Here is a 144,179-nt window from a genome sequence, read left to right as displayed (position 1 = left end):
CTTTCCTTTCATAGATCTTTACATTGTTTCTTTGCTGTTTGTTCTTTGCAGAATTGCAATCACATGCTAGCTAAAGATAAGGCAGACTGTGACTCAGATTCACTCCTGACACATCAAGGGTTGTTTGTTGTGAACAAAAACTTTGCAGGGAAAGTTCATCAGTAAATGAGTATGTTTCTCCAGTATGGATAATCTTTAGTTACATCATATATAAACCCTGTTGAAGAGTCTTAACCACACTAATGAATTGTGTCTCAAGTCTATAGCATTGAGCCTGCTCGTTTCCATGATTCATGACATATGGTCAGTATTAAATTGGTAACGTCACTCATCCTGTAATCGTTGGCTTAATACCTCTATCAACAAATATTTGCTGAGCACCTACTCTGAACTAGGTCAGATTGAAGAGCATCCCAGTTTTAAACAAGCGCATGCCCTAACAAAGATTCGATACCTGAATATTTAAGTGAATTGTTATATTGCAAATGTCTCTATGAGCTTAGTCTTCTGCCTTCATTTGTTTGGCAATTAGTCATCAGCAATACGGGCCAAATGAGGAGTATAACAGGAGTGAGAAGTTAGGTGCAAGTGTTCATTAGGCAGCATAAACAAAGCTGCAAAATAAGAAGTGGAGTAAATTGGGTTGAGCCTGGAACCAGGATCTGGAAATAAGCTTTCTGAAGTGCATTCAGACTTTTCCTCCCAAAGGCAATACCGACAAGCCTATTTTGACTCATCTTCAAAATAGCCCCTATCATCCTCTTCCAACTGCATTTCTTTAGAATTAAAAACTGGATTTGGATTCAAAACATAATCAAGGACTTTTTCATTGCGAGACAATTTTTAAATCTCCAAGATCTTGAAGAAAGGCAGCCAAGAACCAAGAAACACAAGTATGGAAAAAGTTCCTGTTTTCTGACAAAGAACGTGAAATGCTATTACTAATCCTGCCACATCCCTCCACTCCCCGCCCCGACTGATTTCTGATGGGCATCTGGTTGGCCATTTTCTGGACTCCTTTATAAGTTTTATTAAGACCAGAACTAGCAGAGTTCCTTGAATAAGGGGACTGACTCAGCCCCATTGTTTCTCAGTAACCTCAGTCAGTGGCTCTTGGCCTAAAAATGTCATGACATTGTCCTGTTCCTAAGCTCCGATGCGAGCTTTCACTCTGTCAGCTCATCACAGTTTCTGTAGGTCCCTGTTGTCTGATCTTCATTGTATACTTCCATCTGCAGACCCTTTGCGCCCCATGTCCCCCACAACCTCAACAGACCGTGCGGTTGCTTCTACTCCTCCCTGTTTGCCCGTGTGGATGCTGAACAAAGTGCTTGCAGAATCAAAGTAATACTGGTAGATCCTCTCTCCTGCTCTGTCTCTCTGCCTTTTCTAATCTCCCCTAGTTCTATTGGACTCGATAACTGAAATGATGAGGAAAAATAAAACACCACTTAAAGAGGGGAAACAAACAAGGTCTGATTCTTCTCTGACCTAGCTGGATCATAACCCAGGATGTGCACTTCCAACAGCAGTAAAGCAAAAATCTTCACCAGGCAAATGGCAAATTACCCTGCAGGGGGGTCTTATGCTTCTGTAGTTTACAGACCAGAACACTCTAGACCGTATGTACAGACTGCTGCATAGTTTACTTAGGATGGGTCACAAGTCGCCCTTCTGAGTGATACTCCCTTCTAAATGTTCTGAATATTGGAATTCACAGGACTTTTTCCCTTCTCTCCTGCCAGATTAAGTGTGAGACATCACTGGCTGACTGTTGGCCAGACAAAATATGTACTCAAATAGATTATCTGGCCATTATTAAATAATAGAATTCCCTAAATTCTACACTTTAACTATCACAACAACAAATATTTGGCCCTTGCTATATGTTTGGTTCTGGGCTAATCACAGAGAATATGATGGTAAATAAAACATATCCCAACCCCTGAAGAATTCACAGTCAAGTGGAGAAGACAGACTTGTTCTTAGATAATCCAATATAATGCAACACTCATAACAGAAGAACAAAGAAAAAGTATCATTGAAACACTAACTACAAAACATCTTGCTGAAACACTAAATAAGGAAATGGCGAACTTCACCTAGGGTGCTGACATATATTCATTAAGCCCTTCATGATCCAGCCACTATATTAGGCCCTGTGGAAATAGAAGGGAATACGGCTCCTGTCTTTATGTAGTGTAAATCAAGATGGAGAGACAAGCCTAGAACAAATAAATACATTAGTTAAAGTGCAATTATAAACAGTGGAAAGTGCCATGAGAGAAAAAAACCAAAAACAAAAAACAAAAAAACAGTGATATAAAAGGCACTGATAGGGAGAACTAATTAAAATCCAGAAATCAAGGAGGGACTTTTAGAGTAAATGCCATTACAACTAAGGCATAGAGGAGAGTTACTGAGTCATCCTGACTTGCAGTAGACTTGAATTTGGTATTAGCCTGTTGGTGATCTTTGTTGCCACAGCATATCATAGCCTATTCTGACTAATGGAGACAGACTGGGAGAACTGATCAGACTCCTTCCCACATTATACTTATTTCCTTGTAAGCATTCTCATTATGTTTTCATGAGTATATTTTATTGCCTATATTTCATGGGAACTTTGTGATTGTTCTTGTTAATTAATAATGTTTTGCCTCTAACCAATGTTCTTACAGCAAATAATAATGACCACTTCAGTAAGTTCATGTGACAAATAGATTAGATCATCAAAATTTATTCTACTCTCTCTTCCTTTCTTCCTTCTTTACTTGCTACCTTTCTTCTTCCCTAGTTCTCTTTTTTTTCTTTCTGGTCCATTTCTTTTCTTTTCTCTTGCCCACCCTCTGTAAACAATGGATGCTCAATAAATGCTAGTGATTACCTATTAACTGATAAAATAATACCCAAAGTGCTAATATTGGGGCCTTCTTATCTTCCCCCCTTTGTCTTTCTTTTCTCTCTTCTCCCACCCCAGAACCTCTACTCTGGTCCAAGCTAACTCCCTTTGTCCTTCTTCCTTCTCTGATATAATCCAGGGATTCAGCCTAATAGTTTGGAGGAAGGGAGCCATTGAGAGTGAGAGCTTCCACCTCCCAGGCTCCTTTTGTGTCTCCAGACCACATAGTGGGACCTCACCTCATACAAACCTCTTTTCTATAGAAATTCCACTATTATCATAATCATATGATAATCAGGAACAGTCAGGGGAATCACAAAAACCTTTGGCAGAGGGAAATCATACAGCTTAAGAAATCTTATAGGTCTTTAGGCTCATGGTGCCAGCCTGATTTCCTGCATCCCTCTCCAAGGTAGTAACTGGATCCAAGGAATAAGATTTTAAAGTGCACTGAAAAGAAGAAAGAACACACAAGCTTTAAGCTAGCCAACTCTGCTGGCACTGCATGGCTAGGATTGCAAATAAGCAAGCTGGTACTAGGTGCTTATCTACTCACATGCTTCTGGGGTCCTCCTTTATTCTTAAATTTACGCAGTGCCTGTCCTTCGACTTTGTCTCTAGTTTTCCTCCCTAGATTCAACCATCATCCTTATCAGCAGAGGGTACTGCTTAATGTTACTCTCCCAAGTCCTCTGCCTGGTATTTCTGGATTGGGACATTTCTTCTAGCTCCATTTCCTTCAGGCCAATCCTTAGGAGCCCACCTTAACTCTGACTCTAGTGGACCAGCCCAGGATGGGATTGGACACGTACAAAGACCCTATAAATAAATAACTTTTAAAAATGAACAAGATGAAGTGCTTAGTGCAAAAGGCACTTAGTACCTGCTGGAGCTTCCTAGCACTGGCTCATGAGAGCTAATCGTTAGGTTTTGGGGGATTTCGCAAGTCAATTGTTAAACACAATCATTACTAACAATTAAGTTATTTAAACTTGTAGTTAAATAAATTGTATTAAAATAAAGGGAATGCATATGTAGAACTCATCACTTCTCAATTATTTTACTACATTTTCCTATTTTCTATGCTCTTGGGGTTATCTGGATCTAATGTACCTGTATGACAGAAATGTTATATAATGGCATGCCACTGCGCACATCCTTCTAACTCTGCATTCAGGACCCAGGCGTGGTGAGCATTTTCACACCGTGGACATCAGCAAATGCTACAAAGAGGTTTTTTTCTCCCATAGAGCAAGCTGTTAAATACTTGATACTATACAACCACAAAACAGTGCCGGTGACTTTCAGATGTGGTTAATAAAGACAAAGGCATGGGGTAGGAGGAATATTTGTAATTACTACCCCAGAATCCATTCTTATACTGTTCCATTCCCAGATAAGACCTTAACATTTTCAGCCATGTCATTTGCATGGTACCTTGCCTTCAGCTGCAGAACCGGGCTCTTATTGTTTTAAGCCTTCTGGCTGATCCCAAACCCCTGACTACAGTCTGGCTCGAGGATGAATTAATGATCCAAATGAAGCCAACTATGGTCACTGAGGCTGATTGGAAGGACCCGCCATTTATAAGCTGTCATTGCTACTCTACATAAACAAGGAAGTTTATAGCCCCCAAACACACTGGTAGCCATCTTTGAACCACGAATGAAAAAGGCTACCCAAGAATGAATATAAGCTGAGGAAGTAGAACCAAAAGATGGTGAGAGAGAAACTAGATTCTGAACCAGGCATGGACTGAAAATCTAATTACAGACTTTCTGTAAGTCAGTGAATTTCTTTTTTACTTTAGTCTGATTGGATTAGACTTTCAGTTACTTGCGCCAAAGTGATGCCTTCCTGATACATGATCTGGGGTTTATATCTTTAGATGAGGTAATTGTAGGAAAAAGTAACTACTCATAGCCATTCTTATCAAGATTGTCTGTGTATAGTTGCCCTACTCTTTAACCAGAGAGAGCAAGCTCTTTGTAGGCTGAAACGTCTCACTGCACATCTTTGAATCTATAGCGAACTTAACACTGTGTCTGCACAGAGTAGTAATAAGTGCTTAATTTAGATTTGCTTAATTGAATTGGTTAGTAAGTCAGGGAGGGATTGTGCAAGAAGTGGAGAGAATCCAAGTAAATTCCTCTTCCCTTCTTTGGCCAAGTGGCCAATTTGAATCCATCTGTTGTCATTTGTGAATGTCCCAGCAAAAAAAAAAAGGAATAAGTAATATGATTGTCGAGTCCAACAGTCCAGTCTCTCAAATGGAGAAGGTGGTAGTTTTCTCCTGGAATGCAGTGAAAATAAGTCATAGACTTCTTAGTTAGCATAATTGCTAAGAAAACTCCTTTGTCTATGTTTTCACGATGCGAAATATCTGGATAGGAAGTAAAATGTGCACTCAACATGTCTCAAAAAATCTACGCATGTGGCACCACTTTGACAAAATATCCAGTTACTTAACCAGACTTTTCATCGTCTCTCCAAGAGTCTGGACTGTTTATGTCAGAAAGTGATGGCAACAAGTATGACAGTCTGAGAATTGTATGGCACTGTAGCTCTGAATGACACCAGTCCCTTATGACTTGGAGAGGAAGATAAGTACTAACACAGGCAGATCACAGGAGTATTTCAGCTATATTTCAAGGCAGAAAGGAAAGAACTACGAAAATAGGAATTCTGCCTCCACTTTCCCATCCTTTCTTTTCTCCAACCCTATCACTGCCAACGTACAATATATCTTATTTATTTATATTATTTAATTTCTCTCAATTTCCTAAAATGTAAGCTCCACAAGGGCAAGTATTTGTCTCCTTTTTTTCTCACAGCTCTGTTAGCACTATCTAAAATAGACTCTAGGGGTGCCTGGGGGCTCAGTGAGTTGAGCGGCCAACTCCTGATTGTCGGACCCTTGATTTCCACTCAGGTCATGATCTCATGTTTCCTGGGCCTTGTGTTGGGCTCTGCGCTGACAGTGCGGAGCCTGCTTGGGATTTTCTCCCTCCCCCTCTCTCTCTGCTCCTCTCCTACTCATGCTCTCTCACTCTCTCTCAAAATAAATAAACATTAAATAGATAGATTAAAAAAATTTTAAAAATAAAATAAACTAGGCTCTAGCATATAGTAAATGCTCAATAAATTTTCTTGAACAAATGAGTTAGCCTGATGGATGGCAATTTTCTAATTAACTCAGAGATCATAAACTAAAATGGCCTTGTGAAAAAAAATACTTTTTTTTTTTCTAAATTAAATGAAAAGACCCTGTGACTTAATGGGTGCTGGTTCTGCTACAATCTAACTTTGTAACTGTAAACAATTTGTTTCCCATTGTGCCCCTAGGTCTCTCCATCTGGAAAATGGAGGTAAGAGTGCCAGCCCTACATTCTTCAAAAACTTGTAAGTATCTCAAAAGAGACAATAGTGGTGTTAGGCTAAAGATGCAATGCAGAAGCTTAGCATGGATGGTTTTTCATAAGATTAAACCATCCTCTCAGTGGTTCACTTACTTATTAAACCAGCAAAATTCCATTTTCAGCTTTTGTTCCTGTACAGACTAGCAACTGATTACTGCAATAATCAGTATTCTATATTGCTATTGTTTCCCAGGTATTGTTCTTAAAAATTTTACTTAACTAACCATTTGCAAACAAAACTGCCATGTCTTACAAGGCAAATTTGCCTTCAAAGTCACAAACTTTGAAAATGATGATAGGCATACTTAACAAATCCAATCTAATTGGTACTTATTTAAAATGTGAAGCAGTATTCCTGCAGGGTAATCACCCTCCCCCCCATATGTTAATAGCAAACCGATCTTTCTGTGGTGGGAATTCTATTCACCCTGTTCCCGTTTTCTCCTTCAAGTTAAATTCTATTTTGCAAGGTTTCCCTTCCAGTCTTAAAAAAAAAAAAAAAAAAAAAAAAAAAAAAAAAAAGATCCTGTACCTTTAATAACAAGAGACCTGGCGAGAGGTTTCTTTCCAAACTTGTTCCCTGGCTTCCAAGTGACGAAACCAGCTGTAATTTGAGAGCAGAGAGATCCTCAGGATATCATTAGCCAAAGAAAAAGCTCCGCATTCCCACCCAGTGCAGAGGTTGAAATAGTATCAGAAGGCCAGAGTCTTTCTCTCCAGCCACAGGCTCCATCTTTCAGGAGCAAGGGGGAACTCTGAGAGAGAGTGGGGCAGCAGAGCCCGCGGCCTGCCAGCGCCCTGGAGGAGGGCTTCCCTCTCCTGCCCTCGATCCCGCTGGATTGACCCGGCTGAGTTCCAGCCCAGAGCGCAGGAGCGCAGAGCCGGGGCGCCTCCTGCGCTACCCAGGCGCTGGTGACAGCCACATGAAGCCTGCCGGGGAGGCGGGGCCAGGGTGCAGCAAGCCGGCGGGGACCGAGGCTGTCGCCGTCTTAGGGAGGCACTGACTGCCAAGGGGACCCCCTCCCCTCTATCGTGCCTGGGCGAACAGTCTTCTCCAGGGGTCCCCTGTCATCCTGCCTATCCAGGATGGTGCTGCTGAAGTTCCTCTGGATGGGTTTCTTCTGCCACCTGTGTCAGGGCTACTTCGATGGCCCTCTCTATCCGGAGATGTCCAATGGGACCCTGCACCACTATTTCGTGCCCGACGGGGACTATGAAGAAAATGATGACCCCGAGAAGTGCCAGCTGCTCTTCAGGGTGAGTGACCACCGGCGCTGCTCCCAGGGGGAGGGGAGCCAGGCCAGCAGTCTGCTGAGCCTCAGCCTTCGGGAGGAGTTCACCGTGCTGGGCCGCCAGGTGGAGGATGCTGGGCGTGTCCTAGAGGGCATCAGCAAGAGCATCTCCTACGACCTGGACGGGGAAGAGAGCTATGGCAAGTACCTGCGGCGGGAGTCCCACCAGATCGGGGACGCCTACTCCAACTCGGACAAGTCCCTCACTGAGCTGGAAAGCAAGTTTAAGCAGGGCCAGGAACAGGACAGCCGGCAAGAGAGCAGGCTCAACGAGGACTTCTTGGGGATGCTGGTCCACACCAGGTCCCTGCTAAAGGAAACACTCGACATCTCTGTGGGGCTCAGGGACAAATACGAGCTGCTGGCCCTCACCATCCGGAGCCATGGGACCCGGCTGGGTCGGCTGAAAAATGATTATCTTAAAGTGTAGGTGTGAGGGCGCGCTGCCTGGGAGAGGGCATCAAATCAGCCCCGTTTGTGGAGGGTGGGGACAGAAGCCAGGGCTAACGTCTCCCTTATACTTATTATTTTTTATATCTGGATTTGCACTTGGAGAATCATCTGAAGTGATCTTTAAAAAGAAATAAGCGAGGGCCGAGCTGTTTTGTTTTTGTTCATTATTTATGGGATTGCTATTGACTTGTTACTTGGAAAGACCGATTTAAAGCCATGCCTCCCGCCTTTCTTAGAGGACTTTCTAACTCTGCACAGACACCTGTTTCCGCCACGTCTAGAAGGACACGGTTTATGCAGGAGGGAGTGATTAACCTTCCCCATCCTGGAGAAAATACCCAGAGAGCAGAGCACATGGTTCCTTTTCACCTTCAGCCTTCCCTCTTGGGCTTTGAAAGCTGTCAGTTGTCTGAGGTGCTGTGCGGCCCGCCTGCCAGCGGACGCCTGTTTCTCCTCTTTTTCTCTCTTAATTTATTAACCGTGGTCTTCAAGGTTTTGTTTTTAGTTTTTTGGGTTTTTGTGGGGGGTTTTCTAAGAGTATTGGCTGGAAGCTGTATGCAAATAGTCCTTTGCAGGGAGACGTTTGAGGTGCCTCTGTGAGTGTGTGTAAGCTGAAGCAGCCACATTGAGGAAGTGCAAGCTTTGTGGTGGGTACACACGTTGCTAAGCTGACTTGCTGTGTCTCTCACTGCATGCCTGTGTCCTCAGAGCTACAGTCCATTAAAAAAAAAGTCGATTGTTTGAACACACCCCCAAATGCCTATGTTGTAGCTTACCAATGTATTTGTTCTGGTTTGGGGGTTTTCTTCTGTTTGCTTACTGGAAACTTGTACTTCAAGTAGGGGGGGGGATTCTAATTCTAATAACTCCTGAACTAAGTTTTATTATTCAGCCAATAAATATGTTCTCGTGTAATGCTGGCTTATTTTCTAATTGATATCCATAACTTTTGTATTGCAAAGAGGAGTCAGTGCAAGAGGAAAGAGAAGGGTGGGATTTAAGCCAGTTTACTCAAAGTATGTGATAAAGAAGGGAGAGGGATGGCTATGTAGTTGGCAATCCTCCCTACCCTGGCCACCCTTACCCATGTTCAAAAGAAAAAAATCTGGGTCTTGCCAGAAGTTGATCTCTGCTGGTCTGCCTAAAAACTCCAATTTTTCCAGTTTTTTCTGCAGCATCAACTGGAAAAGTTGATGACAAGGCTCATAAGTTTTATGCCCTCAGAATGCAGAGGGAGGGCTCCATTCTAAGTTCTAGGAACTGTAATAATGTTTAATAATTATGAAGCCAGGTCTATGTCATTGATCAATGACTTTAAAAGGTGGAAATGCACTTTATTTCATGTCTTTCCCCAGCCCCTCACTCTCATCTTAAATATGCTTTCCTTTCACACACACACACACACACACACACACACACACACACACACACACAGAGAGAGAAATAAATATGTGCATAATCTACTTTTCAACAGTGAACATTTTTTTTTTCTCTCTCATGCACAAAGAATCCAGTTTCCTATTGCAATGATGTTTCCAACATATCCTCCTATTACTCTAGGGGAAACTGAGGCCCAGAAAGCGACTGATCATCAGCTTATTGTAACAGCTCCAGGTCTCTTAGATTTAAGTACAGAATTTTCCACATTGCTCTTTTCAGGGATGCTGAGTGATGAGAGGGAGTGGTCTGAGACCTGAACCTTTGCATCGCTACCTCATTGTTTAAAATAAAAAAGGAAAACACATGGAATAATACTTAAAAGAATCATTTGTAATTTCTTTTCATCACTCAAGGGTCTGCTTTTAGCTGCCTCTGTACTGGTGTGTGGGGAGAGGGTAAATGATTGTTTAAAAGGGTTTTCTTCTTTATTCTATGAAAGATGAGGGGAAAAAACAGGAGATGACTTTTGGCACTTAAATGATTGTAGTTTGTTGTCACCACACTTAATATCTCAAAACATCCCCATCACTCACTTCCAAGTATCCAAGACTAATCCATAGACACATTAAATGTCATCTCTTCGATTTTCCCGTCTGGGATAGGAGAACAGTAAGCAGGTGATATGGCTGGAAAACTGGTCTCCTGTGCATGCTGATTTCAATCAGTCCCTAAGGGCTGCGTACTGTACGGCTAAGGATTTAAAAGGCACAGATGTAAAGAGTGCTGTCCCCAGTTAGAAATGCCTTCCATGGGCACAGAGAGCGGTGGCACATGTGCTACAAATTTGAAAACCCTGAAACAGATTATGTATGAGCTTCTTTCCAGTGTGAACATTCTATGATTCCTGCAAAACCAGAACGAAATTATCTGACATTGAATCATCCATTCAAGTCTAGATGTACAGCCAGTAATCCCACAGAGTCTTATGTAAATGACCCTAGAGGGCAAATGAGAATTTCCAGGTCGGGGGGAGTGATCTGTCCTTGTTACCAACCCAGAGGCTAGCATCACAAGGCTTTTCCAAATCCTCTTACAGTGGGGAGCCAGCCCCACTTAGACCTTTCCTCCCTACTTCCTTGTTATGCTTATTAGGACCTCCTTAATCTCGAGGTGACACAATCTTTTAAATAGTGCTCCTTTATTTCTTAGACCATGAAATAATACTTTGAGAATCTAAAGAAAACTACATGCTTTCTTCCATGAGAAACCTTACAAAACACCCGTACAACTTAAGATACTCATTATTTTTATAAATGTCAACCATTTCATACGTGTCAGGTACTGAGTGAGGTTGTAGGTAATTCTGGGATATTACAAAGCCTTGGGACTTAATCTAACTAAAACTGCTTAAAAGCCTTGTGGAGTTTTATTTGGAGTAGGAGGAATTTTTTGTTATTGTTATAATTTGTAGTTACTTATAACAAAAACAACAACAAAAAAACAGCTAACTTTTTCTGAGAACTCAATATTATCAGTCAGGGCCTGAGTTACTTCTCTTAATTCTAGCAACAAACTCTGTAAGGAAAGTGTTAGAGAAAAAGAATTAACCTATGCCAGTGCTTCAAACAGTACTGGACACAGAGTGAATCCTCAATAAATGTTACTTACTATTATTACTGGTATTATTATTATCTTTGGTTTTCTAAAGGAGGCCCAGAAAGCCTAGGTTATGTTCTCCAGGTGAGAACTGGGTGATGTCTTATATTCTCCACTTATATTCTCACTTTTCAAACTGATGATTATCTAGCGGAACATAGATCAAATAAGAGTGTGGGTGGAGGGTAGGGGTTCACTGGGGCCACCAGGTATCCACTGCAAATGTTGTCCTTATAGGCCAGTCAACCTACATCCTCTAGCAGCTCAGATGTCTGACTGTCGTCGGTCAGAAGCTGAGTGGCTCCCATGTTTACAGAATTCCTTACTGATACTGTCTCTGTGTGATGCATTGTTAAATGCCACTCCTCACCGCTCTCCCAATCAGACCATGTGAAAATTTCCACATACCTACTTTGAAACATTCCGTAGGTATCTATCCAGAGTCTGTTGATAAAGGATACCAGGCCATGAGAGCCTCTGCAGCAACCAAAGCCACACTCACAGAAGCTGGCAGAAGCCCGCTGGTGGAGGTGCGTTGTGGAAGGCAGCACGGGGAGGCTGTCCCATACTTTACATACTTTCCGTTGCCTTTTAAACTTGTTTATAACTCTGCTAGGGAAATAGGCTCAAAGCTTTCTGAGAGCAGCCTCGAAACTTAGACTGTAAACTATTTTAGCAGGTAATAAAAATGCTCATGAAAACCACTAACAATATGAAATCACCCGAAAGGGTAATATGCTCAAATTTCCTTCGGACATTTTTCAGAGGATGATTATTAAAATCTTCTTGATAAGGAGCAAGAATTGCTTATGAGATAATAAATGCTACCGGTGGCTAATCAGTGTTTTCTTATAAAAGGAAAAACAACTGGAGACCTAAGTCTTAGTTAGAATATACAAATGCATAATGATAACTCACTAATATCAAGAATGAGATTATGCGAATCATCTTCAAGATTTTGGCATTGGGGTTGTCTTTAGGAATACTATCTCCAGAGTAAGGAAATCCTGATGGATATGTCATTCATCCAACATTTTGAAAGGGCCACTAGATGAGGTACTCAGGATAGAAAATGGAATCTGGCACGTGAGGAAAAGGACACCTAAATAAAGAATCAGAACATGGCAGCATATAAGATTGGTAATTGTACCAGCTTCTATGGGAGCTTAGCAAGAGTCCAAACTAGAATTAATTGTCTGGGAAATGGAAAGCAGTATAAATAAAATAAGGATTTGGTATGATTACACATTCAAGAGATACAGGGGTTTCATTGTTGCTGTCATTATTGTTATTCTGTTTTTAAGTAACATTTTTCCAACTATACAAGTCATAGCTATTATATTCTAATAACATGCAAACAGCAAAACACAAAGAAGGCCAAATCATTCATATTCTCAAACTCCCCCCAGCATACGTGCACTATTTGCATTTTGGTGTACTTATTCTTTCAGTATTTTAAAAAACATATCTTCATTTTCTTTAACAACATTTTTCTTTAGGTGAAAGTGATATTCTAGTAATACATTATTTTGTAGTAAATGTCTTTGTTAGCTATTAAATATGCTCAGTAGCATAGACCTTTTAAAAATGCTTAAATCTCCCCAGTGTGCTTCAGGAAGGAGAGATTCTGGATTCTAGATCTTGCCCCACCATGTATTAGCTGTGCAACTTTAAGCATATCCCTTAAATGTTCTGAAATTCCATCCTGTTGTTTGTAAAATGAAGATAATAGCCAATATTTATTAAACAGCTGACATCATTAAATGATAAATATTTAATATTTATTAAATATTAAACAAAATGTTTTCAGTACATTATCTTATACAATCCTCCCAGTGCTATGTTTCAGGCAGATGTTCTATTTTCTTTGGATAGGAGACTGAGACACAAAAAGGTTAAGTGACTTGCTCAAGGTCTCACAGCCAGACAAGAATGGGGTCAAGGTTCCAATACAGACGGTCTGTCTCCTCTACCGTCATAGTAACCACTAATGTTGCTTCTACTTTCTGAAGGCAGGACACTAGACACATAATTTCTTAACTCCCTTCCTATTCTAAATGGCCTGTAAAATGAACATTTTCCTTATATGATTTCCTTAATTAAAAATATACAAACCCAATTTTTCTCAAAGAATTTATTTCTTTGCTTGATTTTAAGTTGGGTGAGGTATCTTCTTATGCGTGCATGTGTTGCTCTGTGATTTTTTGCCTAAGGACAACTGGTTTCTTGCTAAATATTCTATTTTCCAAGAACTTTCCCATGTACTATCATATTTGGTAACACACATTTATAGGTGCTGAACTAGCCAGGACAGTTCATGGTGTTCACCATTTGGTGATGGTCACCATTTGGTGATGGGAGCTCAATGTTCACAGCTAGAAAAGTTATTCAGTCAGGAATGAAGCCAGCTATGAGGAATTCTTGTCCAGCCACCACTTACCTTACAAGTATGCCTTTCACTCATCTGTTCATTCATTCAAAATACATTCACTGAGTGCTTGCTTCAGCAGCATGTATGCCAAAATCGGAACAAAATACATTCATTGAATGCCTACTGAGTATCAGGCACTGTTCAGGATACAGCAATCAGACAAAATCCATGCTTTCCTTGATCTGATATTGAAATATGCAAATTGAATGAGTCATTAGGACTCCTTTAGGCAGGGTAAGTTATGAGGAATAAACTAAATATATATATAATAGAATGTCAGGCAGTGATATGTACTATTTTAGTTAAGATACTTAAGGAAGATCTCTCTGAGGAAGTAAGAGATATTAGAACAGAGCCTTAAATCTTGAGTAGAAGGCCAAGAATGTACATGTTACAGGAAAGAACGTTCCTGGTAAAAGAACAGTAAGTACAAAGTCCTTCAAGCAGAGACAATTTTATATGTTTGAGAAGGGGGGGGAGGGGGACAATGGGGCTATAGCAGAGTAAATCAAAGAAAGGATTAAAGAATTTGAAATTAGAGAGGAGAAATGAGCAAGGTAATATAGAAACCAGATGGCCATCATAAGAAATTTGGATATTGTTATGATTTTAATGCACAGGAGATCTAAGGAGATGACATATGTGGATAGCATATATATGCATATGTAACTAATATAAATGAGTGTTAATAATATTTGGATTTTACCCAAATTTCAATGATCCAATTTCCATTTGAATTGCAACTCACTGAAGGTCTAAAGAGAGGAGTGATATGATCTGATTTACCCAAAAAACACACTCTGGGAAAGATTGTCTGTAGGGAAGCAAGAATGGAAGCAGGAGGGCCACTTGGTCAGGTGGCTATGAGGTCATGCTGATGAGAGATGATGGAGGTTTGATCTAATGTGGTAGTGGTGAAGGTGGCAGGAACTGGCCTCAATCTTCTACATGTCCCATTGTTGCTTTTGTCCAAGAAGAATGTCATCCTTCTCAATCTTCTCAATTCTATAACTCTTTGGCTCCATTTCTTCTCTTCCTCAAACTTTGGATTTGACAGCACTGACTCTCTCAGATTCTTGATCTTCCCTGCCCCCACCAAGGTGGTTGGATATGTAGGAATGGAATTCAGCTGCTCCCCTGGCTACATCAGGAAATATATGGACCCCAGCTGACCCCTGTGACTCAAAGCCCCATCTCTGGCCCGCCAGTCCAAGCCCTGTCTAACCTACTTGATGGGCTGGAATTACACACCAGCAAAGGTGGAGATTTATGCTCAACCACAGGAATGCCTCACATAATAGACTAGTACACAAAAACAACTGTGATTGCACTAAAGCTTAGATATCTATCTTCCCTTTATTAATGATCTCAAGCATCATCATTGCATCTCTGAATTTTTCTTCACAGGAGCTTTAAGTAGATACACTATATCTAAATGTAAAACTTTTCTCTTGAGGCTTTCTGATAACTTCAGAATTTCTCATTGCCATGTATTTGGTAAAGGCACAGAGCATCTTGTTTTGACTCTAGGAAGCATTTTCTCAGAAGGCTTATACATTGCACCATTTCCCTTTTTTGCTATTCGTCACACACACACACACACACACACACACACACACACACAAACACAGAAGATATTTTGTGTGTCAACAGTTTGCTGTTTACAGAGAGGAACCTGACAGTTATGATTAATGAGGTAAAGCCTCCATGCTCCAAGATTGGCAGTAATGGCGAACATTTTCCAGTTGTGAAAAGTTTCCTCCTGCAGGCAGTTAAAGAAACGTGTTTCCTGAACGTCTTGTCTTGCTTTGATCTTTGCCCAGTGCTCATTCCAAGACCAAGCAAATGTGGGCGCTCCACTCAACTTTCAAAATGTATGCTTTGCTGGCAGTCCCACTGAGTCAACCACTAACATTTTCCACATGATTCTACTACAAATTAAATTATAAAGAGCAGAAAACCTAGTGGGTTTGCTTTGCTCTGAATTATATTTTTGCCTACCCCTCAAGTGTCATTTTTCTTCTGCCTAGGTTTTCCCCTCCCCCTTGGCTTAGCCAAGCTCCTTCTTTCCTGTTTCCTCCTTTGCTCGCTCTCTCTCTCTCTCTCTCCCTCTTCTTGCTGTTAGGAATGTGGGAAATAGAGGCAGAAAACTGTTTCCCGTAATGCCTCTGCAATTCATTAACTGCAGAATCTAAGCAAATTGTGTAACTCAGGTCTCCCCACTGTACGGTGGGGATTATGACACATAGTTTGCATGGATTTTGAGAGGATTTGATAAGCCCATGTATGGAAAGGAGTTACTATAATCCTCAGCAAAAGTGCCACTAATCCCACACTGTCTGACCATGTGTAGCTCATTGAAGACTGTCTTTTCAGAAGGGGCAACCTTTTGAAAAGGTTGAAATTTAAAAAAAAAAAATGTATTTCAAATAAGCCTTAGACTTTCTATGTATGTTCCATAAACCAGTATGGACTTTCCTTCCAATTCTAGGCAGGAACCTCCAAAGCCAAAAGGCATTTTCTCCCATTCATGTAAGAGATGCTACTGTACATGTGTTTACACTGCAAACATTCCTTGCTATTTGGGCCAAGAGAATGAATTCTGAAATAGGAAATAACTTAGAAATCTTACTTATCCTTTCTTTCCAAATGTTAAAGTGCCTTTGCTCTTTGCCTCCAGCATGAGGGTGAGGTGCATGAAATGGGAATTTCAGGATACAGGTAGCTAGAGTGAAAGAACTCTCACAACTTGGCAACAGGGCTACAGGTGAGAAACAGTAGGAATATTAATTCTTCTTTTTTAAAATTTTTTAAAACATTTATTTATTTTCATGAGACAGAGAGACACAGAGTGCAAGTGGGGGAAGGGCAGAGAGAGAGAGAGAGACACAGAATCCGAAGCAGACTCCAGGCTTTGCGCTGTCAGTGCAGAGCCTGATGCGGGGCTTGAACCCACTAACCGTGAGATCATGACCTGAGCTGAAGTCAGACACTTAACCGACTAGCCACCCAGGTGACCTGGAATATTAATTCTTAATATTTATTGAGCACCAATTGCATATTTGTTTCTGGGTACCTTGGAAAAATTCAGTTGTTGGGCCTACAAGAGTGAAGGCGAGATCCCATTTGTGGTGACCTTGATATGGAAAGCAGTAGGGTGAAAACATGAGTCTCTTTACATAACCCCAGACTCTGTCTGTGTGATTTGCTGTCCCCAACTGCCTGGTAAGCCTCTAGGGTCTCCAGGTCATGGGCTTGCCGGTGCTGGTAGACTGGAATGATCCAAGCCTTAGTTACGCCCACACATTTAAGTGGGCTTCAGTGGGAGTAGCTGGGGAACATCTGTAGTTTTGAAGACTTTATAAAGTAAGAAGGCAGCTCAGTAATTCTCTAACTTGCCTGCTCCTTCCCTTGCAACCTCTACCCAGGCTGCAAGGGAAGGGGCCTTGGCTCAGCTGAACAAGGACTCAGGATAGGGCACGGTGACCCCTGAAACTCATGCCCAGCAAAGACTTGAATCTACATCCTCTTCAATATGAAAGCAGACGTGTTGGCCCAGTGATACATGCATATAATGAGCAATACATATAGGGAGTGAATAAGCAATATTGCTTTCCTAATTAGAGGCATTTTGGTCACTTGGAAAACTTCAGAAGTATAATGATTTTTAACTATTTGGCTCAAACAAAAACTCATTCAGGCTTAGAAATTGGCAAAGGCCAGACTAATGATAAATACGTATCCCACAATCACATTTTCCATAGACCCTATAATTTCTGAGAGTTTCACCATAAAAAGAATCACAGTGAAAAATCTGGACTGACAGTTCACAATAACGACGTAATATTAACAGGATGTCAGAGTTTACAGGGCTTTCCCATTTCCTCTGTAAAAACCTTACCATTACCAAACATGTAGCCATCACTTTGATTTTCAACCATTATTAAAAAACTATTTTTCCAAGGGACTGTTCATTCATTTTGTATTCAGTCAACAAATATTTATTGGGTACGTAGTACGTGCAATCACTGAACTAGATTCAGAGGGTGATAATTGCAATAATAATGGTACTGACAATGAAACAATAGACAATATTTTTACACTCCTTACCACATGTCCAGCACACTATTCTGAAAGTGTCACATATATTTAACACAGGTAATCTTTGCAACAACCATTCACAAGTATTGCTTGTAAACTGCTCAGCTACCTCTCTAGAATGTCACCTGATGCCTAAGCCAACTCTTTTTGTTGTCTCTTCCCAGATCTCCAGCCTTGCCAAAGTCCCTTCTCTGACTACCAGTCTCTTCTGAGCTGTTCTATCTATTAGGTTTCTCTAAGGGAAACCTAATTCTGGAAGTACCAGGAGGTCTTTAAGTCAGGAGTTCAGGAACAGTTGGAGAAAGTTTTTCCTCAGTGACCAAGGAGCTAAATAAAACAAACTTTGGATTTAACTGAGAAAGAAATGAGAGAAAATTAGCAAGAGAGAACCTTGACCCCAGGCTCAAGTTTCCAGGATTGAGCCAGCCAACCTGAGAGTGAAACCCAAGGTTTCAATATTATGTTAACCTCTGTCAGGTTAAAATAGTAATAAACTGTACTTGTAACTATATTCTTACATATAGTTTTGGCCCTGAGAGCTGAGAACATCAGAGCTAGAAATAACCTTCACCAATGGAGAATCTGAAGTCTAAACAGGTGAAGAAACCTATTCTGGGTCATATAAATTCATGGTATTAAGGCCAAGATGTCATAGAATCACAGCCCAGAGGGCCAAGCTCAATACTCACCAGGTCATCAGCTGCTTGAATCTTCCCTATAATATTACAGCCTTTCCAAGTGATTATAGAGCCCACGCTTGCACTCCTCAAATTATGGGGCACTCCCTTCTCTCTGTAGGAGTGCATTCATCTGTTGGAGAGTTTCAACTCTTAGGAAGTTCTTCTGTATTTTGATCTGACATCTCTCCCCATGTGTCTTCCATCATTCAGGAACCCACAGCCCCATTTATTCCTTTCCACCTCAAGTTAATCAAAGATCTGGCTCCTTTGGACAAGATCAATATTCCAAGTTCCCCCAAACTTTCTTTTTGTAATTTAAACAATAACCAACATCTCCTAGCTTTACAAGAAATAATGATTTGCAGTGGCTAAAAGCATGTGCTTGCCAACAGATAAACCTCTGGGTTGAACCTCTTCTGTACTTGCAGAATTAATGTCCAAGGGCAGTTGACTTATTCTCCCCACACACTGGGTTTCTTTTATGGAAATTGGTGATGATGATACCAACCTCAAAGTACAGTTGGGGTGAATAAATGAAATAATATACATAAAACTCCATGCACCGTGTCTAGCACTCCTTAGGAATTCAAAATACATTTAAATGGACAAACGAATGAACCCCCGGTTGCGTGTTAATAAGGGAGTTTTATAGAATGAATAGCAAACTTGGAGAAGATCCTGTGGAGTAGAGAACCAAAGGAAAAATGAAGGAGAAAGACCCAAAGGAGAACCCAAAGAAGCCACTGTGGACCACTCTGTACAGGCTATTCTCCCACAAGTTCATCAATATCTGCTGAGCAGTGTGTTCATGCTCATGACTCTGCTCAGTAAGTGGAGAGAAGGGGAATCTTAAATTCAAGTCTTTTTAAACTAATTCTGGACTTTTTCATAAAGGTCTGACCACATGCTAATTTGAAAGCCCAAACACTAAGTTATTTTGGGAATGGGAGAAAAGGTACTTTATATCTTTTTTTCCCTCTTCTACAAAAACAGATGAACAGACTTTCCTAACCCTTTCCCAAAAGTTTCATGTTTGGGTTGAGCTCAGCCCTGGAAGGTCTCACTCTCAAGAGGAAGGCCTGAGAAAGTCATTAAAAGCAAATGAAAGCCCTGGAATGGAAATACACAGGGAAGATGGGAATTCAATTGGCTTTTTCTCCCAGGTGCTCCATCTTTCAATAACAGGAAGATGCAACCAAATCAAACTATCTCATGGATAATATCTCCTAAACCATTATAAACTTAAGGAGAGACTCACGGACACAACCTGACATGCACTGATCATGGCTCTTCCTTTTGTTATCAGGGCTGTGTGTGGTAAATGATTGAAACTGCCTAGGATTTTGAAGAAGACCAAATGAGAGAATTCAGCTTGGTATATGGTCTGGCATGGGTGCTACACCATTTTATGAAGTGTAAAGTGACATATAGCAATCAGTCTTTGAAGAAGCCAAGGCGGCTGATAAGCATCCAATGGTGCATAGGACAACTACTATGACAAAGTGTTATCTGGCCCACAATGTCAATAGATCATGGTTGAGAAACCCTTGTTTTACAACATGTAAAACATAACGATGTATTGGGACCAGGGATTGGTAGTGGTTAGACTAGGATCTTGAATATCAGACTAAAATCCTCCCAAAGGTAATGAATTTATTATAGGATTCAAGGCATAAAGAAAATAGAATTTTAGCAAGATGTGTATTATAAAAGTTTGTCTAATATATTAGCACATAGAGACACTAGAGTGTTCTAGGCATCTTGATGCAAATTCATATATTTCATATAATATCATGGTTATAAAGCCCCAACATCTGACTGAAAAGTGAAAGCATCTAGCAACAGGCTAATTTTATTTCCTTGGCCTCCATAGACAAAAAGACTGGATTTCTGGTCTTTCCCTTCATTAGGGCTTCCCCTACACGTTGGCAAGACAATTAAAGGGGATGAGAGGTGTTGATTTAGTCTAACTAATAGTTTGGCATTATGTAGACAAAACATCTGGTTGATTGGAGCTTTCATTCTTCACTGGGTGGTTTTGACATGGAGGAAAGATAATCATTGTTGGATACTTGCTAGTCATCATTATAAACCCAGCTGATAGCAGGGTAGAATCAACTGGTCCTAAAATAAAGAACTGTAGGTATGAATCTTCAACCTGAAAGACCATTGCTTATAAGAAAGAGGAGCTCTGGAGTTGAAAATGAAGAACTCAAGCATAACCTTCACTTATGTCTCCCTGAGACTGCTCCTACCCAGATACCCTCTCACAATTGCCTTATACCATGAGAAGTTGGTGAAACCCATAAATGCATTAAGTGAAGCCACAGTCCCTGGACCAGGAGTATATCTGTCTGAAGAAAGGGGCTCCTTTTTCTTCACACATAACTTTCTGTCTGCTCACAAACCCAAGGGGATGCATCCAGCCAGAAGGAAGAGATTGTCTTTTTGTTATTTGGCTTTTGTTTCTTTTTTATTCATCTGCCAAGAAAGGACACCTTGTTCTAATCCATCTAAAGGAACATATAGGCCTTGGTCTCTTCTTTCTACTTTTTCAAACCTTATATATCTTTCCAAGCCCAGCTAATTCTACCTCCCTAAAACCTTCTCTGAGGCTCCTGTCAATTCTGATATGATGCGTAACAACTTGACTGGTAAAAATTACTGGGATCACTGTGTCAAGTGGATATCAGCGTCTTATTACAGTTCAAGGAAAAGAATTCTATGATTTGTAATGTAACACCTTTCATGATTACAAGATGGGTAGGAGGTAACATGAACCAAATGTTTGCTTTTCTCATCTTTCCCTAGTATTTATTGACTTTGTCATTCATTTTTGGTAGCAGTTCTAGACACCTGTGTAGCAACAGTGAGCAACAATAGGTTCTCAGAGCTGAAAGACTAATAAAACAAGTTAGTAATCAAATAATCATTTACCTCTTGATGAATTAGAAATAGTCCCATTTCTTGGGGCGCCTGGGTGGCTCAGTCGGTTGAGCATCCAAATTTGGCTCAGGTCATGATCTCGTGGTCTGTGAGTTCAAGCCCTGCATCGGGCTCTGTGCTGATAGCTCAGAGCCTGGAGCCTGTTTCAGATTCTGTGTCTCCTTCTCTCTCTGCCCCTCTCCCGCTCATGCTCTGTCTCTCTCTTTCTGTCAAAAATAAACATTAAAAAAAATTAAAAAAAAAAAAAGAAATAGTCCCATTTCTTTATTGCTTCACTCATCTGAAAGTGGCATTTACTTCTATCCCCTGGTATCTGGATGCCCCTGGATTCCCCTGGAATCTTGCTTGCTTTAACCAATAGACTATGTTGAAAGTGACACTGTGGCAAGTCTGGGCTCAAACTTTAAAAGTCCTCTTGGCTTGGCTTCCACCCTTGTTTCTTAGAAGTTATCCACCATAGTGTGAGGAACATTGGGCTAGACTACTAAATGAAAGATCCCAGAGAGAGACCCAGGAAGGTGAGAGGTCATGTTGATCATGGCAGGACCAAAGGGTCTCCCAGCTGAATGTGGCCACATGAGCAACCACATCTCAAATGTGAAACAGGAAATCTACCCAGCTGAACCCAGTCAACCCATAGAACCGTGAAAAATTTAAATTGCCATTTTTTTAAACCACAAAGTATGGAGATCATTTGTTACAAAGTGATAACTAAAATACATCCTATCTAAGGTAAACGTCTACCACATTCTCTTTCTTTCACATTATCCTGCTTTTTAAATTTTCTTTAAAACTCTAATCACTACCTAAAATTATTTTCTTTACTTTTCTGTTGCCTCCCCCAACAGGAAAAAAACCGTGAGAGAACAGGGACCTCGCTATACGGCTTCCTGCTGTGAACTTTGTGCTTAGAACAATGCCTGACGCAGAGCAGAATGCTCAATAAATACTTGTAGATTAACTGAATAGATGAATAGTTGCAGCTATGACAAATGAGCTGAGAAGTAGACATTGCTGTAACAGTTTTTTTTTAACTTTTTTTAGTTTATTTATTTATTTTTGAGAGAAAGAGAGACAGAAAGAGCTAGTGGGGGGAGGGGTAGAGAGAGAGGCAGAGAGAATCCCAAGCAGGCTTCACTCTGTCAGCGCAGGACCTGATGTGGGGCTCGAACTCACAAACCATGAGATCATGACCTGAACAAAAACCAAGAGTCAGACACTTAACTGACTGAGCCACCCAGGTGCTCCATATGTTGCCCGTAACAGTTTTTAATGAGGGGATTAGAACTGGGAGGGAAGTCAAAGAAGATAAGGCTTGTTTTGAAAAAATCTTCACGTCATGTCCAGCAGGAGAGTGGGGGATTATTTTCTTTCTAGTTACTGTTCAATTAACTATTTTCATATAAGTAACATTATCACTAAACTTTCTGTGGTGGCAGATTTTTAGAATATTTTTCAAAGCTATTTTTAGAGCAACCTTCTAAGGATCCAGCTACTAATTAATTAAGGAATCCCCTGAATTATCAGATATTCATTTTACAAAAATTGCTCAGAAAAAGAAGATGTGGAATCTGCCCTATTCCTCTGCTAGAAATCGGAGTTAAAGGGAAAATTCTTTCTCAATTTGAAGAAATGCTTCTTCCTAAATGTGAGGACAAATTTTAAGAAAACATTTTACGTTTCCTAAGCACATAGTCCATTTGGGAATTTTTTTACATACAAAAAGAAAGAATTCTTAAAAGAGGAAGTCAGCAAGAGAGAAACATGGAAATACCCTTTTCCTCCTTCTTAGAAAATATTTCCCTGCTAGAAAGAGAAAGGCAGAAGAGGTCCAAAGTTGAGTCCAAAGAGGACCTCCAAAGAGGTCCAAAGCCAGAATGCTATAGACACATCGTCTCAAGGCTGGTAAGGAGCCAAGACCCTTCCTTGAAAGCCAAACAATGGGGTCGCCTGGGTGGCTCAGTCGGTTAAGCGGCCGACTTCGGCTCAGGTCATGATCTTGCGGTCCGTGAGTTCAAGCCCCGCGTGGGGCTCTGTGCTGACAGCTTGGAGCCTGAAGCCTGTTTTGGATTCTGTGTCTCCCTCTCTCTGACCCTCCCCCGTTCATGCTCTGTCTCTGTCTCAAAAATAAATAAACGTTAAAAAAAAATTAAAAGAAAAATAAAGTCAAGCAATGAAGATAAGAAAATGAAGATCAAAAAGAGAAAAGAATAAAAATGAAAACAGAAAATAATGGAGCTGATGTCAATGTGTGTGTAAAATATATATGGGAGGGGTGGCAAAATTAAATAATTCAATTTTCTTCCTTATACTTTTATGTATTTTTAAGTGTTGGTTTTAGACACATACACACATACATACAATACATATATAAATATATGTGTGTGTATACAAAAATATATACATACACATCTATGCATATATATTTACATATACATGTAAATAATATACATGTAAGCATACATACATACATGCATATATATGTACTATCTATGAAAATACACATGCATCTTGGGTTTCTATCTGTTTTTAATTTTTTCTTTAAATCATTCCTTTGATCTTTGTTCAAAGCTTAGTTTTGTCTGTTTTAGCAGAAGAATAGATAAATTGTTAGCATAAATGGAAGGGAAATTCATGGTTATAGAACTCTGAGTTGAGTTTGAACAGAAAGATACTATAACTCAATATATTGAGAGACAAGATTCAGTTCAACAAGTAAACACAGACTCTGGGCTCATTTGGATTTTTGTTTGAATCTTGATTCACCACTTGCAATCTCTAGAAACTGGGAACTTGAACTATTTATCTCTAAAAGATAAGTTCTTTCCATTCAATTCAAGAAATATTACGGAACACCTTCCATGCTAGGTTCCATGCAAGACAGCTAGCAGTTGCCCTCATGGAGTTTATAGGAAAGAGACATCTGCAAAGAAAGTGATAAGTGAGCTGACAGCCTCCTCAAAAGATTTTGATTTAGCAAAGTTCTCTTATAAAGTGGTCAAGAGAATTTTGTGAAATAATTCATACAATGTCCCTGGGACTATGTATAGTCAAACACATTCAATAATATGGTGTTCTAAGCCCCTCGACCTCAAAGCAAAGAGGAAGTAGACACCCAATACCTTCTATATTTGAAGGGTTGTTGAGAGCCAAGATCATCTGTGCCTATTCTCCATCATAACTCTGGTGCTTATATTGGATTAGCAAATGACTGATTTGTTCCCTCTTAAAGCTTAAACACAAAATAAAAGATGTAAGCACGTAGCTTTATCCCACTGTTTGCTCTTTGAGCAAACTGAATGGTGTCTCACCCACCTTTTACAATCCCACAGTGATCACCACAATGCTTAAGAAATTATAGGAAATATAGAGCAAAGGAAAAACACTACATGGTTGAAGATATAGGTCTTTCTCCACACTTCTCATGTGAAAATCATATAATCTCTAAATGCCAACATCCCTACTCTCAAGTGGGTTTTGAAATTCTTGCTTCCCTCACAAAATAGTGAAATGAGATAACATAAGTGAAAGTGTTCTGCAAACTTTAAGACACTACAAAAGTATACATGAGTGTTATTATTAAGACATTTTCATGCTTTAACCCCCTGAAGTCTGGCTTTCACCAACCATCTCTTCACTGAAACTCATTTCTCAAAAGTTACTCATAAACTTGGTTTTATCAGTTTCTCAGAGTTAATTATGTTTGGGGTGATGACTCCTGCTGATGTGAATGTATAACCCAGGATATGTGTTTAGAAAGAGAAATAGAACAATTTTTTCTGTTGCGTGTTCTTTCCCAGTAGAAAAGCCACATGAAAGCCAATTTATTAGAAGGTACCTTGGTAGGCAAAGAACTGGATGTCTTATAGTCAACTCTGGTGATTGGAATGTTTAATGACTCCAGTGTGTCTGCTTCCAGGATAAGGAGATATCTGCCTGTGAAAAGTGGATGTTTATATCATCTAATCTGGGCACTAGCTAGCTTCTCTGGCTTGTGTCTCTCTGCTTCTCCTTTGTTAGCCAACCTCCCCTCTGAATGACACATTCTTTCCTTTGATAAGGTAATGCCTTCAGTCAGGTTTCAATCCTGTCTTACTGGCCTGGTCAGGAATCTGTCTCTCTTAACATAACTCTGCCTGTCTTTTATCCATCAAACTTAGTGTCTGTTTTATAGTTTAACTCCCTGTGGCCATCCTATTTCACTTCCTGTGTGTTCTTAGAGAGCCCTTCATGGTTACCCTCATCTTTCACCAAGAGTAATGGTCTTTTAATTTATCTCTGAATTCAGTGGTCCCTTATTGGTCCTCATCTTCCTTCTTCTCTATGCAACATTGACAATGTTCATCTTGTCTGCAGTAGGCAGTTCCCAACATAATCTCTCTTCTCAATGGTCAGCCAATTTCTTTGAGGGAAATTACCTTCTCCCCATTGTATTTAAAGTTGGTGGAAAGGTAATTCCTGGCTTGAAAATACCTACCTCCAACTGTGGACCAGACTCTGGTTCAGCCAATATAGGACTATGATCAAATCTCAGTCAATCAGAAGATTTTGGGTTTTCAGGGGCAGCCATTCCTATGACAGGGGAGAACAGAGTGACAGTCACTGCAATATCACCAGCATACAGAATAATATAGATATTTGTCAAATGGTCCAAGCTTACTGCATTTTGGGCCTCTGGATTGATGTATGTAGATTGATATATATATATATATGTTAATCTATATGTGTATATATATGTCAATATATATATATACACACATACACAATAAATGCAAAGTATATTGTACATTATACTTCATATATTATAGTTCACAATTTGTATACTATATTATCTATTATATCTATTACAATGTATATTACATTAGGTTATATCATATTATATTATTTGGTTATACATTGGTTTCTATTATTCTTAAGCCTTATCTTTTTACAACCTTTTTAAAAAATGCACTAACACTTTTATTGCATTTGAGGACACTTTTGATAAATATCTTGAATTTGAAGCCTTGGCTAGGTAATCCTTTTGCACTAGAAATCAGTGATCTCTAATACAACTCCATTGCCAACTATGGGATTTATCAAAACTGTAGATTCCAGCTTACTGAATATTTCAACACTTTATTCAAGTATTCCTATCTAGCGATCTCACTAGCTCTGAGACAAACCAAATATAAATGCTTAATGTATGGTACAAATCAAGAGATTTTTCACAGAAGAAAACCACAAAAGACTAATTTTCTACAACATGTCCCATGCTCATTAGATCTTCAGTAATATTACTCAAGTTATTTCAAGGGTAATAACATTTATACACATTACCCATGTTTTCTTAAATTTTTTATCTGGATTCCAAAAGGTATAAACAAGGATGCATATACTCAAAATTGTTTTTACAAAATTTTTAGGTTTATTTATTTATTTTGAGAGAGTAAGAGAGACAGAGAAAGGGTGTGTACATGGGAGAGGAGCAAAGAGATGAAAGGAAAGAGAGAATCCCAAGCAGGATCTGTGCTGTCAGTATGGACTCCAATGTGGGGCTTGATCTCATGAACCATGAGAACCATGATTTGGGCTGAAGTGAACAGTTGGACACTTAACCTACTGAGCTACCCAGGTGCCCATTATAAACTATTGATGTTTATTTTGTCATACATATTACAAAAATGAATATATGGAGAAAAGGACAAGTGCACAATGACAAGTGTACATTTAAGTCATTTGTAGCTATATAAATTTTTTTATATGGTGATTTGTTCATATGGGTATTATAAATGACAGACAAAATAATTCTGATGCTATGATCCTGAAATTCTACTAAATCCATTTGCTTAAGGTATTCAAAGGGATTTTTATTGCTTGCTGTCAATAAGTTTTTAGTCTCCTTATGAAAGCAGCAAAATGGCCTCTCATTACCTCCCTGGCACAGTGCCGTCTACTTATAGGTGCTCAATAAAGTCAGTACAATCGACCTATTGTGTATTAGGCATTCAGCCACTACAGTTGGATTGAATTGAATTGACATGAATTGAACAGGCTTTTCTCAAACCCATAGCAACTATGAAACTAGAATATTTCACCACCATTCAGAAAATTGTGCTCACAAGATCACATTCCGGAATCTTGACAAATGAGATTTCAGCAACTCTTTAGTTAAACACTTCGTGGACAAATTATGTGTTGCTCTATTACTAGGAGTTCTGGCACGGATCTACAAATAATGTTGTTCCAAAGTAACTGCCTATGTTTGTCGGCAGTGTGTCATTGTGAAGTGACTGTAAGGGACCGCACTGTTAGCTTGAGCCTTCGGTTTAACCACAGACTCTGACTCAACAGCAACATTGGTTTGCAGAGTCAGATGAAGGAATGTATGCCGAATAGGAATTGCGGATAATAACGTCGATTGGTTTTTCCCTTTTGAAGCACAGAAAATAAAATGTTTTCTATGTTACTGGGTTTCTATAGTACCTCCCTTATCGAGGACTATATCAATTCTACTTGGCAATTGTGCAAAAGTCTGTTAAATAAAAATGAAAGATTGCAGTTGTGATCCTGGGAAACTCTTCTTCTTAAGAAACTTACTCAGTAAGACACAGTTTAAAAATAGTAAGAATCGACTTTGATGGAAAAAAAAAAAAGCCAGTATTTATGTGGCTCGAAAGTTTACCAAAACAAGACTATATGTTAACTTTGTCAAGTAGTATTTTTACTCCTTCCTGAGAATGAACCTCTCTCCCTGAAGAGAACTGTCATTGAAAACCACGAGTTCCTGCTAACCACAGAGATCTGGATTTCATCAATAAGGCCACAGAACCCAGTAAACACTGCCCCTTCTATTGGGTACACATATGCCATGCACACAAAACCATCTCAGCAGCCTTTCACTCAAAACCCAGTATGTTCTTTCCCAACTGTGTGGAACACTAAAGCCTATACTTTCTTCAAAGTGACCCTTGAATATCAATGATGAAACCTGCACTGAAGGACACTTAAAACACATAACACTTAATGACAGGGAGGGAGGTTTGGGGGAAAATAATATATGGCCAGGTCCACGGAAATCACCCTGAAAGAACTTCCTTAAGAGAAATGGCTTAGAACAAAGCAAATCAAATAATTTTGCCACCAAGAAAAATGTAAGAAAGAAAGTTAAATCAGGTTTGCTAAAGAAAAAAAAAAAGAATTGGTGAGGAGAGAACCTTCCCCATCTCAGTAGGGTAATAATGGGGACTTTGTCTGTCTCAGGGAAGAAAGGATGTGGTGGTCCATTCTGTCCATGCATGAGTTTAACCCTAGAATGTCAAACTCAAATTCCAGAGATTACCAATGATGTAATAGAAAAGCCACTACAAATTGGTTATCCATATAGGAAAAAATAAAATTAGATTTCTGCCAGCCCCACAAAAATCAATTCCAGATAGATTAAAGATCTAAATGTCAAAAAACGGAACATTTTAGTAGGGAATATAGGTGAATTTCCTTCTGACCTTAAAGTAGAGAAGGGTTTCTTAAGACACAAAATGCGCCAATATAGGGGAAAACAAATAGATGAATTTACATTAAAATCAAGACCACTTACTAATGAGAAGACACATTAAAGAAAATGAAAATTTGTATAATAAACTGGAAGAAGATATTTTTAACATGTATAACCAATAACAGATTAATAACGATATATAAAGAACATTTGGAAATCATAAGGAAAGCACAAATAACAATAACAAATGACCAAATTCATAAGCAAGTACTTGGAGGTAAAGGAAACATATTACCAATCAATATATGTGCAAAGAGAGATTTAATTTCACCAGATATTGGGAAAATACAAATTACAATATAAAATGCCACTTTAGACCCTGTTGACTGGCAAAATAATAAAAATAAAAATGTTAATGTTTGACAATTACCAAATATTGGGAAAAATTTAGATGAATAGGATTGAGAGGTAAAGATTAACTTTTAAAGACCAATCCACTGCAAGCTGATCTCCCAGAAATGGAGCTGGCCTCCTACAAAGCACCATGGAAACCAGCATCGGTCAAATACCTAAGGTGACACCACTTCTGGTTAACCTCAAGGGTTTGACCCCAGCACACTGATTATGCCCCATGATGGACAGTGATTCTGCAAACATGAACACTCATGTCATGTGGCAAATTCTGCAATTCACTCTCATCATTATACGCTTGCAAGTGGTAGATAGGGAATTTGACCTGATCACTGTGAGAGAGAGGTTGATGGTACCATCTACTAAGCTAAAGGTTCTGTTATGTCACTTTGCTATTTTACTTTGGACTCTAATCACATTGGGAGAGGAGCTGGAGTAGACTTAACTATACAGATTAAAAGCCCTACAACCAAAGAACAATCTTCAATCATCTGACATCTGGCCATGCTAGATAACTGTGACCTACCCCTAATGGAGTAGCCAAAGGGGACTTTCAAGCAAAATTCTAGTTCTTACATTGAGTGGTGAATGTTTAAGTGGTTGTATTTTTAAAAAACAAATAAGTATAAACAAAGAAGCAAACAGCCAAATAAGGGCAGCCATTCGTGAGCCAGTGATGAGAGTACTTTGTGGCTAAAGACTATGATTAATCCAAACCTGTGCTCCTGGAGGCAAAACAAAAGGAAAAATGGCGTTATATAGCTTTAACTTAGGTGGTCAATATACCTTATCTAAAATCCTAATAATAATTTGTGGTGTAGCTACTTTTATATCCACATTTTACACAAAATAACAGGCTCAGAGAGGATAAGTGAATAGCCCAACGCTATGTATCTAATAAAAGTTTAATATCAGATTTGGATGTAACTCTATTGATTATGTGTTAGTTTGATTAAGCTGCGGTGACACTAACCCCCAAACTATCGGTGGCTTACCGTAGTAGTTATTTACTTCTCATTCACATAAGGGTCCCAGGCACATCATTTGAGTCACATCACTGAGTCATCATTTGGCCTAAATTCCTTCCTCCTGTGGCTCCGTAACTCTCTAGATCCTTACTATTGTATGTATGAGAGAAAATGAAAGAACACACTAGGGGGTTATATAGGCCAGGTTTAGAGTGATATTCCTTATTCCTACTCAAGTTGCATTTGAGAAAATGCCACATAAGCACACTTAACTGTAGGGAGTCTGGTAAATGTAGGAAGAGGTAAATTGAGTGGACAGCTTGTAACTTCCACTATAGGCTCCAAACCTCATGGTCTGCCCAATGTAATACAGGTTGTTTCTTGTGAAAATAATGCCATAGAGCAAAAATGACTTTGAATTATCACATGATAATGGCAGGCCATGAGCAACAAGTTCTGTGATGCTAGGGCACATGTGCTTCCTGGACTAAAGTAGTGAGTTTACTAGAGTATGAAAAACATACCCCAAGCAAAGCTGTGTGAAGTGCTTCTTCATTATTCTTGAATCCATGGATGCCCATGAAGCAACTTGCACTATACAAAGAGCTAGCCATCCCTGACTTAGTAACTCAGGGAATAAACTACATTGACTGAGGCTGTGTGTGTGCATGCATTGGAATGAACACAGGAATATAATTAAAAACGGAAACAATCATAACACTGAAAGTCAGTATATGTTGATTGTCATCCAAGACCACCTTTCCTGGGAATTGCTTCACAAAACATAGAATTTTCCTTTTATTTATTTACTTATTTACTTTTGGCCAGATAGTCAATTAGAGTATAATACATTCAAGAATAATCAATATTTTTCAAAAAAGAATAATCAATATTAATTGCAGGTTCTTCAAAATTAAGAGTTGTAAAAAGAGGGTTTTTCGAACAAATTTAAACATTTCTACAGTTTAAGTTATTAGGAGATAGTAGCAGATATTCTCCAGCCAAGCATGTACATGTCCTACTAATTCAATCAGTCATCTGCTTTCATACTTTTCTAAATAATAATAGTAACCATTTGTTAAGCACACACTGAGTGCTAAGGGCTTTATATACATTGCACCATTTAACCACAATGATGTCATCTGGTAGTTATTAAGATCTGTAATTTTTAGATGCAGATACCAAACTTAGAAAGGTTAACTGCCTAAAGTCACAGAGCTAGGAAGTAGTAGATAAGGATTATGATGTGTATTTCTCTCATTCCAGCACCCCTATTCCTCTCCATCATGACAGGTAGTCAGAAGTCTAGCTTACATCAATAATGTTATCCACAATGCGTTGGAAAGAATAACGATTTCCTTATTTTGATGAGAATTTTTCTGCTGGAAAGACTACAGCTGGTACTATATATGGTGATTATAAGGGATAACTTTCCACTTGGCATCTCAAGCTGGTTCCAATTATCTACCCAATTCTGGCCCACCAAGACACAAGGTGCCTGACAGCTGAACTGATAATAGAAAAGACAGATATTCTCTTATGGAAACAGCACTTATCCCTAGGCTCCCATTGATTTAGAATTTTAAGGGTGTGTATTTTTAACCAATACAGGATCTTTCCATGGCAGTCAAGTTATATCTTGTAGGATTAACAATTTCCCTAGTAGCATAGCTGCTCTTGACTGCAAATCCATTTCACCTATACCATGTAATATGGAATTGTATGGAATTTTTCCCATTTCCTTAGAATTGACTCCTAAGACCCAATGCTGACCAAAAAAAAAAAAAAAAAAAAGACATTTGAACGAAAACCAAAGTTGAGCCAAACTCTAAGACTTACTTAGAAACAATAGACATGGTTCTTCCAAATCCAACTGTATCTCAGCTACATGAATTCATCTTCCTCTCCTCATTCCCCACAACCTCCAGACTAAATAAAGAGAAAGAGCCAGAGGTGTATGGGAGTAAGGAGTCATTGGGCTAGGGGATGGTGCCTCCTAATCTCACCCCAAACCAAGTGAAGAGGGCACTCAGGGAACCACGTTAGAGCCTGGGGGTGCCTGCAGCAGCATGGAATTGTCATCTTATTCCTCAGTTTGGACCTATGCTTAAGCAATACAGATGCTAATATGCCTATTTCAGCAGGAGAAAGGGACTAAGGAAAGATGGCAGCATGCAGATAAGGTCATCAATGGTGAGACTTCCAAAGGTGTGTGAAATTTTCAAGGTTAAGTGGATATTGTAAAAGGCAGTTGAACAGAAAACTGGTAACACAACCAAGATGGCTGAGCACCCAGTAAGATATCAGGAGCATCAAAAAGCTATAGGATAAACTTCCAGGAGCACAAACTGAATGGTTTTAAGAAAGTAAAGCAGAAAGAATCTCTTATTAGAAAACTAGGCAATAAGGAAACCTCAAAGGGCCCTCTTGCATCCCACAATAGAATCAACATTGCATGTTTGCCATACACGGGCATCAGCAGCCAGCGGGTCTTAGTCAGAGACTCAGAAACTACCAGAGACATGTAGAATTGAAGTGACCTGCTACGTTAGAGATACTTGTCCTATTCCATCTTCTTCCATTCTAGAGAGACCAAGAAAAGGAAGAGAGAGAAGAGATCTTTGCCTTGGGTCAGTCTGAAATTGGATGCAAAAGAGCAGGACAAAGCAGTAAGTTGAGTATGTCATGGAGGCTTTAAATTCAGCTAGACTGGATTGCACTTCTTTGTATCTAAAATTTACTGGAAACATATTGGATCTGTCTAAAATAGTTTGGATTAGTAACATACTAGACATCAGATTATTTTCAAATGGTCATTCATTCTCCCTTGACCTCCTCCATAGGCTGGAAGAGAATAGCATGAATCCTTCCCATTCATGTAGGGCTTGGCCATGGTACTTGCTCTGGCATATGGAATGTTGGCAGAGTTGGCATAAGCAAGAACTTAAACAGGATTTATGTGGGTTGGCTGGCCCTTTTTCATTCCTGCCTTTCACCATGAGAAGAATATGCCTCAGTTGGTCACTGGTCCAAAAGGGAAGGGAGACACATGTAGAGGGCATGAATCCAACTCATGAACTACAGCCACGCTCAGTCTAGAAGAGCTAGAGCCCAGGCAACTGGCACTATGTGAGAAATAAATGGATAGATATGACTTAGTCCAGCCATTCTATTATACTGATAAGCATTAGGTTTTATATTCTTTCAATTTTTTTTCAGTTCAGAGTTTGCTGCCATGAACATATCTTTCCATATATCATAGTGCATATGAGAGATTATTTCTACAAACTAGAGAACTAGAAAAGGAATTTCTGGGCCAAAGGTATTGCACATTAAGACTTTGTTATACACTGCCAAAATTACCTGGAAAGCTGTTGTAACTATTCATATCATCACTATTTACATTCCCTCCCACTGGGTATAAGAGGGCCTTTTTTTCCATGTTCTCCTAAGGGCAGGCCTGAATAACCCATTCCAGTTTTACCAAACAGGGGAGGGGGGGAGGGGGGGAGGGGAATATTATTGTTTCAATATCAGTGGTTGAAAACAGTAGTAAAGTATTACTATGTGTGCACACATGGAAAGGTTTCCACAACATAAGAGAAAAAGTAAGTTGCACAACTATATGTAATATCTTATTTCCTATGTATACACATGAACTTACCCATGCCTCGTGTATAAATGCGTGTATATGTGTGTGTGTGTGTGTGTGTGTGTGTGTGTGTGTGTGTGTGTATAGGCCACCTTTATATAAGCCTAAATATACATTTAAAATCTGGAAAAATATTCTGCGAAGTGTTACCATGATTCTCTCTTATAAACTAGTTTGAGGAGGGGCGCCTGGGTGGCGCAGTCGGTTAAGCGTCCGACTTCAGCCCGGTCACGATCTCGCGGTCCGTCGGGTCACGATCTCGCGGTCCGTGAGTTCGAGCCCCGCGTCGGGCTCTGGGCTGATGGCTCAGAGCCTGGAGCCTGTTTCCGATTCTGTGTCTCCCTCTCTCTCTGCCCCTCCCCCGTTCATGCTCTGTCTCTCTCTGTCCCAAAAATAAATAAACGTTGAAAAAAAAAATTTTTTTTAAATAAATAAATAAAAAATAAACTAGTTTGAGGAGAAGGGAATAAAGAGAGAATGTTAGTTGTGTATTAAAATTTTATGATCATATAAGATTTTATAATAAAGTGGCACAGATAAAAATGTTTCTTTAAATATAAAGCAAAGATCTTTATTCTCCAGAACTATGTGGCCATAATCTCTATTTACGGCTTATCTTTTATTTCCATCCTCCATAAGAAATAAGTTAGTATAGTCGTGAGAGACACCACAGTTCTTGTGTGCTTGACATTTTCATTACTGTTACTTAACTTAGTAATGTATCAAACATAGTAAGTTATGAATAAAAACATTTTAAAATTGTTTGATAAGGCAGTTGATAATAATCCTCTTATTAATTACAGTGGGATGAAATCTTTAAAAATCTCGCCCTAGATACATCTGTGACTAGGCACATGAGAGGAGCCAAGTAATGCTGATGTACTCTAAAACAAATGAGTTCCAGATCTCCACTTGTATTTCAAGAGGCTTTCAGTCTCAGAACTCTGGGTTTATCATTTCTTTTAAAAAAGCCATTAATGGACCAACCTAATCTTTTAAGTAATTTATGAGAAGAGTAAAACAACTTCTCCAATGACATGTTTTTATATCTCCAGTTTATCTATCTAAATGCATCTCAACACTAAAATTTACTCCTATATTTGCAAATCAAATACACATGTCTGGATGAAGCATTTTTTTTGGTGACTTTTGATACTCAAGATGACATATTCTCTGAAGTAGTAAAATACTGAATATTTTGAGTAATTGATATATGATGAGACAAATAATTAACAGATAAATCATTTCTCAAATGCTTTATATAAACAGTGTGTCCTCTTCTCCCACTGCCCAAATCATGCAGTGAGTAAGGAGTTACACTCCTTTATGCCAAAAATGCAATCAGGGCCTCGTGAGCTAATTGGAAAAATGATCATGAAAGAAAAACAAAGAACCCTATAAAGCTAAGAACAAATAAAAAGTATTGTAAATACATCTGGATAAGAATATAAGATTTAGGATCTAGTTTCAAGTGAGCAAAAGACATTAATATGCTTTCCCAAGTGCAAGTTTGCCCATGGATTACACACATTTGGACCATGTTCTTGAAGAGATTTCAATGTAGCATTTTTTTTCCAGTCACATTCTAAATTCATCTTCCAGCATATTATCAAATCCTAAATCCATTTTCCCAGGCATATGTTTAAGCATTTTGTTGAGGTATTCAAACAGTCTGGAGAGTATTCCATTTGTTAAACAACAGTTCAGCAAATAGAGTTATCTGTTACTTTGTTGAAGTAATTTGATTGCTGGTTTCCAGAAAGGGTTCACGCAGGAAATACACTTACCAGAAAACAGCATGGAGAGTTCCTTGGACCCTACTGGGCCTCCTAGAATCTAAAGAATAAAAGACACGGTCCACCATTGAGATCACTTGACCTTTGTATTGAGAATCAAAAGAAATCCATTATTTTCAAGGTGTGCCTATAGGATTCAGACCAATGTTACCAATGTTACAATATTAGTTTGAGAACCATTTGATAATCTTGGGAAGGCAACAGTTTATCAGTTTACGTACTCACAGGTAGCATTCATTTTGTCCTGTTTCCAGCTTTTTGAGTTAACCTCAGCAGCCATCAGTTTGTTACATATCCTTCTAAATGTAAAAATTCTAAGCACTAACTTTTGGAGGGGGTGGGTGTGGTGGAGGCCCAGCTGTTTGCCAGAATGTTTGCTGGACCTAACTGCAGTCAGTACTACAGACAGTCTCTTCCCATCTTGTGTTCCAACAGGTGTTTGAAGGAATACAAAGGTTTGCATATCTGAAACCAAATCTGTAGTATATGTCTCTGGGCCTTAGAAGATAAATTACTGGGAGCAGGGCTTGCCCCTAGAAAGAAATCTGGTAAAACCTTGGATTGTGAGTAACTTGTTCTGTGAGTGCTCCGTAAGACAAGCACACATTTCTAATAACTTTTAACTTGATAAACAAGTGATGTCTTGCGATACGAGTAGCATGTGACGTCAAACATCACATGATCACACCTGAGCCAATGGTTCTCTCTCATTCTCTCACTGTGGGACTGTGGGTGATCATCTCCCATGCTTGGATGCTTGGTCTCAAATCAGAAATCAGTGATTTTTAGCAGAAATCAGTGATTTTTCAGAACGTTGGAAAGTGCCCACAACTGGCACTGGTGTATTTTTTGTCACTTCAAAGCACCTATGGACAGTCCTTTGCTTTTCCATACAAGAGTAAGCTTAGAAATGATTTGCTTCATTCTAGGTCAGGCTGCCTGCAGATATAGACCCTTTCCTCTGAGGCTTTATTGCCAGTTACATCAAATACAGTATATGACAAGAGTTTATTAATACTGCTCTGCAGTCAACATCCATGCAAATGTATACAATGGCCCCCATGCAGAAAAAAATTGAAAAGAAAAGCGGTAAGAAGGAGAGGATTACTGTGGAAGTTAACAGGTAAATCATCGATAAGTATGAATGAGGTACGTGACAAAAATTGCAAGATTTTATAAGAAAGTCTATGACTGCATCTCATCTGCAGAGGAAGAGGAGAAAAAAAAAACAGAGGAATCCCTCACTTCAAATGATATTAGGGGGATGTGTAAAATGTGAGAAACAGTGCAAAATTTTGTAGAAAACAACCACCCAAACAAGACTGTAGCAGTGTAAGCGATTGAATCTGTTTAATGACACTGCAATGCCACATTTCTGTGAAATCCTCAAAAGAAGGCAAAAGCAAGTTTTATTGGATAGGTTCCTCGTTAAAGTTGTACAAAAAGAAAGAGATTCCATTGAGCCTATAGAAAGCAGTGATTCCATTAGTGATAGTGAAAGTCATCCTACACAATAACCCTCCTCTGTCTTGTCTCCTTCACACCAGCCACGGAGGTTTTCAAAGGTAAGGGCAGGTTAATTTGTTTATTTTTCTTTATTATTTTGTGTTATATTACAGTATTATAATCATTTTTATATATGAATGTTTTTGGGTTGTTTAATGAATCATCGGAGCTTCCATTATTTCGTTATGGGAAAATTTGCTTTGATATACAAGTGCTTTGGATTACAAGCATGTTTCCAGAACAAATTATGCTCACAAACCAAACCAAGGTTTTACTGTAGATATATATTTGTATACATCCTTCTGTCCTGCAAGACTCCTTACCTTTTCCTTCTTGAACCTTTTACTTGCATCCAAGAGTAGATGTTGTTCCTTGCTTTTCTGCCTTTTTTTTTTTTTTTTTGAGAAAAAGAGCATGTGAGCCACGAGGCTCCATGCTCAATGCATAGCCTAACAATGCAGGAAATCAAGAGTTAAGACATTCGAAAGACTGAGCCAACCAGGCTCCACTTTCCTCTTTTCTGTCTTAACTCTGAGTCCTGCCCATCTGTCTAACTTTGTCTCTTCCCACTCTACCCTTTATCTGTGTATCTGCAAGGGTATCCCGGTTCCTCAAGTGCCTGACACCCTGACCTCTATCTCAAACATTTTTGCATTCCTCTTCTCCCTACCTGAAATGTTCTCATACTCTCTCCTGTCCTGTTCTCTCTGCCTGGAATGTTTTTCACTTTCTCCCAAAGGCTGGTTCTGTTTCATCATTCAGGTCTCAGCTTGAGTATTTTCTCCATAAAATTAAAAAAGAAGGAAGGAAGGAAGGAAGGAAGGAAGGAAGGAAGGAAGGAAGGAAGGAAAGAAAGAAAGAAAGAAAGAAAGAAAGAAAGAAAGAAAGAAAGAAAGAAAGAAAGAAAGATTGAGAGAGGAAGGAAGGAAGGAAGGAAGGGTGGGAGGAAGATTTTGTTGACCAGCACACTAATATCCTTTCAGTAAAATTTCTCTCCATCCTATTATCCTTTTTAGTATTTTCATAGCACTTACCACTAACTGAAATTATCCCATTAATTTCTTTGCTTATTGCCTGTGTTCCTCAATGGAATAATAACTCCATGAGGAGCATCTGGAAGAGTTCATAGTGTGCTCTTAAACAGGCTTGTTGAATAAATGAGTAAGTGATGATTGTAGTCACTTTGTATTTTGTATTTTACCCTCTACATTGCTACATAGTAATGAGAAGCTCCAGTTTTGAACTCAGAACTGCAATTGAATCCTATTACCCTTCCTAATTACTAGTTTGGTAATTTTGACAAGTTACCAAGCTTTTGAGCTTCAGTTCACTCATCTGTAAAGTAGGAATAACAGCATTTACTTCACTGAGTTTTGTGAAGATTAAACAAAATAAAGCATAAAACAGTGACCAAAGTGTCTGCTCCATGAGAAAGGCTTAGTAAACATTAGTGACAAAGTAGAATTTTTCTCAAAGGACAGTTATGTTTTAAAAGATCTCAGGAAATTTCCAGACTCAATCTTAACGAGGAGATGCTGTGTCTGGCAGTCAATGGCACATTGACTAGAGTAGGCAGTTAGATGGACAGGAGCAGGAAGGGAGAAGGGAGTATGGCAGATGGGGGATTACCAGCGACCACCCAGTCTCTGCCCAGTGACTACCCATCTCCCTTAGACCAAACCCTTCTGAGGTTTAGCACAGCTGATAAGCAGGAGATAGGGGCTGCAGGGACTGGCCCAACTTTGGGGCATGCACACTTAAGGAAAACGGTGTCCTCTAGTAACCCCAAGACTATTATAATATCATTATAATATTGCTTACATGAAGGTTTTAGCCCCACCTCCCCATGAGTTGCGCTTTAGGCGCTCATGGGAAGATGGCAGACAGGACCCTGCGCCAAAGGCTGGAAGGAGGAAACTGGGATGGATCCAGAGGGTGGTATGACAATAAGATAGGAAGGAGGAGACCAAATAGACCCCCTTAAAAAACACACACACACAGGGGCGCCTGGGTGGCTCAGTCTGTTGGGCAGCCGACTTCGGCTCAGGTCATGATCTCGCGTCCGTGGGTTCCAGCCCTGCGTTGGGCTCTGTGCTGACAACTTAGAGCCTGGAGACTGTTTGGGATTCTGTGTCTCCCTCTCTCTGACCCTCCCCCATTCATGCTTTGTCTCTCTCTGTCTCAAAAATAAAAACGTTAAAAAAAAAAAAAGAAAAAAAAAAAACGACACACACAATGTGGAACTCAGCCGGCTGCTACCCACCCTCGGGTCAGCCCCCTCCTATGGCTCTAGGTTGTACCTTTGGTTTGCCAAACAAAACCTTAGCCGCTTCAACTTTCTATTGAGTCCACTGAACTCTTTCCTTGAAGAAGACAAGGACCGAGGAATTGTGCAGTTCACCACCCAGTAACACCACTATTGGACTGACTTTGGGCAGAATGGAGATCATATTAAGAAGGCACGTTAACTAGCACCTTTCACATCACACTTGGAGGGTAACGTCTTTGGGAGGGTGAGGAATGGTTGAGGCAGGAGGTCAGATGTTGCCAGTTTACCTGATTGGTGAGTGGAGGGTCTTATCCAGTAGGATTTCCTAAGTGAATTTCCCACAGTCAATTATTAGCCATGTAGATCCAGAAGTATCAGTCTCCCAGAGTTGATAAGACTTAGTGAGGTTGCCTCAACTAAAGCTTATAAACTAGAGATCAACTTGTTGAATTAGAATAAGAACCCTTAACTTCCAATGTTAAATATTCATATTAGCCTGAGAAGTCCATTCTCTTCCTCTAAGAAAAAAGAAATCCACGAAAGTTAAAATTTGATGTAAAAATGGCTTATTGAGCAAGAACTACGTGTGGGTCTCAAATGTTATTGGGATGTGTTAGCAGACACTAATGCATCCATCTGTATTGCCAAATCCCTTGGTGGTGCTGGAAGGAGGGTATCAGCTTTCCCCTTTGAACTTCTGTTTTCTTTTTTTTTTTTTTTTTTAATTTTTTTTTCAACGTTTTTTATTTATTTTTGGGACAGAGAGAGACAGAGCATGAACGGGGGAGGGGCAGAGAGAGAGGGAGACACAGAATCGGACACAGGCTCCAGGCTCCGAGCCATCAGCCCAGAGCCTGACGCGGGGCTCGAACTCACGGACCGCGAGATCGTGACCTGGCTGAAGTCGGACGCTTAACCAACTGCGCCACCCAGGCGCCCCTGAACTTCTGTTTTCTAATGATCCCTCACCTTCCTACTGATCCTTTCCTTAGATATCTTAACATCATTTATCCTGAAACTGTTTGGGTCTTACTAATTTAGTCAGGTGAGAGATGGAAGAAACTTTTCAGCCAATTAGCCATTAAATGCCGTTATAATTTTCTAGAATTAATTGTTATAACTGCATTCTCTAAACATCTCTTTTAAAGTCGTATTATGCCTTAGTATATTCCATGTTTATTATCTATGTCTGAGTTCACACATTTGAAAATTATCTTAACTGTAGGAGTAGTAAGGATTTGCAGACATTGGGGCTGTTCACAAATATTCCAGTTTCCTCCTTCCAAAAACAAAGTTGGATTGCAGCTCCCTACCTCCTTGAAGGGATACATGACTAATGACTTGCTTAGCTGGTGAAATGGGTGAACTGACAGGTGACATTCCCAGGTGGGAGTCTCTTTAAATTCTAGGCATGATTAGCCATTCTTACTGATGTTTCAGAACCTCATCAATCTTGATCCTTGAGCTCATGGAGCACATCTCACTACCCAACCATGATGGGCATGTCATGTCAAGGGGCAAATACCCCTTCCTCAGTTGTCTTAAGCTACCAAGCTTTTGCTGTAATTTATGCACAATAACCCAACCTATTCTCACTAATATACAACTGAAAATCTCAACAGTGTCCCCTGATGATATCTGGGTTGGTAATGTTTTTAGCTTAGACATGTTTCAGTGTAACGATCTAGAAAATAAGATTGTTAGATCAGAATATGTCTAAGATTCTTCTAAATGGTTAATTATACTCTACATATACTGATGATTTTCCTGAGCTCTGCCTTTAAGTTGATATTTTTATTGATGAAACTGTGCTGTCATTAACAGCCTATCAGATGAGTTTTCCACTCTGTTGTGATATGATTATAGAACACTCTTTTTTTGGAGATATTTTGGAAAAAGAACTGATTTTTACTAGTATAAAGGAAGATTCCCAGACAAGATCTTTTCTATGTTTACGAGAGATTTCTTTCCAAAGTTTTGAAGTTATAGAAACAGAATTCATCTAAGCAAATTTTTTGTGGGAATTTGTAGGTAAAATGAAAAACTATTTGTGGCACTGTGAAGAGAAAAAAAAATGTCTCACTGCTAAAAATGTTGAGAAGGGGGACAAATGGCTCATTGAACACATGGTAGCAACACTGAAATACTTTAGGAGAAAGCAAACATCCTCATGAGAAATAAGATACCTGCTATTTAAGGATTACTGAAAAGAAACGATGCTTATACTAAGTGTATCAATTACCAACCAATGGAATATGTTCATGGGTGACAACCTTCTCAAGTAGAAATTATCACTCATCATTAAGCTTCATGCAATTAACTAAGCAGGTGAGGAGGAGAATACCACTGCTGAATCCTTTATACTTCCTATTTCTCAAATGTTCATCTTGAAAACTCAATATATCCCTCGCTGAGGATAACATATGGAATGACTAAATCTTAAGTATTAATTCGAAGCCATTTTTTCTCTCCACTATAGCAGGATACAAAATACAGCTGAGAACAAAGTTAGAGTATAGGAAAATACAGCCTTTCTCCCCTAGGCTCAGATAACAGACTTGTAGCCAAATGGAATTTTACCAAACTTACTAAAATGAGTAACATTGTGTGAGCACTGTTCCCTTGGGAACTGGATAAAACGAGATGTCTATCTCAAAGGGTTCTCCAAGAAAAACCCTGAAAGAAATGGGCATTTGTCTTGACCAAGAGACAACTGCAGAAAATTACAAACACCTAAGAATGGCTTAAAATAAAAAAATTTGAATTTTTCCCAAATATGATAATAAAAAAGATGTTAACATTTATTGAATGCCAATTATTCATTATTTCAACAGCATTTATTGATTATATATAAGGTGCCAAGAACTATGCCAGATGCTTTTACATGAACTGTATAGTTTGGTCAAGAACTCTGTAAAGTACAGATTACTTTATAGATTAACGGCTTACCTAAAGTCACACAACTAATAGGACTTTTTATTCAAGAGGTCGACTACATGCCAGCACTTTTCTGTGTACTAGGTTGCATCATTAACATTTGGAGGGCCAGGGATGAGAGTATACATTGAAGCCCCTATACTCTATGTCTAAATATTGAAAATTATAAACAGTGATGTTCTGGATCCAGCTTCTATCAGCCAGCTGCTAAGAGCCAACTGGATGCGTCTCTTCCCAAATTCATGTGCAGTAATGTTGCATCTGTGAAATGTTGCACCTTGAAATTGGCCATGACAGGAAGATATATCCACTACATCAAATGGCAAATGCTACATATTAGGTAGTGGTGGTGGTTGTTTTCAGAGGGTATCTTGTTGAACACTTACCATCGCTTTTAACAATCTAACTGTTGAATAAAATATGTTCCATCCTCCAACCTTGAAAAATATATCTTCATAATAACATAGAAGTCCAAGCTTGAATTTAGAATTCCCTGTTGCCATATTATACTATATGTTAACTAACTAGAATTTATTTAATTTTTTTTTCAACATTTATTTATTTTTGGGACAGAGAGAGACAGAGCATGAACAGGGGAGGGGCAGAGAGAGAGGGAGACACAGAATCGGAAACAGGCTCCAGGCTCTGAGCCATCAGCCCAGAGCCCGACGCGGGGCTCGAACTCACGGACCGCGAGATCGTGACCTGGCTGAAGTCGGACGCTTAACCGACTGCGCCACCCAGGCGCCCCTAGAATTTAAATAAAAATTTGAAACAACAACAAAACTAATAGAATTCCCAGATGCCTTGTTCCGTACCAGAATTTGGGAAGGGAGGGAAGGCCAGTCCCTAGACTCTAGAGCCACAGACCCCTCCACTTCTCATCCTACCCCAAGATTCATCCTGCACAGGGAGGGAGACTGTGTGGATACTCCAGAATACACATCTCAAATTCATCTCTCTATACACCATACACAGCTGCTCCTGGCTCATCCCACTGGTCTATGTGAGTACACACCAGGGCCACAGTGCAACCTCAGTGGCCTGGAGAAAGAGAAGGGAATACTCACAGACACTAGAAGTAGGCACAAGTCTTTGCTGGTGTGAAATTTCAGGGCCTGTGCTTGCAGAGCATTATCTAGAATGGAGGGGTTGGTGCAGGTTCTGGGTGTGTCCCTTGGTCTCACAGATGGATCACGCATGGGGAGTAGTACTGATGAAGGAGGGCCAGAGTAGAGCTCCCCAAAACACAGGCCACGATTGCCTGTTCTAAGAGCAGTACTGAATACAGGAGTCCAGAGCCCTCATGGAGTTCATGTTCCGCTAAGAGGAAATATAATCATTTAATTATTTAAAACAAATTATCCCCAAGATCAAATTGGCTATATTACCACCCTTTTCTTCAGCCCAAGTAAAAAAAAATATATATATTAATATTTGCCATTTATTGACAGCTTATTATTTACTCAGAAATTACTAAGTTCTTAGAAACCAAATGACTAAAAATTCAGAGCCTAGCTATTTCTTTTAGTTAGCAAAACGATTATTAATATTTATTTATCATCACAGTATTTGTTATCGGACAGACTGAGGACAGCTTCCCACTCAATGCAAATGTTCCTTATACCTACCTGGCTGAATCATTTTGCAATTTCTAGACTGGGCTCGCTCCTTGCTCATGGGACCTTTCACCATGGTTGATGAAAACATTTTTGTTATTTACCTGAGGATTAGGACCATGTGGGCACTAAGAACTGGTTGTTCAGTATTTAACGGCACACCACTGAGTTACACATCTCTATAGTAAATATTTGAATACAGGCCAAAAAAAAATTAAACAGAAATGACATTTGGGGAAAGGAATTCGAAAGAAGGAGAAGAAAGACTTACTTTTCATTTAATCTTTCTATATTTTTCTTAATCATGTGAGGGCAGTGGGATTATGGGCCATTTTGTTTGCCTTCTTCATATAAAATTAAATATAAATTACAGTCTATTTTAATATTAAAACCTGTCTTGTACTTTTTAAACCTCTAGAAAATTACTAAAATTGAAACCAAAAGAACACTGCTATCTACCACCTATTTATACGGTAAGTATTCTTTGTAAATCTTACCAGTTTTCCTTTTTCAAAATAGGAAATTTGTAAGCAGCAGAATTTTCCCAGAGGTACTAGATTTCACGGAAGCTGACTAGTCCTGCCATCTAGAAGATCTTCTCAAACCCAAGACAACTCCCTGAGCATCACGGTGTGTTAAATATGGTACAATATAAGTAGGCTGCCCCTGGAGTCACCAGACTTCCTCCTCTGGAAACACCACCCACCTTCAAATCTCTGAGTCAGATCTTTCGCAGTTTCCTCCCATCTTTCTGTTGGGGCAATACCGAAGAAGGCTTTCAAGAAATCCAGAGCATCTTTTGTTTGTGCACACTCATCTTCTATTTCAGTGTTTCTAATGTGTAACGCATTGGCTACACGTAAGTTCATTAGCCGTACTTAGCATGGAGTTAATTTTAAAAATAAACTTTTCTTAAATCTGAAAAAAAAAAAAAAAAAAAACACATGGGCAAAGTGTCCACATTTCTGGCTCTGGTACCAATGGTGTCTCTTGCACATTTGGTCACCTTCTATAGCTCATGAACCATCATGGTCTCATTTTCTCCATCTGAAATCCAGAATTTGATATGGTTTGCTGCTTCCAGGATAGTACAGTAAGCAGCCACATGTGAAAGCAAGCTGAAGACTATGAAACATTAAAACAGATAGGAGAAAGTCCTCTGAGAAATGCTCGTTGTATTTTTTTCATCTTAAAGAGGTTTCACATCGTCAAGAGTAGGATTTGTTTGTTGTTTGTGTCCAGTGTGGGAATTAATTCTTTATGTGCAGGATTTAATATTTGAACTGTTGAGGCACCTGGGTGGCTAAGTCAGTTGAGCATCCTACTCTCTGACTCTTGGTTTCAGCTCAGGTCATGATGTCACAGTTTCATGAGTTTGAGCCCCATGTCTGGCTTTGCACTGGTAGCACAGAGCCTGCTTGGGATTCTCCCTGTGCCTCTCTCTCTGCCCCTCCCCTGCTCATGCTGTCTCTGTCTCTCCCAAAATAAATAAACTTAAAAAACAAACCAAAACTTGAATCATTGATAGGTTTGTTTTTGTTTTGTTTTGTTTTACTCTTCTATAAGAAGCCATGTATGTGCAACACATTTTTTTCAACAACTTTCTTAAAGCTGGAATAGAATTTACCTAATTTACTCCAGTGATGGTTATGAAAGCACAAAATGTGAAATTAGTTGAATCTGTGTCTACGATGTCATCTGAATGTTTAAAATATAATGAACTGATTGCTTCTGGCATACATATAACCTCAGTTACCGTGGGTTTAAAATGCTGGCAACATTTATGAGGGCCTGCCATGTGCACATACTCTCCTCCCATACTTGGGAATAAAACTTGCTGTTATTTTCACTGGACGCTGGGTGTCAGTAATTTGACCCAGAGACTTGGGGGAAAGGAAGAAGGAAGATGGAGGAGGGGATGATAAATGAAGAGACACCGTTTACATTTTACTGTGGAAGTCGCTGACAGAGCATCACTGAGGAAGGGAACACTGCAGTTCTGGAAGGGGCAGTTGTCCTGGGCAAGAAACCACAGCAGAGGCCATGGGAGAGTTGGGCTGCATTTTCTCTCTCCATGGTTAGCTCTTTTGTTTGTGCCTGTCTCACAGCTGTGAGAGTCCTTCAGGCAAGAAGCAACAAGTTGCAGGCTGAGGCTGCTTCGGTGTCTTTCGGGAAGGGTGGTTTTGTGGGACAAAGGCCCAGGGCTCAAGTGTCTCTCCCTTGGATTTCAGTTGTCATCTGTAGACTTTCTTCTAATGGACTCTCTTCCCCATCAGGAACTAGAACTTGAGACTCGTCCACCAGCCCTCCCCCTGCACTGGGCATTCTCCATCTGAATGCCTGGCAGCCAGGCTTTGGGTCCCTGGCACACTGCTCACCCTGGCCTTCCCTTTTGTTGCCCTCAGGCCTGTGTAATTGTGACTCAAGTCACTGGGCAACCAGGTGCCTTCAGAAAAGCCCCAGGGTCTCTGGCAGCTACTGTTCATTTCAGCCAAAGCTGCGGAGGAAGGAGGGCATCAGGCTTAAGGGGACCCATCCCAACCTTCCTCCCTGCCCCTGAAATAGTCAAGCTCCCTCCAAAGAGGCTCAAATGGAATATTCTATGGGCAAGTAGACATCACCTCACCTCTGCTGAGGTGGGAGCTAGTAGCTCCTCCCTGTTAAATGTTCATCTCAATGTCTTTTCTCCAAGTGACTTTTAGAGTAAAAGAGCTGTCAGTTTGAACAGATGAGACAGGAGTCTCCTTCACTTGCTTTGGTTGCTGCTGCTGGCTCAGGGTCAGGACACCAGACAGGTGAGAACTGCTTTTCCTTCTATCAGGAAAACTCTGAACTAAGGCAATGCTTTGCACTGAGTCTGGGGGTTTTGTGGTTTCAGGCACTAATAGGTGTTCAAGTACTTTCTCTTTCTAACTGCTTCTCCTCTAGGTCATAAAAGCTCTTTCCTTTCCTTTCCTTCTTTCCTTTCCTTTCCTTCTTTCCTTTCCTTTCCTTTCCTTTCCTTTCCTTTCCTTTCCTTTCCTTTCCTTTCCTTCCCTTCCCTTCCCTTCCCTTCCCTTCCCTTCCCCTTCCTTCCTTCCTTCCTTCCTTCCTTCCTTCCTTCCTTCCTTCCTTCCCTTCCGTCTCTCTCTCTCTCTCTCTCTCTCTTTTTCTCCTTCCCAGCTCCCTTCAGGAGTTGCTACACCTTCAGGTTGGGACATCCTTCCTCATTTGCAAACCTCAGCTGTGTCTGGGGGCAGGGCTTCTGTGGAGCCGCCAGGAGCAGAAAGAAAGGCTCCCAAGTAATAGCACTACATCAGATGTCAGACGTAGGGAAACTGCGGGCAGATCAATCTGGGATGTGCTGGTTACCAGGAGGCTCCCTCCCCCAAAAGACATTGAGGATCAAAGCTGACCTTTTCTTTCCTCGGTAAATTTTGCATGATTTGGCGCCTAAAGCACATCTGAGAACAGGTATGACTGAGCTCATCTTTGCCTTATTTGAAGGGCTTCAGGTCTGTGGATTGGGGTGGAGGTAGGGGGCAATCCAATTGAAAATCCAGGCACATGTGTCTTACAGCCGTGTGGGCTGCGATGGGGATGGTCCATCAGGCATTTGGAATAGGCTTGATTTTGGAATGCAGGGGATCTGATTGCTTCTTGGCAGCTTTCCTTTCCCAATTATGTTTGGCTTAGTCTAGTAGTCAAGTTACTTTACAGTCCCTAAGCTGATCCAGAAAGCACACAGAGGGGACAGAGAGCATACTGTCTAAAAAACAGGCTGGGTGGTGGGAAAGGGAGCGTTCTGGCTGGATTTGGAAATATTCACTGAATAATCCACAATCCAACCCAAAGACAGGGACTGCACATTATATACCTTGGCCCTTTGTGAAGTCCAAAAAGCTGAATGTAACATGCTTTTCTAGAATACTGATCAGTTAAGACTGAACTTTGTGTGTGCTTTCAATTGTTTTGCTTTTGAATGTAGCTCAAGAAGAGATATGCCAGGTATCTTGAATTGATTTTATTATAAAACATAGGACTTCTCATAATGAATATATGTTCTGGTCCAAAGATTTAGCAGTCATAAAATCTAGATCCAGAAAAATATACATCATATCAGCAAACAAGCACTTTGATGTACAAGTATCAGTCTGAATGTGGCAATGCTACCAGAGTGAAGCTTTTTATAAAAAAGTTTTCCTTTTTATAACTTAGGAAGGAAGTGTTTGCACAAAATTTGATACTTTAAACAAGACAGCAGGCAGAATGGTAAACCTACTTAAGAGAATGGGGACTGTTTTTCCTAATGACTTTATAGAATTCGTTACTCACAGGAGTCCATTCATGAATTATTAAGCAGCTCAGCCACTCACTAAATCAAGTTAAAAACAAATAAAAAACAAGTTGAAGACTCTTAGGTAGCGAGTGTAATGAGTAGAGTGGGCATGTATTCAAATGATACTAAAGTTCAGACACTCAAACACTCACAGTCTGGTCAGCCTCTACCTTACCAAGTGGAAATGAGTTTAGTTTTATGATTTAAAAGTTGATATAGAAAATAATAGTAATACCTTCTAAGCCTTTATGGTGTAATGTCTGGAAAACTTTCTGTCCTCTTCTTGCAGTGATGAAATGTCGGATGGTGAGGTCAACTAACAACCAACAAACTTGAGATTTGGCTACTATTTTAATAACACATTTTTGGTAACTTAAAATTATTGCCTGGAAAATTATTCAGCCACAGATTCTCCATGATGTAGTACTGAGTAGTGGTCAAGTTACTATTCCTCTGCTTTCAAGTCAGTTACCTCACTTGTCCAAGCTCAAGGTCACCTGTAAAATAGAAGTGATAGCACTAAATTCATAGTTTCATGAATTAAATAAGAATTAAATAAGGTTAATGTAATTGAAAGCATCAGCAGAGGGGCTATAACATAATAAGTGCAAAATAAATAGTTTTATGCATACAACGCACACACACACACACAAATTCTCTCTCTGTCATGCAATTTGCATATTTCTTGCATTTTGATTATTTTCTGATCTTACTTACCTAGAATCAGGAGGTCAAACACCGGAGAGAATCCGACTATCTGATAGCAGGTCTGATGACTTAACTAAAGAAAGGAAGATGGAAATTAACAGATACTGACATTCGATGACATAAGTCCACTCTATTCTTTCCTTCTATTATGAAAAATAGTAAAAAATTATAGTGTTTTATTTTAGGGGTGAGTAATCCAATAGATGAATCTGGCTTCTCAGACATATTAATTTCTACCAATTTAAATTTTATGTAAAGTAACTATGAAGGTTCTGCATCAACTTCCTGAGAATCCTATCCAAAACCTATGATTCAAATTAGCTGTAATTAGTGTTCAAGGAATTTTTGCACTCTCTTTTATTAGAACTAGAAAATGTTTATATGTGCACAGTGAACTGGCAAACCTAGGTTTGGAGCAACCTCTCCCACTAGCCAGCCTTGCGGGCTTGGACAAATCACACTCAGTATCTCTGAGCTTCCATTGTCCTTGCATTTCAGATGAGGGCACTTAGCCCACCTATATCACAAGTTGTTTCTTTCAGGCTCTGAGAGTTCTAGTTCCAGGTTCTTTTAATTCCAAGATCAATGCATAAAATAACTTTCAGAGCTACTTTCTCAAGTTTCCAAACATTGCTGGAGAAAACGAGCTGACAAAACTCAAATTTATAAAAATTTTAAAAAGACAAAAACCACACCCATTGCTGAAGTAGGATAATCTCTAAAACAGACAGTTTAGTTGTGCCAAACAGGAGTCCCAAATAAACTTCTATAACTCTGAAGGGGAAAAATATGGTGAGTCAGCTAGAAAGGAACACACACACACACACACACACACACACACACACACACGTGATTGGATTAAGTTAAAAGAAATCTATTCTTTCAGACTGAAATCCCCCTTATCCAAAATCTGTTTTTCAGGACAAGCAAATCTACTCCTTTCCGCCAAAACCAATCTGATACTTCATAAACCAAAGTATAATTGTGAATGAGGAGAAGCTCAGTAATAATTTAGTCCTAAAACAAATAAACATTTTTGTTTTATAGGTGCTCCTTAATTTAGCAAAAAGTATATTCATGACTTTAGCATATATTCATGAATTTAACAAAGAGTATATCTGTATATCTATATCTATATCTATGGCTAGGAATATTTACTTTTCCTTTTTTTTTTTTTTATTCAGAGAAACACAATTATTTATCAAATAACTACATGTCCATGATGCTTAACTTAAAAAGGGCTCAATTTTAACAGGTCAAGTGGGCTAAATGGAAAAACAGATTTCAACAAATTACACTCATGTACAAACGTTTAAGTTTCAGAAAGAATTTGCCTTTAAACACTGATGATCCTCGATATTTCTTTCTTTTTGAATGTTCATTGCATTTGCTGCAATAGAGGTTGAAATAAACCAAGATAAGTTAAAGAGGGAAACCATTTTCCCATTTCTCCCTGCTTTTGTTTAGATTATCATTCACATGTGTCACAAACTGACAAAAGGATAGTGAAGAGTAGAAATGACCCAACAGGTTCCTTCACAGATACCCAAACAACTTACCTTCAGCAACACCCAAGTTTTTCCAGTTCTTCCACACTCTCCCGTGTGCCTCAGGCAACTCCCATCAGCCCCTGGTCCTGATGACACCTCCTCTCTTGAAATAACCCTCCTCAGGATATCCATTTGGCCAAGCAGTCTGGGGGAAAAGAATCAGGTTTCCCTATATCTGGAAGTGTGCTTTTTCCTCCCCAGTTCAAACGTGTTAAGTAGAAGAAGGAAAGAAAAAAGAGAGAGGTGGAAGGCTTCAAATGGCAGGTTGGAATGTAATTAGTGTTTGTTGGTACAGATGCCTGTAGGTGTTACCACTTCAACAGTAAGTGGGATATGGGCATAGTGTCATCTTTAAGCACAGGGACAATGTTTATTATGGTGGAAAATGTGCCCTTCAAACAATGTATCCATTAAGAATCAATGTATCAAGTTCTAGTTTTATAAAAATCCTTTGAACCACAACATTTTCAAACTCATTAATGAACACATTTTGGAAAATGAGTCGGGTCTCAAGTATACACCAACATACATGGAATTTTGATGATAAACATAAATGAAGCGGATTTATTTTTTTCTTAATTGTCTTACTCCCTTGGAGAACATAAGATGGGTTCTACTATCATCGGTATGCTGATATCCCCTAACCTCTTTTTTCTGTGGCTTATTCAGGTAATTGCAGTACATTTTTCACTGAGTTGTAATGAATATTCAATGAGTCATTGTATGTAAAGCACTTCAAATATGAGTGGCATGAAGAAGGCATTTGGTAAATGTAAACTCTTACTAATATTGTAATCTTACCATCAATATAATTAAAACCAATATTCTTATTGTACAACCAAACTAGCTATTCTTTTGTAAGATCCTGTAAACAATTGCCACTATGCTTCCAAACTCTCAAGGCAAAAAAAAAAAAAAAAAAAGAAGAAAGAAAAGAAAGAAAAGAAAAGAAAAGAAAGAAAGAAAGAAAGAAAGAAAGAAAGAAAGAAAAACAACCTTCTTTCTTCATTAAGGTATTAATTTTTCTTTTTTATACTAGAAATATCCTATCTGTTCTATATTGTATAATTCGAAGCCACACATTTTGAAGGACATTTGTAAACTGGAAAGTGACCATGCACCCTGAAAAGTACATAATCTAGAGATCACATATTATAAAGCAAAGGCTGAAAAGTTGAGTAGATTTAGAGAAGAGAAGGGATGAAAAGGCACTTGATTATGGTCCATTGTAATTGAAGAACTATTACAGGGGGATAAATACATCCTGTGCTGTTTTGAAAAATCAGGCCAGGACCAATATGAAAAATGTATTTTAAAAGATAGCTATGTTCTCAGTATAAAGAGGTGAGCTTGAAAGCTACATATGTTTATTTTGTGTGTGTTGATATTTTGAGGTACCTTTTGCCTTTGATTCTTGGCAAGTAATTTTAGCAAATGAATAATCCATCAGTTTATAAATACATCAGGTTAAGTAGCAAAAAGAATAACAAGGTAAACAAATTAGCATACATATATGCATTTTTTCCTGCTTTGTTTTGCCTGTGGACATTCCATCATCCAGGTTGGTGTTTATTTGCTTTGAAACCAAAATCTTCTCTATTTCTCATCTGCTTGCCACCCACTGATAAAACATAGCCTTGTAAAGAGAAGAAGACTTGGTATAACCACATGTCTGGTAAACGTGGCCACATCTCCATATGGGTGTCTAGAGGAACAAGGAATTAGTATGCATTCAGAAGCATTGATCACATCCTGTAAGACTTCCTCAAATAGACGTCTTCTCTAAGCAAGTGTCCTGGAACCTCTCAGACAGCTCTTAGTGCCATTTGGACCAAGCCGTATTTTCTTGTTTACTTTCATAATCATCTCACTTCTTCTTAAACTCTGGAACTTCATGGTAATCTTTGAACTTTCTGGTGCAGCATATCAGACACAAAGAAGATGCTTATGGAGTGTCTGGGTGGCTCAGTCCAGTTAAGCATCCGACTTTTGGTTTTGGCTCAGGTCATGATCTCACTGTCGTAAGGTTGAGCCCCAAGTCAGGCTTGTGTTGAGCATGGAGCCTGCTTAAGATTCTCTCTCTCTCTCTCTCTCTCTCTCTCTCTCTCTCTTTCTGCCCTTCTCCCCCGCTCATGGTCTCTCTCTCTCACACACACACTAAACAAACAAACAAACAAACAAACAAATAAATAAATGTTTTTAAAAAGAAGATTAGTATTATTTGAATAAGTTTAACTGTATATATAAGAACGAATAAAGAGAGCTATTTTCTGTATTTCATATTTTATTCTGCTTGTCATTGAACCCTCCGGTGCCTTGCAGTGCCTGGTACTTAGAAGGGAATTGTTACACAGTCACTCTGTGTATGCGTGTGTATGTGTGTGTGCCTCCCCTTCATCCCAAGGCAATGAAGTCTTCTTTCCATCATCACATGTCACCTTCTACTAATGATGGGCTAATCGTTATATGGAACAAGTTAAGAAGGTCTACTTTTTCCACATAAATTCTACATTGTCCATGTAAGTTCTATTTCTCCCATGTAAGTTTAGAGTCCTGGAAAATAATGTATGAAGAAAGTGAAATTCAGAGCACTGACACAATTTCTGAAAGCCAAATATGTGGTCATTGATGGAATCGTAACCAACACTGATGTACTCAGTCCATAATACCTTGTGCCTCTTTTCGTTTCTTTCCCTTTCCTATACATACTTCATGTCCTCAAATTTGGTGTGTTTCTTACTAAAAAGAAGTCATGTATTCCAAAGTAAAGTGCAGGTTCATAAAAATACCCAGTAAAGGTTTAGATTAAATGACCCAAAATATCGAGGCACATTATATCAAAACAGAAAATCCCAGAGAGCAAATCAAGCAAGATGAGAATGGGAGGCCTGCAGAGCCTGGGAACTTTTATACTGCACTTGGAAAATGAATTGTATTAGTCAAAAAGTAAATGGTAGGATAGAAATGGCACAATGTACCAGATTATAGTATCTGTTACAATCAATAATTGCATTAAAATTTCCCTCAGTAGACCAAGTTTACTAATTTAGTATCATAAAAACACTTTTTTTTTTTTTGCAAAAGGCTTGTGTAATTGGATGTCAGTTAAAATAGCACAGGCATGATTAGTTATACTTCCAATTTGTGGAGTGTTTTTCTCCTTTAAAAAAATTTTCAGAGCTTTCATGCAAACATAATTATCAAAGTGCCTATGTCACTGGTTCTGAACTTATTATCTAAAATTTCTGGAAGAAACAAGGCATTCTTTTCATCTGGATCCTGACTCAGCATGTTTATCTTATGTACTTTCAGTCACTGTGTTTCTGTTTACAGCATACGAGATACTCTCATCAGAACAAAGGTCCCAGCATTGATCAGTCAAGCCGCAGACTCTGGCAGCTGACTGAACAGCAGGAGCCAGAGTCCACTTGAATTGTTCACACTCTTGGAAGTCAAGTTCAGACTTGAGCCGCCTGAGGTTCCTTTTAACGCAGATTTGTCACAGCAGGCAGCTGACGGGATTCACCTGCAAGAACCAGAAACATGCACTGTGCCATCCAAAAGGCAGAAGTGGTGGATGGGGCTCACTTGTTGCAGATCTTCTGGCATGACGGTGCGGAGTCTCTCTACCCTGCTGTATGGCTGAGAGACAATTGCCAGTGCCCCGATTGCTACCTGGATTCTGCAAAAGCACGGAAACTTCTCATCGAAGCTCTTGATGTGAACATTGGTATTAAAGGCTTGACGTTTGACAGAAAAAAGGTAATTATCTCTAAATTATCTCTCCTTTATCTCCCCAGTTCATTGAAGGGGCTACTGTCCAATAACTTAAAGAAGGGATTATGTTTCATTTGATCATGTCTATAACTACACAGAGAACCATGTTTGTGTAGTGCTCGGGGCAAGGCAAGCATGCTCAGTAGATGGAAGCTTCTGTTATTGTTGTTCGTAGTTTTATCACTACTACTGTTTTTAATAAAACTTACAGTATTGCTCATTATTCCTTCCGTGAAGGAATTTCGTGAACAGCCCTGAAGACACAATCAAACTATCTCTATAATAACAAGAGTGCTTCTGGGCCTCTGTTTATTCATCTGTAAAATAGGGAAACTGACAGAACTTGTTTGTAGAGATTACATGAGAATTCAGTGAGGTAATATGGGTAAAAATGTTTAACACAGTGTCCGGCATGCAGTGAACACTGAAAAACTTGTATCGATGACTGTAGTTTTAGTCAAATGAGTGAGTCGATATGCAAGGCTTGCTCTAGAACTCTGGAAAACAAGCCTCTCAAAACCACCAAGTAGATGTGACCACCAGCCTGTGTTTCTCTCTTCCAAAGTGACGAGGATAGTTCTCAGAAAAGCAAATGTGACAGCTAGCTCATGGCTCTTCCCCCTCTTGTCTTTATCTGAACTGAAGGACTTTACTCCCAGGGTTCACCGCTTGCCAGCTGTGTGACCTTAGAAATATTTACTCAGACATTCCTCGCTTGGAAAATGTGAATAAGAGTAGTACCTTCTTTCTAGAGTTGTATGAGGACTAGAGGAGTTATGCCTGTAGTGTTCGTTACACAGGATGCACTCAGAGTGCTGTTGTCATTTATTATTATGATCTGCCTCCTCCTCATCATTTCCTCGTTCTGATACTCTTGGAAGGAATATTAAATTCAGTGATAGCTCACTTTAAGTCATCACAGAAATTTTGGAAACAACAGATTTAGGAGATACAGAACGAGAACTTCAGATTGAGTCACATTTTACTTTTTCTGTGATGTTTAAGGGGCCTCAGAGCTCAGATGTATCACTTTGGCTTTCAGTTCTCCTGTCTTCCAAAAGAGCATTGTATACGTGTGAGTACATAAGTGAAAATAAAAATAAAGTAAAAAGTAAAAGAAGTAAGGGCTAGGTGGATCCCCTGCTTATCTTAAATTAACATTAAAAAACAGAGCAATAATGAACCAAAGTACATAGAAGCATAATATACATATAGGTGATATCTGCTTTCTGTGTTATAAGGTTTATATCACGTGGCCAAATGAGCATTACAGTGAATTTGAAGCTGACTGGCTGAAGAAAAGATGCTTTTCACAGCAGGCCAGAGAAAAACTCCAAAGAGAATTATTTTTGCCAGGTAACCTTGCCATGGTCTTCAATGTCTTTTAAAACTCTTATGGTAAGATATTTGCTCAGAAGCAAATATAAACCCTTGTGCCTTGGTTAAAACATTATTATAATTTAGGCAGGATGTTTAATGATTTACCAAACACAGATCGTTTGGGTAGAGATGAAAGAAAATATAGAGGAGTTCTGGACATTCAAAAGAGGCAGAAAAAGGCAAAGTACAGAATACTGGTACCCTTGTCCTCTAATGTGAAACCTGGCACACGAGACATGAGACACTGAGTGTCCACGGCAAAGGAGAGGGATGAACCAAAGGCAGTCTCGCCCTTCTTAATTTTATCTAAAGCCAGAACAACACAAAACCAACCCAGCAGGAACTCCTAACCTGGTATCCACAGATAAAATTATGTGATCCCAGAGCCCAGTGAAGTTATGTGCACAGTGTTGAGTGTGCATGGGAGCATGTGTGTGTGTGCATGCATGTGCACAGCAAATCTGTGTGGGGAGAGTTCAATGGGTCTCAAGAGAATCTGTGACCACAAAAATGTTCCGAAAATCTGCAATAGTTGGATTCGGTGGAAAAAGGCTTCATTCTTGAGCTGAGAGACAGAATAAAAGAAGTACTTAATTCAGGTAGAAAGTTAATTATTTGCTCTCTGTATGGTTTGAAGATTTGTATCATAAACTATGTGAGTCAAAGGCAGATTCTAAAAATATCATGATTCTTATATATTTAGTAGAACTTGACTTCTACAAATACACTAACAAGGCAATTATCCTTGAACTTTCTTTTCTACTGTTAACTAGATATATTGGACTGGCCCTGTTGAAATCTGTGACACCAAAACAGAGATTTCACCTGACTCCTTTCAGATCTGAAATTCTCAAACATGTATAATAGGTGGTTTTAAATGAGAGATTTGCAACAGTTTACTGGGTGTGGAGATGTTACTAATTAATTAGCTTGAACCACACAGTTTCACCTTGTTCTATGGTTATCAATAGTACATGAGGGCACCTGAATGGCTCAGTTGGTTAAGCGTCCAACTCTTGGTTTCCTTTCAGGTCATGGTCTTGTGGTTTCTTGAGTTCCAGCCCTGTGTCAGGCTCTGTGCTGGCAGCATGAAGCTGCTTAGGATTCTTTCAATCTCTCTCTCTCTCTCTCTCTCTCTCTCTCTCTCTGCCCCTCCCCCACTTGCACTGTCTCTGCCTCTCTCAAATAAATAAATGAACTTAAAAAAAAAAAATAGGGCATGATACTGTTCCCTTCCTGTTCAGGCATAGACCGGTGTTGTCAAGAACTAGGTTCCTCTGGGGTGCCTGGGTGGTTCAGTCGGTTAAGCATCCAACTTCGGCTCAGGTCATGATCTCACAGTCTGTGAGTTCGAGCCCCGCGTCAGGCTCTGTGCTGACAGCTCAGAGCCCGGAGCCTGCTTCAGATTCTGTGTCTCCCTCTCTCTCTGCCGCTCCCCTGCTCATGCTCTGTCTCTCTCTGTCTCAAAAATAAATAAAACCATTAAAAAAAAAAAAGAACTAGGTTCCTCCATGGCCTTATCTCATCATTCGGACAACTGACAAGGTTTTGCTCTGGTGCTTTCTGTCTAAACCACCAGGAATCCACTGTCTTCTTTATGTAGCCCAGCTAGCTGGTGGAATCCAGATAGGTATCCAGAAAAAGATGTTTATCCTGCCTTTCCCCAGTGAGAGTATTGTACAGAGACTTCAAGGAGTCTCCAGTTACATAACTGAGTAGCAATTGTCTGGGTCAAATAGCAGTTTCACAAATGTATTATTATTTTTTTTATTTATTTTAGATTTCTTCTGGTACTCAAAATATTTTTCCTTCACTCTGCCCTAATTTTGTAATCCTGTTGGATTTTGCTTTCATTTCCTTCAAGTTCTTCTTTTGATTATTTAAGGGAATAAAAGCCAACTTTTTATTATTACAACTTAGGCTTTTAAGCATTGTAAAAAGACACAGCCACCATCCTCCATTAATATTTCCTGACGAATGCAGTTTTATAGCTTATATTTCTCAGTACTATCAGGCAGTAGCAAAGTGGAAATGATACTACACTCAGTTAAGTTGTGGAAAAACCCAGTCACACTGACAGCAGCGGTCATGAATAATATAAGGAGAACTGGCTGCTATTTAGACACTGGAAAATACTTTAATGGTTTAAAACAAGATCAGATTTTTAAAATATATCCCCGAGCTGTGCAGTTGGTGGGGTAAAGGAGAAAGCAATGGGCCATTTTTGGAGTATTGCTTCTCTGGCTCTTTGCCTGTAGAATTTGACACCTTATTGAACTGCCATCACTTATTTTCAAACATTTATACTCCAGAACATGTAAACAAACTCTGTTACACTTGTGGAAGGATTTTGTTTTTCATCCTCAGTGGCCATGTTACCTCTTCTGCTCTTTCCTTAGAGTTAGAAAAGACTTTTAAAATCTGGCATCAAGATGCAAACCACTTTTCCTTGATCTTCCCTTGGCATTAGCTGTCAATTTCGAAAATGAAAAGACATGATGATCAGCCAGAGAAGACTCTTGTCAATGGACAGCCACAGCTGGAAGGAAGATGTGGATAATAGTCATTCCATCATAAATTTTGATCTGGTTGCACATATATTGGGCATCTATTTTGTTCAGGAAGCTCCTTAAGGAAATACCAAGTTAAAAAAAAAAAAAAAAAGACACCGATTCTGTCCTTGAGGATTTATCATGTCTAGGAGGGGGACCCTAGCCATGAAAAGAAATAAGTACAATCCATTATTTTAGTGCAAGAAAGCATGCAAAGAAGGTTAATCATAACACAGAGGAAGGAATCTGAAGAGACAAAAACATAATCCTTGAAGCCAGGAATATGTGAGCTGGATTTTAAAGAATCAGTTTGTCAGGCAAAGACAGCAAGGAAATTCTTGACAGAGAAAAGGGCATGTAGAAAATCATGGAAGTGTGAAATAGCAGGGTAGCCTTAGGAAACACCAGTTAGTTTAATATTGGTGAAGTTAAAATCATTAAAGCCATAGGGAATAGGGAAGGTGCCTAACCATGAAGCGGCCTCAGTGCCCCACTAAGGAGCTCAGTCCAAAACCTTCCGCAAGGACATTTTCACAACATAGAAATCAGGTGTATTCCTTTCCATTCATTTCCCAGGCTGATTTTCTTCCTATACGGCCAGAGAAATGAGTTTAATATCTTTATAAGTTTAAGAAGTTTGCTTTATTTTCTTTCAGATGCATTTTACATATTCAGAGTTATATCCATTCTGATTTTGACCAAATGTATATAATTTCTCAAATGCTTACAAAGCTCATGACTGTCTTCTTATCTTCCTCTTTCTGTGATTTTGCTTTCCCCTCCCCCAGTAGCCCCTTTGGTCCTTGGTTTCTATCTATCTTACAAAGGAGAGTGGAATGATTATATCTTTATCAGAAATGTTTGGTCATGGTCATCTGTATTGGGTAGACTGGAGTGGGGAGTGACAGGGAGGAGGGTAACCATAGCACAATCTAGAAATAGTCCTACAAAAAGCACTGAGAACTTAGCCTAGGGAAGTAGCAGAGATGATGGGGAAGAATTTGTATTTAAGAGAAACATATATTGACCTGTAGGACAAGAGGTTCCTGAACTTGTTCTCAATTCTCCACCAATTTAAAAGCTGAAGCCTAGCGTGTAAATGTTTCCAGACAAATGCATGAACATTGAAAACTGTAATAAAACATTGGAAATATGAAGATTTTTATTAAGGTAATTGTATTTTAAGGGCTCTTGGATGGCTCCATTGGTTAAGCATCTTACTCTTGATTTTGGTTCAGGTCATGATCTCACAGTTCATGAGATGGAGCCCTGCATCAGGTTCTGCGCTGACAGTATTAAGCCTGCTTGAGATTCTCTCTCTCTGTCCCTCCCCAGCTGACACACAAGAGCAGGCTCTCTGTCTCTCCCTCTGTCTCAAAACAAATAAATAAACTAAAAAAAATGTAATTGTATTTTAGCTTCCATGTCAAATTGAAATGATTATACATTAGGGGGCCTGGGTGGCTCAGTTGGTAAGCATCCAACTTCGGCTCAGGTCATGATCTCACAACTCGTGAGTTTGAGCCCTGCATTGGGCTCTGTGCTGACAGCTCAGAGCCTGGAGCCTGCTTCAGATTCTGTGTCTCCCTCTCTCTCTACCCTACTTGGCTTGAGCTCTGTCTTTCTCTCAAAAATAAATCAACATAAGAAAAAGAAATAATTATACACTAATTTTTGTGTTTAACTTCAAGATGCAAAATTCCCAGAATATAATTGATAAGACTGAAATGGGAAAAATCTATATATAGCATGACCTTTCTTATATGAACCTAAATATTTGTTCTTTCCATTAACATTCAGTTTCAGAATGAGTACTCATTTTCCTACCTCTTTGAACTTGTACTGAAATATTTGTACACTATTCTCTGACTTTAATAATATTTGTTATTTCAAATTGAGGTTTAAAAGATTGTAATTTGAAGAAAATCTTTTTTTCAATGGAAGCAGGCCACTCACTTTTCTCAGCAGCCCAGGGACTGAGTACATTGCACAATCAGAAAAGAACATTTCCCCTCAATTTGATACAGCAGAGCAAGTCTTTACCTGTCCGTTTAACTAGTCCATAGCTATCTGCCATCAGTCTATAGCCATCAGCCCCTCTTTTGTTTCAAAAGGAACATTCCACAAAAGGGAGTCAAAACTCTCTATAACTGTCAGGACCCTGTAGAACCTCTATGCCTTTCACAAGGCGGGGGGGGGGGGAAGCAGAGCTCCCCTTTTCTTGCAGAAGGTCATGTGTTTCCTTGAAGATGAAGATTTTTATTATGGCACAAAGAACAGAGTAGGTCAGGTACAGAGGCTATTTTTACAGAGATTTGTCAAAAAAGCAAAGATCACTATTTTTTTACTCGGCAAGTAGTGAACACAATAAGTGTGTCTAACTCCCAACTGACAATTCACCCCGTCCCTAAATCTTGCCCCATAGTTTGGCCATTCCTGAACCCCCAGGGGTAGGAGTCTGCAGTGCAAGTCAGGGATGGAGTGAGGGTCTTTGCTTCATATATTACTTGGTAATTATAAAAAGGGCTGGGAGCTTGTTTCTTCAGGCTGCCTTAGAATGTCCCCACTGTATCTGGGCTGCCAGGTCAGTGGCTTCAGAACAGCTCTGTTAAAAAACAGCTGCATCAGAATGATCAGCCCACCACATCAGGTACCCAAATGCCTTTCCTTCCCAAAGAAAGACCCAGTCAACATTCCCTTCCTGCCCTTACCCAGGCTCGCACTCTGACACACAGGTGGGAGACACACTCAAAGTCTTCATATGTTTAAGAAGAGTCTCTATTCTGTTTTGCCCATGGACCTACTGACTTTCAGAGAAATGTCTTTGGGATTTTTATAAAATGAATACAGGTGTCTTGAACGTCTGTGTACTTCACTTCATTTGTCCTCTGTGCCATATTGATGTCTTCCAATGTGTTCTCTGGATTACATACCATTTATTATCCCCCTTGATTTCTGCATTGTACCTGATAAATTTGGGCATCATGTCTAAAGAGTCTAAAGTCCCTACATGGGATGGAGCTGCCCTTGTCCTGTCAGTGAGTACAAGACAGGAGCCTCCCTGCTTGAGAAGAGCCTGGTGCCCTAGACGCAGCTAATGCCACTGGTCCGGACATTGTTCCCACAGCCTTCTGCCTACTGTCAGTTTTCACTTCTGAACTTTAAGGTCTCCTTCCTTTCGCCTTTTCTTATCTCCATCCATACTTCCAGCAAGAAAACACATAATCACATCCTCAGAGATAAATATTCAAGATAAGTCTATTTTACAACTGGATATGTTACAGAACGTTTTTTAAAAGGCTGTATGTTCTTTTATGACTTTTAAAAATTCTTAGATAAGGGGTGCCTGGGTGGCTCAGTCGGTTAAGCATCCGATTTCGTCTCAGGTCATGATCTCACGGTTTGTTGGTTTGAGCCCCCAGTCGGGCTCTGTGCTGACAGCTCAGAGCCTGGAGCCTGCTTCGGATTCTGTGTCTCCTTCTATCTCTGCACACCCCGCACTCACCTTCTGTCTCTCTCTTGAAAATAGATAAATATAAAAAAAAATTCTTAGATAGAAAATACTAATTATATTCTTTTTTTAAAAAATCATTTTTTAGTTAGTTAACCACTTCGTAAAATGAAGCCTCCTTGCATCAGCTAATGTTAATGCTGAGCAGGACCTTAAAAAGCTGGTGTCTCAAAGCCTTGAAAAGGTCTGAGCATATATTTAAGAGCCTAAAGCAAATGCATCTTAAGGAAGAGTGATTACAGTCTATTTCCTTTTCATATTTTCTCCAAAATTAAGGAAAATATACTAATATTTTTTACTCTTGGAAAAGGGATTTTCTGCTATTACACTAAAGTACATTTATTTCTTTTCTTCTTTTTTTTTTTTTTTTTCAAAGACAGTAAAAGTAGAGTGGACTTTCTTCAATGAGTGACAGCTTCAGTTTCTCACAAACTAGGCTTGTTTTTTTCTTATAGCCCAGAAGTGAATTTTATAACATATGGCAGTTGGACTGCAAATTTTGAATTTATAAATTTAGAAAATTCCAAATGGTGATAATTTCAAGAAGTGAAATTAGATTGCTTCATATGCCAGGCTCACTTTTGCCAAACCTACACATAAGTTATATACTTAACCTGTCCTCTTTGCTAGTGCCTACACATTGGAAGATTTGCCCATCAAAAAAAAAGATAGGGCAAATGACTAAAAAACTACTACTTCTCACTTCTGGTTCCACTTCGCTTCTTCAAGATGACAGAACATTTAAACACAAAACGTTAGTTTTGGGATAATAGATATCTTCCTTATACTTAAATTTCTTCCTTGAAATATCATCACATTAAAAATCTATTGAATTATATTTAATTTCTCTATTAAATAAACATGAAAGCAATCACCTAGCATTCAGAATTTTAAAAATATTTTGAGAAATTAAATACCACACACAAAAAATTTCTTTTTTGAAATTCCAATCCCAAACTTTCAAATATGTCAGTGGAAAAAAATTTGATTGATGTTTTTTCAATTGTCTTATCCCTATAGGAAAAAAAAGATGTCAAAAAATGATGTTGCTATTTATACATTCTGTTAATTTGTCTAACTTCTAACTTAGTAAATTAAAAAATAATAATTTTTAAGCTCTACTCCATTCAGTGGATTCTTTAACTTTATTTATTTTGTCAAAATTTTGTATTTTTCTCAATCTGTAACTTTGGTCTTAATCAAAAGAGCAACATAGCACTAAAATATGAGTGCTCTTGACCCTATTAGGCCTTGTTAGGTCTGTGATTTTGAGCCACTTACTTTTCCATAGCCCCAAATCTTCATCTGTAGATAGAAATGGTACCTACTCACCTTCTTAAGTGGTGCCAGGTTGGGTGAAAAGCAATGTTGCACTTTATATATATACTCATGTCATCTTCACATTGTTCTCTCAAAAGCAGCTATAAATAACTAGAGAACATCCCTGAGAGGGGCTTGACCCTCTTGAACAGTACATCAGTTTACAAAAAGAAAGAAAAACAATGCAGAATTCTGTTATTGAAATTCTTTCTCCTTTTCTTCCACTGGCCATCACGTTTCTATGCACATTGCCCGCTTGCCCAGAGAAGACTGATACTCAACAGGTTATGGGGGAAGGAATTACATAGGTTGTCCCTCTTTCCAACAGCTTAGTTGGAGCTTTTTATTATCTCATGGCCTGCTTACTGAAACAACATGGCCTCTATTCACACCCACCTTGCACAGCCCTGCAAGGTGTTCTTCCTGATGCCTATCTTCATCTCCCTTCCCCCTTGCTCCGATGTCTCACTGCAGCACGATAAACTCTTAAGCCCACATCCCACAATCTGGTGCCCCTCCACATCCATGTAGATCCCTACTTTTGTCCAAGCTCTGACTGTTTCCTCCATCACTTATTCCATTCTTCCTGTCTGCACAGACTTCACCCATTCATTCTGCAAGACCCACCTCACATCCCAGTGAAGCCCTTTGCCAACAATTCCACCCTCTGTTTATATTATCCCTAAGCCAAATTACAAACTACAGATGAGAAGGAAAGCCCAGAATAGACCTTATTTCCCTGGCAATACTAAAATGCAAGCCTGTAACATAACAACGGAAACCTACACATTTTTCAAAAACAGTTCTGTTAGAATTTGTCGAGACAGAAAATGAAGTGTGGTATGTTGAGACCACTCTTCACCTGTGAAACAACACTGTGTTACGTAATGAGAACTGGCTTTGGAGTCAGCAAAGCTGGCTTTGACTCTCTGCTGTATGACTTGACTTAGTTTCATAAATGACCTGAACTTCACTTTTTCCATATGTAAAAAACAAACAAACAAACAAACAAACAAAAAACCACGGGCACCTGGTTGGCTCAGTTGGTTGTTCGTCTGACGTCGGCTCAGGTCATGATCTCACGGTTGGTGGGTTCAGGCCCTGAATCGGGCTCTGTGCTGGCAGCTCAGAACCTGGAGCCTGCTTCCGAGTCTGACTCTCCCTCTCTCTCTCTGCCCCTCCCCCACTTGCAGTCTGCCTCTCTCTCTCTCTCTCAAAATATAAATAAACATTTAAAAAATCTAAAACAAAACAAAACAAAAAGAAAGCAATAACTCTCAGTTTGGGAATGTGAAGAATAAATGATAAAATGTAAGTACTTGTTCCCTTTTTTCTCCAATTTAGTCAGCCATGAACATAGGAGCAGAGGTGTAGCAAAGAGTATTTGGGTAAGGACAGAAGGGGAAATAAACAATAATGGCATGACAAAGTCTTATGCTTGAGTTCCCCTTACATAGAGAATAATCATGTCTTATTCCTGACTAAACACATAAGAGTGGCTTGGAGGTGAACTGTTGCCATGAAAAGGATTTTAATCGCTCAGACATTGGTTTGAAGTCTGAGCCAAAATTTCATCTACCTGGCAGATAGTTTCATTTAAATAAATTTAAGGAAGACAGTGAAAAGACTGAGCAACTATCAACTTAATTCCAATCAGGGATGTAGAAATGTTTACTGAAGCTGAGGTGATCAGCGAAATTGGAAGTGGCTGTTATCTATTAGCTAAGGGTTGCTACAGATGAAAATGCCAGCCATTAGCAGATATATTATATTCCATGTATGAACTAGATCCTTTGATGAAAAAAAAAAATCCCTGATCCAAACTAGCTACAATTTCATGACCATTGAAAAGTAGATAATCTCAGGGTGCCTGGGTGGCTCAGTCAGTTGAGCATCTGACTTTGGCTCAGGTCATGATCTCGTGGTTTGTGAGTTTGAGCCCCACGTCGGGCTCTGTGCTGACAGCTCAGAGCCTGGAGCCTGCTTCAGATTCTGTGTCTCCTTCTCTCTCTACCCCTTCCCCATTTGTGCTCTGTCTCTCTATCTCTCAAAAATAAATAAACATTAAAAAAATTTTTTTAAATAAAAGTAGATAATCTCAGTAATGAAGATAAAGGGAAGGAATCTAAAAAGAACAATGTGTTCATACAGGAAAGAAGCACAGAATCTCTAAGCTCTATCTTCGATAGGACATAATAGGAGCTTCTAGCCCAGAATAAATTGATCAGGTCAAATAAACGATGGACAACCAAACGGGAATTTATAAAGTGATTTCCTTGGAGCAATAAGGAAAAAATGAGGAAGCCAGCAGAAAGACAGCCCCCCTGATGGGAACAGATGGTCTTACAGAATCCTGCTCCACTCTTTCCCATCTTAGTTGAGGCAACACCAGTTCTCTGGCAGCAGGATCACCCTTGACTCCTCTGTCTGTTTTACTACACACCCAATCTATCGAGAAAACCCATTAGCCCTATTATCAAAATAATCTAGAATCCATCCACATCTCACTGCCTCCACTGCCAACCCTCTGTCTAAACTACCAACATCATACACCCTCTTCTTCCTCTATCTCTGCTCCTAGTCTTTCACCAATCTTCCTTCTTTACATTTTTAAAAGCACTGCTCTGTGTCAGGTGCTGAGCTCAGCACCTAATATTTATTGCTCTATTTAGTCCTAGCAACAACCTCACAAAGGCAGCATCATTATAACTATTTTACACAAGGGGAAAACGATAGAAATTAAATAGCTAGTCCAAAGTCAAAGAGACAATACATAGCGGAGTCAAGATTTGACTAAAGAGTATCTGTTCTATGAAATACCATTCTATCACTCTCACCTGTATGTATGGTGGCTGCGATTCATGTGGGCTCCTATCTCTGTGTCACTGCAATTATTGCACTGAATGGTCATTATCTGTGTGTTTGACTCTCTTCCCCACTAGCCAGCTGGGGAATAACTAATCTTGGGAAAAACTAATATTAATAAAGATGTCATTTATTGAACACCCACCATGTACTATGAATTCATTCAGCAAATATGTGTCTTCTACATTTTAGAACAGGTACTGTTCTAGGTGTTGGAGATGAAGTGGTGAACAAAACAGACAAAGATTCTGTCTATAGGGAGTTGACAGTCCGGTAGAGAAAGACAAGTTTACAAATATATATGTAATATATATATGTAATACACATTGGTAAATTTACAAATATATCTACAACACATCACATGCCATAAGGACATGGACACTGGCCGGTTGGTGCCTATGGTGGTGGAAATATTTGGAAGTTCTCTTCGGAGTTCTATTTTTCCACTGAAATAAAAGGCAAAGCTGACAGCTGAGCCTAAGTGGGAGGAGGGAGTGGAAGGTTTGAGGCTAGAGAATGTGAGAAATGATCAGCTAGTAAGAGAGTTAAGCAGACATTAGGGACATGCAATAAGGTCAGTCATCGTGGTGTGTGTTCCTTCAGCCACGTTCACATCTGGCTGCTCTGGTTCATGTGCAGATTTAATCAGGTACACCATGTTAAATTGTTCATAGATAGCATATCATTCAAATTTCATAACAACCCTGCAGGTCATTTTCATCCTGTATTTTCCAGACGAAGTAATTGAGCTGAGAGAGTATATTACTTCCGTTTTTTTAAGTTTATTTACTTATTTTGACAGAGAGAGAGAGAGAGGGCACAAGTGGGGGGGGGGGAGCAGAGAGGGAGAGAGGGGATCAAAAGCAGGCTCTCATCAGCACAGAGCCTGACATGGAGCTTGAACCCATGAAATGTGAGACCATGACCCAAGCTGAAGTCGGATGCTTAACTGACTGAGCCACCCAAATGCCCTGAGAATGTATCACTTTCTGAAGTGCTTGCAGATGGGAAGTATCAGAATTCAGAATTGAATCCAGGTCTGTCACCTTCAGACCTCGAGCTATTAACTCTGATACAATGTCCCTATCAAATTAGACCTGTATCTTCATCTCTACATGTGCTTCACACATTCTCAGTGAGCTAGCTTCAGAAAATGAAGACATAACTGACAGACAATTTTTACACACTTGTGCTGACTGAAAAGTTGATTGGAGTTAACAGGGTTGAGACAGCCAAAAAGGATTCATTGGATTTGGGTCACGTGAATGCAAATGTGGTAGTGAGCCCACCATGCAGATATGGGCCAGACCACATCTATGGTATTGCGTCTGATTCAAGACACCAGTGCTGTTGGAGAGCATCAGCAAACTCAGAACACATCGTACATTGGAGAGCAGAGAGCCTAGGGGCAGGGCTCAGAAGCCATAAAACTTGAAAAACCTGGGGAATAAAAAAGCTATTTGGGCTTAGAAAAACTTAGCACAGTAGCTGTCTTTGTATGCATCTCCAAGACTGTCATATACTGTGTGATTATGGAGCACAGAATTAGCACCTAAAAGCAAGGCGACAAAGGTAGACTGTGCCTCAGCATAAAGAAGCAGCTTGTGACAGCTGGAGCCGTCTGGAACCAGTATGGGTTTCTCCACAGGAAGATGCATGCAGTGTACATAATTGAAAGCGATCAAGATGGTTTTCCAGAACCTTTTCAGGCATGTCAGAGGGGACAGTCACAGCAAGAGCAGAGGGTAAAACTGAATTTTGGAATATCTGTAATCAAATTATTTGTGTGGCCTCCCAGCTCTGACATGTATGAGCTGTGAGATATTGCACAAATTATTGAAAATCCTTAGACCTGTCCCCTCATCTATAAAATGGGAATAATACTAGAACCTCTGTGATGGGGTTGTTGTAAGGATTATATGAATTAATCCATACAGAGTGCTTACGAGAGTGTCTGGAATCATAAGGGCTCGATAAACGTTAGCTCTATTTTCAAGTACTCCTCACACCTGGCCTTTTAGTGTCCCTGCCTGGTTTTATGTGTTCTTGGTTTCTCCAACTAGAAGGTCACTGTTGTCATAGGGCTGAGCATATAGAATATACCAGGTACCAGGTACCTAACGGTCCAAAACAAAAACGTATTTCTCTCCTTTCAAGCAACATAAACTTGTGTAGAAGCATGTTTCATACATCCTTGGGGAGACTTTTCGAGTTTGTTGGGATTATCACCTAGGGAAAAGGTTTTATGGATTTCTCCATCTTCTAAAATTCTGAAGAGTACTCAGACACAGTCAACTTTCAGGGGTTGCTACCAGTCTCTAGTCCTCATTAGAAAACAAGCAAAAGGGAAAAAAGGCAAAGGTTTGTTTAGGACACAGAACATATTAGTTTTCTGAAAATCTACTGGGTGCCAGCCTTGGGCTATATGCTGGGGTTGGGGGAGGGGAGAGAAGGGGGCAGTAGTGGTGAGGAAATAAACATATAGGACATGCTCTCTGTCCCTTGCAAGGAATTTGCAATCTAGTCAAAGAGAGAGAGAAGTCCTGACGGACCCTTGCTTACTTTTCCATTTAATCTGTTACCATCCCCTTTGCTTGGGTTCTAGGCCCAGTAACTCTGAGCTCCCCCAACAAGATTAGAGATTCCCCCTCTTCCTACTGTCCCTCCCACTGGGATTCTTTTCTCCCTGCCCTTTGCATAACTGCCTTCTTTCACCCCCTGGGCTCTGACTTAAGTAACATCTCTTCTGTGAGACCTTCCTTAACTGCCAGGTCTAAAAATGCTCCCCATCCTGCTCCCAATAACTGTTTACTGGAAGACATTCACCCCGTTTGTTGCCTCCATAGCACTTGCGACAATGTTTACTTTTAGGTGTTTGTTTGCTTCCTTGCTTAGCCACTTTTTCCCTCCCAAGGGCAGCAATCACATCTATTTTTATTCACTAAATGTGATCTCTTTTGCATAGCTAGGCTTTCAACAAATATGTGTTGAGTAAGTGCAAGCTTATTTCAGCATAATGTGGTAAGCACTGTGACTGAAGTGTGTTTTAATGCCAAGGGACCACAGAAGACAGACTTCGAGCCCATTCTTACAGACCCCAAAGGAGGGCATCGCAGAGTGCCCCGCCACAGACCCTCAGTGCTCTTATGCACGCCTGCCACCTTCTAGTGCACAACTGCCACCCTGACACTCTGCTAGAGGCCTTTCTCTGCCTGAGGAACGCGCTTGGCTAACACACAGAGAAGGCCAGAAAGACCCAGGAGTGAATGCCTAGAGAAGCAGCCAATGAGGCGTGGCCATGGGTGGCCTGCACACCCCAGCTTCCTTGCCCCTGGGTGGGACGACTGTGCAGTATCATCTACAGTATTGCCATGAGGGCCAGCAGTTCCCTTAACCATTCATTGAAATGGTTTTCTGGGGCACCTGGGTGGTTCCTCAGTTGAGCGTTTGACTTGGGCTCGGGTCATGATCTCGTGGTTTGTGAGCCCAAGCCCCACGTCGGGTTCTGCACTGGTGATGTGGAGCCTGCTTGGGATATTCTCTCTTCCTCTTTGCTTCTTGCCTGCATGTTCTCTCTCTCTCTCTCTGTCTCCATCTCTCTCAAAATAAATAAATACACTTAAAAAATTTTTTAGTGGTTTCCAGAGGCTTCCTTCTCTATCTTGCTTCCCCCACTATTAGTTCTTCCACAGGATACCTCCTTAATACATTGCTTGCATTCAAATCCTCATCTCAGGTCAGCTTCTGGAAGATCTCAGTCTGAGAGGACAAGTGATCAGATTCTTGAGACCTGTCGAGTTCACCCGACAAGAAGTAAAATAATGTCTAAAGGCGCAGGATCCCCTTAGCACAGAAAAGAGACTCGAAGTCCTAGTTCCACCGAGGTACTTTTCCTCTACTGGGGTCAGATTTTGGTTTTGGCTGGGCCCCTGCCAAGTATTTACAGGAAAAGATAGTAAGAGTTTGATTGGGGCACCTGGGTGGCGCAGTCGGTTAAGCGTCCGACCTCAGCCAGGTCACGATCTCGCGGTCCGTGAGTTCGAGCCCCGCGTCGGGCTCTGGGCTGATGGCTCAGAGCCTGGAGCCTGTTTCCGATTCTGTGTCTCCCTCTCTCTCTGCACCTCCCCCGTTCATGCTCTGTCTCTCTCTGTCCCAAAAATAAATAAACGTTAAAAAAAAAATTAAAAAAAAAAAAAAAGAGTTTGACTGATCTTCAGCCTATTAGACGAGCTAGTTCAGAGCCAAAAGCACAGGTCAGTGCAGGTGGACAGAAGGTTCTAAACTCCAAATAACACATTGCAACCCAGCATGCTGTACTCATGAGCCTTTAACTAAAGAGCTTCTTTGTGTCTTTTCCTTTTTTTGAAATACAACTCAGGATCCAGGAATGCGATGCCTCCCTGTGAAAAGGAAACCTTGTACAAATGGTTCCTTGAAAGCCAGCATGGAGCTTGGTTCATAAATTTTATGATGTGTGAAGCACATGTTCAAGGAAGTATTTATTAGTAAGGCCATAAGTTAAATTAGAAAGGGTGGTTCATGCCTTAAATATTCCGTCATTTTCCATACCGTTTATGTATCCAGATCCAAGTGTGAAATTTAAATTTGCTTTTAATGTATTCACCTGACAAATGATTTACTCTAGTCAAACGTATTTTCTCCGGAGTCCCCTGTAGTTATGTTTTGTAGTTGGGAGAGACTGGGGAAACACTTTTAAACTGGGTTTTCAATGTTAAAGTTTCTGTGCAGATATCATGAAACGATTTTAGGTGGATTTATTGAAATGTGGTTCTCCCTGCAAAGTAGAGTATTTTATATCGTGGATGCTATGATGAATTTAGAAACTGGTTGGTCACCGTGTTATCTCTGAAAAATCACACTTAGCAGACTGAGTGTATGAGTGGCTCACAGTAGAACACAGGTTCTATAATGAGCTGTAGCCCCTGGTTGCTGATTTTTGTAAAGCACTTTCTATGGCGTGCCAGGATGAGAGCTATAGTTGGAAAATTGTGAACTTTGCAGAACTTAAAAGGCATTGTAACCACCTTCTGATAGTCAACTCTTATAAATCTGAAATTGTGGAGGATATGCTATGCGTAGTCAGCCTTGCTTCCTACTGGAGTCCCAGTGTGAATATGGTTAATTTTATACATGTAAAGAGTAACAACATATTTACTGAAAGAACCTAAGTCATCCCGTGCTTTTAAAACAAAGAATAGTGTGTGTTTGCATGCGCAGCTGTGCATGTGTGTGGGTGATTCTGTAGTGGGAAAATGACTCCTGTAGAAACAAAAACTCATTAAAACATACTATAAATGTATAGAGATGTACATAGTGTGTGCCCTAAGGAGATCCTCCTTGAAACCACAAAGTAGTCAAAATGCGAACTCAAAGTTTTTAAAACATTTACATCTTGGGAAAATGTCTTTTTCAATCTCTATGTATTATATTTCCCTGATACACCATCGCTGACATTCTCTGGAAAGTGATAATGGCCTTAAGTAAAAGTAAACCAGCGTGGACCCCTGAAATGCACTGGCATACATTAAAGAAAGAAGCTAGCTGGTTTTTAATTCTTGGTTCATTTCACAAAAGATGGACAGCAATGTTGCAGTGTTGTGCCACAAAACCTACTCATCATGTTTTTTGCTGCATTTAAAATCAGGACTAGGAGCCAAAGTTTATCTTTAACTTTTTTTTTTTTAATTCCAGCATAATTAGCACTCAGTGTTACATTCAGGGTTTACCTTTAAACACCAGTGCTTAAACAAGTTCAGACAACGTGGTCCTAATTGTAACATGCTTTCCTTTCTTTTTTATCTGGTAGATTTCCTTTATAAGGGACAGAATAAGCAATAGACATTCACACATCTGTTCTCTCATATGCGACAACAGCATTTTAAGGCATCACTTGTTTATTTTATGTGTAGTTGTTAAAATTACAGACTCTGGAATTTGTTGCCTGGATCTGACTAACCAGCTCTGCAAATCATTAGCTCTGCATGACTTGGATCTTTGCTCCCTCTTCTATAGTTTGGGAATGCTGAAAGCATCTATTGCATATTTATATTGTGGACATTAAAAGAAATAATATATGGGAAGCACCCAGCACTGTGCCCGCCATCTTGAAAGTACTCAGCAAATGTAGTAGCAGCACTGGTCTGCTATGTGCCAGGCACTGAACGAGGCTACTTGCATTAACTCACTGCGTGGTCAACAAATGACCTGCAAGGTAGATGTAACCATGGGCGTTTTGTAACTCAAGAGGCGGCAGCTCAGAAAAGACACTAAGAAACTAGCTGGCAAGATGCAACCCAATGATGTAAACCCAGGCCCCTCTGCCTCTGTGTTCTTCCCCCTGTTCATGTCCTCTCTCACACGGTACCAGCTGCATGTGGCTGTTTAGCTGGTGGCTAACTAGCTGGTGGAAGTTCAGGAAGTGATCTCCTGAACCTGCTGGGACCTTTTCACTTGTAAAGTACCATGTGACTCCTAAGAAATCCCTGTGTCTGCAGAAACAGCCATGTTGACATCAAAGGGGGAATGATTTCCAGTCTACAACTACTGCACGGGAACATTGACCCATTCCTCATTCTTCAAGTGGGGGCTTTGGGGTTGTTTTCTGTAACGTGCCATAGGTTCCCCCAGTTAGAAGATTGAAGCATTGCTCAGGATGATAATTGAGATAGTAAGATCTCATTCTGTCACTTGTTAGGAAGGTTTGCCTTCCTAAGGCAAACACTTTCTTCCAAAAATGAAGAAATCAAATGGATTAACTAGAGTTGGGTATTTCCTGAATGCAGTTGCTAATATCTGAGTTATTTCCCTTGGCAAAATGACATCTTTGCGTTCCGCCTCCTTTAGGAGAGCCTGGTTGGCAAGCAAATTATTTTCTTCCCTTTGTTTTCCTTTCTGTTTCTTAAGTAAACATTTTTTATGAGCATTTGATCATGAGGGATTTGACTTTATCTGGTGTGGCATTATCATCAAAGGGTCTACATAAAATGCATCTTTTATGCATCCTATGACCACACCTTTCACTTTTTTGTCCCTATGGACTGTTTTTGTTGACTCCAAAGAATGATTTGGCCTCAGAGAAAGCTTCTTATCAAGTGAAGTAAGAGGAAGAAGTTGTACCTACCAAGGCAAACACTCCTCCCACCTCCAGAAATACGCATATGCTGTTCTAAGTCCATCATTCAGATTTTATCATTTATTTGGAGTTGAGCAATGCTACTTGGTGATTAAAACACACAATATTTCAGCATTATTTCCAAGCAGAGTCCAGGCAGAGAAGCCCTAAGGACATACAGATCAAGAGCTATCCACAAGTTAAACATTCCCTCAACACATGAGGTATAGTGAATACCTGTCATGGGTCAGGCAATGGTAGGCAGGAGGTATATAGTAGATTGGCATGTCTCCAGGGAAGAAAATCTGGTAACCTGGGTATTCCTAATATGACTGAAATTCTGTAAATTCCATGATAAATCAAAGGTCAGCTTCAATGAACTATCCCCTTCTCGGAGATTCTCATTTTATATAAACACAATGTAACCCCACCTGGTTTCTTTCTTTTCTTGTTCACAGAATGTCAGTACTGGGGCTCAGAGCTCCAGCTACCTACACTGGATTTTGAAGATGTTTTAAAAGATGATGAACATGCATACAAGTGGCTCTCCAGCCTCAAGAAAGTAGGCATAGTACGACTCACAGGAGCATCTGACAAACGGGGAGAAGTTTTAAAACTTGGGAAAAGGATTGGTTTCCTTTACCTTACATTTTATGGGTGAGTCACCAAATAGTCTGTATTCTGCCATTATATGTAAAGTTTGATATATTTCCCAGAAGGGGGACACTTTTGACTGGAGATACAAAATTTCCATAATGCCATGAACAGGAAGTCAGATGAGAAGGTGAATCTAAAAGTGGGATTTCCCTGAGAATAACTGAAATCTTAAGGGATCCTAAAAGCCCTAAGACATCAGACATCAAAGACAGGCTAGTGATGGATGGTGTGTTAGTTTGCTAGGGCTACCCTAACAGAATACCATAGACTGGGTCGCTTAAACAACAGAAATTTATTTATTTCCTCCCAGTTCTGAAAGCCAGAAGTCTAAGATCAAGGTGCTGGCAGGTTTGGTTTCCGGTGAGAGCTCTCTTTGTGACTTGGAGATGGCCTTTCCTCTCTGTACCTGCATTGTTGGTGTCTCTTCCTCTTCTTATAAGGACACCAGTCCTAAAGAAGAGCCCCAGCCTTACAACTTCATTTAACTTTATTCACCTCCTTAAAGGCTCTTTCTCCAAATACACTCATATTGGTGGTTAGGGCTTCACCATGGGATTTGGGGGAGGGCACAATTCAGTTCACAGCAGGTGGGATGGAAGACTGTGTTTCTCCAAGATTTTTATAAATACTGAAAGTTCATTAAAGTTTTACCACCCAAGACTCAGTGCAAAATAAAGTAGGGCCCTGGGGAATTTAAAGCCGCCCACCAGATGTGTTAAAAAAAAAAAAAAAAAGATAAAAGTAACCTGCAGAAAATTAGGTCTATGCACTTCAGCAAGTAACAGGAAATGTAACTGACTTTAACTTTGAAACAAGAAGCTGTTTGCATAAGAATTACCTGGGAGGTAACATTAATTATGGATAAGAAACACTCACAACAGGAAACACTTAGGTACAAGTGGGGATATTACTGTATTTCTAATCTGTAGGGTGAACCCTTCCTGTGATGTATACAATTGCTCTTGGGCTCTGCTTGAGCAGAGCACAACGGGAGCGAAAAGAACCTTCAAAATCCAAAGGTTGCAAAACTGGTAGCACACAGGCTGTATTCAGATATGTTTTATTTGGCCCACAGGATGTTGAAAGAAAATAGAATTCGTTGTCAACGCTTAAAAAGTGGGAGATTTTACATTAAATATGGATCTGACTTTTCTTGAAAAATCAAATCTGGCAACAACTGAGGCTAAATCCCTACATGGCAACCATCTGCTTGAAGGGAGCATGTTCTCACTCTCCAGTTGCACAAATTCCGCCCCCCAACCCCACCCCCACCTCAGACCTACAAGGGCCCTGCCTGCCCTTGAGTTTGCCATCCCTAATCTAGAGTAAGATCCTCTTGCAAGACTCTACAGACATAGATAAACAGAGGATTCAAAAATATCCCACCACTTGCCCCCACTGATTTGATCAAGTTGATTCACAGCAGGGGAACCTGGGTTGCTCAGCTGGTCAAACGTCTGACTCTTGATTTCGGCTTAGGTCATGAACTCACAGGTTCACAACTTTGAGCCCCATGTTGGGCTCTGTGCTGACAGTGTGGAACCTGCTTGGGATTGATTCTCTCCCTCCCTCTCTCTCTGTCCCTTCCCTGCTCGCTCTCTCTCTCTCTCTCTCTCTCTCTCTCTCTCTCTCTCTCTCTCAAAATAAATAAATAAACTTAAAAAAAAAAAAAGTTGAATCATGGCAGAAGACTCTATCATGTTTAGGCTTAGAAGACCCAGACTCCACCCCACCCCAAGAATTTACTTCCACCATTAGCAAAATTACGTCAAGATTGTTCTCTCCCCTACATCTACAAGAATTTAAGCTGTTCTAGAGATTATATCAGTAACAAAAGACAAAGGAAAGAGGTGGAAAAGCCTTGAAATTATTAAGAGCCTCAACCCAATATTTGTTCTTTTTTTAATGTTGATAATTTTCTGACACAGATATTATCCACCTGTACACCGATAAGGAAACTGAAGCTCAGAGAATTCAACTATAACCCAAGTTTTCACAGGTAGTAAAAAAACAAAACAAAACAAAACAAAAAAAAAAACAGAGTTATAACTGGGGTCTGTTTTATCCACAGGTTTCCTAATCCACCTCACTATTGATGATATAAAGCTAGAACATGCAAAGGATGCTTTTAGGCACCAGACATAAACAGAACACTTCAAACTAGATCTCTTCTATGTTCTTTTACTCAATTTTTATTTACTGACAAGACACTTTTTGTATCTATGCAACCCATTTCATAATTGCACAACTGCAGCCAAATCCGGGGCGGGGGGTGGTCTTTGTTATAGTTTTCTAATACTCACCCCCATCCCTCACATTTAGAGTCAGATTCTTTGTCCTGATTCATAACTTACATTTCGTTTTGTTTTGTTGTTACAAATCCTAAAAAGGCTTGATAATTTGGCCCCTGATCTAACATTGTGAAATTTATTGAAATAAATATTCAAAGTTGGTTGTCAAAAACAGATCAGACCTTCTGCTACTGTTACACTTTGTTTGTCCAAGACCTTTGCATCTAACCAGACAGGGTTAGCCCTATTCCACCTCATCCTCTGTGCAGAGGTCACATCTGTCTCCTGAAGCTCTCAAGCTATACCACATGCTAAGAAATGCCTTTCTGCCCACCTCACTGCTACATCTACAACTGATTACCAAGATCTCTATTGTTGGTGGTGGTGGTGGTGGTAATTTTTTATTCTTTACCGCAAGAACTTAAAGAAGAGGACAGTTTTGCTATTGTTGCTTTGTTTGTATTTGTTTGCTTGTTTGCTTTTTATTAAGAGGATGAGAAAAGTAAGTGTTTTCCTCAAGTTATTTTCCTTTTCTGCTCCTTCCCACAATCATGTGGAAAGCGATATTAAAGTTTCTGTAACATGGGATTTAAAAGAAGGGATATTTAGAGCAATAATTCTCCACTGAGGTTGCACATTGGAATAACCAATTTAAAAAATGCTGACATTTGGGCCCAGTCTCCAGAGATTTTTCAAAACAGGATTTGGATGTGATCTGAGTACCAGGACTTTTTAAAACTTTACAGGCGATTCTCATGTGTAGCAAAGGTGAAAACCTTTGGTTGAGAGCAGGGGTACTTTAAGAGAAGGCAGGTCTCTGTTGGTATAGAGCTTGGGTGCTTTCTATCCTCCCAACTCTCACAATTATGTACATGAAGTGGCATTTTTCATGTTCTTCTTTGTACTGTGGTAGTGCCTGGACATGACTTCTCTTTATAACAATCAGTAGTTGCCTTAACCATGGTCTCTCTTTTTCATAGCTTTGTTTCTCCACTGGCAAAGTGCCTTACTCTTGTTTGAAAAAGTAACTGGCAGGTGAGTGAGTGAATGGAATGAATAAATGAAGGCAATAAATAATGGAGAGAGGGGACTGCCAGAAATAGGAGAAGGATAGAGAAAGGAAAGCAGGGAGAGGAAGGTTAAAGGGCAACTTTGCATTCCGTGTAGATTTCTCCAAGATCCTGGTTTCTACTCTTGCTTAGATGCCAAAAATAATAATAGGGTGGTGCTACTTTAGACATGCCCTGCTTGGGAAACAAATATCCACCTAGCACTTTGCCATTCAAATAGGATTCCATCCAAATAGTTTAGAGAACTTGAATTGCATGGGTCTAAAGTAAGAATTATAAAATCTATTTTTCGTTCTTAGCTCTTCTCTCAATTGTTAAAGCGTTAGTGGGGTATATAAAAAAAAGTAGATTCCAGCATTTTGCACAGTTTCAGCATATGGGAGGTAAGGAATAAATGCTTAATGATTGATGAACACCTGGATGTTTTAAAAAAATACATAAAGCAGCAGATAAATGCAATAATTATTCAGCACTTCATAATCCTAAAATTATGTTCAAATACTAAATCAAAATGGTAATAGCTTTGAGGACAAAAGTATATGTCATTTCCACATCTATATTTTCTCAGATGCTTGTCATTATTTTGTTAGGTCAAATCCAAATCCTGTTTTTAAACCTTTAATTTGGATCAATATAGTTTTATAGAGTGGGGCCAAAAGCCTCATCTCATGTACCTGAACTTTCTCCCCAAATCAATAAAAATACCTTCCTGAATATTTTTTTCTAAATTTTTATTTAATCATGTAAAAAATTATGTATAATTAATATACAGTGTTATATTCATTTCAGGTGTACAATATAAGCAATTCTATATATTACTCCATGCTCATCACAATTAGTGTACTCTTAATCCCCCTTATCTACTTCGCGCTTCCCCACTCACCTCCTCTCTAGCAACCACCAGTTTTCCCTGAAAGGGCAAAATCATACTCCAAAAATATTCCTTTTCCAACTGGTAGAAAAACGAAATAAATTGGCTAGGTCAGGGTTTTATTATTCACATCATATTTACATGTAATGGTGTGTGTGTGTGTGTGTGTGTGTGTGTGTGTGTGTGTGTGTGACACACACAAAGAAGGAAGGGATTCAGTGTCCATTTTTTAAAAATATTTACGACCAGTTTTGGGCATTAAGTAGGTATTCTGCTTGTAACTAGCAGCCAGGATAATCTTTGAAAATAAGGCTTGCATAGCTCATGGCCATTGTCGCTGTCATTTTGAGCTCCTTGAAGGCTGAAATGGTGGCCTAATCACGGTTATATCTTCAGTACTAGCTCAGTGCCTGACATACAGGGATCACCCAGGAAATGTTAATAAAAGGGAATGTATGCTAAGATATTGAGCAATTCATTTGGCCAAGATGACAAAAGTTCTTTCTTAGCATTGTCGGTATTTAGTTAGAAAATTAACCTTGTGAGCAATTCTGAGTGACCCTTCTTCATCAGGAAGTTAAGCAGAAGAGAATACAAATTTCAACCTTAGCTAACAAGACTGCCTTCTTTCCAGAATACAGTCCAGAAGTTTCAGCTTTTCTTCTTTCTAAGAATGCTTTATTTGCTGGCATAAGCAAGTTGCATTAACACATGTAGCAGGGAGTAGACAAATAAGAATAATGAGGTGAAAATGAAAAATACGTTTTTCTGAAACACTAACATAAGGAATAACATAGGCAGAGACAATGAAGAAAAGGGATAAAAGAAACTTAAGGATCTTGGTGGTAGTCAAATTTTATCTTGTGGAGACCAGCATGGAAGCTGCATAATTATTGAATAAAACTTATACAGTCACATGTTGTAGTGGAAGTATTTAAATAAATACTTTGGAACACTTCATTCCAAAAATTAAGGGGAGAACTGAGGTCTCAACACCCCACAGCATCTGTATTACATTACTGCCCAGAGAGCTGCCCATAGGACCAGTAGAGAATCAGAATTGAATCATGGCTCCACCACTGGCTATTTGTAGGGGAGAAGGTGATCTAAGCTTTTCATGTAATTTCCTGGAGCTCTATGATTCTCCTCTCCTGAGGACTTGCTTCTCTCTTTCTACAGGACTATTTTAATACCTGGCATGCCCTTTGAAACCTTTAGATGAAAGTTTGCTGGAAAAATGTAAGAGGCTACAACTGCTGCCCAGTTCTTGCATACAGGCTTCATCAGATGAATAACATAATGTCAAGCCTAAAATGTTTCTAGTGGGCTGTTTGTCAAATACACCAGCCAGGCCAGTTAAGAATTAACAATATTGAAATGGCCTCTGGGGAGTACAAGAATATATCCTTTCCAGCATTCACTGGATTTCTGCTAGCATTTCTGTAAGCCAGCCCAGCAGCATTTCACACATTCGGTTGTATTAGAGATTGAGGGTGTATGAGTGAAAAATATGATTATTCCTTGGCAGCTGGCCCCTTAGAAATCGCTCCTACCATTAGCACTCCCTCCAAACCTGACTTTGAAATAGCTACTTACTTGATACACATGTTACCAGAAAATATTTGTGAAGTGTGGGGACTAAACAGGGAAAGAAAACAAAACAAAATGAAACAAGTTTACCCATTTTGGTGAAGTTTCTAGCCAAGAAATTGCTGGAGAAAACCACATAGCCCTTCTTGAATAAAAATAGCTTCTGAGTTATGAAAAATCAACCTAAAAAGTAATTTAGACTTGGGAAGAAAACAAAGGAAACCTGTCTTAGTTCTGAAATTAGTTGTAGTAACTCCATCCTACTTGGTAAAAAAATTCACACTGGGATTTCTTCGTGAGTTGTTTAGATTTAGTACTGACCATCATCGTGTTTAAGTAGAAGGGAGAGAACCTTTAAAATATGTATTCTTGTGAGCATTAGGGTTTCCCAAGCAAAGTAACAGCCTCTGTTCTCTGGGCCATTGTGAACCCCAGCTTATGTTATCAGCCAAGAGACAGTCCCTGGGGTTCCCTTTGTAATATTCAATTTCGCAGTAATTAAAGTTGCTGCCAACAAAACCACTTGAGTATGAGGTCATCTCATGAATGAAAGGAAAAATAATTTCTGTGTCTCATGCTCCCCTCGAAATCACTTGAGGAAATTTTGAGACCCTAACAAGCCACTTGCTTCTCCACAAGCCCTGACCCCAACACCCCCCCCCCCCACCCCCCCGGCACATCCCTTACCTCCTTGGTTATCCCCTGAGTATCCAGGACAGGCAGCTAGTAATGGAACGGGGGAAAATAATTGTCTATGAAGCACCTTTTACATGCTAAGTATTGAACTCAATGCTTTAGAGTCATTATCTTGAATCTTTGCAATTCCAGTAAGAACCATTACCCCCATTTTAGAGATAAGGAAACTGAGGCAGAAGAATCAGGCTTCAAACCCAGGTTTACCTGATTCAACACTCTGGAGTCTTTCCTTTGCACTGTACTCCTATGGCAGTTTACCCAGCATCCCCCCATAATTCCTAAGGCCGTAATAATGATTAAGTAATTACTAACTATCAAATGTGGCTTCTACTCATTTACAGCTCAGATGCAAGGGAATAATTTAACGGGGGTATATAGAAATTTGTCAAACTAAGTCATGACGACAGCACCGGAATATTTATTCCCATCCCCTCTGTTAAATTCAAATCATAGCCAACTGTTTATGCAAAGGGAAAGTGACAGTTAACAAGGAATCAGAGAACTTGTGGCAAGAAAAGGTAAAGTTTATATTTTAATCTTTCACATCAAAAATCTAAACTAGCATCTAGATCTTGTTCTGATGAAATAAATTAAGCACAATTTGACCTAACACACCCCCCCCCCCCCCCCAGAAAACCACTAAATGTGCTTAAGGTGGAATTCTCATAAACTTTTTTTTTTTTTTGCAATTCATTGCATTCTTAGTTTTTCATGATGAAAGCCTTCAGAACCTTGGAGGAAATTGCTATAACATTTTTCTCTATGTTTATAGAGGTACTTGTTACCTTTCTATCACTATCTGTCTTTATTTTTATTATTGGGAGTATTAACCTTTCAAAATAAATTAAAAATAAATTTCATTTCTCATGGTGAAATATAATACAGACATAGAAAAATCACACAAAACAAATGTATAGCTTAATAAAATTTTATAAGCCAAACACTCTTGAAACACCATGCAGGTCAAGAAATAGAACATTACCAGTCACTCCAGAACCCATCCACATACCCCAAAGGATCACAAACCCCTCTTTCTCCCCAAATTCTTTCCTGAAAAATCTTTCCTGAAAGAAAAATTCTTTCCCCAAAAGCTCTCCTGAATTCTACGGTATTCACTATCTTGTTTTCCTGATAGAGTATTATCACCAAAATGTGCAGTAGTTAACAATAGTTTCCCAATTTTTTAGATTTTCTGTGTCTTTTTTTAAATTCTCTATTAGTTCTATTAGTAAATAAAGTTTACTACTTGGCACCAGGGCCATGTGAACATATCTCTGTTCATTTGGGTCATCTGAATCCCATTCTCTTGTAAATTCCTCAGGAAGGACCCATGAGAACAATATTCTCTAGATTCTTGCATGTTGACAGCAACTTAAGGTCTTTATACTTGAAAATCAGTTTGGGGGGCGCCTGGGCGGCGCAGTCGGTTAAGCGTCCGACTTCAGCCAGGTCACGATCTCGCGGTCCGTGAGTTCGAGCCCCGCATCAGGCTCTGGGCTGATGGCTCAGAGCCTGGAGCCTGTTTCCGATTCTGTGTCTCCCTCTCTCTCTGCCCCTCCCCCGTTCATGCTCTGTCTCTCTCTGTCCCAAAAATAAATAAAAAACGTTGAAAAAAAATTTAAAAAAAAGAAAATCAGTTTGGCTAAATATGAAGTTCTTGGCTCACAGAATCTTTAATATGTCACTACGCTTTTATTGGTAATCTCATTTTCTTTTTCTTATGAATAACTTGATATTTTTACGTGGATGCCCAAAAGATTTTTCCCTGTAAAGACCAGTGATTTTACAGACTCTTTTAATGTTGGTTGTTCTGGGACAACTCTTCCAGGCAATGTCTGGTTTGGTCTCTCAAAAAAAAAAAAAAAAAAAAAAAAATTTTTTTTTTTTTATTTCAAGATTTTTTAAAATCATAGCTCTTAATATTTGTTCTCTACTTTGCGTTTCTTCTTTTGAGGACTCTTATTATGTATATATTAAACCTTCTGTGCCTGTTCCTTTTAATGTATTACTTTCTCTCAAATCTTTATCTCTTGTCTTTTTTGATATTTATGTTTCTCTCCTTTTTATATTCTAATTATCCAAAGGTGTTATCTGTTGTGCTTATTCAATAGGGCATTTCTTCTAGCTTAGTTTTCATTTTTAATGGTTTTTAAGACTTTTCCTTTCTGAATATATCATCCCATACTTGAGTTTCTATATCTGATTGGGTTACTTTTTCATACATTGTTATCATTTCATCAATGTGTTCTGGACTCAACAGAAGTAGCTGTAAATAGAAAATAGAAATTAGAAATGGGAAAACTAGAATATTTTTTATCTTTGGAGGGCATGTCCTTCTGGTATGTATTATCTGTAGGTATGTTATTTTGCTGCTCATTCTTTTCCTTTATTTAAAAAATTTCTTAATGTTTATTTTTGAGAGAGAGAGAGAGAGACAGAGAGAGAGCGCAAGCAGGGGAGGGACACAGAGAGAGGGAGACACAGAATCCAAAGCAGGCTCCAGGCTCTGAGCTGTCAGCACAGAGCCGGATGTGGGGCTTGAACTCACGAGCAGGGAGATCATGACCTGAACCGAAGTCGGACACTTAACCGACTGAACCACCCAGGCACCCTTATGCATTCTTTTTCTTAAAATAACTTTATGACATTAAACCTTAATCATTTGATGTTGATAATTTTTATGTCAATTTTCCTTAATTATTAAAAGGAGATATGATTCAGAAACTTTTTGTTAATGGTTTTAAGCTGTGTTTCCAAACTATGGCTAATAACATTCTAAGATTCCCTGGTTTCTCTCCTTTACTTTTATCTGGAACTTCATTTTCCTTTGTCCTTACTGTCCCTGTACTGTTTAATTTGGAGTCTTTTTCTCAGAAGAAAGCTTTATGATTGGTGGCCAAATTATTCATAATTTAAATATACCTAAAACATATGACTTAGGTCAAGATTAAAGTTAATAGCCAGACAACCAGGAAAGTAACACAATTTACTGTTTTACAGTCCATGCCTTCATTCAACAAATATTTTTGGCAGTGGGTTAAATGCTATGAGATAAAGGGTATGTTTCAACTCAGTTCCCTAATGTAATGAGACTTTTTGTAAGACTTTACAGGACAACAAGGGAAGCAGAAATTTGAAGCAAAGCCAACAGCCACAGAGCAAACTCCATTCCAGCCCATATTGGACTTCTCTCACTTCCTCTGATAGGCCATGTTCTCTCCCTCCACTGGGCCTTTTCACATACTATTTCTCCCCCTCCACAATGATCTTTGCCCTTCTGGGTAAATCCCACTCAATCTTCAGGTCTCCACTTAATCTTCCCTTCTTTATTCTCATAAGACCTTGTACTTTAGCTTTGAAAGATAAATCACAATAATTTCCTTCCCCACAGACTGCACATTCCATGAGGTGCAGCAAGTACCATGTCTGTCCTTTTCACTCCCTCAATTCCTGGCCGTTGTGTGTATCTAACAAGTGATCGTGGAAAAAGAAATATCTGAAGCTCTGCAGAGTGACTGCATCTGGGAAGTCATCTGTGCATGTGTCACAACTACAATTAGAAATATTACACAGTATATAATCTTTATTTGGATGACTATAAATTAGAAATTTAATTTTCTATGTTAAAACTTCAAAAAAAAAATTAACATGGGCACCTGGGTGGCTCACTTGGTTAAGACACTGACTTTGGCTCAAGTCATGATCTCATGGTTTGTGGTGGGTTCAAGCCCCACATCAGGCTCTGTGCTGACAGCTCAGAGCATGGAGCCTGCTTTGGATTCTGTGTCTCCCTCTCTCTCTGCCCCTCCCCTGCTCATGCTCTGTCTCTCTCTCTCAAAAATAAACATTTAAAAAATGTAAAAAAATTAACATATATGAGCATTATGTTTTAGATCCAACAGGACAAGTAATAATAATCAAAAGAAGGCATTCTTCTCTTGCCTGAGGAGACCAGCTTGCAGTGGGTTGAGACTAGAGATTGTAGCTGTTGGTGATAATAAGTCCAGGTCGCACTGGTAGAGCATCTTTTCATATAAGTAGAACTTTAAAAAAGAAAAAGATTACTAATAAATCCAGCATGATATTCCAAGAGTGTGCCACAAACCAAAAGATTATAAAATCTGTCACCAATGCTATAAAGAACAAATCTAGCAAAAACAATATGTAAGCATTCTATACACACAAAAAGATTCAAATTTGTCATAAAACATGATGAAATATCATGAATATCTATGACTGGCCATCTAACTTGGATGGATCTAGTGAATTAGTATTCAAACCAAGCCCACAAAATAGTCTCGAAAAGTCACAATTTTAATGTTCAGAAGCTTTTGACAAAATCCGTAAATGGAAAATATAAAAGAAATTTCTTTTATCTGGAACTAAATTCCAGTATAGTTAACATGCAGTGCTATATGAGTTTCAGGTGTACAATATAGTGATTCAACAGTTCTATACATCACTCTGTGCTCATCCTGATAACTGTGTTCTTAATCCCTTCACCTCTTTCACCCTCCCCCACTGGTAAGCCCCAGTTTGTTCTCTGTAGTTAAGAGTCTGTGTTTGGTTTGTCCAATTCTGAGAATGACACAAGTAGCTCAGTGGAAATACGTAGATTTGTTTATTTTATTTATTTATTTATTTTTTATTTTTTTTTCAACGTTTATTTTATTTTTGGGACAGAGAGAGACAGAGCATGAACGGGGGAGGGGCAGAGAGAGAGGGAGACACAGAATCGGAAACAGGCTCCAGGCTCCGAGCCATCAGCCCAGAGCCTGACGCGGGGCTCGAACTCACGGACCGCGAGATCGTGACCTGGCTGAAGTCGGACGCTTAACCGACTGCGCCACCCAGGCGCCCCTACGTAGATTTGTTTAAAATAGCATCTCTGGCAAAAGCAGGATTGTGTGCACAGTTTCAATGACCTGTCCTTGCACAACACCAGGCAAGTCTGTATCAATGGATTAAGATGCTATGCTGAGCCTACCTCTAGTTTTAGAGAAACCTGGTGCTTCATCTCTGCCTCAGTCATGATGGTTCCTGATAATCTGCTCGAGTTGTTTTACTTGGAAGAACACTGGAATCTATTTCTAATGAAAGATGCGTGTAAATACACCCTCATCTCACTAAGGTCCCACAAGTGAGCTTTTAAAACAGTTTCTCCACAGGCCAATGGGTCACATTTGCATTTATTTCTGCTGTGTTTTCCTTTGGATTTGAGAAGGATACGTGAAAACTTAGGATCATAAACAATCAGCAGCAGCCTTCTTGGCCTGATTCATTTTTATACAGAGGTAGAAAGGTAGACCAAATGACATTTCTAGGATTTTTCCAGACTTATGCTATAACTATTATGAGAATGTTTTATGATTGGAATTGGCAAGCTCCTTTCCTGGGATTTATCATTACGTGCGCATATAGGCTTTTAGGCTACACATCCCATACCGTGCCTAAGACACTTTAAGACTGAAAAATGTTTATCATCCTCTGCCAGTTAGCACAGAAGGCTGGAGAACTGTTTTGATGATGCCAAGTCACAGGCCCCATCCCTGTTCTACAGCCAGTTAATGTCAAACAAAGAAAAGATCTGTTCCCTGGCTAATGCGTTCACCTTGAATCTCAGCCAGCTCTTGGCTGCATGAATTTCAGTTAGTTTACCCCTGATCATAGGAGAAAACAGAAAAGGGAATGTAGGTGAATCAATGCAAAACCATCAACACTCTTGAAAAGAAAATCTAAATATAGTCATTTCCTACTCACAATGTCAAAAGCATCATCTTCTTAGAAGATATTATATATTCTACAATTTGATAAAACTCCTTTTTTAGCATCCTTAAGTCCTTTACTACATGTTGATTATTCTTGGAATGCTGATGGTGACAAGAGCCAGAATCTATATTAGGTATGGGTCATAGAGTGACATGAATTCATAGAGAACATGTATTTCCTGGCTGTAGTCACTACAGTATAATGGATTGTCTGACTCATATTTGAAATGAATTGCAGCAGGCTATATATACTCCTCTTCTTTCACTGGGTCTCTTTCCAGCTTATGGCCACATATAGATGGTACTTTAAACTTTGCTGAAAGATTTACCAGCCTTTCCATTTTAAATTTTAATGGAAAAAATTAAAAAAAAAAAAAAAAACACGGAGCCAAATAGCTAGTTTCATCCTCAATCCCAGAACTTGGGGAAGAAATCCTACCTTTCACTTCAGATTCCTCTTTCTAAAACACATCTCCCAGAAATTCACATTTCTTCTTTTCTTCTAGGTCTTCTGGAGCACCCCCCCAAAGCATTATCCCTGCCGTGATATTCTCCTGGCCCCCAATATCCTTACCTCTTTACCTTGCTTTATTTTCTTCATAGCACTCATCTCTGTTACTGCATTTGGTAATTACTTGTTTATTTGTCTCTCTTACTCCCTGTTTCCTGCTATATCTCTAATGCTAAAACTATGCCTGGAATAGAGTAGTTGTTCAACATATATTTATTGAAAAATGATTTGATAAATGTGAACATAAATTAATAAATAGACATTATAACAGCAATAAAATGATGTGCATATATAGTGACACAATTTTCACACCAGCTTTGGCTTATTTTAAAATACAGCTTGCTTCTAATTACACATGACCTCAATCTTCCAAAGGAAAAGCCTTACAAAATCTGAATATTGGTTTATTTTCTGGCCACAGAGTTGCAAGTAATCCTTAGTTCTTTTACTAACTTTCTTTTTAACTTTTAAGCCAAGCTATTTTTTTTTGTACTGGAGGTAAAATTGACATAACATAAAATTAACAATTTTAAAGTTAACTGACACAGTCCTGTGTCATTTAGTACATTGACAATGTTGTGAAGCCATTACCTCTATCTAGTTTTAATATATTTTCATCAATAGTATTATTTTCAAAAAAAAAAAAACTAATTATTCATCTTGGAGTGAGAGAAAACTAATCCATCACATTATAAAATGGTAAATAAAGTGAAGGAATCAAGTATTTATCTCATTATCGCTAAGTAAGCTATTACATAAAGTAACCAAATACTAGATGAAGGAAAGTAGATAGATCTTTTTAAGAGTATTCCAACTGATAAATAAAAAAGAAATCATTAATTTGGTATTTCACTATTTGAGACCCCCAATAACTTTAGTGGATCTAGCTACTGAGCATAAGTGTGTACAAACATCACAAAAAGAAAGACATCTCAAAATTCTGTATCTTGGAATAAAAGAGCACAATGTCATCTGTAGTTTTGCAAAAGAGAGAAAGTAAGTTTGCCCAAGCCTCTGCACTTAATTGCCAATTTTCTAGAAACACAGAGGACAGGGAAACATGTTGAACTACACCATGATATGCAATCAGGAAAGACAAGACTGTGAGGAACTTTATAGGTCAAGTTCCCAAGTTCTTCAAACAATAAATTTTAAGAACAGGCTGGAGGGGAAACCTGATTAAGAGACTTGAAAGACTTAACAATTGTTGTTAATGGGAAATATTAAACATAGTGTCTGAGGGTGCATATGCAAGGGTAAAAACATACAGAAATGTAAAGAAATGATAAATACAGAAGTTATGGATGTAGTTACTTTGAAGAAGAGAGAGGAGAGATTCTGGTTGGGATAGGACATATAAGCTTAAAGTTATATTTCCTGATCTGAGTAATAGGTATCCGAGTGTAATTAAAATTTTATTAAATAAAAGAAAATAAAATAAAAATTAATTATGTTCCCTGTAGATCAGGAACAAGAGAAGAGTGCTGTTTTTCACCACTGCTATTCAATATTGTACTGGAAGTTTGGGGCAGGACAGTTAGGCAAGAAATAGAAATAAAGGTATACAAATGAGAAAGGAATAAGTATATTTATCTCTCTTCACAGATAGCATGATCCGATATATAGAAAACCCCATTGAATATGCATGCATATGTGCACACACATACACACACACACACACACACACACACACACACACACACACAAAGCTATTAGAGGTATTTAATGAATTCAGCAAGGTTTCAGAATATAAGACCAATACACAGAAATCAGTTGTGTTTATATACACTAGCAGTGAACAATCTGAGAAAGAAATTAAAAAAAAAAATTTCATTTACAATAACATCCAGAATAAAATACCTAGGAATCATTTTAACCAAGGAGGTGGAAGACTTGTAAAATGAAAGCTACAAAACACTGAAGGAAATTTTTTTTTCAACGTTTATTTTATTTTTGGGACAGAGAGAGACAGAGCATGAACGGGGGAGGGGCAGAGAGAGAGGGAGACACAGAATCGGAAACAGGCTCCAGGCTCTGAGCCATCAGCCCAGAGCCCGACGCGGGGCTCGAACTCACGGACCGCAAGATCGTGACCTGGCTGAAGTCGGACGCTTAACCGACTGCGCCACCCAGGCGCCCCTGAAGGAAATTTAAAAAGACCTAATAAATTGAAAAACATCCCACATTCATGGATTGGAAGACAAAATATTAAGATGTGATTATTACCAAGGTAATCTACAGATTCAATGTAATGCTTACCAAAATTCCAGTAGCCTTCTTGTAGAAATGGAAAAGCAATGTTCAAATTCATATGAAATTGCAAGGGGCTCTGAATAGCCAAAACAATCCTAAAAAAACAAGAACAAAGTTGGAGGATTCATACTTCCTGATTTCAAAACTTACTACCAATCAAAAAAAAAAAACAATAAAAAACAAACAAACAAACAAAACTTACTACAAACCTACAGTAATCAAAATATTGTGGTGCTGAAATAAGAATAGACATATAGACTAATGGAACAGAACTGAGAGTCCAGAAGTAAGCCCACACATCCATGGCTAATTGATTTTTAACAAAGATGCTGAACCCTTTTAATGAGGAAAGAACAGTCCCTTCAAAAAATGGTGCTGAGACAACAGTATATGCACATGCAGAAGAATGAAGTTGGCCCCTTTCCTCACACATCATACAAAAATTAACTCAAAGAGATCAAGGACCTAGATATAAAACCATAAAATTCATTGAAGAAAACTTAGGATAAATCTTCATGACCTTGGATTGGGAAATGGATTCTTAGAAACAACATCAAAAACACAACAACAAAAATAGATGAATTGGTCTTCATCAAAATTTAAAACTTTTGAGCATCAAATATCATTTCTAAGAAAATAAAAAGACAATCTATAGAAGGGGTAAAAATAGTTGTAAATCATGTCTGTTAAGGGTCTCTAGTATCCAGGCTATATAAAGTACTCATACAAATTAAAAACAAAAACAAAAACAAAACACAACACTCAATTTAAAAATGGGCAAAGGACTTGAACAAGCATTTCTCCAAAGTAAATATACAAACAGCCAACAAGCACATGAAAAGATGCTCAACATCATTAACCATTAGAAAATACACATCAAAACTATGAAATACCACTTTACACCCACTGAGATGGTTAAAAATAACAACAGAAGCAGCAAGAACAACAACAAAAACTAGAAAATGACAAGTGTTGATGAGGATGTGAAGAAATTGGAACCCTCACATACTGCTAGTGGGAAAGTAAAGTGGTCCAACCACTATGGAAAATAGTTTGGCAGCTCCCCAAAAACTTAAAGATAGATTTATGATATGGTGTTTGCCAGTGACTGAGAGAAGGGCAGAATGGAAAGAAAATTTGTAACGGGTAAGAGGTTTCAATGTGGAGTTATGGAAATGTTTTGAAACTAGATAAACAAAAGTAATGGTTACCAATATTGTGAAATGTCTTAAGGGCCACTGAATTGTCCACTTTTATAGTTTATTTTGGGGTAGCTGCATGACTCAGTTGAGGATCTGACTCTTGATTTCAGCTCAGGTCATGATCTCACAGTTCATGGTATTAAGCCCCACTCCAGGCTCTGTGATGACAGCACGGAGCTGCTTGACATTCTCTCTCTCCATCTCTCTCTGCCCCCTCCCCTGCTCACTCAATCTCTCAAAATAAACTTAAAAAAAAAAAACCACATAAAATGGTTCATTTTATGTTCTGTGAATTTCACTTTAATAAATGCTTTTTAAATGCATTTAGCTATTAAAAAACATAACCTACAATAAACTCTGTGGGACAGACTAATGTGTAAATGTATTTTTCTTTGGAGAAGGGAAAAGAAGGGAGGAGATGCATATTCTGAAATGGTTACTTTGGACAAGGAAAGGTCGAGCTCTCTTCCTGGCTCACATCATTATGGTAATTATTTCATAAAATGAAAAGTTTCCATTTCCCCTATGTATCCAGTTCATTCTAACACATTTCCTCTGGCTTGGTGACAGCCTGTTTAAACATATGTTTCTTGTATTTTACAGACATACTTGGCAAGTGCAAGACAAAATTGACGCAAACAATGTGGCTTACACAACCGGGAAGCTAAGCTTTCACACTGATTATCCAGCCCTCCATCATCCACCTGGGGTAAGGTGAGCCTCAACATATTTTCCACAAGGCAGGCCAAGGACCAATATCCTTCTATATTTTGAGTCTACAAGTCCATATATTTCACTAACTAATCTGTCTTATGTAGATCTTCAAGCACAATCCAAACAAAATGTCTATACCTAAATCTTGAATAGCCTAACATTCCCAAGGGAGAGAAGATTTTCATGTATTTAAAAAAAATTTTCTTTGTTTCTTTGTGGAAATAATTATTGGCACATTTTGCTTTCCCTGGACAAATTTTATGATAGCAGTGCATCTTGAGGTCTTTTTGCATATTTACTGTTCCCAAGAGACTTAAAAGAGAAAATAAAACCAGGGAATAAAATTGAGGGTTTTCCCATAAAGTCACATGGCCATCATTTGTATCAGTTAACGATTGCTGCATAAAAACCACTTCATAATTTAATGGCTTAAAAGAATAGCCATTTGCTTAGCACATGTTTTTATAATTCAGGCTATGTCCAGCTGGACAGTTCTGCTGTTGGGCTGGCTAAGAACTGGTTGACCTGTGTGGAAAACCTAAGGTGTCTTGCCTCTGCTCTACTTAATCTGCTATCCACCAGCAGGCTAGCCCAGGCTTATGCAAATTTTCAGAGAGCAAGCCAAAACATGAAGGCCTCTTGAGATCTCCATTAGTCATCAGTGCAATGTCACCTCTGCCATGTTTTATTAATCTAAAGAAATCATAAGTTTAGCCTACCTTCAAAAGGTGAGGAAGTAAACCCCACCTTTTATGAGCTGCAAATACTCACTACAAAGGGGTGGGAATTCAAGGAGCAGAATAACCATGGCTGTACAGTAAAACCTTGGATCGCAAGTAACTTGTTCTGCAACTGTTCTGCAAGATGAGCAAAGATTTCTAATAAATTTTAACTTGATAAACAAGCATGTCTTGCAATATGAGTAGTACGTGATGCCAAATGTCACATGACCACAAGTGAGCCAATGGTTCTTAAAATTCGCTTTGATATACAAGTGCGTTGGATTGCAAGCATGTTTCTGGAATGAATTATGCTCGCAAACCAAGGTTTTACTGTATTTGGAAACCATCTACTCTCCCATGTATCGGATTGCTCCTCAAGGAGGGAGATGCTTAGCATGGAGCCACAAACCCTCCAGGACAATTTCTGGAAGGATGCTCTGCCACTGCATTTTTACAAAATTGCCATTCTACTAAACCAGCAACATATTTACAAAAGCATCATTTTGTTAAACCAAGAAATAAATGGCCAGAACGATACCTTTGAAAGATGTCTTGTTCCTATTTTTATAGCTAAATGAGATTAAATGAAATCTCCACACAGAAATCTGTATCTTCAAAGGTAAGCAGAACTGGACATTTTGAGCAATTCTCTAGCCAGTGAAGGCAAAATGGGCCAAAATCAAAATTAATCTGTTTTTCTTCATCATGTTAACTGAACAAGTTTTCTCCGTGCCCTAGTTAACCCATTTTCCTCGCCAGTGTTAACTAAGCTAGTTTTAGTATTTAATTTCACATGTTTTAAATTATTTTGTTGACTGTAAAACACCACATGATTTTTTTGGACAAAATGATGACAGTGACAGGAGTCCTATAGTCACCTTTTGGGTGGAGATGAGGGGCCAGTGAAGACACACAATGTGATTTGTTCTAAATGTTTCCCAGAGATTCGCTAAAATTTGGGATTAAAAGCCAAACTAATCAGCTCAGTTCATCAACCAAAGACAGGTTGGAGAAGTTGGATGCAATAAAAAAGATTACACTAGAAAACTAAAGATTCTATTTTAATTTTTAAATCATCTGCTAGTTTTTATGAGTTCAGGTTTTATTGCTGGGTTACAATTGAAAGCCTAAGGAAAGTCATTACATAATCACATTTTTAAGTGATTTACAAATATTCTTGAAATATAATATAATGCTTGACATTTTCATAGCATTTTATACTTTTTCAAAGTATTTTTACTTATATTATTTTGATCCCTCCTAACATTCTGTAAGGGAGACGATTATGCCTTTTTATGTTGGAATAATGAAATGAGGGTGAAATGACACACAGCAAGGTTAAATGCTTTCACAGGGTGACATCTGACTAACAGAACACTTGAAACTTAATCCAGGCCTCTGTATAGTTTTTCACCACACCATGCTGGTCTTGAGTTGGACTTTCTAATTACCATAATTGGTATAATGTGATGAGCATAGGCTTTGTCATACATTAAAAACTCGTCAAATACAGGAACTGAATCTTACACTTTTCTGTATCTTGAGATTAACCCAGCACCTTTCATGTAACAGAGACTTCATAGATATGCTATAAAGAGGCAGAGAAACACCGCAGAGTTGTACCTGTCTCTGTTAGCAAGTGAAACATCCAAGGATAAAAGACCTGACAGAAGATTTTCAAATGAAAGATGATTCCTAAAATGTCTAGATTGTAGTACGGGAACAATTAGATTGTAGGCACCTGTTTGTGCTATTGTTCAAGTTTCCATTTTGAATCATTCAGGGGTCTCTGTACTAAAGTTTGAGGTTTTTTATGACATATAGAATAAGTCGCTTTTCTTTTCAGTGCAGATGAAATGATCTGAATAGTAAGTTACCTGTTGAAAGTGGAGTTTCATCAATTTGGATCATGTGGGGCAGAGATAAGGAGACACATCTTTAATGAACGGATGTTCCTTTGCTCACTGTCTTTGGCCAAAAGTCACATGCTGCCATAAAGTAACATTTAGAAAGAAAATGTTTTTGGTCCTGAGTGACTTACATGAAATAAAATAGGATTTTATACACATCAGGCACCTATTTACCTTTTGAATTAGCCGTGGAAGTGTTGTCTGGCAGCATCAGTCATCTTTTTTCTTTCTTAAGATTGCATCTATGTAAAAGACATCGGTTGATCTGTTTTAAAGATTTATATTTGAAATATTCTGTGACTTCATTATGGCAAAATCTAAGAGGATTGAAAGAACACTGATTCTCTCAAAGAGAGAGGTCTGTCATTATTTTGCCTTTTTAGAGTTTGGTAGACTTGAGGTTGGTGTCTTCATTTCTCCCTCGTTAATCATGCCGCTTGACCCTTCATAGCCTGGTGATGAAATGGTTTTCTAAGATGACTTGGTCAGCTTATGTACATACTTTTTCAAGCCTACAAATTGGCATCAATTTAAAGGCAGAACCATTATTAATTTAGACTAGTGCTCCCCTAACATCAGAAAAAAGGGCATTGTCAACCTGAAATGGGAATTTAAGTTTACAAAGCACATACATACACACACCACACAATACTGAATTATTAAGAGTCCTGTAAAGGGATTTCCCCTTTTATAGGAAAGGACTTGCTTTATGAAGATTTTGAAGTAAATAGATCAAGGTTTGAATGTCAGTGTTACCAGGTAGTAGCTACGTTCTTACTAGCTGCCCAGCTTTTTCACTTCTGGGTGTCAGTTTCTTCAACCATAAAATGGAGATGAAAGTATCAAATTCTAAGGACTGTTGTAAGGAATTGATAAACGTACAACTATAATTTGAGAACAAGTATGTATAAGATTTAAAATAGTGAGAAGATCTGTGCCTTTTGGGGAAAGAAAGCAGGATTTGTCTTCTGGATCTGCACTATCCCATACAATAGTCACCAGCCATATGTGATCATTTAAATTTTAATTTAAATTAAGATGAAATAAAATTTAAAATGCAGTTTCCTCAGTCACACTGACCACATTTCAAGTGCACAACAGCCATGTGGGACTGGAGTCTACTGTATTGGGCAGTGCAGAAAGAATATTTCCATCACTGCAGAAAGTTTGAATGGATAGCCCTGTTCTAGACCATCTATGGAAATAACCAAGCCAAATGGATATTTTTCCCACTCATGCTTCTCCTGGTCTTGATGTTTGATCATATTTGCCTCTTTCTTTCTACAAGAACTGTCAGACTTGATTTTTACTTTTATTTAAATTAGAATGAAGTTTTCACAGCTAAATAGTGTTCGTTTCTTTTAGCAGAAAAGCTGAGTCTAAATTAGGTATTCAAAATCACTCACACATGCTAACTTACCAAAAGGAGTCATATAAACTCCATTCAAAAAATGATATTTTAAAATTTTACTATTTTTTGCTTTTCAAAATAAATAATGTCAAACATTTCTCCCTAAATCTTAGTAAAAATAACTATCGGTTTGGTTTCTTATTCCCAGTGTTTCTTGGGGTTATTCATTCTCATAGCCCCACCTAACCTCCATTCCCTTTGTATCCTTATACCTGAACTGTCTCATTAAATTCTTAAGGAGGTACTTTCTCACTAACTCCCCCCTTTAAAAAAATTTATCCTATGTGCACCCCCAGATTAATATTCTTCAACTCAGTCTTGGCTACCTTACATCCATATTCACAAGCCTTTAACCATTCCCCTCTGTACCCAAGAGAAAGCCCAATATTCTTCATCTGACATTCAAGATGCCATGATGAGGGCTTCGGTTACCTTTTCAACTGGGTCTATTCTTTTCAGTCGTGACATTCTTTTCAGTCATGACCCCCTATTGCAGGCAAACATTTTGATATCCCGTTCAGCGTGCATTTTTTCATATCATGATCACTGCATGTGATTTGCTTTCTCCATTCTGCTCTAGCTATCCAAAATCTTTTCAAAATTTTCTTTAATGTTTATTTTATTTTTGAGAGAGAGAGAGACAGAGCGCAAGCAGGGGAGGAGCAGAGAGAGAGGGAGAAACAGTCTGAAGCAAGCTCCAGGCTCTGAGCTGTCAGCATAGAGCCCAACATGGGGCTTGAACCCACAAACTGTGAGATCCTGACCTGAGCGGAAGTCAGGAGCCCAACCGACTGAGCCACCCAGGCGCCCCTCTAACTGTCCAAAATCTTATCCAGCCTCCTTTTCCCAGTTTAAATCCCACCACCTCTGTAAAGCCAATATGACGTACATAAATATTCCAATATGAAGTGTTCACTCCCTGTAGCCATTATGATCTGTGCCTTTTGTTTACAAACGAAAATTATTATGCCTGTGTTCATGTCTCAAGCTGAAACAATGTTTGAACTATAGGGTGTTGATTAAAAGCAACTTTTTCTCTCCAATCCCTTTGCCTGCTGACACAAAAGAGATTTAAAAGTTTTGTTGACTTTAGTGCATTCATATCTGTCTGAATCTTTAACAGTGTCAAAAGTGTGTTTATCATTTTAAAAGACATTTCTCTATTTCTTTTCACAGGTTCAGCTTCTGCACTGCATAAAACAAACAGTCACGGGGGGTGATTCAGAAATTGTAGATGGGTTTAATGTATGCCGAAAGCTCAAGGAAAAAAATCCTCGAGCATTCCAGATTTTGTCTTCCACTTTCGTGGACTTTACAGACATTGGAGTGGATTACTGTGATTTCTCTGTACAATCCAAACACAAGATTATAGAGTAAGTACTATTTATACATTTCTCATAGCAGTTAAACAGCTGACTGCAAAAACTTCATTAACCTAAATGTAAAGCTTAAACAGAAGAGCTTTGATTAACTCCAGAGCTTTACTTTTTATTAACAGTTTAATCCAATTTTAGAGGGAAAAAGAAGAAAAAAGAATATTATCATCATAAAAAAATCTTGATCAAATTCCATGAAATCTCTTGCTAATTATATAAGAGAAATAACTAAGACTATATACACTTGATTTTTAAAAACTTTTTTACATTTATTCATTTTGAGAGAGAGCAAGTGGGGGAGGGGCAGAAAGAGAGAGAGATTGAGAAAGAGAATCCCAAGCAGGCTCTGCACTGTCAACACAGAGTCTGATGCGGGGCTCAAATGCATGAAATGTGAGACCATGACCTGAGCTGAAACCAAGTCAGATGCTTAACTGACTGAGCCACACAGGCGCCCCTACACTTGATTTTTTTATTTAAAATTTTTTTTTTCAACATTTATTTATTTTTGGGACAGAGAGAGACAGAGCATGAACGGGGAAGGGGCAGAGAGAGAGGGAGACACAGAATCGGAAACAGGCTCCAGGCTCTGAGCCATCAGCCCAGAGCCTGATGCGGGGCTCGAACTCCCCGACCGCGAGATCGTGACCTGGCTGAAGTCGGACGCTTAACTGACTGTGCCACCCAGGAGCCCCATGATTTTTTTATTTTAAATACAAGTTCTACAGAATTATAATCAGTTAGGATTGTACTAGTCAAAATCCCTTCAGCCAGAAGGGAAAGAATATAACTCAAATTAGGTAGATCCAACATCATCTGATGTTAAACAACATCATCTGATATCGATCTCTTTTTTCTTCATCTTATAGCTATGCCGTCCTCTGTGTTGGCCTAATTTTCAAAGATGTCAATAGAAGCCCTACACTTTCATTGTTTTTAGAGCTGGTAATCACACACACAGAAAGTCCTCATTTCCCAATAGCTGTAACAAAACTAGACAACCCACTGCCCAATTTGTAATTAAGTCCATCCTTGAAGCAATTGCCATGGCCAGGAAATCAGAAAATTCCAACTGGCCATTCTGGATTACGTGTTCATCTCTGGAGCAGAGTCAGTCTCACCTGAACCTCACGAGCTGATTAAAAAAAACCAGAAATGTCTGCCTAAATCAATGCCAACCAAAATCATATTTCCCTATATAGAAGATTTTGTTATTTTTTCATTTAACATTATTTCCTCATAATTTTTCCAAGGATTTACTTCCAAAGGCCACAAATTTATCCTTTTATTCAAGAATTATCTTACCTTGTGTTTCTAAGAAAGGATTTATTTAATCAAATCTCAGTTCATGAATTTGGGGGTGTTTCCAATTTTAGAGTTGAGTCTGTGTTCTTCTTTTAGGAGAAACAGACAAATAATATGACAATTAAGTCACTGAATAATCAAATCCCCAATATCCTAACTCATCTCTCTTGTATAAACATGCGACCTTCATTTATTCATCCAACAAGTTTTTATTAAAGGCAGCCACTCTTCTTGGTAGTTGGGATACATCCGTGGACAAAACAAAGATTCCTGCCCTCATGTAGTTTCAAGTCTAATGGGGGAAGAGAAAATTAGAGATTTGAAAACAAACGAGTGAATTGCAATGATCATTAAAACATTTTTTAAGTACTTAAGAAAACAGGTGTAGTAGGGTAGAATAAGGGGAATCTGCAGAACCAAAGACTTAGGGATGATGGAACTTGCATTTAGTATGTGGTGAGGAAAAGCTTTACTGAGTAGGTGATAGTTGAGCAAAAACTTAGAGGAGTGAAGGAGTTTGCTCAGAAGAGGAGCAGTTTCCAGAAACAGCTAGAGCAAATGTCCTAAAGACCTTAAGAACACATCTGATGTGTTCAAGGGACAGCAAGGAGGCCCGCGTGGAGCAATGTTAAGAGAGGAGGTCAGATGGGAGCTAAGCTCATGTAGAGCCTTGTTATCCATTGTTTAAAAACATATTGCCTTTCCCTCTTAGTGAAATAGGGAGCTGCTGCAAGATTTTGACCAGAAGAGAGACACTTATACTTAGATAAATTTATGTATATTTTGAATGGATCACCCTGGCTGCTGTGCTGAATACAGTGGAGAGGGGCAAAGGCAGGAACAGGAAGACCAGTCAGGAAGCTGCTGCAGGACAGCAGGCTGGAGGTGAGGGTAACTTGAACATGAGTGACCATATGGTGGTAGTGTGGAGAAGTGTCTGCTTATGGATGTATTTTGCAGGTTGAAACAGCATATTTTCCTGACAGATTGGATGAAGGGTTTCAGAGAAAGACAGCCATCAAAAATAAATTGTAGTTCAGAATAACATTCTCTGAGTGGTCTGGTCATCACAGTGGGAAAGAGAAGAAATGACTGTTGGAGTCTTAGTTTTAACAGGTCGGTTTTAACTATTCAAAAATTGCCTTAAAAACCCATAACAGATTTCAGTTTTGTTGTGAATATAATTGCAGGCTAGAGAATGGAGGCAAAACAAACAAAAGAACAAATAACCCTTAGTAAGTAAGTGACATTAGTTGAGTGTATGTCATCTGAATCACAATTTGGCTTTGTTGTTTTTTATAGTAAAATTCCAGAATTTGGCCATTTTCAAGGTCTTGGGGATATCCCTTGGGAACATCAAGTGAATAACATTAATCCACTTAAAAATGTATTTTTAACAACAGGAGGTGAAACAAATAGGGTTTTCAATTAATTGAGGAACTTTGTCTATGGAGTGTTTGGATTAATTTAATTTTCCTCACAGTTAAATTTTTAACTCTTTCGAGATGTATATGTTCTATCTAGTACAAAAAACATCTCGGAGGCTGCTGGCAGAGTTAGGTGCAAGGCAGTATAATAACAAATAAACAAATAAACTAGGAAAAAAATCATAAGGATCAGATTAAGCTACACCAGTGCATCCTAGTGATTACAAGTTCAGTCGCATGAACACCATTCCCACTCCTTGGCTTGTTAGTGCGGTGATCATGCTCTAGTGACTTAGACTTGCTAAGCTGTCTCTTTTCTGGTAAAAAGGGAGTAATTTTAATGCCTACCACACATAATCAAAGTGGGAATTATAGAGACAATGGATAGACTGCTTTATCACAGTGCCTGGCTCTGGAAAGGGCAGAATAAATTTTAGCTAGCCAAAATTCTAGAAAGTCCAACACATCTACTCATGATAGATTTCAGTTTCAGCTGTGAGTTTCTATAGACCAAAGTAAGGAGGGAACATAAACAATTCCCAAGATTCAACATAGTTCTAAGTGAGAAATAAATTGTTCTTGCAGATCCTAATAAAATGTGATGTGGTGGGCAATACCACAATGACTTACCCACAACAAATTCAAAAAATCCCATCAACTATCACATCTCTCAATGAGACCGACTATTGTAACTAATGAGGAGTATTCATGGCACCACCTCTGAGTGCAGGAGATGATTCTCTGAGTCCTTTCACTGGGCTCTTTTATTGGCATCACTGATGACATTTTGCTTTTGCTGATCTGTAGTCGCCATGATGCTGGTTTACGTTTAAATGTTTACCTTTTACATATCGCTAGTCTATAGCCAGTTACTCCTCATCGATGGGGGCCTTTTACACTTCCTCAGCATGTAACCCTGAATTGGGACCTCCCTTTCATTCTGTGGTGGCATGCAGAATTTCCTGCTTACTGTGACATTTTAGGTTGATCTTCAAGATGTCAACCAATCATCTCCTCTAACATTGTTCAATCGTTAGAATAATGTCTTCTCTAGACTCATAATTAAGTTTGCTTTCTGTTTCCCCTCATGTCATTGCTAAAAATGCTAAATAATGAATTTGTGTCTTTTTTTAGACAGAGTAAACACCAGGCGAATGAAAAGAGACAGAGAGAAAGAGACAATATTGATTATTATTATCTATATACGTGAAATAAAGAAATGAAAGTGTAATACAATGGTCCATGGGGCATACAGTTCTGATTTTTCTTAAATTAATGAGTCACAAAATTCCTTTCACTGATAGGTGAGGATACACACATGGACTCTAAAAGGGAGAGCTCATTGCTAGCACAACCATTTCCATCAAGGAACTACAGTGTTAGTGAAAAAGAAACAGATCACCAGACTGGCTTGGGTGGAAGACGTCCAAGAAGGTTCAAAGTTGTGACATCCTTGTCAGTGACACAGAGGATGGCACAAAGGGTGTTATCATTGTATGTACCAAGAATAAAACTGGGAGAGAGGAGGGAAAGAGGATCAGGGGCAATTCTCAAAGATAAGAATAAAAGACAAAATGTTCTCAGAAACTTTGAAAGGGTCTGAAACCTGCAATGTAAACTTGAACAGGGCAATTGAAAGGTCAAGAACTGCCCTTTGTGCCACTGAAACCTGGAGGTCTACAGTCTTCTGCTGATGGACCTTTTCCTTGATTCTCTGTTCATAAAGCTGCAACCTGCAAGCCACAGAATATTCTTTACCTGTGTGGAGAGGATGGGGGAAGGAAGAAGGTCTCTCCTTGCCTATTCAGTCATATTTGGTTTTTTTTTAATTTATTTATTTAAAAAAAAGTTTTTTAATGTTTATTCATTTTTGAGAGACAGAGAGAGCACATTAGTGGGGGAGGGGCAGAGAGGGAGGGAGACACAGATTCCGAAGCAGGCTCCAGGCTCTGAGCTGTCAGCACACAGCCCAACGCGGAGCTCGATCTCATGAACTGAACTGTGAGATCATGACCTGAGCTGTAGTAGGATGCCCAACTGACTGACCCACCCAGCACTCCTGTTTTTTAATCAGTATATGTAAATTCTCGTTTTAAGAGCCCAAGAGCCTTACTGAAAACCAATTCCTTTCTTTCACTTTTTTCCCCAGTGTGGGTCCAATAGGTAGTTTTCTATCACTATCAAAAAGCAAAGAGTTGAAGCTAATGACCCATTCTTAGAGTTTACCATTACAATTGCCTTTGGCTAAAAGGATTAAATATTAATCTGAGTCACAAAGCACAGGGACCCAGAGAGCTACAATTTGGATACTATAGGCAGTCACATTTTCCTCCTGTACCCTGATTTGTTGTTAACAGTTCACTCTGTGTGATTGGTCAGCTAAGTGTGATCTAGACCCCAAAGTAGTGTCACCAAGCCCTGGCACACATGCTAGTCTGTTTGGTTTGACCCATCAGGTCTGGGTCCCAGTCACATATAGGCTCATAGTACCACCTCCCGGGCTGACCCAGGAACACCCCTCCATACTTGGCCACCTTCCTTGCCCACCTTCAGTTTTCATCCATCCTTCCTATTTCTATATAAACAAATGAGAGAGTTAGTCAATGCTTTAGGACTAGCTGAAAGTTCACCTTCCCAAAAAACTTAAAAAAAAAAAAATCTCTTCCTTTTGCTTCTGTGTCTAGACAATGCTCGTGTTGTGCCAATTCTAACCAGAATAGCTTAAATGCAGAAATAATGGTATCTATTCTTATATCAAAAGTAGTATTATCTTACATTGTCATGATCATGATCCATATTCTAAGGAAGGATAGAGTGATCACAATATACTATCTCCAAAATACTAAAAAGACCTTGGTACTGTCCCAAGACACTGAAAAAATATAGAGAGTAGCATATGCAGTGAGTATTTATTAACTGCCTATTATGTCCAGGCTCACTGAGAATACAACACTAAATGAGTTAGAGTATTGGTCTTCTAGAAGCCTATATACTAAGATAGTGTATAGAGAGATACAAAGAACATATCTTAGGCTAGATTCTTCTTTTCACTGTGTCTTAGTTTCCCTATCTATAAACTAAGGATGGAGGGGCGCCTGCGTTGCTTGGTCGGTTAAGCGTCCAACTTTGGCTCAGGTCATGATCTCACAGTCCGTGAGTTCGAGCCCTGCGTCGGGCTCTGTGCTGACAGCTCAGAGCCTGGAGCCTGTTTCAGATTCTGTGTCTCCCTCTCTGTGCCCCTCCCCTGTTCATGCTCTGTCTCTCTCTGTCTCAAAAATAAATAAACATTAAAAAAAAATTTTTTTTAAATAAAAAAATAAAAAAAAATAAACTAAGGATGGAATTAGAACAGTGCATTTCAAACTTTTAGAAAATAGATTTTTCTTCCCAGTCATGCTTCAATAAAATCATACTTAAAAACCTTAAAGTGGTTGACCCATGAACTTGTAACATAAAAATATTCTAATACATAAAAGCTACTATTTTAAAGAATGAAGAATGAATTCATTTTCTTAAACATAAAAAAAACAACTTTTTAACTGGAATCTTTCAGTAACATTTATTTTAAATTAATTTGAAACATTCAGGCACTTATGTAGTAAGATTTCAAAAAACACCTGCTAAATGGATCTCCAAAATAAACAGATGCTCAACATCACTAATATTCAGGGAAATGCAAACCAGAACCACAGTGAGATGTTACGTCACACCTGTCAGAATGGCTAAAATCAAAAGCATAAGATACAATAAGTGTTGGCGAGGATGTGGAGAAAAGGGAACCCTCATGCACTGTTGGTGGGAATGCAAACTGGTGCAGCCACTGTGGAAAACACCATGGAGCTTCCTCAAAAAATTAAAAATAGAACTAACATATGATCCAGTAATTCCACTACTGAATATTTACCCAAAGAAATACAAAAACATTAATACACTGCATCCCAGTGTTTATTGCAGCATTACTTAAAATAGCCAAAATATGGAAGCAGCCCAGGTGTGATAAAGAGGTGATGTATGTGTGTATATATAACGGAGTATTTCTCAGCCATAAAAAAGAATGCTATCTTGCCATTTGCAACATAGATAGAGCTAGAGAGAGCACAATGCTAAGCAAAATAAGTCAGAGAAAGACAAATACTATCTGATTTCACTCCTATGTAGAATTTAAGAAACAAAACAAAGGGAAAAAAAAAGAAAGACAAACCAAGAAACAGATTCTTGGCTATAAAAAACAAATTGCTATTACCAGAGGAGGGGTGAAATAAGTGAGGGGGTTTAAGAGCGTACATATTTTGAGGCACCTGTGTGGCTCAGTTGGTTAAGCGCCTGACTTTGTATCGGGTCATGATCTCACAGTTCATGAGTTCAAGTCCCACATTGGGCTTCGTACTAACGTGCAGAGCCTGCATGGGATTCTCTCTCCCTCTCTCTCTGACCCTCCCCTGCTTGTGCACACTCTCCCTCTCTCTTTCTCTCCCTCTCTCTCTCTCTCTCTCTCTCTCAGAGTGAATAAGTAAACTTAAAAAAAAAAAGAATACATGTATCTTGATGAGCACTATGTACAGAAATGTGGAATCACTATATCATACACCTGAAATTAATAGAACACTGTATAACTATACTGGATTTAAAATTAAAAGAAAAAAACTTGAATGAATAAACAGCAAATGACTATACTGTACCACAGATAACCTCAATACCTTCTGTACATGTTTCTGGATTCATTAATACTGTATTTCAGACACATCTCCCAAGACAAATTGACCCTCAGAAATGTAAATAAATACTTCATGGCTTATATATTTTAACTTTTTTCTCTTTAAAAAATAGATTAGATGATAAAGACCAAGTGATCCGCATCAACTTCAATAATGCAACCAGAGACACTGTATTTGATGTACCTGTTGAAAGAGTTCAGCCTTTTTATGCTGCTCTGAAGGAGTTTGTTGACCTCATGAACTGTAAAGAATACAAGGTTACTTTCAAGATGAATCCAGGTCAGTGAACACATTTTCTCAAACTCAACACAGGGATTTTCTTCAACCTTAACCATTTAGAGCAAGATCTAGAGCAGTTTCTCTCATATATGGCATGTGGAACACTTATAACAATCTTTGCGAGAAGCCAGCTGGATTAAATAGCAGACTCCTGGCCCCAACCACTGCTCTATTGCCTCTTCAGACTAAAAAATATTCTTTTCTTTTTCAAAATATTTATGTATTTTTGGGAGAGTGCAAGTGGGGGAGGGGCAGAGAGAGGGGGACAGAGGATCCCAAGGCGGCTTTGCACTGACAGACTGACAGCAGCAAGCTGGATGTGGGGCTCAAACTCATGAAGCACGAGACCATGACCTAGGCCGAAGTCAGACATTCAACTGCCTGAGCCACCCAGGCACCCCTAAAAATACTCATTTCTAGCAGACTCATAGGTAATCTTTAATCACACCAAAATTTAATAACCTCCAACCTAAAGAATAAATACATGAGAGAGAAGCTATAAACCAAATGAAATCTCACTTCTGATGTCAAGACTGATGACTTAGGTTTTCTATCCTGATAGCCCGTCAATACAAACTGAGTCTTAATTCTTCTATCCTGGAAAACAAATAAAATTATCCCTATGATTCTCTCTAAAGTAGAGGATTAATGTTTACTCATTTAACTTATTTGCTCTGGCAGAGATAGTGCTACCTGAAATGAAGTGTACTTGAAGTAGTCCAGCCACAGACACCTGGGTGGCTCGGTCAGTTAAGCATCTGACTTCGGCTCAGGTCAGGATCTCACGGCTCCTGGGTTAGAGCTCTGTGCTGACAGCTCAGAGCCTGGAGCCTGCTTCGGATTCTGTGTCTCCCTCTCTCTCTGCCCCTCCCCTGCTCATGATCTGTCTCTCTCTGTCTCTCAAAAATAAATAAACTTTAAAACAATTTTTTTGAAGTAGTCCAGCTACTTGAAATAAAGGAATAGAGAGCATGGTGTTTGTTCTGGACCACCTTGACTCAGTGAAGTGATCTCAAACTTGAGGCTTTTGATACCTATCATAAAAAACAGAATTTCTCTCTGCTGTTGATTTGGCTGAGGGGAAGATTCTAATCATAATTAGCTTTTTAATTGATCTTTGGCATAATAAAGTAATATTGGAAACCTCTATAAATCCACTGATAGGCAGTCACAACAGGTTGATTTTAAGAGCAGTAACATATAAAATGGAAATATCATGAGAGAAAAATACCAAAAAATAGAAGTTGGAATTGAAGCTCTACCATTTAATGGCTGTGTAGTTTTAGGCAAATCCCTCAACTTCCTGGAGCCTCGGTTTTCTCAAATGAAAAGATGGAACTAACACCCTTTTCAGTATTTTTATGAGGCTTAGAAATAATGTACACAAAATACTAGGAACATAGAAGACAGACCAAGTCACTATCCTTATAATTATCTGAAGTTGTTAAACTGGAAAGAAAGATTTCTTTTTTTTTCCAATATATGAAATTTATTGTGAAATTGGTTTGGAAAGAAATATTTCTAAGTAAGAGCTAAATAACAACCACAAAGAGCAATTCAAAGTTTTACACAAAGATAATATTTTAGGGGCATCTGTGTGGCTCAGTCGGTTGAGTGTCTGACTCTTGATTTGGGCTCAGGTTCATGATCTCAGGGTTGTGGGATTGATGGAGCCCCTCATCTGGCTCTGTGCTGATGGTGCAGACCCTGCTTGGGATTCTTTGTCTCTGCCCCTCCCCCGCTCATGTGTGCATGTGCATGTGCACTCTCTCTCTCTCAAAATAAATAAACATTTTTTAAAGATAATATTTTAGGTAAAAATTATAAAAGTGTCTACAGAAGCCTGGACTATAAATGTCAAAAGGTCTAAAGCAGTTTGCATTCAATGATCTGATTGGGTGAAAAAATGAATGTACAATTTTCAGTCAGAGAAAGACAAATACCATATGATTTCACTTGTATGTGGAATTGAAGAAACAAAACAGAAGAACATAGGGGGAAAGAGAGAAGCAGACTCTCAACTAGACAGAACAAAATGAGTGTTGCTGGAGGGGAGGTGGGTGGGGCGCCAGGTTAAGTAGGTGATGCAGATTAAGGAGGGCACTTGTGATGAGCACCAGGTATTATATGGAAGTGATGAATCACTAAATTCTATTCCTGAAACCAATATTATGATATATGTTAACTTTTTCATTTTTATTTAAATAAAAACTTGAAACAAATAAAACAAACGTCAAAAACAACAGGAAAAAAAGAAACATACTATTTCTTGATGTGAACAAAGTATCCATGTTATTTTGCATTTTATATTTTCTAGCTCTGCAAATCATTGAAACACATGATTATTCATATTGAAAAAATGTTTTGTCTAGGTGATGTGATTACTTTTGATAACTGGCGCTTACTTCATGGCCGACGTAGCTATGAAGCAGGAACTGAGATATCCCGCCATCTGGAAGGAGCTTATGCCGACTGGGATGTAGTAATGTCAAGGCTTCGTATCTTAAGGCAGTGTATCCAGAACACAAACTGAATCTCCTGTCTACAATTTCAGTAAGATTCCAATGAGTGTATTTTGTAAGATATGGCAAGGTTGTCTTCACAGACTATGATCTATGTCATTTACATATTAATTTCTTTCATGAACATGCCCTCTTTATCAGAAGGGTTTTCCTTTTCTCATAATCATATACAATGCCAACATTTTAGATGTTTTAGCAGTGTTTTTTCCTTTCCAAATAAAGTGTTTCTTCTGCTCTATTGCATATATGATCTAATTTCTTTTGCCTGTATATGAGAGGCTCCAGAATGCCTACAAATAGTTTTGTATCAAATAAAACTTTTTCAAATAAATCCCTTTTTAAATAAAGCTTTTGTTTCAAATAAAGCTTGTGTTTCAAATAAAACTTGTCTCAAATAAAACATGTTCCTGCTCTGTTTTCTGTACAGTCTCAATTTTCATGACTGCATGTGACTGTCCTTAGCATGATTGGGGTAAGGCTTCATATTTTTGAAGATCTGTTTTATTCACTTTTATTATAGATTTCTGTTATCCAGGTTTTCAGACCTCAACAACCTCTGATCCAAACATTTTCTTTAACAACTAAATTATGACACCAAACCCAAACATGTCAAATGAAGGGGAAATCTAGTCTGCCTATGTTTCTCTTGCCCTGAGTCAGCACTCCTAAGGATTGCCAGTATAGCTTACACCTGTCTGTGAATCAGTTCTCATTCCTTGCCTTCAACAAATAACTAGGAAAGGTCTAACTAAAGTGCATGCAACACTCATACACAGATACAGTGTCTGCTAATCTCGGGACAGCTTCCCCTGCTGGTCTTGCCTTCCTGTATGGTCACTCCTTGTCCCCAGTGGTGGAACACAGACGTCATGGCTAGCCATGGAAATGCCACTTATGTTGAGACCAGTCCTTTCCCTACTGCTGCTGAAAGGGGAGCCTCAGCACTACCATTTGCTGAAATCCTGGTAATACATAGATTTTTAGTCTATATTGTTGGGGACCTAACCAGGCTTCCTATTTGGAAAGTGTTAATGACTGTCAACACCATGGAACTCCACCTGTTGCATTAAGACCAAGTGAAAGAGGATACCTGGGTAGCTCAGTTGGTTGAGCATTGGACTTCAGATCAGGTCATGATCTCACGGTTCGTGAGTTTGAGCCCCACATCGGGCTTATTGCTGTCAGTGAGAGCCTGCTTCAGATCCTCTGTCTCCCTCTCTCTCTCTCTCTCTGCCCCTCCTCCACTCACATGCACATACTGTCTCCCCCCCCACCCCGTCTCTCCAAAATGAATAAACATTAGAAAAAAAAAAAAAAGAACAAGTGAAAGTACTACTTCCATCCATGTGTTCCTTCTACTTCACACTCACAGGGTGTCCACGGCACTGGGAGGCTAGATCACAGGTGCTGTGAGCCCTTGTCACCACTCCCCACTGGTTCTCCAAACTCTGGTTTTGAGTCCACATCAACAGCCTAGACTCCGCTTTCCCTGACAACACTGCCTTTTTCTGGGGCCTTCATTGTCCTTTCCTATCATGTGGTCTTGATCAGGGCTACAGTAATATATCACATATGATTAATGTCTTTGAACTTCAAAAGAAATGGGTTGGGTTTTCTTTTTTTTTTTTATTTTATTTTATTTTATTTTATTTTATTTTATTTTATTTTATTTTTTTTATTTATATATGAAATTTATTGTCAAATTGGTTTCCATACAACACCCAGTGCTCATCCCAAAAGGTGCCCTCCTCAGTACCCATCACCCACCCTCTCCTCCCTCCCACCCCCCATCAACCCTTAGTTTGTTCTCAGTTCTCAACAGTCTCTTATGCTTTGGCTCTCTCCCACTCTAACCTCTTTTTTTTTTTTTTTTTGTTCCCCTCCCCCATGGGTTTCTCTTAAGTTTCTTAGGATCCACATAAGAGTGAAACCATATGGTATCTGTCTTTCTCTGTATGGCTTATTTCACTTAGCATCACACTCTCCAGTTCCATCCACGTTGCTATAAAAGGCCATATTTCATTTTTTCTCATTGCCACGTAGTACTCCATTGTGTATATAAACCACAATTTCTTTATCCATTCATCAGTTGATGGACATGTAGGCTCTTTCCATAATTTGGCTATTGTTGAGAGTGCTGCTATGAACATTGGGGTACAAGTGCCCCTATGCATCAGTACTCCTGTGTCCCTTGGATAAATTCCTAGCAGTGCTATTGCTGGGTCATAGGGTAGGTCTATTTTCAATTTTCTGAGGAACCTCCACATTGCTTTCCAGAGCGGCTGCACCAATTTGCATTCCCACCAACAGTGCAAGAGGGTTCCCGTTTCTCCACATCCTCGCCAGCATCTATAGTCTCCTGATTTGTTCATTTTGGCCACTCTGACTGGCGTGAGGTGATATCTGAGTGTGGTTTTGATTTGTATTTCCCTGATAAGGAGCGACGCTGAACATCTTTTCATGTGCCTGTTGGCCATCCGGATGTCTTCTTTAGAGAAGTGTCTATTCATGTTTTCTGCCCATTTCTTCACTGGGTTATTTGCTTTTCGGGTGTGGAGTTTGGTGAGCTCTTTATAGATTTTGGATACTAGCCCTTTGTCCGATATGTCATTTGCAAATATCTTTTCCCATTCCGTTGGTTGCCTTTTAGTTTTGTTGGTTGTTTCCTTTGCTGTGCAGAAGCTTTTGATCTTCATAAGGTCCCAGTAATTCACTTTTGCTTTTAATTCCCTTGCCTTTGGGGATGTGTCGAGTAAGAGATTGCTACGGCTGAGGTCAGAGAGGTCTTTTCCTGCTTTCTCCTCTAAGGTTTTGATGGTTTCCTGTCTCACATTCAGGTCCTTTATCCATTTTGAGTTTATTTTTGTGAATGGTGTGAGAAAGTGGTCTAGTTTCAACCTTCTGCATGTTGCTGTCCAGTTCTCCCAGCACCATTTGTTAAAGAGACTGTCTTTTTTCCATTGGATGTTCTTTCCTGCTTTGTCAAAGATGAGTTGGCCATACGTTTGTGGGTCTAGTTCTGGGGTTTCTATTCTATTCCATTGGTCTATGTGTCTGTTTTTGTGCCATGGGTTGGGTTTTCAATCCCATCTCTCTTAAGACACTCCTAGAATGAAAACAGTCGAGCTCAATAGAGCCATGGCCTGATTCTATGAATAATTCTAAATTATTCTAAAAATAATTTTCTGGAGTGACCCTGGCTTCATTCATTTACAGCATCTAAACCCTAGGTACTGCCAGGCTAATGTGATTTTTTTTAATGTTTGTTTGTTTGCTTGCTTGTTTATTTATTTTGAGAGAGAAAGAGAGAAGGGAGAGAGAGAATCCCAAACAGACTCCATGCTGTCAGTGCAGAACCAGACGCAGGGCTTTATCTCACGAACTGTGAGATCATGACCTGAGCGGAAATCAAGAGTCAGACGTTTAACCTACTGAGCCACCCAGGAGTCCCTAACATGACTTATTATACTTTAATTCATTCAGCTAATATTTATCACATACCTGCTATATATCATGCACTCTGCTAGAGTTAGGACACAGAAGGACTTGAGATGTGACTGTTTATAGTCTGGTAGGGAAACAGATAAGGATATAGATGATGAAGTGCTATATTAACAGAATGGTTCATAGGAAGGCAACAGAGCCAGACTGGGTTGATTAATCAAAGCTTCAGTCTGAGTTAAATGGGTATTAATCATAGTTTTTCAGGCAAAAAAGGGAGCATAACTCTCCAAGTCAACGGGCAGAAGAGGCACAAAGAACTGAGAGTGAACAGAGCGCATGTATTGACTAAAAGTGAAAAATCATGGAATAGCAGTGGTGTAAATTCTGGGATTGGATGCCTAAGTTCAAACTATAATGATGACAATCAGTTAACTATGTGTATGTGAACAAATAATATCTTCCCTTAAACCCTAGTTTTTCTATCTACAAATGACACTAGTAACGGTTCTTGTCCCATTAACTTTTTATGAGGATTAAATGAAAATTCATGTAAAGTATTTTCCCAAACTTCTCAAATGATAAGTCAGCATGGTGTGTGTGTGTGTGTGTGTGTGTGTGTGTGTGTGTGTGTGTGTGTGTGTGTGTGTTTACCACATCTTTTCTGGCTTTTTAAGTTTTTATTGTAATTTCAGTTAACATATTAGTTATATTAGTTTCAGGTGTACAATACAGTGATTCAGCACTTCAATACATCACTCGCTGCTCATCACAACAAGTACCCTCTTTAATCCCCATCACCTATTCAACCCATCCGCCTGCCCACTTCCCCTATGGTATAGTTTGTTCTCTATGGTTAAGGGTCTGTTTCTTGATTTGTGCCTCTCTCTTTTTTCCTTTGATCATTTGTTTTGTTTCTTAAATTCCACATATGAATGAAATGATATGGTGTTTGTCTTTCTCTGACTGATGTATTTTGCTTAGCATTATACTCTCTAGCTCTATCCATGTCATTGCAACTGGCAAGATTTCACTCTTTTTTATGGCTGAATATATATATATGTACATATATATATATATATATATATACACACACATATATACATATATATATATACACATATATATGTACATATATACATATATATATACATATATATACACATATATATGTACATATGTATTATATATCACATCTTCTTTGTATACTTATACTACTTTGTATACTTAGGCTGCTTCCATACCTTGGCTATTGTAAATAATGCCATTATAAACATAGAGGTGCAGGGGCACCTGGGTGGCACAGTCGGTTAAGCGTCCGACTTCAACCAGGTCACGATCTCGCGGTCCGTGAGTTCGAGCCCCGCGTCAGGCTCTGGACTGATGGCCCAGAGCCTGGAGCCTGTTTCCGATTCTGTGTCTCCCTCTCTCTCTGCCCCTCCCCCGTTCATGCTCTGTCTCTCTCTGTCCCAAAAATAAATAAACGTTGAAAAAAAAATTAAAAAAAATAAAAATAAAAAAAAATAAACATAGAGGTGCACATATCCCTCTGAATTAGTATTCTTGTATTATTTAGGTAAATACCCAATAGTGCAATTGGTGGATCATAGAGTGGTTCTATTTTTAACTTTTTGAGGACCCTCCATACTGTTTTCCGCAGTGGCTGTATTAGTTTGCATTCCCACCAACAGTGCACGAGTGTTCCTTTTCCTTTACAACCTTGCTGACACCTGCTATTTCTTGTGTTTTTGATTTTAGCCATTCTGGCAGATGTGAGGTGATATCCCACTGAGGTTTTGATTTGCATTTCCCTGATGGTAAGTGATGTTGAGCATCTTTTCATGTGTCTGTTAGCCATCTGTATGTCTTCTTTGGAGAAATGTCTGTTCGTGTCTTTTGCCTTTTTTTAAAAATTGCATTATTTGGCTTTTGGGTGTTGAGTTTTGAGTTCTTCATATATTTTGAATACTAGCCCTTTATCAGATATGTCATTTGTAAATACCTTTTCCCATCCAGTAGGTTGCCTTTTAGTTTTGTTGATTGTTTCCTTCTCTATGAAAAAGCTTTTTATTTTGGTGTAGTCCCAATAGTTATTTTTGCTTTTGTTTCTTTTGCCTCAGGGAACATATCTAGAAAGAAGTTGCTATGGCTGATGTCAAAGGAGTTACTATCTATGTCTTCTGTTAGGATTTTTATGGTTTCAGGTATCACATTTAGCCCTTTAATTTATTTTTAATTTATTTTTGTGTATGGTGTACAAAAATTATCCAGTTTATTTCTTTTGCATGTTGCTATCCAGTTTTTCCAACACCATTGTTGAAGAGACTGTCTTTTTCCCATTGCATAGTCTTTCCTGCTTTGTCAAAGATTAACTGACCATATAGTTGTGGGATTATTTCTGGGTCTTCTATTCTGTTCCATTGATCTATGTGTCTATTTTTGTGCCAGTACCATACTGTCTTGATCACTACAGCCTTGTAATATAACTTGCAGTCTGGAATTGCAATGCCTGCAGCTTTGCTTTTCTTTTTCAAGGTTGCTTTGGCCCTTTGGCCTTTAGTGATTCCATACAAATTTTAGAGTTGTTTGTTCTAGTTCTGTGAATGTGTGTGTGTGTTTTAATATAACTTCCTAGACTCATTCCTTAAATATCATAATTCAGCGGGTCTTGGATAAGGCCCAGGAACTGTTAGTTTTATCAAGGATCCTGGGTGATATGCCTCATCAGAGAAGTTTGAGAAATACTGATGTAAAGCATTTAGCATAGTTTCTAACTGAAAGTAAGTATTCAACAGATGGTAACTATTATTAGTTAAAATAACAGAGGCTGTAGAAGAAGAGCATAGGTTAGGGTAAGAAGAGATATATGAAGCTGGATGCAGGGACAGGACCAAGTCATGAAATGTTGAAATGTATGTTGCAATAAAGATCTGATATTTTATCTTGAAACCAGTGAGGAGCCATTTAAAGGTTTTTAAGCAATAAAGTGCCTTTATCAAATATTGATTAGTTAAAGATCCATTTGGCTACATTGTGGAGGGAATTGTACATGAGCAAGACTAGAGGCCATAAACCCACTTATGAGGTTGTAAATCTACTTACTGCAAGAAGCCGGATGAGAAATTAGAAAGGATTGAATGAGAATTCTTGGAAGAGGGACAAGGAGAGGAGAGATATTAAGAAGCCAAATCTAGAAGACTGAGGAACTTTATGTGCCGTGGGATGCATCAAGGAGGGAGATGTCTAGGATGTCTCCTGGGTTGCTACCTGGGAGAGATACATTCACAGTGATTCCAAGTACAAGGAGAGAAAAACCACAACAGCAGAAGCAAGCTTGTGGGCAAGAAAACAAATCCAGTTTTGAACGGACTGAATTTGAATTGCCCCTGAGTTAGTCCACTTGGCAGCTGAATGTATATATACACACACAGCTCAGGATAGACCCTGGGATTGGAGCGCTCCACTTGGGAAGTATATAGATGGTGGATGAAATCATCACTTGTTTTCCCAGAGACATTTAGCGATTGTGACCAAGGTCACAAGGCTCATGGTAGAATGATAAGCTAATGATACTGGCCTAGTTTGTGGAATCAGTTACACTCCAAACATAAAGAATCTGCAGTGGCTTATATTCAAACTCAGCTAGACCTCTTACATATCATATTTTGTTGCTAGAAGACAGCATTCCAAGGCAGCACCCCATGGCCTAGATGTTTCCTTCTCTGTCAAAAATCATTTCTACCCTGGAAAGGAAGGACAGAAGGATTGGATGCGGTTGCAACAATTTCTGAAGTGTTATATAGGGTATGACATATTATGGGCTACGGCAGCTGGTGCCGACTAAGGATGATTGGGTTTCCTGGATATAATAGTCTAAAGATTTGACTTTCCCCCAAACGCATAATAGATCTGAGGTAACTTGGATTGGAATTTACCCGTATTTGGCAGTGGGGATTCTTACTTTCCGTTCCATTGCTCTGATTTGACTTGGAGAATATTAGCTGCTTGGCTGGTTAATCGGAATAAGTTCACAGATCACTAGAATGACAGGTCACAAACTATCTTCACTGGTCTCTTATTGCTCCCTCTAGCCAACCACTAAAAGGTGAGCAAGAGAATATTGGTACAGGGAATTTATGCAAAAGAAGGAATTCTGTGGAGAAACTGATGGACGCTGAGGGTAATTTCACTGTTCAAGAATGTAAACTAAGAAATAATAGATATTTTATAGGCAAAAAAATATCCCTTTATGATAAATATTATTTTGAGGACACATTTGAGCTGAAATCTCTTGCAATGAAAATGTGATTTGGTTGGACTGAATGGCTTGGGGCATACCTCTCTATCTCTACAGCTGCCTGGAATACTCTTCCCCACTGCCTTTTAAGTCTAGAAAATTCCTCCTCCTCCTTCAAAATTCAGGTTAAATTTCACCTTCCTTGTGAAATCTTTCCTGATTTCCTGCTTAAGCACCCTTTTCCCCCTGGCTCCCACTGAGGCTTACATACAGGTTTGTATATTTACCCTTTCATTCTAGTGATATTCATGAGCATGATTATGCACCAGACACTAGTCAGTGCACTGGTAAGACAGGGGTGAGCAAGATGGACATAAGGGCTCTCTTAGAGCTAATGGTCTAGTGGGAATATCAGGCATTGATCAAATAATCACAGAAATAAATAATTTTGAATTATAGCAAATGCTAGAGGAGGGAAGTCCAAGTAGCTACAGGAGCATAAAATACGAGGACAGGACTAATATGAAGAAAGTGTGACTCAGGGAAGGCTTCACTGAGGAAACAGCTTTTGAGCTGTTTGATGAAAAATGATACGCAATGATGGTACTTTGGCCTCAATTAACAGAAACTCTAAATCCAGCAATAAGGAAATTTTTTATCTCACAAAACATGAAGTCCAGAAGCCCTCTCACATTTTATACCTCTAGTCCCACCTCTGTGTAGTTATCTTGGCTCTGTCTTCTTTCATATGTGTGCTTCATCCACTGGGAAAGCTGGTGGAATGACTACAGAAGTTCCAGGCCTTGTGTTCAGACATGACTTTTCTTATGTCTTTCTTGGAAGAATAGAAACCTTTCCTAGAACCCCTCTGACAGGCTCCTCCTCGTGCCTTCTCAGGCAGAATTAGGTCAAATACACTCTCCTAAACTAACTATTGGCGAAAGGAAATGGTATATACATGACAATGGACCTTCCCTTGGGCTGGAGAAGTGGTTTCTATCACTGGTGCACATGGCTGTGTAGAGAAGGAGTGAATAACTAAAACCTCAGAATGGAGATGAAGGTTAAATGGTGTGTGGGCAACCACCAGTGTCTACAGTAGAGAGGAGAGACTTGTCTAGGTGAAGGGGTAAGGGAGAGTATGCCTCTCAGAGCAAATAGAGTAAGAACTCTCACATGGAAGGCAGCATGGTGCCCTTGAAGAAATAAAGAGCCATGAGTCTAGAAGCTAGGTAGCCAACCAACAGTGTCCAATATATTGTAAACTCTTTAAGCAGAGACATTTTCATTTGTGTCTCCCCAGTGCCTAAATGTTTGTAGAATAAATGAGGGGAACTATGGTAGTTGCTTCTTTGAGTACTCTTCTTCACATCCTCGATGAAATCAGGTCACATCCTCAAGATCTCAGTCACCCAAAAAAGTCTCAATTTTTTGTGTGAGGCAGGACCTCATTGCTTTCCCCTCCTCTACTGTGTAACACATTTTATCTAGGTACATACCAAATTTTAGCCTCAAAAGCTTTCCCAGCCTCTACCAGAATCAGTCTGTTCACCATTTAAAATACTCTGACAGGGAACTTCCAGTTTCTAGTCCAACATGGACTGGAAACTTCGAAGTCCTTGCTCCATCCTCACAGCAAGTAAAAAAGGTAAATAAACTGAAAACTCAACACCTCTTTTTAGATCCATCAGACAAGTGATGTCATAGAGGAAACCACTTCCCTGAAAAATGTACAGACAGAAGACAAATACAGAGAATCACAACTTGCCAGAGTAGAAACTTCCACAGGAACCAGTACCAAGATAGGAAGACCTGAACTATAACTGACAAACTGCTGAAGGCTCAAGATGGACAAGCCTAAGAGATAAAACCACCAGGGACACCCAGTCATAAGAATGACCTCTTACTTTTGTGAGTTTTACCTCCAGGAGCCCTGCCTGGTCCACATAGTGAACACCAGAAAAAATAAATAAATTCCTGTTGTCCCCACAGGGTGAAGGAAAGTGAACTATACTGAAATGTGCCAATGTATTCTGTTCTTCTGAAAAAGAACCACCTTCTAGATAAATTATTTTACCAGTGCTTAATCTGCTGGGACTATGTGAAAGCCTAAACCTACTTGGAAGATATAAATATACTACTCTAGACCTTCTCAGTCATCCTGGACCACCTAAAGAGGAGAACAAATTGGGAAGCAGTGACGTTCACAGTCCATGGGCACAAGCTCACCAAACAACTGAGACCTAATCATGGGATTATAGAACACTTACCCTCCCACTTATACTTTATCACTACCTCATTAAAGGCCAATTTACCACAGTTCTTTTTACCTCATAAATCATGTTCACCTTGCAACAAAAAATTACAAGACTTACTAAAATAAAGAAACAAACAAACAAACAAACAAACAAAAACAGAGTTTGAAGAGACTGAACAAGTCTCAGAACTAGAGTCAGAGATGGCAGGTGTGTTGGAATTATCAGACCAGGAATTCTAAAGAACTATGATTAACATGCTAAGATCTTTAATAGAAAAGTAGACAGCATGCAACAACAAACGGATAATATGAGAAGGAAGGGGGAAATTCTAAGCAAGAATCAAAAAGAAATGCTAGAGATCAAAACCAGCCGTAACAGAAATGAAGAATGTCATTGATGGGCTTATAAGTAGAGTGGATACACCTGAGGAAAGACTATCTGAGCTTGAGAATATGAAAATAGAAATTTCCAAAAATGAAAAGCAAAGAGAAAAAAGACTGAAAAAAAAAATAGAACAGAATACCTAAGGACCATGAGACAGCTAGAACTTGAATGTAATACAAGTAGGTAGCACTGAGTGTTTTTCATGGGGTTTTTTTCCCATGTTTTTCAGTATTAACCTGCTGATATCATATGCCAGTCATTATAAATGCAAGGGGTCTTCTGCTCTCTTTCATGGGCTCCTAGGTCCAGGGTTTTGACTTTAGGGATTTCATAAACACCCTGAAATGATACGTAAAAGAATATGCGTATTTGTGTGTGTGTGTGATATGTGTGTGCACATTTTCCTGAGCCAAAGGGTCAGAATCCCAACAGATTTTCATAAGTAATATGTATCCCCTAAAAAGAAAACAACTATTCTTTTATTTTTAAGTGGGAATGTAAATTGGCACCATCACTATAGAAAACAGTGTCAAGGTTCCTCAAAATTTAAAAATAGAACTACCATAGGATTCAATAATTCCACTTCTGGGTATCTATGCAAAGAAAATAAAAACAGTATATCAAAGACATCTGCACTCCCATGGTCACTGCAGCATTATTTACAATAGCCAAAGTATGGAAACAACATAAGAGTCCATGAATGGATGAACAGATAAGGATGATCCATATATATCATAATATATAATAATGTATAAAAACTATCATACAGGGGTGCCTGAGTGGCTCAGTCAGCTGAGTGTCTGACTCTTGATTTTGGCTCATGTCATGATCTTACAGTTTCATGGGTTTGAGCCCCATGTAGGGCTCTGAGCTGACAACTCAGAGATTCTCCCCCTCTCTCTGCCCCTCCCCTACTGGCACTCTGCCTTTCTCTCTCAAAATAAATAAATAAGCTTAAAAAAAATTTTTTTTAACCTATACTGTATATGGGGCACCTGGGTGGCTCAGTCAGTTGAGCATCCGACTTCAGCTCAGGTCATGATCTCACCATTCCTGAGTCTGAGCCCAGTGTTGGGCTCTGTGCTGACAGCTCAGAGCCTGGAGCCTGCTTCAGATTCTGTGTCTCCCTCTTTCTCTGCCCTTTCCCCAGTCACACTCTCTTTCTTTCAAAAATAAACATTAAAAAATTGTTTTAAAAGCTATAATGTATAATATTCTGTTGCATTTATATAGTATGTATAAACATGGGTATATATATATATATATATATATATATATATTATATGCACAACACAATATTATGTAGCCATGAGAAAGAAGGAAATCCTGCCACTTGTGATAGCATGAATGGATCTTGAGGGCCATGACTTGAAATAAGTCAGAAAAGAAAGACAAATACTGTGTGATCTCATTTATATGTGGAATCTAAAAAGACCAAATTCATAGAAATAGAAAGTGGTTACCAGGGGCCAGAGGATGGGGGAAATGGGGAGACATTGGTCAAAGGGTACAAACTTCCAGGTAGAAGATGAATAAGTTCTGGGGATCTCATGACTATACTATGACTATACATAACAATATTGTATGATGTACTTGCAATTTACTGGGAGATCCTATCTTAAATATTCTTACCACAAAAAGAAATGGTAATTATGTGACATAATAAAAGTGTTAGTTAACACTATGGTAGTAATCATCTTGTAATACATAAATCCATCAAATCAAAATACTGTATATCTTAAATTTATACAATAGTATATGTCAATTATATCTCAATAAAGCTGAGAAAAAACAATGTACAATAAGTATACTGTGAACAGATTTGGAATCTCATTTCTGTTAAAATGTCATATTTTTTTCTAATTCCATTCTAGTTTTAATTATTTGAAAAAAAACAGATGGAGTTAGAAGATGTTATTAAGGAAGATATTTCTTGCTTAAATTCCATGTGCTTGTTGCAAGCATTTAATTAAATATTTGAGTAACATTAAATGTCATTTCTTTTGAGGAAAAAGGATCATTTTTTTCCCTAGCTTTTATTATAGAATTTTTGCCTGATAATCACTGATGGTTGATTTTTCAGAAATTGCTTTATAAGTTTGAACTTTTTTTCTCCCAGAAATAATGAAATAACCATTTGCATGATATTACAATAAACACGTCGATTTATAAGACAGAGAAGTCTTTTATTTATTGAGTTTGAGAGAGAGAGAGAAGGAAAGAGAAAGAGAGAGAGAGCTTGCAAGCAAGGGAGAGGGGCAGAAGGAGAGAGAGAGAGAGAGAGAGAGAATCTTAAGCAGATTCCATGTTCAGCGCAGAGCCTGATGCAGGGCTCGAATCCACGAAAGTGTGAGATTGTGACCTGAGCCAAAATCAAGAGTCGGATGCTGGGATTATGACCAGAGCCAAAATCAAGAGTTGGACACTTAACCCACTGAGCCACCCAGGCACCCAGAGAAAATGGTCTTAAATAGTATTTAATTAACTGTTTCCCAAAGGATCATGACAATACCATTAATAGTGGGCGCAATTATTTTGGAGCTTCAGGAATAGTCTTTTAAATTTTTTAATTGTTACGTGTTTTATAGTTAGGACTTTCTAATTATAATAAGTGATGATTGGTTTTCCATTTATGGTAATGGTATAAAACTTTTTAAAAAATAAACCTTAACCTAAGAGAAAAATATTCCTAATAGTGTTGGTGATACTGTTTTTAAGGTGATACTCCATTGACCAAAGTTTGGAAAATGCTGATCATTTTATGAACAAGCAAACAGAATGGAGAAGAGAAATTACTTTCCATGACCATATATAGTGAGTGACAGAGCCAGAAGTCAAACACAAGTTTGGGTTTCTGGTTCAGTTCTCTTTCCACTTTTCTATGCTATGAATATTTCAATTTCAAGCGGAATTAGGTTGGCTACTTGCTATTTCCAAATGTTTGACCAATGGCTTTACTTTACACTTCAAGGGAAGTTATCCTAGAATTGATTCAGAAACAAAAGTGAAAAGACACAAAGGTCATTTGAGGATTTAATAAACATGAGAATCTAAATCGGTATAAGAGCTCTCAAATTATGGAGTGCGGGTGGGAAACAATCTGGAACCTTGTTTAATTAAAATGCTGACTCCTGATATACTTCCATTTGGTTCCAGTGGGCTAGATCTACAAATCTTTTTTTTTTTTTCTTAATTTACATCCAAGTTAGTTAGCATATAGTGCAACAATGATTTCAGGAGTAGAGTCCTTAATGTCCCTTACCCATTTAGCCCATCCCCCCTCCCAGAACCCCTCCGGTAACCCTCTGTTTGTTCTCCATATTTAAGATTCTCTTATGTTTTGTCCCCCTCCCTGTTTTTATATTATTTTTGCTTCCCGTCCCTTGTGTTCATCTGTTTTGTGTCTTTAAAGTTCTCATACAAGTGACGTTGTATGATATTTGTCTTTGTCTGTAGGTCTACAAATCTTGACATTTAACAAGCATCCCAGGGATGTGGCTGCAGGTGCCCCATGGACCACACTTTGAGGAACAATGTTCTGATCACCAAATGAAGTGTTCCAGTCCTGACAAAAAAGGCCTCAGGGACCTTTTACAGCCATGAACTGCTGCATTCTCCTTACTCAAGACTTCCTTTCTTTTCCTGTGGTACATCAGTAGCAAAAAGAGGCATCCTAGAGACGGTCTTCTTACTCTATTGTATATTACTAGGAGTCAGCAACTACAGAGTGCCATCAGCCCTGGGAAGTCATATTTCTTCCTCAGCTTGTTGCCCACCACACACTGTCCTTACAAACTTCCCTGGAAGCATTTACCATCGCTATAATTAAAGGGTTTTCTGCATAATTAATTATCTGGGATCTTTTTTCCACCCTGGACATTGTTATATTCACAATACGCAGCATACTTGGGAGTCAGGAAATTCTCAATGAACAGTTATTGATTAAACAAGCAAAGTATCACCTTTGGGTATAGATTTTTTTTTCTTTTGAAAATAATTCAAATTCCACATTTGGTAGGTAGAAGAGAAGAAGTTTTTTCCTTCTTTTTATATTTGGAGAAAGTGGTATTTCCAATGGTCATCCTATGATGTGTCCAGGAAGATGCTGGTTATAAATGTTCTCAAATTGCTTAAATGAATATAATGAGAAAACATTTATAATGAGTGCAAAAAGGGTGCTTTTGGCTTATTTATGTATGAGGTAAGCAGTGGCCCTGCTTAAGCTATATATTCTCAGGAAGCCATGTGGAAACAATCACTGTCAATGATGCTTGATGAACCCAAATACTGCTATGATTTCCCTCCAAGAAATATCAGAATGCTGACCCAGCTGCATAGTGTCCATTATATATTTAAAGACATAAATCACAAGGTTTCCCCTTTAATACATTTATGCAAAATTACAGATCTTACCACCAGAGTTGTTCTGGGTTAAATCATACACAGAGAGACCTAATTCCTCAGCTGGTGGTGGGGAAAAGTGTAGAGAAGATGCAATGCATATAGATACGTGGTTTCATAGTAAGACATAAACCACAGCATTTTCATTTTAATACACTGGGGCAAAATTGCAGTCCTACTTTGTTTTGAGTTAAGTCATGCATAGAGAGACCTATTTCTTGGACCAGGTGGGGCAGGGCCAGATGGGAAAAAAAAAGATGCAATGGATATAAATATGCACATAAAAAGAAAACTTATTTAGTGGTTTCTATTTTTCCCCTATACAATTTGCTTTCAAATTTTAGGCAGGGTCTTTGAAATACTGGATTCAACAAGGATTCAAATGAAACTCTGATGAAAGCTAACATTTAACAACCCATGGAAAGTCCTGTATTTTTTCTTGGATACAACCGAAAGTATTGGTGGTGATGAATAATGTACCTTCTTTCCCATGAACCAAAGGAAGACCTGATCTCAAGTCTGAAATCCACATCTGAAACCATCACCAAGCTGTTCCCTATTGGGATGATCTGCTGAAGAAATTGAACAAAGATCCAACTGGAAAATTCTTTTTCTTTCAATGTTTATTTATTTTTGAGAAAGAGAGAAAGAATGGGTGGAGGGGGCAGGAACAGAGAGAGAGAGAGAGAGAGAGAGAGAACAGGGTCCAAAGTGACAGCAGAGAGCCCAAAGGGGGCTCAAACTCACAAACCATGAGATCATGACCTGAGCTGAAGTTGGATGCTTAACTGACTGAGCCACCCGGGCGCCCCAACTGGAAACCTCTTAAGACTACCTAAGATGCCATTTGCTTTCCTTTAGCAGCAACCATCAATTATGTCGCCTTTTAAGATGATCTTTAAAAACAGTATGGTATTTAAAAAGAAACATAGAAAAGAGTATGATTTACCTGTCTAATAAGCCAACCAAACCAGACTACTCTTACACTGGATGCTGATTTCTAGCAAATTTTACCTTTTATATTTTGGCATACACAAAAAGTGATTCGACAAGTATTTCCAATTAAGATAGGGAGCCATAGCCAGCACTGGTGACTCTGGATAGGTGTCTCATCCTCGGTGACAGAATGAATCCTGAGAGTAACGACAGCAGAACAGCTAGTGAACAAGAGCTTAACAACAAAGCCATTTGTTTAATGGCTTTAATCCATTGATTATGGTATTGGTGCTGAAATAGCCAAACAGATAGATCATTGAAATGAAGTACAGAATCCAGAAATAAAACCTACCGTGTAAAAGAATTTATTGTATGACAAATATGGTATGTCGATTCTTAAGTAAAAGGATGAATTATTTATTATGTGATAATGACATAGTGGGCTATCCTTCTGAAAAAATAAAAATAGAAATCTCCCCATCCTAATCTTACACCATCCATAAAAATAAATTACAGACGCATGAATGACTTCCATTTTTTTTAAAAGAATAAAATCCTGAAGATAAACTAGGAGACTGCATGTACAATCTGCACTAAAAACCCAAAAGTTATAAAATAGAAATTATAGCCATTTGACTATACAGAACAATTTTTGCAACGTTTTTGTCTGAGTACAAACCAGCAGGGGCTGCTGCTGGCTCCCTGCCAAATGTCAAACCTGATAAAACCACAGGCATAAGTGTGAAATATGGATTCCCAGAATCATCAAGAAAACATGAGAAACCCTGGAGAGAACAATGGCTGTCTTGACCAGGTTATGTAGGAAATGGGTAAATGCGGCATGGGCCGGAAATGATCTGGAAAGCAGTGAAGAGATAAACTGAAGAAAATCTTTTTAATTCTCTTCTTGTCTTAGGCTTGTTAACCTTGGGGAAAGCATGGCCCATTCTTTTCAGCACCCAAATCAACAATGATAGCCAGAGCCATGGGAGTCAGCTAGGTAAAATCAAGGCAGTTCAAAAGGCTTAACAAGGTGAAGAATTGTAGAAAATGGATACCACTGCCCAGATCCTACCCTTCCACTTCCAAAATCCCCAGGATTGGCAATATTACAAGCTATAGCAATCACCTCCTCACCATGCTATTTTTTCCTAAGAGTTAAAAGAGAAGTTATCTGGCGGAGTGACAGTAAATGAGAATGATCTGCAGTAGTGCTGTGGTTTCTCCCCTCCTTAACATTTGCCGAGGTGGACAGAAACCAGGGCCTGGCCTTGGCCCTTAATTAATACTCATTTCCAGAGTAATGGTTACCTTTAGGGCAATGTGAACTCACACCGCAAAATAACAAGTCACCTAAGGATATAACCACTATGAAAGAGAGGCAGCAGGTAAAGAACCAGCAAGAATGGAGGGGCCAATGATTTAAAATAAACATGAGGGGCGCCTGGGTGGCGCAGTCGGTTGAGCGTCCGACTTCAGCCAGGTCACGATCTCGCGGTCCGTGAGTTCGAGCCCCGCGTCAGGCTATGGGCTGATGGCTCAGAGCCTGGAGCCTGTTTCCGATTCTGTGTCTCCCTCTCTCTCTGCCCCTCCCCCGTTCATGCTCTGTCTCTCTCTGTCCCAAAAATAAATAAATGTTGAAAAAAAAAATTAAAAAAAATAAATAAATAAAAAATAAAATAAAATAAAATAAACATGAAAGGAGATAAGGAAAGATAATAGTAATATGAGGCAATAATAAAAATTTATTAAAATTTGTATTAAATATTTATTTAAATATTAACTTTATTAAATTTATTTAAAAAGGAAGACAACAGATGTGAAAAACACAGTTGTTGAAATAGAATATAATATACGAGACAAACAGCCAGATGAATTCAGCTAAGAATGGATTAGGAAATTCATCATTAGGGAGATTAGATTAAACAAAAAGACAATATAGTAAATTAAAAAAATAATAAAATAGGATGGCAAAAATCAGCCTCATTATAACCAAAATTCTAAAAATAAATGGGAGCCAGCTTGAAGGGATTCCATTGAGCAAATATGGAACAATCTGAGCATCAAATAAAAGACTTTAGCTACAGAATATATTAAGAATAATTCCAGAGTCAATACTAATATAAAGAAGTAGATGGAGTTGAATGGAAATCTCCACCTTTCAGTAGAATAACTGTGAACAATGTAGAAGAGATAACGGAGTTAAACTGCTATGGTAGTAATGACTAATTCAGGTAAAAATCATCAATGAATATTGAAACTAGTGGGTGAAAGTTGTTGAGGAACAGGATATTTACATAGTCTCAAGGTAGCTGCCCACCAAATACTTATTAATTACTTATTAATATAATTATTTATTAATGAATAAGTACAAAGTACTTATCAGTGAACTTTAATGTAGAGAAATCTTGCAGACACCATCTTAACCAACTAATAAAAGTCAACATCAAAAGTGGTGGTTCAAATAGACACCATCCACTTCCTTATAGGAAGAAGAACAACACAGTGTCATTGTGCTATTCTTGCCAAAGGAAAAAAGTGTATAATATTTATCCAAACATGGAAAAGCATCAGATAACCCAAACTGAAGAACATGCTACAAAGTAACTTGCCAGTACCGCTCAAAAACATCAAGGTCATGAATGACAAAGAAAAAAAATGAGAAACTCTTCCTGGTTAAAGAAGACTAAAAAGATATGACAACTAAATGCAGCAGGTGATCCTAGATCCTAGAGAAGAAAAAAATGGATGTGCTTACAAAGACTTTGTTGAGACAATGAACCAAAATTTAAGTGGGGTCTGGATTTGAATAGTAGTGTTATATTGATATTATTTGATTCTAACAATTGTCCAATGGTTTTGTAGGAGAGAGTTCTTCAAGTATTCAAGAGCAATAAGGCATTTCACCTGCAATTTATTCTTTCTCTAAAGTTTGAGAAATAGCAATACAATAATAAAAATTATAGGTTAAACATGTGGAGGTGGAAGAAAGAAAAGGCAAATATAATAAATATATTTACATAAATATACAATGTTAACTTTCAGAGAATCTGAGTTAAAATTATACAAAAATCCTTTTTACTATTGCAAATTTTCAGTAAGTTTGAAAGGAGAAATGAAAGAATTTTTAAGATGGTGGTAATAATATCTACCTTGTGGATTTAGATAACATGTGTAAAGTGCTTAGTGCTGTAACTCATGCATAAAAGGTGCCCAATAAATGAGAAATATTCTACAGCCTGGAACTCTCAAAATACACCTATGCAGTGGCTCTAATGGGCTTTAGAAAAGGTTTTCTGACGTTTTATTTTTCTTTAAGTTTTTTTTTAATTTTTATTTTTTCTTTTTCTTTTTTTTAAATATAATCTATTGTCAAGGTGGCTAACATTCAGTGTATACCGTGTGCTCTTGGTTTAGGGGGTAGATTCCCGTGATTCATCACTTATTTTTCTTTAACTTTCAAGGATATTGTAGCATGCAGGGATATTCCAATGACAGGAATCTTCCAGAGCTTCTTAAATTCATAAAAGGTGTTGACTTTCACCTTTTATCCAAAGGTTTAGTAAAAGTAAGAATTCTACTGATCACCTACATCAATATAGAGGATATTCCCAAATTCCATCTCACTGGACACTTATAATGACTATGTATGAAGTTAAAAGTAATATTCCCATTTTACACATAAGAACTGAGAACAACAAAAGTGTTAAATGATTTATATATAATAAATAGTGGGACACAATCCCAATTGTGATTCTAAATCTAGCACTTTTTTCTACTTAGAATGAATGCTACCATATTATTCAGCATAACAGAATCCTATATGATTCAAACAAATCAGTTTCTCTGAGATCAATAAAATCTTGCCAAAACAAGATTGGCAATACCAATTAGAGGAAGCAATTTAAAAGAAAACTTAGGATGTATAAGAATAAATAAATCTAGCAACAAAGGTGAACAGTTCAGATAAAAAACAATGTTAACTCTACTAATGCACTTCAAAACACCTAAACAATGTAGAGATACCATGGTGCAGGGTAGAAAAGTTCAGTGTTATAAATATGTCATTTCTGTTCCAGTTAATTAATTCATAATAAAATGAAATTAGGACCATAATTCCAACTGGATCATTTATGAACTATGACAAGATATTCTAAAATTTATGTAAAAGATAAAATATGTAATAATGGCAAAGAACATTAAAAACAGAGTAAAGAAAGAACAAGGACTGTCTACCCTACCAGATGTCAAAGCAAACTATGTTGTAGTAACAGAAACCATGGTATTGGCACAAGAATGGATGACTCTGTCATGATATAAGGTAGAGTCCAGAAACATATCTATGATTTTATTTATTATAAAAGTGACATTTCATGTCAATAGGGAAAGATATTCTTTCCAATATTAGAAAAGTATTGGACATCCATTTTGAAAGCATTAATTTCAGACTGTTCCCATCACAAGACCTCACTGTCTACATGAAAATGAACTTCAGATAGACTGTGGAGTTAATAGAAATGCACAAAATATGAACATATAATAAGAACTATCAGACAGCATTTTATAATTAGGGAGTAGGGAAGACTTCATTCACAAAATATGAAACCTAGAAGATAAAGGGAAGATTGGGTCTCACAAAAGTGTAAAACTTCTATACAACAAACATCAACATAAATGAAGACAAAAATCAGATGATGGACTGAAAGAAAATATTCACACAATATTTAACAAGTGATAATATACAGTAAACATAAAAATCTACAAATTATTTTTTAAATAACAACTCAGCTTCAGAAAGCTGCTCCATTTCTTTTCCTACTGTAAGAGATGCTCCTTCATTGTTCCTCTGTATAGTCCTCTGTCAAAAGTTATTTCACTTTGCATTGTATTTATCTTATATTTGTAATCTCCTTTAGATGATGGAGCTACCAAAAGTGAGAGAAACTAGCATAAACTGAGTACCTCCAATGTGAAAGTCACTGCTTAGCATTCCACATTCTGTTTTTCAATTATTTCTTAGCACATAAAGAAACAGACAGTAAATATCTTGCCCACAGTCATTGAGTGACTAAGGTGGAGAGTCACTGTACTAACCCAGTCTTTCTACTCCAAAGTCTGTATTTCAGCTCCAATGTCTTGTGACTCAATGCTCCCAGAACCTGCTACAGGAGCTAGTAAACGCTTGAAAAAAAGAAATGAAAAACATAATGTAGTCAAATTGGAGGGAAGAGACATTTCTCTATGGTGGAGTAAGCCCTATAAAAAGATGGTTCTCTAACAGATGACCATAAACATGGGTACACAGGAGGAAAAAAGAAAAGCTACTTGAGGTCTCTGGAGAGGGAAAAAGGCAAATTTTGAAGGGATATCAAAGCCTGGGAGAAGAGACTGGAATAGGATGAGTTTTTCCATTTCTGCTTCTTTGGCCTGTGTACAAGTTGCAGTCACAATGTGATGCAGGGCAACTAACCTTCTGTTAGAAATCCCTCCATCCTGCTCACCTGATGATCTGAGTAGTAGAGCCCAGAGAGACCACAGGCACCAGAAAGTGAAGAAGCAATCTCAGATGGGAGAAGTCTAAAGAAGGAGGGGGGCCCAAATTATGCATAAGAACTCTGAATTACATGTGCTGGGCACATTCAAACAAGTCACCTAGAACTGAAAGAATTAAGCTGAGATTTAAACTTGCACCACAGTTAACACAGACTCTCCAGTTTGAGTTTCACCCAAGTCAGTTGCCTGCTAGAACAAAAATATCAACACTCTTTGGAGGATTAGAACAGTATGCAGGGTCCTGACACACAAATTGAGAATCCAAAATTATTCAAATATGAAGAACTAGGAAATGTATAGCATATGGGTCATTTCAGTCCAAAAGGAGAAAAGAGAGAACAGAAAAAATATATATATTTGAAGAAAGAATACTGAAAAATTCCTAAATATAGTGAAAGATACATATACTGATCCAGAGATCACAGCAAACACTAAACAGAAAAAAGTATGAATAAAAATCACATCTAGACATATCATAGTCAAACTGCTGAAACCAAAGATGAAGAGAAAACATTGAAAGCAACCAGAGATAAACATATTACATAAAGGGACATGAGTTACTCAAATAATAAACTTCTTATCAAAAATTATGAGGACCAAAAAAGAACAGTAGAACCACATCTTTATGTTGCTAAAAGACACTGTCAACATAGAACTCTATATCCAATGAACATATCCTTCAAGAATGAAAGTGAAAAAGTGCACTTTGATATAAAATAAACTAAGAGAATAGCTTGCCAGCGAATCCACATAAGAAATACTAAAAGACGTTCTTCAGTCTAAACGGATTTGATAGCATAGATAAACATAGGTGTTTAAGAATGAGCAAAAAATATCCAAAATTGTAAAAATAGTAAGTTAAAAAAAATAAGTTTTTCTTAATGTCTTTAAAAGAGACATACATGTTGAAGCAAATATTGTCATGATCATTAATTTTATGTGTCAGCTTGACTGAGCTCAGGGTGTCCAGACAACTAGTAAAATATTATTTCTGGTTGAGTCTGTGAAGGTATTTCTGGAAGAGAATTTCCAGGGCAGCAAAAGTTTTCTGTGTGATACTCCAGTGGCAGATTATACATTTGTCAAAACCCATAGAATATACAACACCAGGAGTGAGCCCTGATGTAAACTATGGACTTTGAATGATGATGAGTCCATGTCAGTTCATGGATTATAAGAAATGTACCACTTGTGGTATAGGAGGTTGTTCATGTGTAAGTATGGGGAATGGACAGTAATTCTTTGTACTCTCAGCTTCATTTTCCTGTTGAACCTGAAACTTCTCTAAAAACATTTAGTTTTGGGGCGCCTGGGTGGCGCAGTCAGTTAAGCGTCCGACTTCAGCCAGGTCACGATCTCGCGGTCCGTGAGTTCGAGCCCCGCGTCGGGCTCTGGGCTGATGGCTCGGAGCCTGGAGCCTGTTTCCGATTCTGTGTCTCCCTCTCTCTCTGCCCCTCCCCCGTTCATGCTCTGTCTCTCTCTGTCCCAAAAATAAATAAAAAACGTTGAAAAAAAAATTAAAAAAAAAAACATTTAGTTTGTTAATTAGAAAAAAACAAAAATCAACTGTCTACAAGAGCACATTGACATGTTCAGCACATCTATTCTCTGGCTATGGATCTAATGAAAAGACAAAGACAGAGGGCTCTAGTATTGCTCAATTACCAAAAGGATTTACTTTTGAATATTTTTTTTCTCTCTGAAGAGATGCTAAGTTGGATCCAACTACTTAAATGAAAAAGAATTTGGACTGAATCAAAAACCAAATTGTACTTGGATATGTTTTGAACAGTTTCCATCATAAATGCAACCCTTAACCTCTCCTTATTTTCTATTTTGGGAATTCTAGGCAGAGAAGGGTATTTAGGCTACTGTATAGTCATCAGTGCTTACTCACATGAGAGTAAGGAAGAGGAGGAAGAGAAGGAAGTGGGGGAGGAGGAGGAGAAAGATAGGATGGGGAAGAGGGAGAACTGAGGGAGGAGAAAACTCTTTTACATATTCTCTTTTTATAACTATGCCTTCTGCTTCTATGGCAGATTATACTTTGATAGTCTAAAAATGACCATTTTACTGCTATGGAGATCCTGTCCTTATGGGAGAGGGATTATTCATGGTATTTGGGGTTAGAACAAAATAGAGGCCAAATGTCAATTTTGCCATGTGCCTTATCGACATTGCCCTGTCAGGAAATCTCTTTGTGCAGAATCACAGTAAATGAAACCAGTATGTGTTGCATTTTACAGGGTTTGTAAAACTCATTTTGAAGAAAGAGAGAAAGAAAGAAAGAAAGAAAGAAAGAAAGAAAGAAAGAAAGAAAGAAAGAAAGAAAGAAAGAAAGAAAGAAATATAGAAAAAGAAAAAACAGAAGGAAGGAAGGAAGGAAGGAAGGAAGGAAGGAAGGAAGGAAGGAAGGAAGGAAGGAAACATAACTCTTAACAGAATCAGAATGTAAAAGGGTTTTGTGTGTGTGTGTGATTTTATGTGATCTTAAATGCCACAGAGAACTATCTGGACCTAAAATAGAGGAGAAAGGTATCAGACTAGGGGACTCCATATTTAATACATATTTAATACATATTTAATATTTATACATATTTAATACATATTTAATACATACAGAAATGCTGGCAGTATGACCAACAAAATGACTTCGTACATATTTACATCCCCCTTTCAAGCCCCCTGGGCTGGACTTGCATAAAACAAAATGGTTCCCTTGATACAGAGATGCCTGCCAGTCCTGCTAAAGGGGTCTTCTCTTTCCTGGGATGCCTAAGTCATTTACTAGGCAATTAAAAGAAGGTTCCAGACATAAGCCAGAAGTTATGATCCCTAGCCAAGTTAATTTCACATCTTCTCCCCTCTCCACACTTGCTTCTCTACCTTGTCTCCTAACTGAGTGAAGAGTTCCATCAGCCACCCCCTCACCCAAGCCCCATGAGAAATCCATGCCTTTCCCTCTCCTTCAGTGTCAGCATCTATCATTCACCTAATCCATTTGCTTCCACATTTAAAATCAAGTTGGATTATGTGCACTGGCCCTCCATTCCCATTGCAACTCTCCAAGTAGAGGCCTCCTCATCTCTTTCCTACACTAATGTAGTACTCTCCTCCCTAGCCTTCCTCTAATCTTAGAGGGACGTGTCCCATCTACTCTGCCCTTGACAGCTAGATCAACTTCCAATACACAAATCCAGCTGATTCTTAGCCACTATGTACCCATATTGCCATGACAGTTATTGGAGTGGTTATTGCATACACCACTTGTTAAATATTGAGTATCATCCCCATTCTAATCCTGTCATTTTCCTCCTTAAAACAATTCTCTTTTGATTATCTTTAAAATCTATTGCCTTCAGAATATAGTCCAACTGCTTAGCAATGCAAGTAAGGTAAGATAATTTCCTAAACTATCAATATTTGTTATCACCATCTCCACCTAATACCTTTTCTAAACTAGTAACCAAACTTTGTGATTTCTTGCCTTAGGGATTCTGATGAGAAAAAAATTAGAAGTGTTAAGTGTTTTGTAAATGTCTAAACCTTTTGAAGACAATAGACTATGTTAGACTCTCTGGAAGATAAGGGAAAGGGAGAAGTTATGAGGTCATAGGAAACAATTGTAAGACATTGCAGGGAAGAAAGACATTTGTTAACAGTAGAGACCCAAGCCCTGCCTCAACAGTACAGCAGGAAGATGGAGAGATGTTGGATGGAAAGGCAGATTGGCCTCTCCAGGGAATCTAGGTCCTAAACACTAGAGTTGCCACCTCAACAAAAATTCTCATGAGTGATCAAAATGGCAAACCTGCAGAGACCATGAAGACAATGGGTTCTTCATGACAACCACTATGGACAGATGACTGATACTGTAAAGGGCCTCTCTAAAAACATGACCTTGGGAACATGAGACCTTCCAAGAATAACCAAAGGCATCTTATATTTCCTATGACAGATCTTATTATAAAGTCGTTACCATTTTTTTATCTGTCATCCCAGAGGATGGCAAACTTTCTCTGTAGAGGGCCAGATAGTAAATATTTTAGCCCCAAATTGCAACCTATTCAGTCTGTTGTAGCCACTCAACTCCACCATTGTAGCACAAAATGGCCAAGGACAATATGTGAGTAAATGGATATGGCAGTATTTCACTAAAATTTTATTTACAGGGATGCCTAGGTGCCTCAGTCAGTTGAGCGTCCGACTTCAGCTCAGGTCATGATCTCATGGTTCATGAGTTCAAGCCCTGCATCAGACTCGCTGATTGTCAGTGCAGAACCCACTTTGGATCCTCTGTCCATCCTCCCCTTCTGCCCCTCCCCTACTGATGCTCTCTCTCTCTCTCAAAAATGAATAAACATTTTTTAAAAATTAAAACCAAAATAAAAAAAACTTTATTTATCAACACAAGTAGTGGATGAGACTTGGCCTAAGGGGCAGAATTTGCCAGGCTCTTGTCCATCATATTGAACTAGTCACTAAGGTCAAAACCGCATCTTTCCAAATTCAGCAAAAATTTGTTGAGAAGTTACCATCCTCACCTCAGAAAATTGGCATCAGCATTGAGTAGTAAATAATACAAAATCTGAGCTCTAAGGTAGCTTAGATTCTAGCATGTGGGGAGACGATAAATAAACATACTCAATAAAATCTGGGAGTAATCAGTCTTATTCACCAATGAGGTCCTATTCCCCAGCCTAGTGTTCAGTACTCAATAAGTACTGAGTATACAATCACTCAACGAGCATGTCTGGTACTAAAAGTTTTATAGTCAACCTTCAGCTCTGTTCTTCTCAAGTAACCAGAGGCCTAAGTTGCCGAGAACTGCAAGAGAAAGTGGAAGTCCCATGGTTAGCCCTAAAGCAACTGGCTCAATCACTCATTCTTTAATGAAGTCTCGAGGCAGTGCCTGCCTTCAGCTCCCAGCAGGAGAGGTGAGGACCAGGAGCTGAAGAGCAGGCATTTTCAATGTGGGTGCTTCTGCGAGACACTGTGCCTTGCCATCTCCTGACATGACAGGGGATAGAAGCTTGTGGTAATGACCCCCCCAAAGATGTTATTCATTTTTGAGAGAGAGACACAGAGCATGAGCAGGGGGAGGGGCAGAGAGAGAGGGAGACACGGAATCCAAAGCAAGGTCCAGGCTCTGAGCTGCCAGCACAGAGCCTAACAAGGGGCTCGACCCCACGAACCACGAGATCATGACCTGAGCCAGTCGGACTCTTAACCAACTGAGCCACCCTGGTGCCCCAAGATGTCCACGTCTTATTCCCCTGAATCTGTGAATGCGTTAGCTTGCGTGACAAACGAGATTTTGCAGCTCTGATTAATTTAAGGATTTTGAGATGAGATTATCCTGGATTGTCCAAGTGGACCCCGTGTAATCACAAAGGCTCCTATAAGAGCAAAGCAGGAGGGTTAGAAGAGAAAGTTCTCATGGGAAATAGAAATGGAAAAGGGGGAGATTTGGAGACACTACCTTGCTGGAAGATGGAGAAACCAGAAACCAAAAAATGCAGGAACATCCCAGAAGCTAGAAAAGACAAGAAATGTACTCTCCCCTAGAAGCTCCAAAAGGAATTCACCCTGCCAATACCTTGATTTTAGCCCCATACGATTCATTTCAGGCTTCTGACCTCCAGAACTGTAAGATCATAAATCTGTGTTGTTTTAAGCCACTCAGTTTGTGGAGATTTGTTGCAGCAGCAATAGGAAATGACTACAATCCCTCACTCCAGAACTGGCAGGAGCGAAGAGGCCTGAAGGCCCCTGGGTCTTACCACAGATGCCCTGACCCGCAGCCAGCTCTGTGCTTGGGCCCCTTTTCTGGGGACAGATTTTCCTGGCACCACCTGAGAGGCTGAGAGCGTGGTCTACTCTGCAACGTTCTTCCCCCTTTTGGAGTTTTCTCCATCTGTTCCATGAAATGGGTTCTGCTCCAGCCACGGGTTCTGCAGGTCTCTTCTCCCCTCCCCTCCTCTGCATCAGCCTTGAGTCACCCCAGGCCAACAGGGCTTCCTGTGTCCTTGATGAGAAACCACTGTTCTTGGACACATCTCAGCTGTGCAGTTCAGCTCGCTACAACCAATCTAGTCAGCCCAGGGAATGGATCCCAAGTGAGCCAACTGATCATCAGGCACATCAGGCAAACTTGTGTCAATTCCCAAATTTCAGGTGCAAGCAAAAGGATTGTTTAAGAAGGTGCCGAAGGTAGGATCTTTAATTGGACAGTCTTCCTAATCAGACAGCATTGCCAAAAAAGGTCCCTATGCCTCCATCTAATCCATCCCATCACTGAAATTACAGTGTTTTCTTCAGCATAGGCTCTAGTTCGCAAAACTATACAAAGGAGAATGGACTAGATTGTCCTTCTCAGGAACCAACTACTGTACCATGATCTGTGATCTAAATAGGCCTCAGAAAAGGGTTCTCTTCATAGATTTAAGTTGCATTCTGGCATTAATCCTGTAGAACCGAAGGCCCTCTGCCCTAGAGTTCTTTCCGGAGTCCAGCGAGCCTCTAGAATTTACAGGTCTGGCTTAGCCAGTAAGACCAAGATTATTTTCGCATGACAGGGCGAGACAAAGAACTCAATGCTGCCAAGCCTTCATCCAATCTTCAGCTGATTTAGCTTTTATAAATCAAACCTGTACTTACTTTCATCTCTTTTTAGCTTGATTTATTCTTTGAATCTTTTATTCCTTTCATTTTTACTCTTTTCCTGTATTTACTCTGTATTTTTATTATTCATACTGCTTTCTTGTCTTCTTTCTCTTTAGGGATTTATCACTATTTAATTTTATTTGATTATTTTATCCTGTTTTTATAATTTTTGTTGTTTTAATATTCTTTTTTGTTTTCTACTCAGGTTATTTTGTTGTTGTTGTTGTTTTATCTGTTCTGCTTATCTAACTTACATCGTTGGAAAGAGTAAGGGCATTATCTGCAGGAGTAACACACAGTCCAAGCAAGAAAGTGTACAATGTTTTCTCCTCCAGGGACCTACCAGTTTGTTCTACGGGTAATTTCTGAAATGTTAGTAAGAGTTACTAGCAGTCTGCTTCTCAGGGAGAATTAACATGAAGTACAATATAGAGTCTCACTGAGAACTAGGGGCTTAAGTCCTCCTACTGGGGAGACAAAGTGTCTACAAGGACGTACTAAGGGGAGTAAGAGGTGAGAGGCTCCGTCTTCCCCTCAGAGGCACTGCTGGGGAGTTGATTCTGCAAAGAACACTCTGAGCCTGACTGCTCCAAGGACTTTCTTTGGAAAAGCACATCTGATTATTTGTTTTTAGCACTTAGCATGGGGCATCAGGGTGGCTCAGTCAGTTAAGCATCCAACTCTTGATTTCAGCTCAGGTCATGATCTCATGGTTCATGGGATCTAGCCCCACATCAGGCTCTGCTCTGACAACATGGAGACTGCTTGCGATTCTCTCTCCCTCTCTCTCTCCCTCCCCCTCCCCAACTTGCACTCTCTCTCTTAAAATAAATAACAACAGGGGCGCCTGGGTGGCTCAGTCGGTTAAGCGTCCGACTTCAGCCAGGTCACGATCTCGTGGTCCGTGAGTTCGAGCCCCGCGTCAGGCTCTGGGCTGATGGCTCGGAGCCTGGAGCCTGTTTCCGATTCTGTGTCTCCCTCTCTCTCTGCCCCTCCCCCGTTCATGCTCTGTCTCTCTCTGTCCCAAAAAAAAATAAAAAATAAATAAACGTTGAAAAATCATTAAAAAATATATAAATAAATAAATAAATAAATAACAACAAACTTAATAATAATAAACTAAACTATTAGTTTAGTTTATATAAAAATAATACTTATTTAAAATATAAAAAATATTAAAATATATTTATATTTATATATTTATATATATTTAAATATTTATACATTTATATTTATATTTAAAATATTAAAAAATACTTATTTACTGATCAACAAACTAGTTCTATTGTATTACTGGATCTACAAAATAGATTCATTTTAAAACTATTTTTAATTCGTTTTAAAAAGTTAAAATGACATATGTCTGTGTACATTGAACAGCTCTTTTTTTTTTTTTTTCCAACGTTTTTTATTTATTTTTGGGACAGAGAGAGACAGAGCATGAACGGGGGAGGGGCAGAGAGAGAGGGAGACACAGAATCGGAAACAGGCTCCAGGCTCCGAGCCATCAGCCCAGGGCCTGACGCGGGGCTCCAACTCACTGACCGCGAGATCGTGACCTGGCTGAAGTCGGACGCTTAACCGACTGCGCCACCCAGGCGCCCCTGAACAGCTCTTAACTCTTGTTTAAGTGGACATTAAAAAAAACAGTGGGCACCTGGGTGGCTCAGTCAGTTAAGCATCTGACTCTTGATTTCAGCTTAGGTCATGATCTCACGGTTCTTGAGTTTGAGTGCCCCCTTAGGCTCTACCCCTCCCCTGCTCGCTCTCTGTCTTTCTCTGAAAATAAATAAGTAAAACATTAAAAAAAAAAAAAAAAAAAGAAAATGAGCAGAGTATTTTTGGAACATATACCTGTGTCTAGTCCTGTGTCACTGGTATGCTACTGAATGCTTTGTTTTTTTTGTTTTGTTTTGTTTTGTTTTTTTTTTTAATTTTTTTTTTTCAACGTTTATTTATTTTTGGGACAGAGAGAGACAGAGCATGAACGGGCGAGGGGCAGAGAGAGAGGGAGACACAGAATCGGAAACAGGCTCCAGGCTCTGAGCCATCAGCCCAGACCCCGATGCGGGGCTCGAACTCATGGACCGCGAGATCGTGACCTGGCTGAAGTCGGACGCTTAACCGACTGCGCCACCCAGGCGCCCCTGAATGCTTTGTTTTATGTAATATTATCTTTAAGTTTTTCACAAAATTGTCTGCAAACTTCAAAATTACATTTTATGGTTAATAACTTGATACCTTTAATTGACTCTTCTTAGTAGACTATTATACATTTAATTAAAAAATACCTTCTCAGGGTGTCTGGGTGGCTCAGTTGGTTAAGTGTCCAACTTCGGCTCAGGTCATGATCTCACAGTTTGTGGGTTCAAGCCCCATGTCAGGCTCTGTGCTGACAGCTCAGAGCCTGGAACCTGCTTTGGATTCCATGTTTCCCTCTCTTGCTGCTCCTCCCCCACTCATTCTCTGTCTCTCTCAAAAAATAATAAATATAAAAACAATTTAAGGGGCACCTGGGTGGCTCAGTAGGTTAAGCGTCAGACTTTGGCTCAGGTCATGATCTCAGATCTCATGGGTTGAGCCCCATGTGAGGCTCTGTGCTAACATCTCGGAACCTGGAGCCTGCTTCAGATTCTGTGTGTGTGTCTCTCTCTCTGCCCCTCCCCTGCACACTCTGTCTCTCTCTCAAAAATAAATAAACATTAAAAAAAACAAACAAAAAAAAACCTTCTCCACAGGTGCTGAGTTTCTTAGAAAACTGCGAGCAAGATCTGCTAAATAGAAGATATTAGCTTTTTTCTATATTTTCTTGGATTTAAATGTATAAAAATTCAGCCCAAATGTGCCCAAAGATATTCTCTTTTGGCTTTTATTTAAAATATCTTTATTTAGCTCAACGTCGCTCCTTATCAGGAAAATACAAATCAAAACCACACTCAGATATCACCTCACGCCAGTCAGAGTGGCCAAAATGAACAAATCAGGAGACTATAGATGCTGGAGAGGATGTGGAGACACGGGAACCCTCTTGCACTGTTGGTGGGAATGCAAATTGGTGCAGCTGCTCTGGAAAGCAGTGTGGAGGTTCCTCAGAAAATTAAAAAGAGACCTACCCTATGACCCAGCAATAGCACTGCTAGGAATTTACCCAAGGGATACAGGAGTACTGATGCATAGGGGCACTTGTACCCCAATGTTTATAGCAGCACTCTCAACAATAGCCAAATTATGGAAAGAGCCTAAATGTCCATCAACTGATGAATGGATAAAGAAATTGTGGTTTATATACACAATGGAGTACTACATGGCAATGAGAAAGAACGAAATATGGCCCTTTGTAGCAACGTGGATGGAACTGGAGAGTGTGATGCTAAGTGAAATAAGCCATACAGAGAAAGACAGATACCATATGTTTTCACTCTTATGTGGATCCTGAGAAACTTAACAGAAACCCATGGGGGAGGGGAAGGGAAAAAAAAAAGAGGTTAGAGTGGGAGAGAGCCAAAGCATAAGAGACTCTTAAAAACTGAGAACAAACTGAGGGTTGATGGGTCGTGGGAGGGAGGGGAGGGTGGGTGATGGGTATTGAGGAGGGCACCTTTTGGGATGAGCACTGGGTGTTGTATGGTAACCAATTTGACAATAAATTTCATATATTGAAAAATAATAATAATAATAATAAAATAAAAAATAAAATAAAATATCTTTATTTAATAAGTATTTTATTATAAGGCAACAGTTATCCAAAAAATTATATAATTATTTTAAATATGTCACAAAATTTGGATGCTAAAAATTGTAGGCCTTCTTGTTTTCATCCCATTTTGGAATAGAATATAAACATACCTAAGTAAAATCAGAAGCCCCATCAAAAGACTCTTCCCTATGAAAGAGATATTCTAAGCATTATTCACTTCCTCCCATACTTTGTCTTTTATTTGAAGTGTTAAGTCCTCAGCAGGCCCTGACTTCCTACTTTTACCTCCCAGCACCTTAAGACCATCAGCAACTCTGCTTCTCCTTCATCCTCTTAGATACACCTTCCTATTGCCTTCTCCCTCACCTGGCCCCTCTCCTCCTCTCTACTCTCTCCATGCTGGTTTCCTCCCTTTTAGCAAAAACAGAAACATAGCAGGAAACCACAGCTCTAGCTCCATAGGACCTCCTGGCTACAATACTCAAAAGCAACTGACAGTTTCCATAGCCCATCCTAATTCCTGGAAGAAAACACTGGATTGGTCTTACTTGGTGGGATGTTCACCTGTTGTACTTTTCCTGGACACATTTGCCCTTCCTCTGCTTTGCTCCATACCCAGGGGCCTGGCCCCTATAGGAAGTGTTTCCCAGGGTCCCTGTCAGCTGGCTTCTGGTGAATTTGGCCAATGGAAGGCATTATTGAAAGACTGGAGAGAGTCAATGAAGGGGAAAGCAGGGGTACCTCCCCCTGTTGCTCTGCCAGGGTGGTGTCTCAGGGAGGGAATGCATCTTTCCCGTGGCTCCAGTTCCTGCTGTCAGGGCTTCTCTGGTTCCAGGCTCTGCTTGGTGATCCTGGCCACTGGGTTCATGTCAAACCACCTTCTCCCTTGTCCCTCCAAGCCCAGAGGTAGTAAAGGCTTCTTGTTATTGTTAGTCCTGGGTTGCCTTCTTGCCCTCTTGAGCTTTGCAGCTCTTCCATCACTTGTATAACCAATTACCTGCATTAAATTTCCTGTGTTTTGAATACTAAAAAATACTTTAGGCTATTCTGGGATATCCCACTGGAATCACCTGGTCTAGTCATCTGGGATGGTAGGCCAATGTTGTGCTCTTCCTCGTCTTGACCAAGGGGTAGAAGCAAGCAGGCAAAGTGATAAACATGGACCCTGCTACTGACTGTAAGAAATGTAGAGCTAAAGGGGGAGCTAACAGAGCATCAAAGACCCTGGAAAGAAACAAAGGTCTTCAGCCCCCAATTTTCTTTCAGCCACTTGACCTTGGTCAACCTAGCCAAGAGGGCTTCAGAGACTACTTGGTATCCAGATTTCCCAAGGCTAACATTGGTGTAACCTAATTCTCCATCTGGCTTAGCTAGGAACAAATCATTCTTTGTCAAGTGCAAAGTTGCTGCTTCTTTACACACAAAGGGAAACAGGCAAACCCTGTGAATTGTCAGTTCACTCATAAATCTCAAGCGTGAAGCTTTTTGTTGGCAAAAATGTCAAATATTTGTGAGTTCATAGCTCATTAAATCGATCTATCATATGTTTAAATTAATGGAGTTTTATTTGCAGAATAAATGCACACTTGCTTCTAGTAATCCTTGTAATAAAAATAAAATCTGTCCCAAGTTCCTTAGCTATGGGGTAATTGGTATCAGTCAGAAAAACTCAACCCCCAGAAAGAGAAGTTAGCTAGCTCCAGATTTGTCAAGGTTTATTTATTGCCCTCTTTGCACTCAAAACCCATACTGGGAGAATTACCTGTATTTGCAAGGTTTTCTTTCAAGGAACAAAAAGCTCTTCACAGGACAGGCAGGACTTAAAGTTCATGAAATGGAAAAAAAAAAAAAAGACAACAACACGGGCTGTTCAGGCATTCAAAGGGAAAGAATCATTGGAAAAGTAAACACTCCTATAGTGGTCAAGGCGTAATAAACCATGTGGCACCAAATGACCCGTATTTGGGGCAATTCCTGAGTAAGAAAATGGAGAAAGCAGTTTGAAAGTGTGTTCCACAAGAAGACAAGATTGTAAAGCCTTTTAGATAAACTGGGGGTTCACCTGGCGCCCCCCAGCACACATTTTCATCTAGAGGAGAAAACTGGAGTGCAAACTGGAGTGCCCGATCCCAGTGTGTTCTTTAGGCAGGAACTCCATCTAGTGGTTTTCACTAGAAATTACCCCACAGTCTTTACACACACCATTTCCTTTCACAGACTTGATGAAGATAGAGAAACAATTTCCTCTTGTTGCTGGCAAGGTTTGCTCTGAGCCCACTGAACCTGGTCCCTCTGTCACCAAGAACTGTAGATTTCTTAGCCTCCAGATTTTGCTGTGTCTTCTCCATTCATGGAGGTCTCATATACAATTTATCTTGTTGCACACAGAAGAAAAGGAAAAATGATTCCTAATGACCAAGAGAAACGAAGGGTGTGTGTGTGTGTGTGTGTGTGTGTGTGTGTGTGTGTGTGTGTGTGTATGTGTGTGCGTGTGCGTGTCGGGTTTCAGGTATGCTGAGAAAGCCCAGTTGTAGAATAGAGTGGGCAATGGCATTTGCCAAAGGAGGGGATATAGGATACATCTCAGTAAGAACAACAGGAGAATGAATGGATGGACAATGAGAAAAGCTGATGCACACACAGGCTTGCAAGCATGGTGCGTCACAGGACTGGGAGGAAGAGTATGACCAAAATGAGACAAATATCAATCAGGATATTTAATTCCTGGCCCTCAACGAGTGACCTCAGGCGGCCAGAGCTCCCTGCTCCTATCAGCATGTGACTTTGATTAAGTACTTCCCCATATGAGCTTCTGACATTCGTTATCAGTGTATTTTAAAGTTCCTTTGACCACATATACCTTCGTGGTTCTGATAAGTGCTATGGACCTTCTTCTCCCATTTTATATGTAATTTTTCACACAATTTTGATGGTTTAAGGATGTCTCCAAAACCCATCACCAACCTCTAGGTTCACTATCCCATCAATACCAGGCTTGTGACAATTCTTAGCGCTGGTAGTCTTCCCCATTCTTTAAAATTTCCTTACATTCACTCATCAATGTTTTCTAGTCCGTTCTTTGCATGCTTTTGCACATCACACAATACCACTGACTCTGCTTCCCCATGACTGTGGTTCCCTTTTGTGTTTCCCATTATTCATTTGTGTCATTTCTCTCTACGTGCTTCTTTTATCTGACATGTTTCCTTTCAGCTACACTGAGAGCAAACAGCGTTTTTAAAGGAAATCTTTATGCCCCTCAAGGGAGAATCAGAAAACATGACCCAGGAAAGCAGACGAATGATAGTGAGTAGCAAAGGAGTTCTAAAAATCCATGAGCATGTGAAAATTAATGGAGAGAGATTCAGAAAATTACCAGTTAAAGGCCTGTCAGTTTTAAGGCAACAGATTCCTACTTTTATGAGCTTACTATTTTCAAATGCTAGAAATCTTAGCAGCATAGCTGTGGTGATTGTGTGTGGCAGGATTTTTTTTTTCCCCAAAGAAGACCAAAACAATAGCTCTCATGCCAGAGACTCTTGCTAAATGTAACATTGGCTCTCTTCCCATTGAAAGGCGAGTCTATGTCCCTTTTCCTTGAATCTGAGTGGTCTAGGACTCACTTAGCACCAATAGAATGGAGTGGAAGTAAATTCCAAAGCTAGGTCAGAAAGGGTGAGGTTCCCTCTTCTTTGTTCACTGAAGTGTCTGTCCTGGGACCCTCAGTTACCCTGTAAGCAGTCCACCGATTCTGAGGCTGCCATGCTATGAAGAAACCAAACTAGGTCACATGGAGAAGCCCTGAGGCTATACAAAGAGAGATATCCGGCTGGTCCCCAGATGCTATAGACACCTACTGCTCTAGTACAGCCACTAATTGACTAAAATTGAATGAAAGACTCTGGAGCCATCCATCAGAACTTTTCCCCAAATCATTAATTCACAGAAACCAAGAGAGATAATAAAATAATTGTCCTTTTGGACCACTAAATTTTGGAGGAATTTCTCACACAGCGGTAGACAGTGTAACAGAATGAAAGACTTAAAGCAATACCGAACAAGGCAGGAATCATTCACATGGGAGCACTACTGTGGGATCACCCCGCATCATGCTGTACATAAACACGTGCTCAGATCTTCTGCTGGTTCCCCTAAGCAGGGTTCCTTCTGGAGTATTCCCAAGCTCTAGTAAACACTCTCTTTTCATTGACCCTGGCTTGATATTATGATACTATGCCCTGACCTATAGGGCCTCCCTAACCAACTCAATTCTGTTTCATTTAACAGATATGAACATAGCAGAAGTATTTGAATCAAAATCTAATGGCTCACCTATCACCCCCATCTTGGTTTCCTCTTTTTTTGTATACTTCTCTTCTCAAATTTTCTATTAAAGTTAATGTAGTCATATGGCTTACACAAGTTGTAACAAAACAGAAGCTAATTATCTTAATTTACTATTTTTACATTTTCGACATTTTATCATTTATTATTTTATTTTGATATTTATTATTTATTATGACCATTTTTGACATATTTTATGAGTATAGTTGACAATAGTACATTAGTTTCAGATGTACAACTTAGTGATTTGACGAGTTATACATTCTGCTATGTTCACCACGAAGATAGCTACCCTTTGTCTCATTACATTGCTATTACAACATTGTTGATTGTATTCCTTATGCTCTGCTTTTTATTCCCGTGACTTACTTATCCCATAACTGAAAGCCCGTATCTCTCTCTTCCCTTCATCCGTTTTGCCCAACACCTCACTCCCTCTCCTCTGGCAACCATCAGTTTGTTCTCTGTATTTATAGTTTGGATTCTGCTTTTTGTTTACTCATTTTTAAGATTCTATTTATGAGTGGAATCTAGTATTTGTCTTCCTCAGTCTGATTTATTTCAATTCCACTTAGCATAATACCCTTTAGGTCCATCCATGTTGTCCCAAAGACACTATCTCAACCTTTTTTATGACTGTGTAATTTTATACACACACATACACATTTTTTTTAATCTACTCCTCTATTGATGGAAATTTAGGTTGCTTCCATGTCTTTGGATATTGTAAGCAATGCTACAATAAACACAGAGGTGCATGTATCGTCTCAAGTTAGTGCTTTCATTTTCCCTGGGTAAAAACAGAATAGGAAATTGTTGGATCATATGATATTTCTATTTTTAATTTTTTTTCGAAACCTCCATACTGTTGTCCACAAGGGCTACACCAAGTTACATTCCCATCAAGAGTGCACAGTCATCCTTTTCTCCACATCCTCACCAACATTTGTTGTTTCTTGTCTTCTTGATTTTAGCCATTCTGATGGGTGTGAGGTAATATCTCGTTGTTTTGATGTGCATTTTCCTGTTGATGAGTGATGCTGAGCATCTCTTCATGTATCTGTTGACCATTTGTAGGTCTTCTTTGGAGAAATGTTTATTGGTTTCTAGTACCATTCTTCAATAAAAGAAACTAGGGCTCCTTGGTGAAATGGACAATTCCAGAGCTAGTGCAGGGAAAATACAAAGTGAATCTGGAGAATCTTGCAATGCCAAAAAGTAAAGAAGTGCTCACAAAACAAAATAATGGAGGCACACCAAAGGTAAACAGGAGTCAACTTGAAAAAGTTCCCAGTGGAGAAGGAACAGTTTGAGGAACAAAGTAACATAATGCAGTAACCTGATTTTACCGCCCTGCACTTCTGTGTTTCACAGCCCATTGACTTTTTTACAAATTGAAGGTGTGTGTCACCCCTGAGTTAAGCAAGTCTATCAGCACCATGTTTCCAACAGCATGTTCACTCTATGTCTCTGTGTCACATTTTGGTAATTCTTGCAATATTTCAAACTTTTTCATTATTACATTTGTTATGGTCCTCTGTGATCAGTGATTATAACTCACTGAAAGCTCAGATGATGGCTATCATTTTTTAGCAATAATTTTTTAACTTAAGGTATATACATAGTTTTTAAAAGACAATGCTGTGCATATTTAATAAACTACACTATAGAATAAACATAACTTTTATATACACTGAGAAACCAAAAAGTTGATTTGACTTGATTTATTGCAATATTTGCTTTATTGTGGTAGTCTGGAATCGAACCCTCAATATCTTTGAGATATGCCTGTATCCGATTATTATCCAAAGTACAAAATAAATATTTATGAATCCCCCTTTATATATGATAGTTATATCATCTGTAATATACATAATAATTGCTTGCATATAGTACTTACTATGTCATAGGTCCTGTTCTAAACATTTTATAAATATTAACTATTTTCATCCTTATAGCATTCTATG

General features: G+C 38.9%; 2 protein-coding genes across 2 annotated transcripts; both read left to right on the top strand.

Annotated features, from left to right (window-relative positions):
* Positions 1 to 6,967: 6,967 nt before the first annotated feature.
* On the top strand, positions 6,968 to 8,981 carry FIBIN (fin bud initiation factor homolog). The gene has a single exon (XM_086677789.1). The coding sequence runs from the start codon at positions 7,408 to 7,410 to the stop codon at positions 8,041 to 8,043; it is 636 nt and encodes a 211-aa protein (XP_086533915.1). The 5' UTR covers positions 6,968 to 7,407; the 3' UTR covers positions 8,044 to 8,981.
* Positions 8,982 to 46,578: 37,597 nt separating this feature from the next.
* On the top strand, positions 46,579 to 106,538 carry BBOX1 (gamma-butyrobetaine hydroxylase 1). The gene is made up of 8 exons (XM_025928950.2): positions 46,579 to 46,687; positions 53,802 to 54,230; positions 55,487 to 55,601; positions 73,464 to 73,662; positions 90,518 to 90,623; positions 95,848 to 96,044; positions 103,607 to 103,773; positions 106,146 to 106,538. Exons 2-8 carry the CDS (start codon positions 54,012 to 54,014, stop codon positions 106,304 to 106,306), a joined length of 1,164 nt encoding a protein of 387 aa, XP_025784735.1. The 5' UTR covers positions 46,579 to 46,687; positions 53,802 to 54,011; the 3' UTR covers positions 106,307 to 106,538.
* Positions 106,539 to 144,179: the final 37,641 nt, after the last annotated feature.

The sequence above is a fragment of the Puma concolor genome, chromosome D1 (genome assembly GCF_028749965.1).
Source record: "Puma concolor isolate L17-30 chromosome D1, mPumCon1.1.hap2, whole genome shotgun sequence".
Lineage (NCBI taxonomy): Eukaryota > Metazoa > Chordata > Mammalia > Carnivora > Felidae > Puma > Puma concolor.
Note: the sequence above shows the minus strand (reverse complement) of the source record. Positions and strands in the feature narration are given on the sequence as shown.

Coding starts and splice junctions, on each gene's coding strand:
- FIBIN (XM_086677789.1), top strand. CDS start 7,408: ATGGTGCTGCTGAAGTTCCTCTGGATGGGTTTCTTCTGCCACCTGTGT.
- BBOX1 (XM_025928950.2), top strand. CDS start 54,012: ATGCACTGTGCCATCCAAAAGGCAGAAGTGGTGGATGGGGCTCACTTG. Junction 55,602..73,463: donor AAGAGAATTATTTTTGCCAG/GTAACCTTGCCA, acceptor TCTTGTTCACAG/AATGTCAGTACTGGGGCTCA. Junction 90,624..95,847: donor CCCTCCATCATCCACCTGGG/GTAAGGTGAGCC, acceptor TTCTTTTCACAG/GTTCAGCTTCTGCACTGCAT.